Raw genomic sequence first — 143,207 nt, forward strand, 5'->3', positions numbered from 1 at the left:
GAGGTAAGAAGCAGCCTGGCCAGTGCTTGACTGTGGGGCAGTGAGGGACTGAACCTTTTGCATTGTCTGAGCTGAGCAGACCTGAGCCTTGAACCAGATCAGAAAACCCAAACCCCAATTTTTTAGATCAGTAGACAAAACTAAGGGCTGCTTGGGTTAATGGAAGAGTTGAGCAAACTTAATTATTCCTGTGTAAAGAGTGCATGGAAGAGCTATGGAGGCAATCAGAGGCAATGTGTATGTTATTTGTGTGCTTCAGCTGTAAGTCTGAAGGAAGCAGATAGGCCAGCATCACTTTGCACAAGAAGGAAGAATATAAAATACAACTCAAAAGCTTTTATTTCGAGGGCTGTTGGTGCCAGAGCAGCTGCAGCTCTGAGCTGGCCTTGGGATGCTTTGGGATCAGTGGTGGCCCAGCTTATTCTTTTTAACGCATTTACTTTATATTGGGGGATTTTTTGCCAAATGAAATAGTGTTTGTTTGTGTCAATCTCACTGTGTGCCACATGGGGCTTGGCTATCCCTCCCGGCTGGCCCAGAGCCCATCTCTAAGTGCTGATGGGTGGAAGGAGCACCTATTTGTCTACGTGCTCTCAAACTCATTCCAGCTCACTGCTGGTGGAGATATAGAATCATAGAATCATAGAATAGTTAGGGTTGGAAATGACCTTGAGATCATCTAGTTCCAACCCCACACTAAACCATGTCACCCAAGGCCTCATCCAACCTGGCCTTGAACACCGCCATGGATGGAGCATTCACAGCCTCCCTGGGCAACCCATTCCAGTGCCTCACCACCCTCTCAGTAAAGAATTTCTTCCTTAGATCCAATCTAAACTTCCCCTGTTTCAGTTTGAACCCGTTACCCCTTGTCCTATCACTACAGTCCCTGATGAAGAGTCCATCCCCAGCATCCTTGTAGGCCCCCTTCAGACACTGGAAGCTGCTCTGAGGTCTCCACGCAGCCTTCTCTTCTCCAGGCTGAACAGCCCCAACTTTCTCAGCCTATCTTCATACGGGAGGTGCTCCAGTCCCCTGATCATCCTCGTGGCCTCCTCTGGACTTGTTCCAACAGTTCCATGTCCTTTTTATGTTGAGGACACCAGAACTGCACACAATGCTCCAAGTGAGGTCTCAGGAGAGCAGAGCAGAGGGGCAGGATCACCTCCTTCGACCTGCTGGTCACGCTCCTCTTGATGCAGCCCAGGATACGGTTGCTTTCTGGGCTGCGAGCGCACACTGCAGCCGGCTCATGTTCATTTTCTCATGGACCAACACCCCCAAGTCCTTCTCTGCAGGGCTCCAGCGCTACAGGGGAAGTTGGGTACTGATGCAGTGGTGCAGTGATGCAGATCCCATCCCTGTGATGATTTACCAGTGTCTTCTCCAGCTCCATCCAGAAACAGAACACTAAGGGGCAACTGGGTGCTGACTGAGGGTGGGAGGTGAGGGTCTCACAAGGGTGTAACCTCCCTTCTACTATCCTTAACCAATCCATCCCATTTTGTGGTAACACGGGTTTTTGCCTCCCTGCTTTCCTCTCCTTTAACCCCTGGTTAAACCAGCCTCACCTCTGTGCTTGTGAAACATGTCAGCAAGTGATGTGCAACTGCCTTGGCTGCTTTTCTGTCCACCCAGAGAACGTGGGAGGGAGATGAAGGAAAAGGGGTAGGAAAGGCATTGTGAGTGTTGGAGTGACTGCTTGGGTCCCTGCTGCTGAAGGGGACACCATGGCGAGCATGGAAACCCCAATCAGCATCTGTGCAGCACCTTGCACCACACCAGTGAGGAGTTAAGTAGAGTTCAATATGTTATTATATCAACACAGAAAAACATACTTGATGCAGAAGCAATTTGTGAGGAGGAGGAAAGATTTTATGCGTCACCTCTTTTTCTTTCTCCCTTTTTCTGCTCCTCAGTAGCACGCATTGATGTTGTCTGGGTGGGTCTGATCTCAGCGCTCAGGTCGTTTTAAGGCCATTCTTGCTGTTTTTATGGGAGTCAAGCTATTTGTGTGCATCTTTGCAGATCTGGGCCTTTAGATAATACCCAAGCGCACACCCACACATGCCACTATGGCAACATCTTATAACCCCTGTGTAGAAAAATATTTCCTTTTCATTGTAGCGTAAAGCTGGAATTTGTGAGAGGACTGATGGTGTGAAATGCCTCACTCCCACCCAGGTAAATAAGAGTTGAGCACGCTATTGTTCCCAAGAACCCTTTCTCCTTGGTGTGTATGTTTTCTAATGGTAAATTGTGGGAGAAAGAAGAGGCAGCTGGAGCTTCAGTGGCTTCATGGTGACCAGTCTTGATGGTGGCTTTGAAATGTTTAGATATCACCCCATAGCCTCTGTGCTGGGAAAAATCAGCCAGCCAGTGCTGTGCAAAGCAAGACTGGCTTATGGTGCTCAATGGAAGAGATGCTGAGGTCTATCCCTGTATACATGACTCTCCCCAGAATGGCTGTGGGAATGAAAATCTGATTTGGGTTGCTGATGCTCAGGTGGCAGCTCTGGCTCCCCATCCTGTTGCCTGCAAGGGCTGCATCTCCCTTGGCAGAGGTTTGCACTGTGATGGTGGGATTCCTGCTGGTCTTGGGCTGGGCTCCTCATCTTCAGCAGTCCAAGTCTCTTGTGCCCAGTCTGCTTCAGTGCTGCTGGTTTGGTATCAGGGCTTAAGATTTAGGAGCAGCATTTGGCCTCAGTGTTGTCTCACCCTGAGTAATGCTGAGGGATGTTGTGTAGATACATAGGAGGGGACCCTTGAAAGTGTTTTGAAGCCAAGGCCAGAGAGGGGAGGAATAAAATAAAAAGAAGAGGCTGTTTGGTCTCCCCCATCCAGCAAAACAGCATTAATGAAATTCTGCAGAGGGAGGGCAAGCCACTGCAGTCAGCAAAAAATTAATCCAGATAGCTGTAACATAAATATAATGGGGGATGGAGGAAGCTGGACACACTGCCCTGCCCCGTGCCATGCCGAGCGTTGCAGATGGGGACTGTGGCATCCTAGTTAGGAGAGTGGCCAATGCACGCTTGTGTGCACGTGCACGCTCATAGAACCGTGGGATGGTTTGTGTTGGAAGGGACCTCAAAGCTCACCCAGTTCCAGCCCCTGCCACGGGCAGGGACCCCTTCCACTGGAGCAGCTTGCTCCAAGCCCCTGTGTCCAACCTGGCCTTGAACACTGCCAGGGATGGGGCAGCCACAGCTTCTCTGGGCAACTCGTTTCAGGTCTGGCCAAGGTCTTGCTCTCTCTGGTGTCCTGGGATGCTGTTTATCCCACCATGTCTTCTCCCACCCTCATTGCACACCTCTATTTTGGGAACTGCTGCTACAGCTTTGGCTTGGACTTGGAAAAGGATGACTTTTTGTCACTGCAGCCATCTGGTGTGTGGGGATCACAGATACAAGCTGCAAAGCTTAAACTATATGTCCATAGCCCCAAAGCTCATGGATGTCTGGGTGGAGGGGTTTGGTTTCTGCCTTGAATTTCTAATTGAAAGAAACCTTGAGTCTTGAGGGATCTTCTTCCAGGAAGCTGAGGCTCCCAATTAGGTATGTGCATAATGTCTGAGGAGCACACAGACTGCCTGGGGCTTTCCTGGCCTTTGAACTGTGTCTGTTGAAAGATGACCCTGATCCAAATGGTGAGAGCTGCCATCCCAGCCTGAACCTGTGCTGGGATTCACTTTCAAATGCAGAGCTTGGTGCAATCCTAAGGGAATGAAGTGTTCTGGCACCAGCTTTGCTTTGAGGTTTTGGGGAACATCAATGTGAAGGCTCCGAGTTAGGCTTGAGAGAAAGCAATCTGCACCACCCTGCCCAAGGCTATGTGGACAGAAGGCAGGATGGTGAAGACCTCTGCTGAGATGTACATAGCTGGTCTTAGATGAGCACCCATGGAGGCTAAAAGTGGGTTGGAGACCAAAGAAGAATCTAGAAAACAGGGGAAAAAAGGAAATGTTCATTTTTCACTGTGGATACCAGAGGAAACCAACAGGGATGCACACTAGTACCTGAACTGTTCAACAGGTTCTTAAATGATCTGGAAACAGGTGACCAGAGAGATGGCAATATTTGCCAACTTCAGGAAGTTAAAACCACAGAGAGTTGGGAAAATAGCATCACTGTGGATATATATATTTGAAATGTCAGCTCAAGTCTCAGTCACTTTCAGAAAGGAAAATTCAATGTTAGACATTGTTAGGATGGAGGTTGAGAAGAAAAGGAGAACATAAGACATGTGTCTGGACTTCATCTTGCAGGAGTATCTTTGACAATGTGCAGCCCAATGCAGAAGGAATGATGGAGGTAGGAAGAATGGAGAAGTTTCTGCAGGAAGAGAGGCTCAACGGATGAGGCACCTTAGGCTATAAAAGTCCCTGTCCTTGGAGGTTTGACAGAAAAATTTCAAACTGTGACTGGTATGGAGAAGGGGAGCAGGGAATGGTTTATTCGATGCCTTTTTTCTAACCCAGAAATAAATGGCTGTGAAATGAAATTATTTGGCAGCAGGTTTAAAGCAAACAAAAGGAAATAGTTTTTCATACAGTGTATAATTCAATCGGGGAGCATATTGGCACCAAGTATTTTGGAGGCCAAAGGTATAAAAGGGTTCAGAAAGCATTAGACAAATTCAAGGACCAGTGAGAGCTGCTGGCTCTGAGGTTCGTAGAATCAATCACGTAATGGCTTGTGTTGAAAGGGAGCTTAAAGCTCATTTAGTTCCAACCCCCTGCCACAGGCAGGGACACCTTCCACTAGAGCAGGTTACTCCAAGCCCCATCCAACCTGGCCTTGATCACTGCCAAGGATGGGATATAGGCAACACTTCCAGGGATTCAGATGCAGCCTCCAGCCTCGGACCATCTCAGCAGCTGTCAGATTGAGTGGGAAGGAAGCATCTCCACAGCTTCTTAGGTTTCTGCACATTTCTCCTGCATATCCGGTATCAGACACTATTAAAGACAAGATATGGGGCTAGATGTCCCTTTGTGAAGGTGTTTCTGCCCGTGGCGCAGATCTGAGTTGACAATTTATAGTCCCATGTAGATTACCCATCTCTTACATGGCGTCCTGGAGTGCAACTCAGTCTTTCAGGTAGTCCCTCATGTTCCCCAAGTTCATGTAGCCCTGGCAAACACCTCCTAAGGCCCTGAAGCCCATCTTTTCCAGCTATTTCTAGTCTTCTGCTCAGCTTTTTAAACTCCCCAATTGATCTGAGCTTGATGCTCCTTTTATCTCTGCTGGAGAGCACAGCATGCATGGACTAGGAGAAGGCTGACACACAACTGCCTGAGCCTGAATAAAAGCTACCACTCAACTCAGCAAGGTGGCTTACCCGTCTCTGGTATTCAGTGCCATGGTGGTCTTTTTGCAAGCTTGAGGCCAGCAACCGTTTTGACCTGAACAGAGAAGGGATTTCTGAAGCTATTCACCACTGTTCAAGCAATTTTGCTTTTGTGTTATTAATAAAGAAAACAGCAAAGAGCATTTTGCCAACGTACGTTTGCTATTCCATTCACTGGAAGCAGAACTAGCTCAACACTGACTGTATTTGAAGCCTCTGCCAACCTCAAAGGACCTCATTCAGTATCCACTTTGTTTCAACAATTAGCAAGAGGAAAGAGCATCTGGCATGCAAATTATATGCTAGGACAAATGCCCAACGTGAGGTCCTGCACTGGCAAGCAACAGTTCAAAACAAACAAAAATATCTCTTTCAGTCAAGAGATCTGCTGTTGGGTTGTCTCCAAATGCCTGTACATTGACACAATACGTTTTTTCTCATGGTTGTCCCTCCGGAGTTGGCCTGTGCAGCAAGAAAAGCCACTCTGCTGTGTGCAGCATTGGTTGATTACCAACTTCTAATCGCATCTGGTGTAGCTCTCTAACATGCCTTGTCTTGGCTATCATTGTGGCATGGTGCAACCTTGTGCTAAATCAAACCTGCTCATCATTACAGGGTACCCAGAGAAGCTGTGGCTGGCCCATCCCTGGCAGTGTTCAAGGCCAGGTTGGACACAGGGGCTTGGAGCAAGCTGCTCCAGTGGAAGGTGTCCCTGCCTGTGGCAGGGGTTGGAACTGGGTGAGCTTTGAGTTCCCTTCCAACCCTAACCATTCTATAGATCCTATGGTCCTCCAGCTTGTGCTAGGGGGCTGATGCTCTTAAGCCAATGATGATGCTACTTCTTTGCCATGGAGTAAATGTCAGGTCCTGTTACGGGGTCCTATGCAGGAGAAGGGGAGATCCCAGATGCCACTCAGCTTCAAAACACAGGGTGGAGATAAAAAAGGGCTTTTCTTTCCTATCTATTGATCTGCTGTTGGAAATGATTCTGATGGGGTGAGGCCACAGCAGCATGTTGCCTTTCTGCAGGTGAGTGTTGTCTGGTGAGAGGAGTGGGAAGGATGGTGGTCCCTACCCATGAGGAATGTGAGAAGAAGTATTTTCAGTATTTTCTTAAAATACATGAGAGACAATAGACTTTAAGGGCAATATTCATGAAGCAATAGTGAGAGGGAGCAGACCTCTGCTGAAAGTGGAGGCATGCTTTCATGGAAGAGCGTGGGCTTGGCTGATGCTTTCATGCTCTGTTGTCTAAGGCAGGTTTGACCTGGTGGTGGTTTCTGTTTGAATGTGTGGATCCTCATGGCAGGGGTTGGGAGTTGTCCTGCTCTCAGGTGTTATGACTGCTGAGGGAACATCCCTTTAGATGGAATAAAGAGAAAACGAGCGGATGACAAACCAGACACATTCTGTTGGTGCTTGCTCAGGAAGCAAACGATTGATTTCTTCTCTTGAGGCTTCTCAGGCACTGTTCTGCATTCAGCTTTGCTGGAAAGTTAAGGGGAAAATACTGAGAAAGGTGAAATTTCCTATTCAATCCTCTACGATCTTTCCCTGAAGCCTATCTAAGGATCTCACATCGCTGCTGTGGCGTAATGGCCTCATTTCCCTTTCCCCCACGTTGTCCCCATGGATAACCCTGGCTCTGGACCCCGCTGTCACGGTACAGCTGTGCAAGTGGCAAAGTACAGATGCTGATTTTCATGGGCTGGCTGGCAAAGCCTTCTGCTGTCCCCAGCTTTGGCACAGGAAGCTGCAATTCAGCACTCGGCATCTGCTGCAGTGCCCGGGGGGGGTTGGCACTGCTTGAAAGCCAAAGTGAGCTTCAAGGCCAACAGGGAGGCGGTTGGGTGGTCAGGGCAGATGCGGCCTCAGGAGGGGATGAGGCAGGTCCTGTCACCTCTCCATAGCTCCCATTATCACTTCTTCTCCCTATCTGCGTGTTGTAGGACATCCTGGCACATTGTGCCCTCTGCAGATGGGCTTTGACCTTGGCTGCCATGCAGGCTTGCTCTGCTGGGACAGGTAGAGATAGAAGGAATTCAGAACCTTTGAGATCAGTCGTCAGCCCTTAAACGTTTTCTGAATATTATGAGGTGTGATTTAAGCCTTGTAACAACTTTTTTCCGCTGTAAAAAACCCACATTGATAATTCGGGGTTGTGGGAAACTGCACTTACTTTAGCTTGAGGTAACTTCATCTGAGCTTGTTGAAGTCTCTTGATCCATCCTAAAACTCCTGAGCTCATAAAATGAAAACAAAATGGTGGTAACAATGATCCCAGTGTCCCCTATGAAAAACGGAGCAGGGCAAATAGCAAGAGATCGGGTTTTTTCATCTTGTAGCTTTGACGTGATTCATGGAAAATAAATGTACTATAACTTTAAGGCTTTGCCTGCAGCTAAATATAAGGGTGTGCTGGCTCCACCCTGCTGCTTTGTTAGGGATACAGGCATTTATTTTCTGGGGTGGGTTTTTGCTTTATTTTTTTTCCCTTCTATTTTATATGAGTTTTTTTTCTGGTGAATCTCCACCGTGAAATAACCAACGTTTGCGAGAGTCGTCTGGGACCATGCAGGAGAGATACCTCCTGATGTTTTCCCCCATGGAAAGTTGGAGGATTAGGACTTAAATTTCAACTTCCAAGTAAGTGCTGCTCACACTTGTCTGATGGGGAGATGATGATGATGGCAGGGGTGAAGGCTTAAGACAACCAGTGTATCTTAACCGGACTTCCATGAGCCCCTAGCCTGGTAGATGTTAACTAGGTTAGCCAAGGGCAGCTGTCTTTGCATCCAGCTGTGGGCATGGGGATGAGATCCTGAGCAGATGACTATTCTTTTCCGAAGTATTTTTTTAGGTGAAAACTCGGTGTGTTGGTAAAACTCATAGAGGTGGTGGCAGGGTGTGTTTTCAATCAGCGCTCACTTAGTCTAAACTTAGTTTGCCTGTGACTTTCTGTTTTCTTGCAAGGGAAGCCGGCTTCGTCTCGGTTTTCTGTAATCATCTGTTTATTTTATTAGCTTTCTCAAAAAAAGCTGTATTTCCCCCGGTGCCTGGCCACCTGTTTTGTGTGAGCTGCTGAAGGTCTGAGCTCTTGCTCTGCTTCTGCAGAGCAGATTTCTCTCGACAAGCCAAAAGAAACGACACGACTATATACTAAAAAGGGCAAAAAAACCCACATGCTGTGCTATTTTGGTAGTAGCAAATTATGCGTCCTACAAATTACCATTGGTTATGAGCATCGTCCGTCTGTCTGGATGACAATGTCCTGCTTTCAGACCACCGCTAATACGTTTAGAGTTGGAATAATACCCATTGAACTCCAAAGTGTCTCCTCTTCTCTGAGCCCTGATTTATTCCTACCAGCAAATGTCACATGTAAGTAGAAGTTTTATGGCTGTGGAATTCACAGGCTGTTACGCATCTTATTAGGAAGGACTTGGGTTTTTTTTTAAAGATTACTTCAGGTTGTTCCTTTAACACCTGGAAACTGTCACTTCTCTGGATTTTCTTCCTCTTTTTTCTTTTCTTCCCCACTTCTTTTTCCCTCCATGCCCCCTTTCCCTTTCTTATTATTTCCGTCTCTTAATTTTTCAATTTTTGTCTTTTTCCATTTTCTTTCTCATTTTTCTTTCTTTCTTTCTGCTTTTTTCTTTTGTTTCTTTTTACTTTTTAATTTTCTTTTGTTTTCCCTTTCTTCTTTTTTCCTTTCTTTTTTCTTTTTCTTTTCCCTTTTCCATCCTTTCCCTTTTCCCTTTTCCCTTCTTTCCCTTTCTCCTTTTTTCTTTTCCCTCCTTACGCTTTTTCCTTTTTTCCTTTTCCCTTTTTTCATTTTCCTTCCTTTCCCTTTTCCATCCTCTCCCTTTGCCCTTCTTTCCCCTTTTTCCATTTTCCTTTTCTCTTTATTCCTTTTCCCTCCTTTCCCTTTTCTCTTTTTTTCCTTTTCTCCATTTTCATATTTTCCCTTTTCTGTCTTCTTACCTTTTTCATTTTTTCCTTTTCCATTTCCCCCCCTTTTCCCCTTTTTCTAGTCCCTTCACCCTTTTTCTTTTCTATAGCATTTTTTCTGTTTCCTTTATTTTCTTTTCATTTTTCCAGTGAAGCACAAGTTGAACTGAGGATTTACTCACCTTTCAATCTTAGCCTCGTGAACATCAGCTCTGAAATACCTCTCTGAATCCAGTGAGGGCTGTGGTACTGTAAATGCATTAAGAGAGAGAATAGATTTGATTATATGTAAGAATTGGCATCACGAGTATGTTCAGCATTTGATACTTTGCAAACTTCTTATCAGCTGTAATGAAAACTGGTAATTTGCACTCCCTCCCTGTTTGTGCTTCAGGAATATGATAAAATGCCAAATGTTTCTGTCTCTCTCACATCCTTATTTGTGGAGGCATGGCAGGCTGACTGTGAGCTGCTCCTCACGATGCTCTGCATGGAGAAGCTACAGCAGTAGTTTTATGTCTGATTTTGAGTGAGGAGCAGAAAAGCATCACGTGGGGATATCTGCTTCTCAGACCAGTGCTTCTTTCACCCCTGCATCCCGCTGCCCACCAGAGGGACCTGGACACGCTGGAGAGGTGGGATCAAGTGAACCTCATGGAGCTCAGCAAGGCCAAGTGCAAGGTCCTGCCCCTGGGTCAGGGCAATCCCAAGCACAAACACAGGCTGGGGGAGAGCGGATGAAGCAGCCTGAGGAGAAGGACTTGGGGTTGTAGATGAGGAGAAGCTCCCCATGACCCGGCTTCAGTGAGCGCTTGAGCCCAGAACCCCCCCGTGTGCTGGGCTGCACCCCCACAGCGTGAGCAGCAGCTCAGGGAGGGGATCCTGCCCCTCTGCTGTGCTCTGGGGAGACCCCCCCTGCAGCCCTGATCCAGCTCTGGGGCAGCAGCACAAGAGGGACGTGGAGCTGCTGGAGCGAGGGCAGAGGAGGCCATGGAGATGCTGTGAGGGCTGGAGCAGCTCTGCTCTGGAGCCAGGCTGAGAGAGCTGGGCTGGGGCAGCCTGGAGAAGAGAAGGCTCCTGAAGGGGAGACCTGAGAGCAGCTCCAGTGCCTAAAGGGGCTGCAGGAAACCTGGAGAGGGGCTTGGGACAAGGGCCTGTAGGGACAGGCCAAGGGGAATGGCTTGAACCTGCCAGAGGGGAGACTGAGATGAGCTCTTAGGCAGAAGCTCTTCCCTGTGAGGGTGCTGAGGCGCTGGCCCAGGGTGCCCAGAGAAGCTGTGGCTGCCCCATCCCTGGCAGTGTTCAAGGCCAGGTTGGACACAGGGGCTTGGAGCAAGCTGCTCTAGTGGAAGGTGTCCCTGCCCGTGGCAGGGGTTGGAAGTGGATGAGTTTTAAGGTCCCTTCCAACACAAACCATTCTGTCATTCTATGATTCTATGCCCAGATCTTGACCTATGGTGGTCACTACAGTGTTTAGTGAATGTCCTAAGCAGATGTTGCCAGATGTGAAGTCGCATGGGGCTCATGGGCAGGAGTCAGAGCAGGGTGAGGCCCCTGGTCCTCCAGCTCAGCTATGGGGTGTGCATGTGCTGGATGAATCACAGGACAAAGAGTCCATCAGGCGTCTCACTCCTCTACTGCCAACCCCCTCTGCACCAGTGTCCCTTGCAGCCATAGCAAGGGCAGGTTATGAGCCTTCCAGCTGTGAGCCTTGAGAACATACGGTGTCTTGTCCCACTTTCACACCACCCATGGTTTCTGTTCCATTTCTGCTGAGTCACCTTCTCCACAGATGGGGTTGAAGGAAAGAAAGAGAACAGCACGTCCATGGGGGCAGGTTGGTTTTCACCTTCTGTGCTGCCAGGCACATTTCTGTTAGAGAGTGTCTGGTTGGCATTTCTCTCCCGGAACACATCTGTGCTTCTCCTCTCCCGGGTCTTCTCCATGCTGGTTATCTGTGCCAACCAGAAGACAGGAGGTGAGCTGCTTTACTGGCTGCCTGGGGAGAAAACAGTGCTGTGGCCTCGTTTCATGCAGGATGGATCCGGGCATTGCTCCACTTCCATTGAATATATTAAGGATGAATTCAGAGACTTCCTTTCTCCTCCTCCTGCTTTCTGCCTCTTGTCCTTTTCCTCCTCCTCTCTTACTCCTCCCTTCCTTCCTGCCTTCCTTCTGCCTTTCTTCTTCCCTCCTCCTTTCTTCCTCCTCCCTTCCTCCTTTTTTCCTTCTTTCCCCCGTCATTCCTCCTTTTCCTCCTTTTCTTTCCTCCTTCCTTCCTTACTCCTTATTGCCTTCCTCTGCTGCCTTCTTCCTTCTCTTCCTTTTCCCGCTTCCTTCTCCTTTTCTTTGTTCTTGTCCTCCTCCTTCTTCTCCTTCCTCCTGCATTCGGTTCCTTCCTTCTCCTCCACCACTACCATAGCCATTGTTGCATACTGGTGCTGCATCAGGACCCAGGGACAGCTAGACCAAGTCCCAGTGTCGGATGGCTGGAAGCTGTTGTGTAGGCTCCTTTCTTCAAGTGCCTGAAGCGTTTGTTGCCAGGATCAGTCCCAGCATCAACCTCCAGCTGCTGTTTTGGTATCTCAGTGCTTTGGGTTGCCAACAGGACATCAATCTTATACCAGCTGGATTACATACATGGGTGCAAGGAAGGTATGAAGCACTCATCATTGCAAAGTTGCCTGCAGAGGGCTGTGTGCTTGAGGAGCTGTTGTAAAGGGGCTTATATCCATCTCATGATGAGTGCAGTGTTGGCTGGGCTGCATCCCGAGATGCTCAGGAGCTGCTTTGCATGGTGTTTCAGGTCAAAACCCAAAGTGCTCTGCCTGGAAACACAGATTGCCACCACAGCCATAAGCAAATCTATTGAAAGCAGACAGCTAGCTAATTTTCTCTGTGCAATGTGCATATCTCTCCACACCTCTCCTGCTTTCCTGGCCAGAATGTGAACGGCTTGAGCATTGCTGCCTTCTCAAAGAGGGGGGGGGGGGGAGAAAGAAATTGTGCTTCTAGAGACCAAACAAAGCAGGAGCAATCACTTGGGAGTAATCATGCTCCCAGATGGGGAATCGTGTCCTAAAGCTCTTGTTTTGAGTAAAATGGGAGTGACAGCCGCCATCTGGGTGAGGAGGAAAACTGATGCCAGCAATGGTAAAGGACTCTTGGAAGTAGCCTGGGCAGATGATTGGCTTTAGCCTTAAGATTCTGGGAAATGAGTTTGTTGGTGTCTGCAGCTCAGACAAGCAGCTAGATGATGATGGTGTAAAAAGGGCTGTGTGACAGCCACACTGTGACCCATGCTACTGGGCTGCCGCTCAGCTCCCTGTGCCTTGGGATGCCCTCTGGGCATCCAGCCCCACTCACAGCCACCATGGGAGAGAGGGTGGGATGTTGTCCCTTGGCCTCTCCGTGTGTGACCTCACGCCCCACAGGGAAGAACTTCTGCCTAAGAGCTCATCTCAGTCTCCCCTCTGGCAGGTTAAAGCCATTCCCCTTGTCCTGTCCTTAAAGGCCCTTATACAAGACTGGGTACAAGGCAGTGCTTTGGTTCGACAGTGGTGTGTCTCCAGCTGTGCTGGTGGTAGCTACATCTCCTGGAATCTCCTGTAAGGGAGAGCATGAAAGTGAGAATATAGACTGGATCTTAGGTTGTTGAGGCCACTGTGAAATGCCTCACCTGAGCTGCGAAGCTGTACCCACGTGTACAGGGTTCTCTTGACACTAGGACTTCTTCAGCATGACTTCATCTTGATCCAGCCCTAGGAGAAGATGTGGCATCAGAAGAAAAGTGAACCCCATAGGGTGCTACCAGGCAGCGTGGGTGAGCATCACAACACGATGTGTATAGATGGTAGATGCCTGTTACTTGAAATGGGCCCCACATGGATCCCACTGAGCTGGAACTGGCACAAGATGGCACTAAAGTTTCTTCAGAGCCTTTGTTGCTCTGTGTGGGTCCAACCCCTTGAGCAGGAGTGAGGCCCCTCTCCTCTGGTGACTTCAGAAGAGCTGTGTAATGATTCCTGGAACACATATATGTAAACCTCAACCTGCAAGTCCCCGGACTTTCAGGATAGAAATTGGATAGAAATTGAAGGCTGTTGTTGTGTAAGGGTTGATGAGCTGCAGATGATGTTGCTTTCACACTTTTCCATATCCTAACGTAAGGGATGCAGTGTCCACTGGCAAATTGAACAAATGCTTTATAGAGCACCTAAATAGGGGTATGTGTGTGTGCTGCAGAGGGGGAGGGCACACAGATGTGAGCGTTACGATTTCTAAGAAATGGCAATCCTCATTTTGAAGCCTACGCGAACACCACTTTCCGGGACTTGCCTAATTTAAATCATCTTTTCTCTGTTTTTGTCCTATCCGTTATTTTCAGCTGTCACGTTAAGTGCCACAGAGATTCTTCAAGAGGCTTCTTTTTGCTTCCCTCTAATAATCCCAGGAACAGACACTGGTCCCTTTGTCTGGGTCTCTCTCTGATGGCTCTCAGTGTTCAATTTACTGGAGAGGAACCACTCTGTGGAACAATAGGACAATCAGCACCGTACTGGATCAAGTGCTGCCATCCTGCCCTTGAGGAGGTGCAAGGTGGAATCGTGTTTTGGCCATCTCAGTTAATGACTTCTAGGAAAAGCTCTGGTGGCGGCTTAACAAAGCCAATCCTGGCTTGCAAAAATAGATGCTTGAATTACATTTTCTCTGAAATGTGTTCCTTGTTCCTTTGATTTGTGGTGCTCAAGGAGAATAATAAGCACAGGTGTTAAAGTCTGGTTTAGGGCTTGGAGTCTGTGTCCAACAGAAGGCTCCAAGCCTTGTGTATCAAGGTCACCATGAAGGCCAGCAACGATGAAGTCTTGCCTGACTTTCTTGGCCTGTTGGGGATTAAGTAGGGTCCAAGGATGGGTCTTCACACTGGGAGCAGATCCTTGGGGCAATACAATATCTCTAAAGAGAAGGCTGGTGAAACACCAGGGACCCGTCAGTGCTGCGAATCCAACCTTGGTATTACTGAACTAGACAAGTATCTCTGGTGCCTCCTTGGGGATCCCTGCTTTGGGCCAGGGATGAATCAGAAGACTTCTTGCAGGCTGTTTAAGTACTTTGATGCTGTAGTATTCATGTCTTCCTTCCGGGCTGTGTAAGGCATCCTATGCCCAACTATGTACCCCAGCATAGTTGGGGGTACATAGGGTACAGCTTGAGGGAGCTATACGCTGGTTTACTGGGGAGAAAACACAATCTCCTGCTAGAGTGGAGGAATATCAAGCGCTCATTGCCCCACATATCCAACACTCCATATATCAGCTAAGAATGGCTCTGCAACAACCCTTTTCTAAAGGTACTGGGGGAAAAGAGGTCTAAAGACGGAGTCTGATGTATTTCTGAGGAGCTCCTTCATGCCTGTGATTGCTTTCTCATCCAGTCCTCTGGTCCTGGATGTGATGTGATAGAGGAAGGCACCAAGACTGCATGATGCCTTCCTCTCCCATCTCTGTCCTGGGGTTGGCTTGGAAAGCAGGTGTAGAAGGCTGCAGAATGCAGCATTTCTGTAGGTACATAGAGAAACAAGTCATTACAGTGGAAACTATTAGTTAGTGTTTTAAAATACATAAATAACAAGGAGGAAAATAGCTTTTCAAGTAAGTTTTAAAAGTAGATTTTGATGTTTAAATTTGCACTATGTGCACAGAAGCACAGGACAACTGCTTCTAAGTTCATTTAAACTTGAAGTCCGATCCTTACAATGATCACTGTCAGAGGCTGTTTTGCATCTGGTTTACGTTGGCCAGTGCTGTGTTTCTTCTGTGGCCTGGTTTTGCCTGGGATAGGGTTAATTTTCTTCCTAGCAGCTGGTACACTGCTGTGTTTGGGCTTTAGTCTGAGAACAATGCTGGTAACACACCAATGGTTTAGTTGTTGCTCAGTAGCACTTAACCCTGATCAAGGACTTTTCAGTCTCTTATGCTCTGCCAGTGAGGAGGGGCATATGAAGTGGGAGGAAGCACAGCCAGGACTGCTAAGGTAGCAGCTTTAGAAATGAAAAAGAAGTTTAAAAACTGCTATTAAAAAAAGCTCTTGGTGATTTTCACTCAGCCCTGTATGGCTGGGGGTGTCCTGGGCTCATAAACCACCCACATTTAAAAATGTGCTCTGTTTCTGAGGAAATCCCTGTTCAAAATATCCCCTTGCGAGTTAACATGGCCTTTGAATACACCCGGGAGCTTTCCATGAAGTGCTAGGTCTGGAACTGGGTGGAAAGCTAAAAATCTGAGGAAAAAATGTCACGCTAAAATCTGGGCTTGTTTAGCCCATGTGGTTACGGAAAGAAAAGCTACAAACTGAAGCTCTATGCAATCCCAAAGGAAAAGGAAAGAATTCCATGTGTTTAGAAGGCAAAAAAGGGCCCGAGCTCGTAGTGTTGAAGGCAATCTCATCGCTTTGGGATGCTGCAGTCTTTCACCCTGCCCCACGGCAGCTCTGGCCAGGACTGTCAGTCAGCTGAATCTGTGGTCAAAGAGAGAACTCGCCCTCCCGCTTCTCTTCAGAGGCAAGGAAGGTGGATTGTTTTCCGGCAATGAAATTTCCTATTGAGGAATTGAATGCTTCCTTCTTGTGCTTGTGAATGGGACGCCCGGGAAGCAGAACATGCTGGTTCCAATTACCAGCACAACGAGGCTGAGTGCTGCAGTCAGTCAGGGATTGATACCTTTTCATATGTGCTTGAAAAGATAAAACCTTCCTTATTTTTGTCTTCTTTTTTTTTTTTTTCCTTAATGTATGTAATGTATTCAAAGCAGGAGGCCAGCCAGCCAAGCTGCCTTTGATTTGTTCTCATATTAATATTTTATGTCAGAATATGTGCCTAATCACTTCAAGTTAGTCCAATTCGCTACTTGAGCTGGGCTGAAAAAAGCAGTCCTGAGGAATTCATTCCTTGCTCATTTCTTGCTCCCCTTCACATCATCTCTAGGGGTATCTTGTTTATGTTTGGGGGTTTCCTGGAAGAAGACCTACTTGGTAGCACATCTGCAGGGAAAGCTCAGTGTGGTTAATATAGATCCCAACCCAAAAGTGTCATCACAAGATCATCAAGAAGGTAAATAGCATTGTGAGTGCATGCAGAGGAGTGTTGCTGCCCTTCCGTGGTGTGTCCCACACACATCGAATGCTGTAGGGTTGAGCACATCTAGGATTTCTAGCTATCCCACAGAGTTACTGCTCCTCCCGTTGAGCCAGTTGATGGCTGGTTTGTTTCATTTGTTTCATAAGGCTATGAAGAATCAGTCTCATGTAGGTAACAAGTATCATAGACTCAATCATAGAATCATAGGTATTGTAGAATCCCACGTTGAAAGAGAGCTCAGAGATTATCTGGTTCAACCTTCCTCGACACAGCGTAACCTAGACTGGATGTCCCAGCACCCTGTCCAGCCAAATCTTAGCAATGTCCAACACTGGGGAACCCACCACTTCTCTGGGGAGATTATTCCCATGGCTGGTTGTTCTCATTGTGAAAGATTTTCCTCCTGGTTCCATTTGGAATCTCCCCAGGAATAACTTGTGCCGATCACCCCTCATCTTTTCTATGGGACTTCCTGTAAAAAGGAGTCTCCATCTTTTTTGTAGCCACCCTTTTAATACTGGCACTTGCTCTGAGCAGTGGTCTGTAAGTGTAGAAAGTCAAGGGAGATGATGTGGCTGTCCTAGTATAAAAGAGGCAGGGAGGTGAAGGGGACAAGAGAGGAAGGGGACCATAACTGCACCATAACTGTCATAACAACACAATATATTAAGTCTAATTTTCAATTCCAAGTAGTGAAAGGGGCTAGAACCACTGAATCCAGCTGTAGGGATAGGCTGGGATCATTTTGCTGCCTGGTTTATTTGTACAGGGATCTGCACCATTTCTTCTTATCCAGACAAAGCCATATGGAGCATCAGCACTGCTTGCTGTCTGGGGGCAACAACACTAGAGGAACGTGGAGCTGTTGGAGTGAGTCCAGAGGAGGCCATGGAGATGCTGCGAGGGCTGGAGCAGCTCTGCTCTGGAGCCAGGCTGAGAGAGCTGGGCTGGGTCAGCCTGGAGAAGAGAAGGCTCCTGAAGGGGAGACCTGAGAGCAGCTCCAGTGCCTAAAGGGGCTGCAGGAAACCTGGAGAGGGGCTTGGGACAAGGGCCTGTAGGGACAGGCCAAGGGGAATGGCTTTAACCTGCCAGAGGGGAGACTGAGATGAGCTCTTAGGCAGAAGCTCTTCCCTGTGAGGGTGCTGAGGCGCTGGCACAGGGTGCCCAGAGAAGCTGTGGCTGCCCCATCCCTGGCAGTGTTCAAGGCCAGGTTGGACAGGGCTTGGAAGGTGTCTGGTGAAAGGTGTCCCTGCCTGTGGTCCTTTGTTGTCCTTTCCAACACAAATGATTCCATGATTCTATGACACCTTCTCCTCAGACCATTCCCTGCCTCCATGGGCATGGTGGCTGGCCCAGTTTTCAGGCAGTGCTGGCTGTAACCAGTGTTATCTGTGACAGCAAATAGGGCTGTAGGCTCCACCTTTGTATTCTGCCTCCTGCAGATAACTGGCAGAGAACAAGGACCTCATTGAGGTGGCTAGTTTGACTACAATGCACAACCCCTTCCAGTGCACACTTGAGGCAAGTGGTGCTGCTCCAGGACTAGCCTTTTGCATCCCCACATTCCTCTTGATACGTAAAGTGAGAGTATGAGTCTCTATTATTGTTTGCATCCCAGTGACACCTACAGGTCTTCAGGTAGGATCCCTGCCTGAAGGTTGTCTCTGAGGTTGGACAAAGCCTCCACAGATCCAAAGCTTGCCCTGAAGAGATGGCAGTCTGAAACAGGGGGCAACAGCCAGATGTAACTAGCTGAAGGAGAATGAACAAATAGCAATCCAGGATTGGCCATGGAAGCTACAGAAATCCCACCACACATAACGTAGCTTATAGTCTATAGAAATGTTGCGTATACATCTGTATAATTGCAAAAGGTTCACATTGTTTGGTTGGATAGAGCATGATCATGAGCTAGAATGGGAACACCTGGAGGGGCCGAGTTAAGAGTGATTATGCAGCCCAGCCCTGGCTTCTCTTCACTTTGGAGAGCTACATGGCATAATTTCATCATAGATCTATATACAGCTAATTGGCACATAGTTTGATTTGCAAATAAAACCATCATAAGTATAAGAGAAAGATTTAAAGCTGTGCCTTCCACTGTCATGCTATAACCCTTGATTTTCTGGTCAGCAATCTACTCAATTACTCCTTTCATCATCTTGTGTTTTGAAGACATGATATCTCTGTCAAAGAACATCTGGCAGAGACATATTAATTAGTTAATTATTCTGCATGGAATTAAGAAACAAGGGTGGGGAACCCAGAGCCCTGAGGATGTAGTGCTTGGCCAAGTAATTATTTAGGAGTAATGCAAAGATGTGTGGCCTGTGCTTGGTCTATAAATGCTTCTCTAGCTCTTGGCACAAGACAGGTTTCCTACCAAAGATACTAATTTTTTGCTAAACCTTGAAGAAGGTCTTAAAAAATGCATCATTTTCCCCCACTTTCTCAGCCAAATAATCACAAAACTGCCTCAAGGAGGAAGGGAAAGGATGCTCATCATCGGCAGGGGATGTGGTAGAACACTGTACAGCATGGGCTGCACAGTAAAGACACAACAGTGGCAGTGCTAGGATAGGGATTTTTGTTGGGGGTCATGGTTTCTTTGCCTTGCTCAATAGAATAAAACCTGACAAAGCAGCAGTGGTGAGCTCCCATCTATCTGTTCTCATGCTTCCAGCCGCTTCTGCTTGAATTATTCATGTTTGGTAAGTGATCTGCAAACAGCTCCTGTGATCTCCCTGTGATCTGTGTGTATGTGAGACTCACCCCTGCTTAGGTCAGGGCATTTTCTTGTTTCCTTCCTCGCAGCAGGGAATCTGTGGGAATCTCCATATTGCTTACTGCCTCTTCCTGATTAACCAAACCATGTATTTATTATTTACATGGCATGATTTGTTCGGCTGTCCCAGGCATGTGGTGTTATCACTGGATAAGCAAGAAGACTCTGTGCAAACATCCGTAGCTGTTGCTTGACAAATCCTATTGCATAAATAATATTAAGGAGATGCAGAGGCAGTTGTAAAGCAAATGCTCATCTAAGTCATAACAGCACTGCCAGTGTGGGATGCATTTCACCTGCATGTATGTCTCAATAGAGCTTTACTAGGGTTTTATTATATATATGTGTGTGTGTATATATAGTGTGTATATATATATATATACACACATATATATGTGGAAGTGTTCAAGGCCATGTTGGATGGGGCTTGGAGCAACCTAGTGGAAGGTGTCCCTTCCTACAGCATAAGTGGAAGGTGTCCCTTCCTACAACGTAACTGGAATACAGCAGTGAGGTTTTTAAGGTGTCCTGCCTCTCTGTGTTCTGGAAAGAAGGTTTTCTATTAAACCTTAGGGAAAGTACTGCCCTTGTTAACTAGCGTAGAAGAAATGAACCACAGCAGGGTTACTCGAGAGACCTGGGCCTTCTCTTTTGAGACTGAAATGTTTCTTTAAATGAGAGAAATAATTTAAGCAAACAAATGAACAAGGAATTTCTGGAAATTAAAGTACAGTACAAATAGGATGATGTGCTCATCCTCTCTTTAATAGAAGCAGTGTAGTGAACAATTGCATGCTCAGCCTCAGAAATCTATCCATGGTAACTAGTCACAGGAGAGGAAAATAGACAGCCTGCCACCAACTTGGTATTAAAGTTCCATTTTCCATTTTTTTCCATGGTTGTGGGCCAGTCAGGGACTTTCCATGAGCAATCTGCATGCCAGAAATCCTCTTCTGCTTTGTAGAAGCCATCATTGCTGGGCAATGAAAAGCCTGATGCTGGTTTTGGCTTTAGTGGGTTTTGGTCCCAGTTTCCAGTGGGATCAGACTGGAGCAGACCCTTCGTGCCAAACATATCCCCCTGGACCAGGGCTATGGGTGGGTGATGCCCCCTTAAATCTTCTACCCTATGGATGAGACTTGCTTGTGATGGGGTCTGGTGGAGGAACCTCACTTTTGGTGTCATCAGCTCTATAAACTGCTGGATGTTAAAACCCTGACTGTTTGGGGTGTCTGCAAGCCCTGCATGATCCATGTGGCTCTGGGTGAGTCCTGCAGGAGCCTGAAGGAAGGACAGAAAGACCCTGCCAGGATGGAGTACGCCCAAAAATAAGTGAACCAGAAACACTGGGCCTTCAGGCTTGATGGTCTATTCCTCAAAAGACATTTTTGGAAGGGATCATTGTGCTTTTGTTTTTCCATTAGGCAGCTGAGTAGAGAGCATTGTTTTCCTCCCCTCATCTGTTCCCCTTGTAGGGGAAGAAGAAGGAGGACTTGGCCACCCTGAGCCGAGCATCTCGGGGGACCTCCCAGAACAAAGGGCTGTATGGAGAAAAGTGCCGTCATCCTGTCCCTGTCATCCCCTTCCCTCTCTTCACCCTGTGTCTGGCACGGCCGTGCCCGCCTGGGGCTGGCGTGTCACACACCATTGCCAGCCGGCAGGAGCATGAGGGGTATTCCTAGGCTTCCTCCCTGGAAAACCGGCAAAGCTCTCTTCGCTCCAGGTTTATCCCTTCCCATGCACTTGGCAAGGGAACCCTGGAGTTTGTCTGCTGCCAGGAAAGTGTGTTAGCTCCAGGACAGCGTGCGTGTCCATGGATCATAGGTTGGATAAAGCGGTACTCCTAAGAGCATCATTTAGGTGTTCCCGGACGTGGACCAAAGCTCTACGGACACATCCGTCCCCCTGTAGTTTGCACTGTGTGTGCTGCAGACACCCATCCCTGATCTGCAGAGAATGCCTGTGTGTTGGAGAGCATCTCCCTTGCCACGCTTTGCGTGACCCTTGTGTTACCTCTCCATACAGGAGTATGGGGCCGGCGCATGGAGCTGAGATAGGGTTTTTCTTACAGGATGTATAGGTTTTCTTACAAAACACTAGACTAAGACCAACCTGTCTTGTTTTGACCAGGCTCCACGGCTGACCCTGCTGAGAGCCCCTGAGACGCTGAACTCTATGGGAGCGGAGACCACTTGACTGCACTCAGCACCTTTCAGGATCAGGACCTAGGTAATTATTCTACTTCTCTACCTGGATGACAGGAGAAATCTGGCGTTGTGGGCTATGCATCCCAAATGGTATTTCTAGTTGTCCATCACATGAATCCGTGGAATGAATCCGTAGAATTTTTTTCCTCCTGAGGTTGTCACTCTGTAGATAAGTGGCTTGACACTATGATAATAATCACTGTTCCCTCAAAAATAAGAAAATATGTTTCCTCTGCTTCCAGAGGGGAATCACAGAATGGTTTGAGGTGGAAGGAACCTTAAATCTCATCCAGTTCTAGCCCCCTGCCATGGGCAGAGGCACCTTCCACTAGAGCAGGTTGATCCAAGTCTGGACCTGAAATGTTTCCAGAGATGTGGCATCTACCACCTCTCTGGGCAACCTGAATTGCTGGATCCCTGTTTTGGCAATGGTCACCAGCTCTTCTGCTTGGAAAGTTCTCCTGAAGTTAACTTGCAGAAAGCTGTAAAAACAAACAAGCAAAAAAGGTTTTCACTCTCATCAGAATCGATCAAAGGCTTTAGAATAGCAGTATTTGTTGGCACGGATGCTTGTTCAGGTCAGACTTTTAAGAAGAGCTCGAAACCTACAGCTGCAGGAGCCTGCTTTTTAAAACAAATCTGTCAACTATTTTCTGCAGAAAAATAAACTATGAAAATCTGATTTACCTGGGTTCGCAGCAGCTGCATTCTCTCCTCATAACCTGGCCTCACAGTTGTGCCTTTGAGAAATTTTCAATCTTTGCTCCAAGGTGGATTGATGGAAATCAAAGAGCCCAGGGCCAAGCAGTGTGCTGCTGTGCATCCTTGTGGAGATGCAGGGTCAGCCTGGTGCCTTGCCCAGAGCGGCATGGGCAGGATTTGACCCAGGATTTGTTCTTACAGCCCAGCAAGGCCAGCTCAAACTCAGAGCATGAGCTTGAGAAGTGAGGGTCTGCAGGGGTGAGGTTTTAAGAGGAGTAAGAAGGAAGCCAGCAGGATGCTGTGGATGTTACTCTGCAACACTAAGGATGAAGGATTTCCTGTAGGGTTGGCTTCCTGAGTGAGATGATATTCCTTACGAAATTCTCCATGCTGATAAAAGTATCAGGGTTGTGATTTTTAACCCCATTTTTTGTATTTCCCTCCCGATAAATTAGTTAATAAAAAGACAGCTTCCCACTGATTTCAGCAGAGCTTTTAGAGCTCAGCTCTCAAAATCAGGGTGTCATGAAGGCAGATTGTGTGTTGCTGGCCACTCTCCCAGAGCATCCTCTCTCCGTGCAGGAACAGAGAGCTATTCTCCATCCCTTGCAGCTCTGCACGGTGACATTTTCAGGACCCGGGCCTGAGGACTTTGACTGGGTTGTTTCCTGTTTTGACAATCTCCATTTCAAGGGCTCTATACACAGCATTGTGCAGGGAATTAAAAAAATAAAGAAAACAACCCATATCCTCCCCTCTTGAATATTGCGGTGGGCGGTGGGGAGCTCAGCTCATGTTTCAAGTAGGGAGGGAAAAGACACGGATGGTGAAGCAGGCTCAGAAAGTCAAACAGAGAAAAATTAAGAATAAGAATGAAGAAACATGTTCATCATCAGGGCTGTGGTACAATATTGTTTCCCCATCCACTCTGAATTTGTGGGGATGGGGTGCTTTCTCATATGCGCTGTGTTTAAACGGCTGCTGTCAAAGCTTGGAGGGTAAGTAAAACAAAAATGTCACAGGTCAAATGGATGTTTTCCGATTGACCGGAGATCCGTGTAAATCCTGGGGAAGGAAATAACCCACTGAACATCTGCCAGCCCTGTGCCTGCATCCCCCACCTCAATATGCTGGCAGCTGGTGGCAGGTCCTACCAGGCATCTCCCTGCCTCAGCATCCTGAAACATTCAGCAGGCAGCATCCCCTCTTCAATGAAACTTAGTGCAAATTTAACAGCACAAATCCAGATCTGATCTAGGTCAGTGATGAGAAGGATCAAGAAACTGCTTCAGGTGAGCGTGGTAGGAAAGAAAACATCTGCCTGTTGAGGCGCCCGGGCTGGAGACTCATTGTAAGCCCCTGCAACACTTCCTCAGACGAGGGTTGATCTTTGCTGCTGTAAGTTCAGAGGGTTTGGGTAGGCAAAGCTCCCTGGGCACATCAAAGCATCATGTCTCTGCCACTACTTCATGCCATCCCTTGCAAAGTCCCCCCAAGGTTTCGGTGTGGCCGGTTGCTCTCCAATGTGTTGTAACCTGAAAATAAGGGTAGGTAAAGGCAGAATGTTCTGGGAGCGATGCCAAGCCAAAGGCACTGAATTATTAAGAGATCTGTATCTGGATAATGGATTTATGCTGTTTAACAACTTTTAAGAGAAAATACGGTGTTTGCAGTACCAGATTGGGATCATCATAGGAAACGGAACTCTCCTGTTTATATCCTATTGCTTTTATTATTATTATTTTAATAACAATAATAATATTTCCCCAGCAAAGAAATATATGAGAATGTTATTTGCGTAGGAACTGGAAATGAACCTGAAATGATCAGCGTATTTTTTAAAGGCCCTTTACAAGTCACTCGGCATTGGAAAAGGTACAACTATCCATCAGAGCAAGGCTTGGGGATAAAATAATTAGAAATCACACAACCATAACAAAGGAAGATTAGTGCTAAAATTAGAAGCCATAAAGTTGTTTTTAGATTAGGCTGGAATCCAGGCAAGCTGTTTTATTGTACGGTGTTGCTTTAAAAAATGCAAGGTGAGAGGTGCGAATTGCCTGCATTTGGTCGTGTTGCAATGGAAGTGGTACTGGTGATGTTAGATGGGGATGACCTGGGATGATTTCAAAGGAAATCCTTGGGGAATGGAAGCACAATCCACAGTGAAAGGAAGCAAGCTGGGTTCAGTGCTGACCTGTTCTTCCATCCCCATGATAAGGTTAGTTGGTTTGCTTCTAGTTTTGTTCCAGGGCTGTAGTTGTCAAATGACCATGTTGCATCCAGGAATAGTGGTGGGACGGCCAGGTATGGAATGGTCTGTGCCTGCAGACAGCATGGGTGTGAGTTGGAGCTGCTGTGGACCTGGGCTGTCTCTCTGAGATCGGATAGCAAAGTCAGATGGGGCATAGCCCACGCAGCTTCATCCCTTCATACATCTCCTGGAGCTCCTTATGTGTGAATAGGAATGAAGCCTCAGTCAGAGGAGGGCCACAAAAATGATCTGAAGCCAGGCTGAGAGAGCTGGGCTGGGGCAGCCTGGAGAAGAGAAGGCTCCTGAAGGGGAGATCTCAGAGCAGCTCCAGTGCCTGAAGGGGGTTTAGAAGAAAAATAGGGAGTTTCTAATCACTGTGCCTATAGTGATAGTACAAGGGGTGATGGCTTTAAACTAAAAGAGAGGAGATTTAGACTAGATAGAAGGAAGAAATGTTTTACAGTTAGGGTGCTGAGGCGCTGGCCCAGGGTGCCCAGAGAAGCTGTGGCTGCCCCATCCCTGGCAGTGTTCAAGGCCAGGTTGGACACAGGGGCTTGGAGCAAGCTGCTCTAGTGGAAGGTGTCCCTACTTGATGGCAGAGGGGTTGGATTAGATGACTTGTAAAGGTCCCTTCAAACCAGACCATTTGATAATTCTGTGATCTCTTGTGGAGGCTGCATTGTATCTGCAGAGTGTGTAACACAGTGGGACGCAGCTTTACTCTAAGCTGGCGTTTGCTCAGAGAGGTTCATATCTCTCAACCCCTTACACCATTAGTTTCCAAGGGACTTCCTTTGATAAATGCGTGTGCCAGTTAAGCCTGTTTTAGGGTGTCTTGTGTTTTGGGGACAGGGATGCATCTGTTTTGCCTTGGTTCACGTGCCAGGGGCAGGGCATAGCTGGAGATTTGCTTCTCCCTGTGTGGAGGTGCAAGGAGCTGTTGGGTGGGATGTACGGACCTGCCACCACACTGGGCAGCAGATGGTTGTGGGGAAAAGGAGGAGCCAAAGTTATGTCCTATTTGGCTTGTGAGGACTCGTGGTGTGGCAGGAGTAGGTCAGGGAGAGGGACAAGGAGGAATGACATGGGACAGCTTCGGTTTGAAAAGTGGTTGAGCAGACTGAACCCTTCAATCTGAAGGAGAAGGAGCTGAAGAGGTATCTAAGTGGGGTATATAAGCCCTATGTGGTGTGGAGGTGGATAGTGAAAAGTTATTTGTTGTGTCTGGCAGCTGGTGAAAAACCATGAAATGGTTGGGCAGAGGCCTTAAACAGGAGGACGTGCTCTTTTATAAAACATGTAATTAAACTGTGGACCTCCTTGCCACAGGATGTTGTGGATGCCAAAAGTATAAATGGCTTCAAAAACCAATTAGGGAAATCTGGACAAAAGGTCCATCAAAGGCTGTTAGCACAGTGCTGCAGGTACAGCCACCAGATTGGGAAGCATCTGGGCTGCTTGATGGGCGTCAGGAGCATATACCTGGAAAGGTACTCCATGTGTGCCCCTGTTTGTATGCTCCTTGTTCACTCTCAGAGCTGGCTGCAAGATACACTTGCTCTGGTGCTGAACCCGATTCATGCTGGTGTAGGACAAGGAAAGCTGTGTCTGCTGCCCCTTTCTCCTGGGCTTCCCATAGCAAACGCACTTCCATATCTGAAGACTGGACACTGCCGAAGGGGTCAGCTGGGTATCATGGAGTGTAATGTTCATGGGTATATTGGCAAGCTTTCCCCTGCAGGTCAGCTTACTCTGGTATGCCTGGTCGAAGAAGGAGCACAGGTTCTTGAGATCTTCCAGTGAAAGTGTCCTACCAGCAAATTCTTCCAAGTGAGCATCCCAAGAGCGTACAGGGTAAGAAAGAACTGGCATGCTCCATGTATAAATATACTCAAGGAGCAGTGTCTAAGAGGCTTTCTTATATAGTGGGGAAGGTGTAACATGAGTGAGAGGCTGGAGGCATGTGAGGGGTTTTCACCATGAATGTGGCCAGGTAAAGGTCCTGTCACCCATAGAAAGGTGGCTTCTTCAGTGCTGATGCCTTGAAAATAGGGAGTGGGGGATTTCTGGGAGACAAACCTGATCTTTGTGGAATGTGCTGCTGAAATATGGATGTGACTGTGCAAAGCCCTTCACCTGGTCCCACCAGAGGTACTGAATGAAGAGGTCTATGTGTTCCCTCCAGGCTGGTAAGCACCAGCCCCATTGCGACCACCCGCAGCATCTTGTCAGCATGTGCGCATCCCAGTGCTTGCAGTGGGAAAGTGAAGTCCAGCGGGCTGCCTGCTCCCTGCTGCGCCTCCAGCTCCGTGAAAGCAGGACAACTCCTCACTGACTCTTTGTAGCACAAGAACAGAGCCTTGGAAAAGTCCAGCAGCGGGAACTTTACTAATTCCGGCTAATGACTCCGAAATACTGACTGAGGGGAACAATTGGGCATCATCAAAGGGCGAAGACAAAAGAAATGCACTGTATTGTAATAGCAAACAGAGCTGAATTTGGCCTGATGGAGAACCTTTTATATTCAGAGTGTTTCAAAGTGCTTTTCAGAGTAATGAGCTTCATGCTGGCAGCAGGGCTGGTGGAGCAGGCTTTATGTGCCCAACAATAGCTGGCACAGCTGGTGAAGGAGGACCTGCTCTGGTGGGAGAAGGGATGGTGGCCGGGATGCTAGGGGTTATCCTGTGCTTTCCTGTTTTTCCAGTGCTGTTAGATCTCTAGCTATCATGTAGATGGGCAGTGAAGCTGTCTTTCAATACTTAAAGGGGGCTCATAAGAAAGACTGGGCAGACTTTCAGTAGAGCCTGTTACAATAGGACAAGGCGTGATGGTTTTAAACTAAAAGAGAAGAGATTCAGACTAGGCAGAAGAAAGAAATGTTTTACAGTTAGGGTGCTGAGGCGCTGGCACAGGGTGCCCAGAGAAGCTGTGGCTGCCCCATCCCTGGCAGTGTTCAAGGCCAGGTTGGACACAGGGGCTTGGAGCAAGCTGCTCTAGTGGAAGGTGTCCCTGCCCTTTCCAACCCAAACCATTCTATATGATTCTGTGATTCTATGTTTGGTCCTGCCTGTGGATTTACCTGATGCTATGGACCTGCAGGTCCTTCACATGTAGGTCTGCACTCTTGATGGGCTCAGTTTCTCTGCTCCTCTTTTATCTTTGAGGAAACGGAGGTTAAGAAACACGTTGTGACTCACACGACAATCCCTTGGCACAGCTGGGAATAGAGCTTGGCCTCTCAGGTCCTCTAATCTTGTGGTCTCCACGGCAGTTTCATGAAGGCCCACATACGACTTCAGCTCTTTAATTTTAGCTCGGCCAGAATAGCACTGGCACAGCTGTATGAGCAGATCTCAGTCCCCACACCACTTCTGTGGCAGGAATGTTTCTTGCCCCTTGCAAGGACAGGAAAAGGTTAATTGTTTTTTTTTTTTCCTTTTTTTTCTTTTTTCTTTCCTTTTTTTTTTTTTTTTGGAAAAGAGGAAATAAAGGTCCCCACCCCACCCTCAGGGGACTGCACAAATCTGTCATCCCATGGCGGGTGGACACAGGCAGCTGGGATGCATTAAGGAAGTAGCCCTTGGGAGGGAAGGGGTTGGGGGCATGGGTGGGGGGCCTTGGCTGCCTGCCTGGAGCTGCAGGCAGGGATGGGGATGCTGAACTGGGCTGTATATCCAGAGTTGTAATGCTGTCTGCAGAGCTATGAGGGCTGGTGGTGAGTTAATCGTACCCGGGGTTGGAAAAACATATCTGTAGGAAAGCTTGGTTTGGGGTTAGAAAACGAGCTCTGGATGAGCTTCCCAATGAGAAAGGATATCTCAGGTGTTGTCTCACGCGATGTAGGTCCTTCACTACCACAGGTCCCTGCTAACCAATATAACAGTATTACAGCAGTCTGCTGCCTTTCCTGGAGGACTGTGCTGGGTCAGCATTAGGTTCACTGCATCACCCCCATCCCAGCAGAGAATTAAAAGGCAACTTAAAGCTCATCCGGCTCCAACCCCTGCCACGGGCAGGGACCCCTTCCACTGGAGCAGCTTGCTCCAAGCCCCTGTGTCCAACCTGGCCTTGAACACTGCCAGGGATGGGGCAGCCACAGCTTCTCTGGGCACCCTGTGCCAGCGCCTCAGCACCCTCACAGGGAAGAGCTTCTGCCTAAGAGCTCATCTCAGTCTCCCCTCTGGCAGGTTCAAGCCATTCCCCTTGGCCTGTCCAAAGCCCCTCTCCAGGTTTCTTGTAGCCCCTTTAGGCACTGGAGCTGCTGTAAGGTCTCCCCTTCAGGAGCCGTCTCTTTCCCAGTAAGGAGAATGGGAAACAGACCAAGGGAAGCCTGGATTCTCCTCCCTCCTCCATCTGTGTTTCCGTGCCGCCTGTGCTGCAACAGGGCTGGGCTGATGTCATGGCAAGACTTCCTTTTGCAGGCAGCGCTCTTGCGTGCTGTCATCCTGCAGCAGCGTTTTGATGGTGTGCAGACAACTTTGCTGTTTCCCTTCCCGTCTGCCTCACGCTGATGCTGGACAATGCTGCTCTACCAGCAGGGGTGTCTCAAAGGGATGATTGAGTAGCAGCGGTAGCGGCCGCAGGTTCTTCATGATGACCCAACCTCGAGTGGGTATTTTGGTACCACTTCTAAATTAATGCCCAGGAAGCATATAAAGACCCAATATTTTATGTTTCCTTGGGAGCGGAGTGAAATAAAAATAAAATCTCGAATGGTGGAGCCATCAGGTCAAAGCGCAGTAGCAAGGTTATGTCATGAAACAACTCAAAGCAACTTTCTAGCTTCTTACTTGTTGAGCTTCAAGGCATCTAAATTCAAAGCTGTCATGCATATATCACACAGGGTGTGCTGTTTGCACAGAGCCTATCCAAATCTTTCTGGGTTTGCTTTTACATCAGCAGTGGTTGGTGTGAGTAACCTGTACTCATCTTTTGAGCACAGAAGGAAAGTCAGCTCTAGAGGCTCAGGGGGTGCTGTGGTCAGAGGAGAACTAAGCTCCTGGGTCAAGGAGCTCATCTGGATTTCACCTTATAGGTTTCTTTGCCTTCTGTCTGGGATTCACCATGTGCTTGAGCTTTTAGTATCACTTCATTCTCCCCCACTTTGACCTAAACCATCATCTGATGCCCCTCTCCCAGATGTGTTCGTTTAAGTGGCTTTAATTAACATACATATTCCTGTGTGTGACGGCTTCTTGAGGTTTTGGTAGCTGTTTTCTGTCCTTCCACAGTTGTTACTGACATGTAGCACTTTCCCTGCAGACTGGCCTTCAAGCCTACCATGGTTTTTTTTTTTTCCCCTGCTCTGTGGAATTATTTTAACATACTGGAAGGAAATGGTTTCCATGTGAGCCTTGTTGCACACACTCAATTGATTATTAGGTGTGATTTTCCTGATCCCTGCTGGTATCTACGAGGATTTGGAGCAGGGAAGCAGGAGGGGCATAGGATGATGGTTTAGGTCAAATAGATTTATCTCCACAAGTGACAAGACTGATAACTCTGGAGTGGCCTGGCTACAGGTGTTATCATTTGGGTGTCTCCTCAAGAGTGAAGGTTAATGTCTTGCCACTACTGATCCATCACAGTGTTATCTGCAGGATTTATAGGCCTCCTCGTGCTTTTCCAGCAGCGTTGGGTTCACTTTTGCAGAGCTCAGAGCTATGTACCAGCAGCTGTAGTGGTCACATCAGCAAGCCCTTGCTTTCCTGGGTTGGTTTGGTTTTATGCTAGGAATGATCTCTGCTTGTTATTGCATGGTTTTGCACTTTCCCCGTGGTGGAAGATGGGATGGATAAGGGCAAACCCACTTTTTGAGTCCTCTCCCAAGAGAAGGCATCAGGCAGATGAAGGCAAAACAAGCCCTGATCCTGCCTTCATAAAGATAACACTGAGAAATGTGAGCATGAGGATGGCAGGGAGCAAGAAGGACTCAGAGTAAAATCTCTTAAAAAAATCCCATGGACAATAAATCCTAAATTAAAATAAAAAGGCAACTAACATGAGTGACAATTGTACAGTATCAGATAACTCTGCATCCTGAATTCCAGTGGGATAGGAAATATGAAGCAAAAATCACTCAGGTGCTTCAAGATAGAGATAAGGAAAGCAATTCCCATTTACTGGTAGAAATAAAATAAAAGGTCCTGATAAACCCTCCATGACTAGACTGGATTAGGGCTCTAGCTGTGAAAATTCATTATGGGCGTGCAAAAGAATGCGTATCTCGCCGAGCTAAACTGACTACAAACACCATTTATCTAGAGAAGAGCCGATTCACTCAGAATAAATAGATTTCTTTCAAAGGGAAGAGGGGGGGAATCTGTCAGAAATCTGTATCCCTGCCTTGTCATTTATTATGCAAATCAGTCTCGCACCTTTCTACACTATGAAGGATGAGTTTATGTTGGAAGAGCAATCTTAAGCTGTTTCAGCGACTTCGGGGACAGGCTGGGGTCCCTTGCACACAATGCCAGGCTTCTGGTGGTGAGCAGAAACACTCCTTATCAATGACAGTAATGCAGTCTGGTCAGATGTTTTCAGAGTTACCAGAAACAAACCCATTGCTTTGCATTATTTTGCATTATTTTAATTTATTTTAATTGTGTATTGTATTTATTCGCCCATTCTCAACAGGTATGACTTTGTATGGGGTGATGTGCGAAAGGGAGCCTGTGGCATATATCCACTCTGTCCATGTCTTCAGCTCTCTTTGGTATCAACACCATTAAAACTGTATTGCTTTACTGGGTATGGCTTAGTGGAACAGGATGATTTCGAGCTTCAGCCTGTGGTTCACTCAGAAGAGGTCTTAGGTAACTGCAGAAGCAGTTAGCATGCTGCTCAAGGACCAAAACATGATATAACACCTTACGTTCTAGCAATTAAGTACATCAGGGTGCTAATTTTAGAACTGAGCTGGTAAAAGCCATGAATAATGGGTAAAACTTTGATGTTCCCTTCAGCGGAGAGAGTGTTGAGCCAGTGTTCAATGCATGAAAAAACACAAGAAAACAACCAGCAAAAGACCTCTAAAAGGTTTTTCCTGACAGGTTTTGGCCCTGTGTTTCGGAAAGGCTCCTGATAAATCGTATGGTCCCAATTCAATACATTTGAGCAAAGCACCAGAGGTGGAAGCCTGACCCCACAAACCCATCAAGCCCCATCTTCAAGGCAGACTCTGAGCATGACCTGGGACAAGTGGTTCTCCTCTCTTGGGGCACCATGAGAGTCAGGACGATGCTCAGAGAGTAGAGGGATCCAGGTGGGATATTGTACATGTTCATAAGCATGTTGTAGGACACACAAGTTCTCTGCGTGTCCTACATTCAAAGGACTTCCCTAAATACTCGATCCCAGATTGTTCAGGTACCTTCTCCATCACAGCCAGTAGAGGTATTTGCACAGACTTCTGGCAGTGGTGATTTTAGGAGACCACTTCGGTAGACAGATGGTTTAGTGGGTGGTGTCCCTGCCCATGCAGGGAATTGGAACTAGATGATCTTAAGGTCCTTTCCTACCCTAACTATTCTATGATTCTATGATTCTATGGCTTCTGATGGGGGGAGAGAGACAGGACCTTTGATGAGCAGGAGGAACCAACGACCACGTGTCTGCTGTGGCTGAGGGAAAGGCAGCGCAGGTTGACATTGGCCATAGCTTGGAACTAGATGATCTTAAGGTCCTTTCCAACCCTAACCGTTCTATGATTCTATGATTGTTTAGGAGCATTTTGCACTTGTGTTTTGCCCTCAACATTTCTGCAGCTGGGCTGGCCAGGCTCACGCAGTGCTGTGGAGTGATTTTGCTAATGGGATGTGACCTGATGGCTTTGCATGTTTTAAGTAAATTAAACACAGCTGCTAGGAAAATCCAGTAACCTTAAGAGCACCGTGGCTCCGTTGTCTGCATTGTAATTACAACGGCACCCGCCTGGAAGTTCTACTTTCTGGTTTATTTTTAAATAACTTCTGAGCTACCCTTTGATCAACTGCTTCATCCCTGGGTCCCGCCTGTCCTCTTCCTTGTTATGGGTTTAACCCTTGCTTTCTCTTCAAGCACCCATCTCGTTGCACTTTAAGTCAGTCGCAAATGCAAGCAGCTGATTGCGAAAATGACACTTCTTCCTGAATATTTTCTGTAATTTTGAGCTGGGAGTGAATCTGGGGGGAATTTTAAGCCGGGGTTTGAGGGGGGTGTGTGTACTGCAGGCATTCACAGTGGTGTTTTAAGGCTGCTAGGGAAGTGCATCTTGAAATATGCAGCTTTCCCTTTTGCTTCAACAGAAATCCTTTGTACCCCTTCAGGCTGTCTGTCACAGTGACAACACTTTAATCACAAGCAAAAGGAGTTAGTTTTATGTAGGAAGCAAAACTAGGAGCCTAATTAATTTTCACTCATCAGCCCATGAGTGCAACCCATGCCTGCATTAGTGAACAGTCATCTCTGATAAAGGTGTAGCTGCACGATCCTTTCCTTGGTTAAAAACTCATGCCACCTTCACTGCAGGATCTGCAAGGGTTTAAATTGCTGGAGGTATCCCAGGCTCAGGGAAGTGACTTCGAGATTTGCATCAGAGTCTGCAAAATGGCTCAAAAACCAGCTGAATTTTAAGCATGTCCCAGTGCAAGGAGGGGAGTTTGGATCAGCATGTTGGGATGCTGGTCCCACCTCAAGGGCAGTGCGTTTCGAGCACCAGAGCTACAGCTACCCAGCTTCACTCAAGGTCATATATGTGGTTATAGAATCACAGAATGGTTTGGATTGAAGGGAGCTTTAAGCTCATCTAGTCCAAGCCCCCTGCAATGACCAGGAACATCTTCAACTAGACCAGCCAAGCCCAATCCAACCTGGCCTTGGTAATGCCCTGGTCTACTCTACCATCCGTTGTCTGCAGCATGTCATTGTATATCTGCATTAAACTGTAAAGTGGGTGCCTATGCATTTGATCTGGGCAAGAGCACTGAGTGGTGGTGTAAAATTTATGAGATTCTGTGTTTTATGGTAAATTTCAAATTGACTTTGCAATTGGGGGATGTTAGAGTTTGTAAAGGAAAGTCGGTGTGATGTGTTGCAGAGCACAAGGTGGTAATTTTCCCTCTCATGTTGATGCTATCAACAGTAAAGAATGAAGCAGCTGCTTCTCAGAGGATTGTTCTTTTAATGCATTCAATTTGTGTAGATTATAGACTACTATTTATTACGTAGGGTTTTTCCCCCTTTCCTGGCTTTCCCTCTCCCTCCATTACTAGAATAATGTAGGGCCATTTTATCTACCACTTTTCATCTGCAGATTTCAAAGCTCTTTCCAACCATGGCCAACATCATTGTTTCCATTTTCACACAGGAAAGGGAAAATCGAGGGTTGGAAATGGGAAAGGATGTCAGCCATAGATGCTGCCAGGCCACTCCTTCTCTCGACCGTGATCCATGTGCTCATTTTGTGCCAGGTTTGGAGGGGTGAGCTGTCTCAGGGCATTTTTGTCTGGAACACGCAGTCTCTGGAAGCCCTGGTCCAGCAAGGAGAGCCCTGTGCCACCTCATGTCCCGAAGCAGCTTTTATCCACACGCAAAAAGGAGTTGCCATTAAAAACGGCAGTAATCAGCACAAACACCTTCCTAAGCAATGAAACATCCACATGTGGCACGATAGAAGTGCCTTTTCAAAGGACGTTTGCCAAGTGGGACTTTCTATAGGGATGTAGGTGACTTGGTTTCATTGACTCCAGTGGGGTTCTCTGGGACACTGCCCTATTTGAGACAGCACAGGCTTTCAGCAAGGCTCAGGCTCTGCTAGTTGACAGAAACAGGATTTTCAGCTGAGCAAAATATTTTCTGGCAAAGTGAGATCCATCTATCTGCATTTAGATACCTGGATGGTAGCCCTGCCTTTCACCATCATTGTAGAGCAGTAAACATAATATCAATGCTATGGTTTCTCTTCTCCTAAGGTTGATATCTTGCTGAGATCAACTGGATCTTGCAGTAGTTTCTCTTCTTTACTGACGGGCTGTAGCTAGCTAGCTAGCTCAGTATAGCTAACTAGACTGCAAGTACACCAGGGCTCTATGACTTCGGGTGTTTCCTTCCCACCACAAATTTCAGTATCTTGGCAGCAAACTGAACGGCTGGAAGGAGAATCATCCCCAAAAGGCAGCATGGCATGGTGTTTGCACACCCAGTGTTGTGTGCTGTGGTGTTCTGCCACAGCCAGGCTCTGTGAACAGATGTTAGACATCTTCTTATCTACCTCCACACACCTCCAGAAGGGATGGGGACACCCTGGTCTGCCCACCTGATTAGTGTGTGTTACTAAAGGAAGCTGTAGCTTTGTCTTTTAGATGGCAAAGGGGCCTGTCTGTCATTTCATTGCTATCAGGACACCTCAGGCTGGGATGGGAAGGCATCACGATAGTTTCCTCCTGATCTTCACTGAAGCCAGTGTCCAACCTCATTTCTGTCTGACAATGGGCAGTGTTTGCCCGCAGCTCCATGTTTGGTTTGCCATTATAAAGGCTGCTGGAAAATGGTTCCGGCCCCTTCCTGATTCACTGGTATGTCTGGAGAGGTCAGAGATTCTTAGGACATATGAAGGAAATGGGCAGAGTCCTCTGGAGGATCCTGGGGTCACCCAGGCATGAGGGGAGATGTGGGATGAGCTCTTGTGAGGCTGGTTTGTTAAAGCTGAATCGCAGCAAAGGCAGCTTATGATGTTTGGTTTTCAGATATACCAAGAAGATGAAAAACAAGATGATTGCAAAAGTCCTGGGCATTTTAAAGTAATATTTGATGGGGATTTATTGAAGATGCTGTAATACAGCCTGTAGCAGCATCTGCTTCCCAGATTAACAGAGGGCTTGAAACAGCACTTTGGAAGCAACCTCCAAGATTATCTGAAAACTAGAGAGCAAATTCCATTTGCTGAATGATTCATGACATGATTTTGCATATTAGTTGTTCCTTCTCCTTTCTGTGTTAGATTTATTCACTTCACTGATACTCTATGCAGGAGGCACACAAACACTGGAACCGTCCTGGAAGTGTTTACATGCCAGGGCTGTGCCACTCATCACAGCAGGGGCCTGATGGTGCAGAGATGGAGGGCATCCTCATCTAATGCAAATGGGTTTCATTTTGGAGCTGTTGAAACTTGGACCAGGAGCTGGAGGTGAGCTGCAGTAGAAGCTAAAAATATGAACTCAGTGCCTGATCTTTTGTTATAGTCGGTGGATGTTTGGTCAGCGGAATCTGGATGGTGTTTCACACCCTGAAATAGATATTGATGTTTAACTTACAAAACAGCTCTCCAGACAGCCCAAATTGTGCCCATGGACTGAAGAAGAGTTGGGACAGCCACTACCCATGTAGGTCATGATTCAGCTGCTAGACATAAGTGTCTAGTTTTACCCTAAGACATATTGCTTAGTCTCCAACTGTTAATCAAAATGGATGCAGGTACAGGGTCACACCTGGCAAAGCCATGCAGAGGTCTTGGATAGCTTAGGGAGTCTAATGTGGCAATGGGAACCTGCATTAGGCAACTAAACCCAGGCTCTACATGTGGGCACCCGGCTGAGTTGCCTTAATCTGGAGCTGAGTCCTACCCAGCACGCCAGGGACTGGTGCAGATTCATCAGGCTGTCCCAAGGATCACCCCATGACATGGATCCAGGGATAGGCATTCCCATGGTCTGTGCTGCTGGCTGTCAGACCAGGGCCACACTGAGCTTAATGTGAGCTGAATTAACGCTGAAGGATGGTCAGGGCTAGAGCATGGGTAGACTTCTCAGGGGATGGTCCACTGGGAGTATGTGAGGGCTTGTTCTGTTGAGAGTAGGGCTGACCCCAGTGTAGACACCTGGAAAAGGGCTGTTCCTTCATGTGGGGTTGACCTCAAAAGCAGGACAAGCATGCCCATCACTGGGCTGCTTGGGAACCATGAGCTCTGCAGCTCCCCCAGACAGGGGATGGAGAGGTCAGTGTGGTAGAGAGGCAGAAGCTCTCCTTCTAGAGACACATGGCAAGAGGAACAGACCCACAAGTGATGTGGCATCTTAGTGATGTATTCGAGGAGAGTAATTAGAAATCTTAACGTCATATCCAGGAGGGTGCGTTCAGTTCATCCAGAAACCACCTCAAGGACTTCGTGGCTGAGGGGAAAGCCACAGGCAAGGCTGGTTGCTTTGCAGCTTTTCATCCCTCACGTGCTTTGGGAATGGGTGAAGAAAACCTGGGCTGCTCTCAGCAATGCCCACCCTATTTTGGAAAGTGCTACAAGGGCACCAGGGCATCCTCTCCATCTCCCTGTTAGCTGGCTCAAAGGGTGAACCATGAGTGCGGTTGTTCATGGGCACTGTTCTTCAGACTCCTCTTTGTGGCAATGGTTAAGGGAACTGTAATTCAGGTGCAGCCTTTGCTTAGCCCAGAAACTCCCATTTATATCCTCATTCCATGAGGATTCTCCTGATCCTCAGACAGTGATTTTGTTGCAAGCTGTTACGTCCCTACATACCCCATGCCATGGGGCGAAGCCGCAGTGTGGGACTCTGTGTGTAGCGAGAATGAGACAACTTTGAGCAGAAGTTAAAGCTGAAGCCCAGCATGACTCAAGGGAAGCATGGTCCCAGCCCCTTCCCTGACGGTGGGAGGAGGTCACGCATTGACTTCTGCAGCGCTGGTGTGCTCCGTCACGAAGCCGGATTTCTGCAGCCTTCCCTGGGGGTTTTATCCCAAAATGAAGGCGAGGGCGCTCACCCACGTGGGCCACAGCCTGTGTGAGGCTCTGTGCCCCCTTCCTGATCACTTGTGGCTGTGGAGCGGTAAACGAGCCATTAGTCCTTGGTGGAGGCGGTTACTCATCAGCTAATGATCTGAACAGGGGCCTGGGCGCAGGAAGGAGGCTGCACTGAAGAGCACAAGGTCAGAGCAGCTGGATGCTCTTGAAAGCAGACGGACTCATTAGCTGCAGAGAAGTCCCCTTGCTGGGGTTGATCGTGGCCCCAGAGCTTGGCTGCAGTCATCTGGCTGTCTGCAGGCACTGTGTGCTCTGCCTGTGCTCCATGCACTGCTTCCTGCCTGAATGTCCTCATACTGGTGGTCATAGAAGCACGAAATGGAAAGATAGAGGCCGTCACAAAGGTTACCCTTTGTGGGTTTTCACCTTTCCTTGAGCATGAACGCACAGCAATTATTGTTCAATAAAATTGGCAGGGTAGTCAGAGCCCCTTGGGTCCTTGATCCCAGGACACTCATCCAGGTGTCAACCTGACTTGGACAGTGTTGCTGGCATTTTCCCTTGAGAGGGAATCCCATAAAGGCTGACACAACATCAATGCCTCCATCTAAAGGCAGGGAGATGTTGCTTACCTGTGTCATGGGTGGTGGGAATGAGTGCTGGTGGATTCTGCCCCAGTAAACCCTGCTAAGGTCTGCCTGGGGAAGGAAAGGAGGAGATGCTCTGGTAACTGATTCTGTCAGGAACAGTTTGGGAACCAGAAGAGGAGGCAACATCTCCATCTCCAGCTGACCCGTGGTAACAAGTGTCTCCTTGCCTTGTTTTCAGCATTCTCCTGTAAAACCTGCTGACTGGGAATGCACTGTGTTGGCTCTGCCCATGTCAAACACAGCAAATTCAGTGACTGCACACAATAAATGGCCAGATCTTCACTTCGAGTGGCTCCCAGTTGACTGCATGCCACTAAGCCTTGGTAGAGACATCCCTTTTCCCTTCCACTAGTTCGTGGCACTCCTTGACTCTGGCCAAAACTCAGGTACCAACCTAGGTTTAAGAACAGGTGTAAGCTGGTGTTGTCATTTTCAGGAAAATGCCCCAGATCATGAGCTCTTTGCTTATTTTGCACACAAATACAGCTTCTCCAGCTGACTACTTAACCACAGGGGCCATTTCCAGCTCTGCACTCCCATAGCATGTATGCCCAGCTGCCCTGGTCTTGTAACAACAACGGTAGTCTTCTTCTCTGTCCTTCTCCAGGAGGAGACTTGGGCCATCACCCTCGGCTGTACTAGGGGCTCTGGACCCTCTTAATATGATGGTGGGAGTCTCATACCTGGAGGTTGTACCTGGAGTCAGGTCCCCCAAAGCATGCTCATGCTATTCTGCTTCATCAGCTCTCTGAGTCCTGCCCACCTCCAGCCCAGCTGCTGGCCACTTTGTTCCTCATCAGCCACACCATGGCCTGCATTAGCAGCAATCAGTGTGTTTCCTTATCTCCTCTGGCACATGCTGGTGACAGTCCTGCTCACCTAACACCTTCTGTGTGGAGGTGTCAGCTCCCTGTTTGGATAAGCCAGTCAACTGTCTCCATCATTTGCAAGTGCAAAGTGATGGCCAGGAGCTTCTGTAGAACTTTGCTTTTCCCAAGCTGAGAGGCGTAGAGCTGGGGGGATTCTGGTCATGTGCTTTCCCCCTCTGCACCCCATCACCTGCAGGATGTGGGGTTGTTGCAGGTACCACTGAGTTACCACTGATAACCAAGCTATCACCGTAGGAAGACTGGGGAAGTTGATAATCCCAAAGGGACCAAGGTGTAACATTCAGCTGGTGGGGGGCAGGATGGGTGAAGCAGCCAATGCTGCTTTGATGGGATCTGTTTCTGGACTGTTCACATCCCAGCTGTTGCAGGAGGTGTGATACAGGGGGAGAAGGGGGGATTCAGGTTAGGTATAAGGAAGAAGCTGTTCCCTGTGAGGGTGCTGAGGCGCTGGCACAGGGTGCCCAGAGAAGCTGTGGCTGCCCCATCCCTGGCAGTGTTCAAGGCCAGGTTGGACACAGGGGCTTGGAGCAAGCTGCTCCAGTGGAAGGGGTCCCTGCCCATGGCAGGGGTTGGAACTGGATGAGCTTTAAGGTCCCTTCCAACCCAGACCATTCTGTGATTTTGTGATGGGTTGGGTTTGCACCTACATGGCATGATATTGCTTGGTGATTTTGTGATACAGACATACAGGAAGGGTGATGAGAAACAGCTGAACTGACCCTGAAAACATGGGTGTTAGGAGGGCAGGAGCAGGCCTGGTTTGTTGATTTCTCATTGTTCTGACAGAAAGGTTTTCCAAAGCCGGCCCTTCTTAACCAGAAGCTCAGTTCTGGATCTGATGAAGGTTTTTGTTTTGTTCTTTTTTTTTCTTTTTTCTGTCTGTTGTTCCTTAGGAAATGGTCAGAGGAGCAAAGGGAGCATCGCCGGAGATTTGAAACAAAACCAAGGGTACTGGTGAGTACGCAGTCGGGTATGTTGAGGTGGTGGATTTGTGAGGAGAGATGGCTCCTCACAAGCAAGATATGCATTGAGGAACACAAAATAGCTATCCTGATATCTTTCTGGGGGCTCAGGGGTCTGATGCTGCTCTTGTTACTGGAGACTCCTGCAGGAGTGGGGGTCATTTGTTGCATGTTGCGTTGATGGATCATCATGAATCAGCTTTACCACCACCATGCCTCTTTGCTACTGTCAACAACTGAACATCTAATAGCTCTTACTGTAAATGCGATGAAGATGCTCTCATCAGTATGTGTGCTTTCAGTGCTGCAGTGCTGGAAAGAGCAGGCAGCAGATACGCTAGCAGCTGCAGGGGAGTGCGCTGAGCAACAATATTTGTTAATGCTTGGAGTGCTTTTGGCTTTTGTTGTGCTTGGCCCTGTTGCAAGACCCAGTCACGGGGCTGTGATTTGGGTGACATTTCAAGGTCCTCTCCAGACCTGTTTTCTGCAGCTGTGGCTTGGGTGTTTTCCAAGGGGTCCTGAATAGGAAGAAAGGAGCATCCTTTTTTTATCATCCAAGCTGGTTCAGGTATGCCAGAGCCAGATCCTGCTGAACTGCGTTATCTTGCATGCACCAGGTCAGAGGCTGGTCTTTTTACACAGTCTTCTTAAGAGTGCCTGCCTGGTTTGCACTGCCCAAACCTTTGGCAGAGACATGCTGTGAGCCCTTATGGGTCCCCATCCATAAGGGACTGAATCCCCACACCTCCCCTGTGCCCCACACTGCGTATGCATTATGGATGGGGGGCACCTCGGGGCTGGGTTATCACAGAATCATGGAATGATAGAATGGTTTGGTTGAAGGGACCTTAAAGAGCTCATCCAGCTCCAATCGCCTGACACAGGCAGGGACACCTTCCACTAGAGCAGCTTGCTCCAAGCCCCTGTGTCCAACCTGGCCTTGAACACTGCCAGGGATGGGGCAGCCACAGCTTCTCTGGGCACCCTGTGCCAGCACCTCAGCATCCTCATCGTAAAACATTACTTCCTTATGTTTATTCTTGGGTCTGTTCTGTAGCCTGGACTATGTGGATGTGCAGGAGTGGTGCTGGGTGAATCATGGGGAAATGTGGGGTTTAAGACTCACCCCAGCTCCTTATGGTGTAGGTATGAGCTTAATGAAGGGAGAAGATGACACAAGCAGAGATGAGAAGGGGCTTCAGGAAGGGCTTTTCTTCAGACATTTCATAGAATCATACCAGCTTGGAAGGGACCTCAAAGATCATCTGATCCAACTGTCCTAGACACAGCATGACCTAGACTGAATGTCCCAGCACCCTGTCCAGCTGAATCTTAGCAGTGTCTAGCATTGGAGAACCCACCACTTCCCTGGGGAGATTATTCCCATGGCTGGTTGTTCTCATTGTGAAAGATTTTCCTCTTGTGTCCAGTCAGAATCTCCCCAGCAGTAATTTGTGCCCATCACCCCTTGTCTTTTCCATGTTTCTCCTTGTAAAAAGGGAGTCTCCAGCTTCTTTGCAGCCACCCTTTAGATTTAACAACATAGAGGCCCTTTATTGTCAATGGGAATGGTTTTATCCTGTGTTACATCTGATCTTGTTTGGGCATCCAGCCTAGGATGAGCTAGAAACCTTTCCCTCTCCTTTGACTGCCAGAGCCAATGAGATGAGGGGATGCTGTGTCTGCAGTGTCACCCCTTAGCATGGAGGGCAGGCAGGGTGCTGAGACCCTGCTTATCACCCCTCCCAGCAGAAGAGCCTGAGAAGCGATGCTTTGTTTCCAGAGATCATCAGTGACTCCAAAACAAGCACTAATCAGGACCCTGAGCCCAGACCAAACTCCTGTCTGGCTCCCGCACCTCCCACTGCTTCCCTGTTGCCTTTCTGCAATCAGCTAGAAAATAAACTCAGCCTATTCCCTCAGGAGCAGTAACCCCCTCACCTGTAAACAAGGCAGGCTGGAAGGCCACCAGCCTGTGCTCCCCCTCCACGCACCCCAGCTCATGGCAGAGACAGCAATAACCATGGGGACCTGTGTGTATCTGACACATTACAATTCTGCCTTCTCTGATTTATACCAATAGGAGTTTGGTCCCTTGAGCTTCTACAATCCTGGAGCAATTCAGCTTATTAAACATCAGTTTGCACTGTCCTTAGCATTAAATAATTGGCTCCTCAGCATATTTGAGTTGGATGGTATGTAATAATCCTGTGAACTATCCATCAGGCTCCATTATCATCTCTGCAGTTCTGTGCTGGCTGCCTCGTGTCGGCTCTGCCTGAGGTTTGCAAATAGATTTAGTTCTTCCTGCAGTTCTCTTTCTTTCTTCTGTCTCTCCTTCTCTCAAAGGAGCCGTTTCAGGCTCCTTACAATTTGTGCAGATGCTCCCGTTGGCTGCGACTGCATCTTTCTGTTGACTTGTGAGTGATGGGTCCCATCCTTGTCCTGGCTCCACTCCTGCCAGAGTCCCCCAGCAAAAAACCTCTTATATGCTCCAAAGGAAATGTTATCTCAATTTGAAAGAATTTCCTTTTCCAACCTACAAACTGATAAACCATCACACTGTTGGAGCTTCCTTATCAGCTCAGAGAATTTGTAGGACACACAATAATGACCTGTCAACTCCCCTCCAGCAAACCAGCACTGCACTTCTCACACATAGGGCAAAACCTCTTTCTGTATGGTATTTTAACAAAGATACTCAAGAGGACCCCTAAAAAGCCTAAAACTAGGTGGGTAGTGTGAGAGCTGGGATTTTCTCATATTATTTTTGATACCTAGTGCTGCCACTGCCATACCAGTGATGGGAGAGATGCTCAGCATCTCTGGAAATCAGGCCCATCCTTTGCTTGCTGAGCCTGCAGCATCCTGGAGAAGGCTGATGGGATGGGTGATCATATCCCTGTAGATCAGATTTCCTTTTGGAGCCGTTCGTGCTTTAATCACACACATCGGATCCAGGGACCGCAGTTGCATGTGACCCCCACTTTACTGGTTCCAGGGCTGCTGCTGAGTGTTTTGCCGATGTCAGGACAGAAATATCTAGGTTTTGTGCATGCAAAATTGGCTTCTTCTATTTTGTATAACTTAAGAAATGGTCTTTCTGTTGAAATGTTTGGGTTATCCAGATTCTGGTGTATGTGTTAGGTTGGCAGGCTGGGATCGCCTGCACCAGGGTGTAGCACTGGGGTGGGCAAGGGGAGTCATAAAGAAAATGACCCATCTCTCTTATAAACATGTCCCTGTATAGTCTGAATGCTCCTTTTCTGACTTGTCCAAGAGGCATCTTTTGCTCCTAAGGTATAAGATACACAAATGTAAATTGAAGCAGCTTCATCTCATTTAGGAGCTCTTCAGTCTTTACATTGAATTTTACCCCTACATTTCAAGATCACCCTTTCAATAATATTTCCTGGTTCTAACCTGTCAAGAGGAGATTGATAAGAGCAGATTAATATCCTTAATATAGCAGCCTAGTAGTTTTGTAAAAACACGTCAGTGCGATTGTCTAAAGGGCAAAACCACCTAAATTTGTACCAAAACATGTTTGCTTTTGCAAAGATAAGATCCACATTACATCCTTGTCCCAGGTCCTGTATGTCATGGTGCAGGACCCACCTCTAAAGTAGCAAGCTTGCAGTGTAAAGATATAAAAAAAAATGAATTATTATGGAACAAGAACTATCAATTCTGGTTAAAACATGGGGAAGACCAATGTTGCATGGTGTTAAGTGATGCACCAAAGTCCATGTACCTTCAGCAGAGGCAGAGATCTGGTTATCTGAGACATTTACAGTTTCTTAAGGGCTGCAGATTTTACTTCTCCAGAAGATGTGACAGCGCTGCTGTGTAACCGTAAGGCAAAACCCTTGCTGATTTCTGTGCCTGTGCCCTAATGCCATTACTTTCCTTCTTTTGCAGATCCACATAATGACATTCATGGTCACACACACACGCAAAAATACTTTATAAAAAGAAAACGAATCTGGCTTCAGCCGGCTCTTGCCTCCTGCTGCTGTTACCTCCAGACCCCAGCTCGCTCAGGGTGATGTGCAAAGGAGAGTTAATGTAGCAGGGTCATTTCTCACTGCTGAATTGGTCAGCCATCTACGGAGCCAATTTCAGCAGCTTTTCAGTGGCGTGGCAGACCCCTGGGTAATGTTTGCCTGAATAGAGCCCTAAGTGTTTAAGCTGTATTGCTAGCTATGGCTGTTTTATCCTATGCATCTGAGATTTCAACTCATCAGACATGAAGCAGGTCAAGACTCATGCCATTGTGTGCATTATAGCGAACAGAACAGAATATGCTTGATAAAAGTAAGAACTTAAAAGAAATGCTTCTTTAGACTTGCAACTTTGAAGTTCCACAATGCATCAAAGACCCCTCGTATAGACTTTGAAAGGGGTGAAAAGCATTACCTAATATTTGGAGGAAATGAATAATAAAGCATCCCAAGTGCCTGGAAACTAATTTAGGAGTGCACATTGCACTCTGTTGCCTCCGCTGGATTCACTCTCTGAAAGAGTTGCTAACAAAAGATTTCAAAAAAATAAAAATAAGAATTACATTTGGAGACCAACTTTTCTGCCTTGAAATGCCCCCCTTTTTGTCATGCTTCCTGGTAAGAGTTACTTATGAAAAGATGAAATGCAGCCCGTTCTGCAAACACCAGGTCTCAAATGAAGCTCAGGTGCCCATGAGGTTTCCCACTATTCCCCTCCCCACTGCAGCCTTTCATTCCTTCATATTGAAAGCATTGCTTGCAGGATGCGGAGGCACTACCTGCTCGTGGAGTTTAGTGATGTCTTAGAGAAAAAAAGCCAACCTATTTGTGTGGCCTTTGCTTTTGTTCCAGCAAACCCACCTTCGCATAGAGCTGGGACTGCTCTGTTGGTGACCTGTTGCTCCTTGCAGCAGCAGCTGGAAGCCTGGTGCTGTGCTGAAGTTATGTTTCTGGTATCACCCTGGATCATAGAACCATAGAGTGGTTTGTGTTGGAAGGGACCTTAAAGCTCATCCAGTTCCAACCCCTGCCACGGGCAGGGACACCTTCCACTGGAGCAGCTTGCTCCAAGCCCCTGTGTCCAACCTGGCCTTGAACACTGCCAGGGATGGGGCAGCCACAGCTTCTCTGGGCACCCTGTGCCAGTGCCTCAGCACCCTCACAGGGAAGAGCTTCTGCTTAATACCTAGTGCTGTTTGGAGCCTCAGATGCTTCTTGCCATCTTGGTTTCTGTGATGCAGTGATACCTCATGCAGCAGTCTCTATGGCCAGCAAGGCTCTCATTGGACTTGGGAGCTGCAGAGCTCATGATACAACTTCTGCCTTGTATTATGAGACACGGGGTCAGAAGCAAGTATAGTTGAGGGAAGCTACACCCCATGGGACTGGTGGGATTGGACTGAGGGCTTTGGGAGTTTGGGATTCAGTGGAAGGCAGGTCTTGCTCACCAGGATAACCTCCTCAAAGCATGTTTTTTTCCTGAGAATAAAACCCCAAGGCATGCAAAATCTCTCCAAATCCCCTGAAGTGATGGGAGATAAGGACAGGCAGGTATCTGCAGGGATGTTTGGTCAAGAAGGGCTGTGTTCTACTTGTCCTGCCCTTGCCCGTTGCTGCTACCCATGCTTGTCACATGAAGCTCTATTTTTACCATCTGCAGAGATCAGTTAAATTTAAGTGCTTTCTTACCTGCTTCTCCCCCAGGCCACAATTAATTGAGGCCAGGAGGTCAGGCAGGAGTGCTTGGGCAATATTTACAAGAAGAAGGGGATGTTAATGGGTCACTGGGGCCAGACAGGGATGAGGATGGGGATGATGAGCAGTGGGGAGGCAGCGAATCTCCTGCAGGCCCCAGGGGTGATCAAAATCTCAGCTCTGCATCCAAATGAATTAAAACTGGCCTCCCCCCTATTAAGCTGCTGGTGCTGGGGCTGCTGTTTCAGTGGGACCTTCTGGGGTGGGAGAACAGCAGTGTATTGGGATGGGGGAGTATGCCTTTGGGTTATCTGTAAGGCTGGGGGATGGAGAGCTGTAAAGAAAATGATGTTTTCCTTCCTCAGAGCTCAGCCCAGCAGACCTCTTAGGCTGGGGCTAGTTATTTCAGTTGTCAATTATGGGAGAGGTGGTAGATGCCCCATCCCTGGCAGTTTTCAAGCCAGGTTGGACACAGGGGCTTGGGGCAACCTGCTCTAGTGGAAGGTGTCCCTGGTCATTGCAGGGAGTTGGAACTGGGTGAGCTTTAAGGTCCCTTCCAACATAAACCTTTCTGCGATGCTATTTAGCATTTCTTCAGTACATCCTTCATGAACAGGTTGTGCTCAGTCATTGTCTCAAGATGCTGATAGTCTCAGCCAGAGTCCAACTGGGAGATGTGGCACAAAAAATGGTGTGCAAGGATGACAGACCAGTTCCCAACCTTTCCACCATTTTTTCCCTAAATCTAGATATCCATGTGGCAAAAGCCTGGCCCCTCTTTAGCACTACAGCAATCAGAAAACACTGTAGTTTTCCCATGGAAAAGGGATTTGCAGCACTGCAAGGGGGAGTTCTTGCCCTGTCATAGCAATACCTTAGCATCCAGGGACATTTTAGCCCTGTGCTTGGGTTTTATGATCCCTATTACTCTCTTCTCTTTTAATTTTTACTGCTTCAATTCAGTTTCTGACAAGTGCTGGGAGCCCTTCCGTGGGCAGAGGCGGCTCCGCCAGCTCTGTCACCTTGTGCCTTGACCTACATTCAAGTGAGGAGCAGAGAGGAGCCGGATGCAGGCTCACCAGACCTTCAGCATGGTGACACCCCTGCCTGCATCAGCCTTGGTGCAGGCAACCTTTGCCCTTGCCTGTTGCTGAGAGCTGAGGAGCTGGTCTTGCTGGTCTCCCATGCAATGGAGCAGCACCAAGAGCACCTACATCTGGCTTGGTGACCTCCTGAACAACCTCTAAAACTTGAGCTTGGGCAAGGAGTCACCCTGAAATGTGTGCAGCAGCAGAACCAGGAGGAGGAACTTGATCTGGGTCTTCTCTTGAGGTGAGGTTACACCAAGCTGGTAGCTGTTGGGCTCATGGTACTGTTTGGTCCCAGCCCTCTGCTGCTCTCTCCTGGTCTTCAAACAGAGCTTGGCAGGATGTGGCATTTTCCTGTTCAGGACATCCCATGCAGGAGGACTTTGTTCTGTGCTTGGTTTCCTAGGACATCACTGAGCCAGGTAAGCAGGCAGAGATTGTTGCTGGCTGGCCCTGGTTTATTCCTCCCAGAAGATCAGATGATGTTTGCTTCTTCTCTGTGTGTGTCACCTTTGCTGTAGTCTTGTTTCTGGTTTGCTACCCGTTGCAGACAGAAATAAAATCTCTAATGTCACCCTGATCTATAAAGGTAGCAAAATGTGGAAAATGATGAGGTTCTACTGGGAAACTTTACCATCTTGGGACATCACAGGGGGTCACACACACTCTCCCGAGCTGGAGCCCTAAAGCCCAGTCCCCACAGATCTGCCAGTGGCCCTCATCTTAGAATAGCCCTGGGTAATATGTGCTATCAGGGGAAGCAAAGGGAAGGATGTATTTAGCTTGACTGGGAAGCTGGCACTTCCCAAGCTGTGTGGTCATGGGGTGATTTCTGTTAAAGAGACGGTTGGGCTGGACTGGTTGGCACATTGCTGGGAAGGGACATCTGCCCTGGGTGTCCCCTGAGGCTCACTCCATGCCAGCTGATAACCCGTGTCACCTAGGAGAGGTTTTGCTCCTTGCTGCTCTGCATTTCTGCGTGGGACAGATCCAAACCCCGCTGTCATCAGAAGAGCTTTTCCTCTGCTTCAGCTGCCTCCATCCTCCCAGAAAGAGGATGTGACACAACCTTCGTGTAACGGTTTATTCCTGGTGACAAGTGCACCTTCCCTGGTGACCTTTCACACTGCCAAATGGAGGGAATGGGATGCTGGTCCCCTCCCAGGCATCCCAAGAGCAGGGCTGTCAGAGATGGGAGCTTGCATGCCATTAAGAGAAAACCTCCCTGCAGTACCCAAGGGACCTGAGTGCTGGTTCAAAAGGTTGCAAAGCACTGTCAGCTCCTGTTTGGGGCTGCTGCGCTGAAGGGAGATCCTGCCAAGAGGGTCATAAGCTGAAGCAGGCTGAATTTGAAGCTACTGCGGTTTGAAATTATCTTTCAGGTTTGTCAGCCCTGTCAGAATAGAACTCATGTAATGGCAGCAGGAGTCTAGAGTGCATTGGGTTGGGCAACCAAGCAGCCAAGGATGGGTGTCCCTGCATGGGACGCTGCTGGGCCCTGTGCTTTCTCTAGCCAAGCAGTGCTCCACTATCTGCAGCAAGGGAGAAAGTGTGGGTGGCCATAGGAAAGAAAGGAACAAGGACATTAGCATCAGCACTGAGTTTGCCACCATGTGTGCTTACCTCCTCCTGACGACAGCATAGCAGCAGGAATGCATCCATCCATCCATCCATCCATCCATCCATCCATCCATCCATCCATCCATCCATCTATCCATCCGTCCATCCTTCCATCCACTCAATTTCCAGACTGTGGGTATGCTTCCCTATGCAGGTGGGTCCATCCCTTTCTTCTTTTCTCAACAGATCTGATGCTTGCTCATGTCAACGGTAGGGCCCCCCGTGATTTGCGTGGTGCAGGGTGTGCTTTATGGAATCATTGAACCATAGAATCCCAGATTGGAAATGACCTCAAGGATGATCTGGTTCAACCATTTTGAGCAAAGCATGATCTAGACAAGATGTCCCAGCACCCTGTCCAGCTGTGCTTGTCTTCTGTCGGCATTCCATTTTAAATGTGAGCAGCTCATGAACACTCTTGCTCCAGGTTTCTTTATCCAGACCTCTGTAAAGAAAATTAGAATATCAGAAGCAGCATAGCGTGGCAAAAACAAACCCCAAAATCCCCCCCAAAAAACAAACTTTCTGGAAACATGTCCACCACCAACCAAAAGCTCAGTTTCTTCCGGTGGAGCAGAGAGAATCCAACAACCTCCCTTTTGTTATATTGTTATATTCACACCTGAAATCTTTTACTGAAGATTCAGTGTCATCCCTTTTGCTCACAGAACTGGTAGATTTGAAATGTATCCATCCTTTCTGGTCCTGTGAGAGCTGATTAATGCAGAACAGGTAGCATCAGTGGGTTGGGAACTGCAGCCTGCATTTCATCACATACCAGAAGTCCCATCCGTCAGTGGGAGCTGAATAGTTCTCCTCTCCTAACAAAATTATTTATTTTGACCTATCATTAAGGATATTCATGCAGCAGGGTGAAAGGTGGGAATGATCTGCGCTTTGTGAGCTTTACAAGCCCGTTTTGTATTTGTCTCAGTGGTAGAGGAGTGGTGAAGAGCTCTGTGCTCACTCCTGTTACGATAAGTGAGTTTTGGAAGAGGCTTTGTCTATGATAGTCCATCTAAAAGTGTGGGGAAATGCCATACTAAAGGCTGTTAAAACACAATTGCTCACTGATTTACACAGTCAAGGAGTGCCTCTTTAGTAGGAGATGTATGCCGAATAAAAGCAGTTCAAGTGGTGCTTTTAATAAATAGATAATGGAATGGCATTTTATCTTCTGCTTTAATCCACTATGTTAGCGTAAGGTAGCATATCCCTCTGACAGATTTTCAGATAGCAGAAACTGAAAGTCAGACCACTTTATTTGTATCTCTCTGAAGCTAACTCACACAATGGTGAAAGGCATTGGGTTCACAGCGCTGGAGAACTGGGATACTTTCTGCTCTTGAGCAGTGATGGATGGGTTTAACTGGGTCCCACTGGGCTGGTGTGCAGGGCACTGATCATAGAATCATGGAATAGCTTGAGTTGGAAGGGACCCATGAGGATCACTGAGTCCTGCTCCTCACAGGGCTACCTAAAACTAAACCGTATGACCATGAGCAGCATCTGACAGGCTTAATCTGATGTAGCTTCATTTCGTGATGTTTTGGCTTTGGCCACAGGGCTCTCATCTTGCTGGATGGCATTGCTCACACTTCACATCCCCAGCAACATGTAGGGCCCCCTCCAGCCTCCAGCTCCCATGGGCTTGGGTGGGAAGGGTGTGGAGCTGCAGGGAAGGAGGTTGCTCTGTGGGAAGCTCCTCTCCAAGCCCTTGGATTTCCCTGGAGGCTCCAGGTCGCTGGGGCTGAGTGCCGTGGAGCTCAACAGGCAGTTGGCCACTGGGTTAGGAAAGAAACAGGACACTTTGGGAGGCAGGAAAGAGGTCATTTATCCTGTCACTGCTTATCCTTGCTAATTCATTGTTTCCGTTGAAAACCCAGCACTTAGCTGCTTCATGAATGAGGCTAGTGTTTGCGCCTCCAAAAACAACTTGGTCCAGTGAAAAATAAGAGCTGCCTCCACCTCCTGTCTGCTCTGCTGTGCTTTTTTCTCCCCCCCTTGTTTTCTTCCACATGCATCCATCCTGCTTGGGTGGCAGTATCAGTTGTCCCTGTGAAGTGGGGCTGCAATCCCAGACTGGTTTGTGTTGGAAGGGAGCCTAAAGCTCATCTGGTTCCAACCCCTCTGCCTTAAGCAGGGACCCCTTCCACTGGAGCAGCTTGCTCCAAGCCCCTGTGTCCAACCTGGCCTTGAACACTGCCAGGGATGGGGCAGCCACAGCTTCTCTGGGCACCCTGTGCCAGCGCCTCAGCACCCTCATTGTAAAGGATTTCATCTCGAGGGATGCTTCATGAGGACAGAGAACCCCTCCATGGGTAAGGTTTGCTGGGCTGCAACTGGAGAGGCTCTCACAAGCCAAAGGGGATGGGGAAGCTTCAAGGGGAGGTTTGGAGAGCGGGAAGTGACTCAGCTGCATGGCCAGAGGGATGTCAAGGAGGAAGGGAGATCCAGATAGAACCGGGAGGCTTTGGCTATGGTGCAGTGGGGCTGGAGGTGACCCGGCTGCGGTGATGGGACCAAGAGGTTGTCCAGCTGTGGCAGCTGTGGTGAGCAAACCCTCTTCCAGCGATGGCCGGGGTCTGAAGGGGCAGATGGATTGGAGGAGCGGTCTCTGCTGCGTGGTAGCTGGTCTTCTAATGCACTTTAGCAGCTGGGATTGAGGAGAGCTGGCACCGCATCAACAGTGAGCTCTCCGGGGACCATCTGTGAGCAAAGGGCAATGAGAACAATTACCAGCCAGAGGAAAAAATCACCGAGAGAGGCTGGAAAAAGCTGGGGGGAGGCATATAGCCAAGCAGAGGCAGAGAAAAGGGAATCTCTGAGCTAATGAGCAGCCAGAGAAAGTATGTTGGATGTTTCTGATTTCGCTGTCTCATAACACAAGGTCTGTTTAAGGAAGCAGGCATGTCCGTGAGAAAATGCTCTCACATTGAGTTGGGTCAGCGGAACTCACCTTCAAATCCAGGAACCTAACACTCAAATAAGGCTTGGATGTTGTTTGGGAATGGCAAAGAAAGCAAGCTATAAATTATCAGGAAGAGGGATTAGACCTCCTTATTCAGGGTTTAAAACAACTTTGAGCTGGTTGGGGTTGAGGGAGCACTTTGTTGGCGGCAAGCTGGGGTTTGATGCATCAGTCTGTTGGTGTTGGGCTGCTCAGGGCAATCGGTGGACCATGGATTTGACCTAAAGCTGTAATGCCAGGTTGCTTGGCCTCTTCAGATCATTACTGGCTTTGACCACAAAGCTTTGCTCCTGGGAATACTGCCAGCAGGGAGAGCTGCTTTGAAGCTCTAGCCAGGGTAGGGAAGAAACCAAGAAGAGAGTAGGTATTTCCTAAGGGAAATCTGGCTGGTCCATTTGGTGCTCCCAAAAAGGCTGGTGAGATGGCACAGCGCTGAGGAAGGCTGTAAAAGGGGGAAGTGGAATAATCAAAGTAGAAGGTAATTAAAACCCGAGTGAAATGGCAGCAAGGATGATCTCAAGGGAAGGAGAAAGTCTGGCAGGGCTCCATAGGAGAGGGGTAGCAAAGGGAGGCTGGAAATTAAAACAGCAATAATGAAGGTCAAGCATATCTCCAAGGCTTTGGGAACTAGGAGTAATGCTAACTCTGAGCTGCAGCAGCTGCTACTCCAGGGAAGGAGGGTAGGAGGGAAACATTGATTTGTTAAATGGATAGAAAAAAAAATAGGTGCATAAACCTGTGACATTTGTTTCCCTGGTCTGAAGGCGAGAGCTGCGGCTGAGCATGGTTAGGCTGATGTTAATAAGGTTTGCTGATGTTTCACAGAGTTTTAAGCCAGCCTTCCTTTTGGATAGTCCTGCTTATGAGCTAGTCCTGCTTATGAGCTATACTTCTCTATAATGTGCCCCAGTGAAATCAAAGGTGGACTGGAAGTGCTGCTTTTCTGACCTTTCATGTAGTTGTTTAGTGCCTCCAAACAACAGGGGAGGGAGAAGGTATCTGAAAGGGATGTGAAAAAGAAGAGATCTGAAAAAGATGAACTGATTTGGTCACCTTATCCCATGTATCTCCAGTTCATCAGTGCCACCCCAACCCTCACCTGATTTGGGCTGCACGACCCCCAGAGCCTGCTGTCCTCTCAGGGATCTTCTTCAGTGCCTCCTTTCCTCAGAGGTCAGGAGTCCTTATCTCTTCCCCTGCATTCCACCCAGCTGCAGAAAAAAGTCATCCCCATTAATGAGACTCATTAGGCTAATGAGGGGGAATGGACATGTGGGGCTCCCCTTACATCCCTCCTTTCCTCCTCCCAACCATTTCAGCCATTGCTTCTCAGCCCGTGAGAAGGAACAATGCCTGCTCCAGCACCTGGAGTGAGGGGGGATCACGGCGACGTGTGGGGCCACCCATCCGGCCACCACACTGTCACCACCATGAGCATAAGCGTGTTCTGATGGGGTTCAAAGGCAGGCAGGGGAAGATGCTGCCACACTCCTTGGTTCCCACTCTTACGCTGAGCTTCCTAGTGGGTTTTCACTGCACTCACGAACTTTCTAGCTCAAGCAGCCTCCAGGAGGATGTTGTGTAGGTGTAACTTGGTGATTCAATGTGTTGGGTTTTGTGGCTCAGGTCCACATGTTTGCTATGGGATCGGAACCCCAGTGCCCTTCTCTTGGACCCCCACAGCCAGGACCACCACTTTAGCCTGGAGCAGCCGATATGTGGGTGCTGGGTCTAACTCTCAGCCAACCTGGCCAAGCCACCCCACCATCAACACGGCAAGCTGAGCATGATTCATGTGGAGAAATCCTTAATCTGCCAGAGGGGAGACTGAGATGAGCTCTTAGGCAGAAGTTCTTCCCTGTGAGGGTGCTGAGGCGCTGGCACAGGGTACCCAGATTCTAAGATGCTCACCTTGAAGCCACAGCGGGGATGATGGTGACTTAGGTACATGGGCAGCCACCTGTGCCTTACAGTGAAAGCATGTTCACAAGCACCATGAGATTTTGTGGTGGCTGCTGAACACATTATCCCTCCAAGGCTGAATACCACAGGGAGCCCTTGTGTGACCGAGCAGGCTCATTGCAGCATTGGGACAGCAGCAGACAGCAACTCGCAGCCCAAACCCCAGTGTTGAGTGGTAAAATTGAACGCAGAGGGGATTAATTGTAAGAATTAATGCTTTTAGCTCACGTCCTTGTTTTTCACTTATCTCGTGATTTTCTCAGAGGCAGACCTCCTTATTTTTCAACTTGAGGCAGCGATTGCTAAATACTTCTGAGTTTTTGTTTGCATTTCTTGAAATGCATTAATTCAAATGACCTCCAAACGCTTGCAAGGTCCCTTTCAATGCAAACCAGTCTATGATACAATCCATACCGATCGCGGAGCCTTCTTCAAGGAAGCTGCAGCCATCTCATGGGGCTGCCCCAGTGAAAGGTAAATTTTTGGTTGTGCTCACCTAAAACAAGACAATCTGGCATCTCATCTGTAAATGCTACTGTGAAGATGTAGTGGGTACCAGCCACAGTCCTGAATTTATCACAAAGGATGCACCAAAACCAGCAGCACCAAATCTCTGTGGCTTCCCTCAAGCACTTTGTACCCATGTCCTCCCACTAAAGAGTGGGCAGAATCGCCATGGCATCATTCCCAAACGTGCCTTTAAATATCCATGCTTTGCACAGAGTCCTCAGTGGGTGAGAGCCCTGCGAGGGAACACCCCGTGCTGCCCGCTCCCACCTCCTCTTCCTCCCTAGCCCCACATCCGGGAGCCGCCGGGGTGAGCAGCATACCGCAACCACAAGCACTCCATCCCTCCAGGAAAGACATTGCCTGTGCTCCCCACTTCCTCCTCACCCCCACCCCAGCTCCCTGCTTGGCCAGTGTGTTTTCCCTCTGCTGTAATTAATGCTTGACTAGGCAGAACCCCCAGCCTCCCTGCTCCATCCGAGCCTGAGATGGCGCAGCCAGAGCAAATTATATGGGGGGGGGGTTCAGGGGGAAAGAGAAAATTAAATAACCACAGGAGACAAAGGCTTCTTGTCTTAAAACCCTTACTCAGCTGGTGCGCTGGGAGGTTGGCACCATGATCAGGTGTTGCTGCATAAGCAAGGGCTGTGTCAGTATTGGTCTGGGTACTCTGCTGCAGCATCATCCCAAATGCAGCCACAGGGACCCTGAGAGCTCACCCAGGTGCCCAGTTTATTTCTCATTTAGGGGGATGTGTAAGACCTGGGTGCTGCTGTGGAATCAGAGCACTCACCCAAGGGGGACAGATTTGAATCCATGGTTCTGGCTCACTACTGCTGCACCCCAAATCCCAGCAGGCAGAGAGGGGCCATGTTCCCCAAAGTGCTCCCAAAAGATATGGCTTTGATTGTTTCACTGGGACCTGATTTTTTTCAATAGGTTGGAATTATAAACGCCTATTCCCACCCCTCCTTCCTACTGAAAAAATAAAAGGGGGGAGGGAGGAGTAGGATGGGCTCATTTATCATGTGCAGCCAAACCCGAGGCTGGACTCAGTGAAATGAAAATGAGTTGGTGACACTTCACATAATGGCATTCCAGTTTGTTCTCCTAAATAATTTGTGTTTTAATAAGTCCTTTTAGCTCCAGCACTAGTTTGTAGCCCCCACGCTTTCTTAAGTCCTTCTGTGCTTTAATTTGATTTTAAATAATTCTCAATGTCATATTTTTATTAACAAAAAGAAGAAGAGGCTCGCTTCTCTCCTGGCTCAGACAAGAGCAGGTAATGAATCTCTGTGCACTGCAGACTGCTCTTACCTCCATGGCCTTGCTCTTCCCAAATCTACTTATTGAAAACCTCCCCCATCATGGGCTAATGGGAACAGAAAAAGCCAGCAGAAAAATAAAAAGACAATCAGGAGCTTTACAATAGCAGGGAAGCACAATGATTTCCACCTGATCTTCTCCTGCTGGGACAGGTCTTGAGGTCAAGATACTGTAAATGAAAAGAAGCTGCTTTGGGGAGTATAATCATGAGGGATGCACTCTACATCATGGAATCACAGAGTGGTTTGTGTTGGAAGGGACCTCATCCACTTCCAACTGCTGCCATGGGCAGGGACACCTTCCACAAGAGCAAACATTCTGAGTTGTCACCCTGGGGTGGTTTTGCACAAGGACCTGCTGGACCAGTGTTTGCAAGTGGTTACTACTGGAGATGTCTCCACTTTGCCCACTGGGGACAGATACCATAGAACCATCAAATGATTTAGGTTGGAAGGGACCTGGTTCCAACCCGCTGCCATGGGCAGGGACACCTTCCACTGGAGCAGCTTGCTCCAAGCCCCTGTGTCCAACCTGGCCTTGAGCACTGCCAGGGATGGGGCAGCCACAGCTTCTCTGGGCACCCTGGGCCAGCGCCTCAGCACCCTCACAGGGAAGAGCTTCTGCCTAAGAGCTCATCTCAGTCTCCCCTCTGGCAGGTTAAAGCCATTCCCCTTGGCCTGTCCCTACAGACCCTTGTCCAAAGCCCCTCTCCAGGTTTCCTGCAGCCCCTTTAGGCACTGGAGCTGCTCTCAGGTCTCCCCTTCAGGAGCCTTCTCTTCTCCAGGCTGCCCCAGCCCAGCTCTCTCAGCCTGGCTTGAGCAGAGCTGCTCCAGCCCTCGCAGCATCTCCATGGCTCTCTAAAGCAATGTGTGGTGGGGTTCAGTGACTTTAAGCCAAACTGGCTTTTGTATTTTTCCCTAAGTTTTAAACATTCTGTAATGTCTAGAGTTAGGTAGGACTTTGATTTAATGCCTTATCTCTTGAATTCACCTTCAGCAATAACAATGCATTCTAATCCTCTGCTGAGATGTTGATAGATGGGGCCTGTTTGGGTTACACATCTGAGATTTGAATTGTTGACCCCTTTCTGTCCCTGAAGCAAGAGTAGGAGGAGTCCTTGACAACTATTGTAAGCAGCAAGTTCTCCTTCACTGGTCAGTGGCAAAGTCAATTGGAAACATGAGGCCATGGGAATGGGGTGCCATTAGCCACCCTTCATCTGCTGTTCCTGTGGTGAACTCTGGAAGATGAAAGAAAGTGAGTTGGAGGCTAAATTCTTCCTTGACTGGGTTTCAGGAGGACAGGAAGACATGAAGTCAGTAAGATTCTTGCTTTTCTGTAAGGCTTTTTCCCTGAGACCATTGGCCACCTCTGCTGGGTTGGTGCATCTGGAGCTGAGGAGACCTTTGGGCTTGGCTCAGGCTAGGATTAGGGAGGAAGCCTTCCAGGTCACTCTCCATGGGCCCATCTGGATTCTCCCTGGGAGATATCACAGACTCAGCCCTGCATGAGGTCATCCTCCTCATCCTTGCTGCCCCAGGAATGGGACTTGGAGAGCAGGGAGAGGGCAGCAGCCCCAGGGACCTGCTTCAGGTTCCATGAGGTTGCTAACTTTCATGTGCCTGGTATGGTCATGAGGTTGCTCAGGGCTTTCTTGGTTGTTGAGACAGAGAGATTTCCTTCATCATTTGCATGAATGAGCAGGTCTGGTGCTTTCTAAGGCAACTGCAGAAGCAGCAGAAAGGAAGGCACATCATAGAATCATAGAATCATAGAATCATAGAATGGTTTGGGTTGGAAAGGACCTTAAGATCATCTAGTGTCCAACTCACTGCGGGACCTCTTCCTTGCCCCTGTGATGCCCTGAACTCAAAAGGTATGGTCCTACCAAATACAATACTCATTGTATTTGACAATGAGAAGCACACATCAACTGATGGGTATGCACCCTCCTCTCCCATGCAGGGCCCTCTACTGATCTGAACCTGGATAGAAGTGCTCTCCCATGAATTTGCTGAGCCCCACATCTCATCTCCAACATCTACCCAAGCAAGGGATGGATGTTGGCTGGCCATGCCCAGGACAAGCAGCTCTTCCTGCACACCATGTGCCTCCTGTCCTCCTCCTTAACCCCATCACTGAGCTTTCCTCCTCAGCACCTCATCAGCTGCCTGGTCCATCAGGCAGCACTGCCTTTGCTGAAAAACTTCTGTTTTTCTAAGGTGGGAAAGTAGAAATAAAACACGATAAAAGTGAAGACATGGTAGTGCATGACATCAGGGGGAGATGGATGATACCTCCCCAGAAAGGTGGCACTTGTTCAGGGAGGAAAGAAGTGGTGATTCTAAGAGGATGCCAGGAATAGTGTGTTACAGGTGTAATGCAGGAAATTGTTTAAGCATTTCCGTTTTCTCTCACTAGAGGTTTCTAAAAGCCTTTTGTTTCAGCTTCTGGGTTTCTAGTTTTGGAGCAGTAGACAAGACCTAGATGTCCAGCTCTGTGGGGCAGCCTACAGGGATGCTTACTTCCATTCCTTGGCGCCCCTGTGCCAGACACCTTTGAGCTGTCACTCAGGTGTTCACCCATGGATTAAGTGCTGTGTTTTCCCAAGGGGCAGCTAAGGCTCAGGAACATGAAAGGCCAGATGGAATATTCCTGTTAGAAAAAGACGGATCAAGCTTTAATTGACTTCCTTGGCATCGCAAAGGTCAGTGTCAGGATTAAGCCCTGTGAGAAGCGCAAATACAGCTGGTCTTGGTCATGTGTGCTCTCCTATGCAATGATGCTGCAAAATCCTGCAGTATGGAATCACTCATCCCAACCCCTCTTATCCCAAGCTCCAATTTACCTCGTGATACCCACTCCAAGGATTTTTCCTTGGAGATGTTGGGTAATATCCAAGCTTCAGCCCTCCTGCCAGGCCTGGCATCCATGTGTCTCTATGGGGATATGGTCCCCACCACTAGCTGCCATGGTGTCACCTCCCAGTTTCTGCATCAATTCCGAGCATCTCACCTCTTTTTTTTCACTGCCCCCTTCCTCTTGTCTTCTGATGACCCCAGCCAGATGCTTGGCTGCCATCACGTCCACTCTGCTCAGATGGCTTGGCCTCTCCTGTTTGTGTAGCACATAGCTGATTTATCAGCAGTGATGTTGTATTTGCTTCCAGATAAGAAAACGCTGAATATATGAATAGGCTGGGATTCAGCCTTCTGAAATCCCCCTGGAAACCGTCCGATTCCCTTCTGACAGCTATTTGTTGAGATCAGCTCCAAATCCCCTGCACATGTGCTTTATTCTTCTAATACAGTGCTCATTTTTTAATCAGCACATCATGTCAAAGTAAATCAAATGCCATACAAAAGCCTATGTATATTATCTCTAGGCAATTATCTTTATTAACCAAACTTGTAATCTCCTCAAAGAACAAAATCAGCTTTGTTTGACGTGATGTGTTTGTGCAGAACTTCTCTAACGAGCATTAACTGTAACCCTGCCCTTTAATTCCTCTTCTGGGTGACTCTCAGGAGGGTTCCCATTATCTTATCCATGATTGATAGCACAAGCCAACCTGTTCATCAGGCCATCCCACTTGCCCCTCTAGCAGATCACGGCAGTATTTGCATACTCCCAGCTGTCTAGATCTTTCCCAGTATTCCAAGATCTATTAAAAATTAATATCAATGGACCAGAGAGCTTCTCAGCCAGCTGTTTTAGGGCTCTTGGGAGCAAGTTATCCAGGCCTGCTGATTTAAAATTGTTTATCGCTAGTAGATGCTGTTTAACAACCTCCTTGGTTACTAATGGACTGGAAAGTACTTCATCCTCCTCATGTGATACAGGCATCTCATCCTGCTTCTTTTCAAATGCGGAGCAGAGATATTGATTGAACACTTCTTGCCTTTTCTGCATCATTACTTTTCTCCCCATCTGAGGCTGTGCTACTGATTTATACAAAGGCGTTATAATATTTCCAGGATTATTTGCCGTCCCTTTCCATATGCAGCTGAACATCTTGTTAGCTTTGCAGCTACAGCTGTGTGCAGAGCAGAGGGCTCTGCTGTGCTGTCTTTGTTGCAGGCATGTCCCTTCCTTGATTTGACGTAGCTTAAGACCCTGAGAGGTGCCTGAGGAGCAATTCCCTGCCTGCATCGCTTTGCATTTGTTAAGAAGTTATCCATTTGCAGTGTTGCCCACCCGTCTGGGTTGCTGAGAAGTTGGACCACCTCCAAGAACTCCAGAACCATCAGGTCCCTCAGCTCTTCTACAAAGGATGAGATATGCCCTCAAAACGTTCAGATGTTTTTAAGTCAATAACATCTGTTAACATCTGTTACCCCCTCGCACTTCCATGTCACCATGCTAATTTTAGGTTAGTCGTCCGTGGATGTGCAAGCCTTCATAGCTCCTTAGCAGTTTGGGACTGCTGGCTCTCTTCCCTGACCTAGAAGAGAGATGCTGTTTCTTTCTCCCGTATTATCTTTGCCCATTTCCTTTCCTCTCATTTCCCAGCTCCCTCCTGCTCCAGGTTTCTGCAACATAAATCCCAGGGTTTGGGGCAGGGAAGGCAAAATTCCATTCCATTCCCTTCCATTCCCTTCCAAAATTCCATTCACTTCCAAAATTCCCTTTCATTGCTCATCTGGCAGGTAGCAGAGCCCTGGGACTGAAGTTAGCAGTATGGGTGAGACAGATGATGGGTGCACTATAGAAGAAGCAGGGTTACTTCCATTCACAACTCATGTTTACCAATTCCTCTCTGTTTACCATGTCACTCGCACCTTCAAGCAGCATTGTGAGAGCCGTACAGAAGAGTTTATCATATGAGTACCTTTAGTCTTACTGTGAGTCCGACCTTATTCTCTTCAAAGGACAATCCAGTTACACATGGTGGGCCCAAGACAGGAGATAGGAGGATCATGTTTTGGATCTGGTGGGGGTTTTGCCTTGGACTGTTTAAGTGTAGAGAAGCTTTTAATTTGTGCAAGCCTCCACCCATCTATCCGTGGTCAATCTCTCTGCAGACACATCCGTTGCCATCATAGGTCTGTAGCCCAGCACTGGGATACTATGGAAGGGAGATGTAGCTCTCATACTTGCTTATGGGATCATAGCCTTCAGGTCTTTGGGAAAAGAGCCAAGCTGTTTTCTTTAGCAGAAAAAGACTGGGTGTGATGAGATGCTCAGAAAGCAGAGCTACACATGTCCAGCAAAAAAAAAGTAATAATAGAAAAAGATGCAAATATTTTTATACTGATACTAACAAACTGCTGGAAACACTTGTTGAGGATCAGGGCAAGACCACCTTGATTTGAAATCTTTCAGCCAAGACTGCCTTGGCTTCTAAATGCTGGAGGGCAGGCAGGAACAAGAGCCTTGCTGCCGAAATCACTGGGTGAAATACTGTATTTTGTATGAAGCTGGAGGGCATAATACATAACATAACGGTCCCTGTTGCTTCAAAATACCGGTATGAAATAAAGTTGTGTTTTGTAGCCTAAATTGGCTGTGATGTGTGGCCTGGAATCCATGGATAGAGTTAACATGGATGTTAAAATCTTAAATAATTGAGTGAATATTATGAGGAATGGGCAAAAAATATTCTGCTGTGAAGTTTAGGACAGCAAGAGATGAGAATGCTTGGGGAGCAAAGATGTTATCTGTGAGGGAAAATACTCTTGCAAACACTAAAAGGAGATTGATTGGTTGTGTTCAATACTGTGTGTAGCTCCAGTCCTCCCTCCCGAGTGCGGTGTGAAAGTGGAGGGAATAAAAGCTTGTTTTTTGCTAAGGAAAAGAATGACCCACAATGTCAATTTTTTTCTGCGGGAAGAACAGCTGAATTCAATGTTTTCCTTTCTCCCTCCATCCTGCTGCAATGCTTCGCTGCGAGGCTGGGCAGGCCGGTGAGCAGATAATGAATCTGCCGAAATGTGGTTATTGATATAGCTGAGATCATTATACCTAAGGGTCTTGTGAGCTTTCCCATCCAAAGGGGCATTTTTCAGAAGGTTGTGGTCGTGACATAAACAGTCTCATTTCATATCAAACCTCAGCTGGTGAAGTCCTCAGCCTGGGAGCATTTTTTAAATATGTTATCAGGAAGGTAAATCAGGTCAGATGCATTTATTTTTTTCCCCTCTCAGATAGCAGAAGTAAAATGGTTCATTTGCCTCTCACTATTAATGTGATATTCTGCAAGGAGCTGGGGCCTGATTCTCTGCTTCTGAAGGCAAATGAGATTGTTTCCACCTACATCAAGGAGCTTCTGCTGAAGTTCTTATTACCAGATAAGAGTAACTTTCTAGATTGTGGGAATGAAAGCAAGTGGTCTGGGCAGAGGGTTATCAGCACCCTGAGGCTGGCACAGCGGTTACAATGAGCAATTTGTGTGGTTGTCCTTAGCTCATCTGCTGGTGGGATGATGTGAGCAGACTCAGCAAGGAGTCATGGCTCGTTTTGTGCGAGAGCAAGGCAAAAATAACCCATCAAGAAATTACAAGGCGAGGAATGCCGTTCAAAAGCTGCGTGTAGCAATTGCACTGGGGCTGTGGGTTGTGCAAGTTTAAAGTGATTGCAGTGGAAGTTGGGCTGAAGTCTGCAATTGTCACCAGGGTCTGTGACATCACTTTGCCGATGCTCTCACTTTCATAGAATCATGGAACTTGGGCAGGGACCCCTTCCACTGGAGCAGCTTGCTCCAAGCCCCTGTGTCCAACCTGGCCTTGAACACTGCCAGGGATGGGGCAGCCACAGCTTCTCTGGGCACCCTGTGCCAGTGCCTCAGCACCCTCACAGGGAAGAGCTTCTGCCTAAGAGCTCATCTCAGTCTCCCCTCTGGCAGGTTCAAGCCATTCCCCTTGGCCTGTCCCTACAGGCCCTTGTCCCAAGCCCCTCTCCAGGTTTCCTGCAGCCCCTTTAGGCACTGGAGCTGCTCTAAGGTCTCCCCTTCAGGAGCCTTCTCTTCTCCAGGCTGCCCCAGCCCAGCTCTCTCAGCCTGGCTCCAGAGCAGAGCTGCTCCAGCCCTCGCAGCATCTCCATGGCCTCCTCTGGCCTCGCTCCAACAGCTCCACGTCCCTCTTGTGCTGCTGCCCCAGAGCTGGATCAGGGCTGCAGGGGGGGTCTCCCCAGAGCACAGCAGAGGGGCAGGATCCCCTCCCTGAGCTGCTGCTCACGCTCTGGGGGTGCAGCCCAGCACACGGGGGGGGTTCTGGGGTTGGCTTTCATCCCCCATCAGGTTGTATATGTATCACTCAATGGCTTTTGCCACCCATCTCAAGTTTGCTCTGGAGTGCTGAGAAGGTGTTTTGGCATGGGGGATGGTGGCACATGTGGATGTCCAGAAGCCTCAGGTGGTCTGAACCTTCCTGGAGGTCTTCATCTCACCCAATTTCAGCTGCCCCAGGGTGCGAGTGATAACTCAAAAAAAACTCTGTGCCAACCCATCAAGCTCTGCAAAGTGGCTTTTTGATCCACATTGTGCCTTTTATTATTAGCATCTATTTGCATTTAGGGTTTATACCATGATCATTTATTTTTAGCTGCTATTGTCCAGTCCAAGCCCTGCACAAACACAAGCTGAAGCTGACTCAAAAATATTTCTTGATGAAGAGGAAGAGAGAACTGAAGCATTAAAACCAAGTAAAATTACCTGGCTACTGCCTTCGGCATGTGTCATGTAACCAAGTAATCAAGCAATACATCAAGTATTTATATGGGCAGGGGTTCAAGGAGGAAGATGTGCAGGCACTCGCTTTGCGGTGCATGCTCTGGGGAGCAGGAGCTGGTGTCATTCCCTCCTTGCTGGTGGCTTCAGGCATCAGTTTAGGTTCCTGGCCTCTGATCTTCAGCGCTGGGAATGGCCATTATTTCAGATGGCTACGGCTTCATTTTGGAGGTGGAGGAGGATTTAATGCATTTAGCCCTGAAGCACCTCCTCGGTGCCATGCCACCAAGCCTTACACATCTTAATCTGTCACCTTTGGAGAGGATCTTTCTCTCCCGCCGAGCTAGAGATTGCACAGGCAATGGCTCTGCCTGGCTTCATCTTCTTTTATTAGACTGAGAATACGACCCAGTGGGGAAACATAAATGTTCTCCGAGCAAAATACAGGTTTAATTTGAAGTCTGTGCAAGAGTTTTTCCACTTTCTTGCTAACATGGGATTGTTCTCATGCACTTGTGGCATTGTGAAGCTACAGGGGAGCGAAAAAGACTGGAAGCTATGGATCAAGAAAGACTGGGAGCTATGGGGCCAGCTTGACCCAGACATAACTCCATTTCCAGAGCTGGTACCAGTCACTGGAACAGATATACTGGGAGAAGAGAGGAGACCAGAGTGCAGTTCTTGCTCTTGAGAGCTTTCCAATGAAGCCATATGAAGCAACAATATCCCATCATATAGCTCTACATACAGTGTGAATATGTACATGTACATACTGTGTACTCGTACAATAGTATCCTGGGTACATTCAGCCCAGTTCCTCAATAGGAATCAAACTTTTCTCAAGGATATCTCTGCACAGCATAAATGACCATATTTCCATTGAAGACACTGAAGCGTGATTGAGTTCCACCATCCATGTTTTAGGCAAAGCATTGGAAATCCCTTAGGATCAATCCAAATTATGACCTTTAAGGTTTCAAATATCAAACCACTGAGACTAGCTAGATTGCTTTAGCAAAGAACTTAATTGACATTGGTTTTCAATTACTTGCTTTAGAACTGGATTGGATAGGAATATTGTGACAGCAGCTTTGCATGCATGCATAGCCTGGACCAGCAAATCTGCCCGGTCTGTGGCTTGATGTAACTGGTAATTCAGCCTCTTACTGGAAACTGCTCCTCATGTGCAGAGCATGGGGCTACTAACAAGGAAATCTCTTCCACGAGTCACTCATTCACCCTTTCCCACTACCCACAATTACTTTTTCAAGAGGATAAACCAGCAGCTCTTACCCAAGCTATGAGCATGGAGACCTTCTTAAACCAGATGGGTCACATCCCCATCTTCCTTCCTCCTGACCTGATGGTACCCCAGTGGTGAAGGTGTGTGTCAAGGTCGTGGTCTCACGTCTCTTCCTTCCACTTACTCTATCATCTTTAAAATAAGGCCAACATTTGGAAGCCGGGGACTGGTGTTGAAGTTAACGGGGATACACACCACAGCAAACAGAAACACATGCAGGTGTGTGGGATGCACACATTGAAACCTCGCTGGGCTTTTCCAGGTTTCCCGTTTGCAAGCAGTTTCTGTGAGATGTGGGGCAAGGAAATATGTTGCTGGGTTTTATTTCACACCAAAATTAACCTGTAATAAAAAAAAAAATATTTTTACCAACAGGTTTTGGCAATGAAATAGGGATGTTTGAGGGAAGAAAGTTATTTTCCCTTGAAAAATGTGACTGGTGCACCAAATCTTGTTGCAGAAAATACCTTCCTCTGGCTGTTGGAGAGCTGGATTCACTGAAGTGGATTATTGGGCTCCAAATAGTGGAAGTTTAAAACTGGCTTGAAAAACTCAGGTTGGAAAAGAAAAACGGCAAATATCCAAAAAACACAGTTCATTAAAAAAAAACATAAAACAACCCACCAAACCAAAAACAGCAACAAAGAAGTCCTCAACAAAACTGAAAAACCAAGCACCCTCCAGAACTCCCAAACTATAGAAAGAAAAACTGTGTCAAAGCTCATTTTGCTCATGAAAACCGTCCAATTACATGACCATTTATTTTTTTTATGAACATGCACCTTTCAAGTACTCTTTCTTCTGGAAAGCTTTCCATTCAATATACTTGTAATTAGAGCTACCCTGACCTGGAATAAGCAATCATTACGACCTTTTTATTGTTTTTTTTCTTTTACTAGGTGTTTCCCATTGTACTTGTGAACTGAGGTGAGATCTGGCACAACACTTTCTTCTTTCTCCCGCTATTCTTATTTCACACCCTGTTAGCCTCTCTTCCTTTAGAAGACCTGTGCAACCCTTTGTTAATGGTGATCAAAAAACCAATCAATTTCACATGGAAAATCGCAAATAATTTCCAGGGTTCTGTGGGAACCTATGGGTCTGCAGTAGTTTTGGACTTAAGATAATGGCTGAGATATTTCAGTTGTCACTGTTTGCCACCATGTATTCTTCTGTATGAAAATACTGGGTTTTGCTTGCAGGAATTTGGGGACAACTTTAACTGTAGAACCATTTAGGTTGAAAAGGACCCTTGAGATCATCGAGTCTAACTGTTAACCTAACAGTGCCAAGTCCACCACTAAACCATGTCCCTGAGCACCACATAGAATCATAGGATCATAGAATGGTTGGGTTTGGAAGGAACCTGAAAGATCATCTAGTTCCAACCCCCCTCCATGGGCAGGGACACCTTCCACATCTACATGTCTTGAATACCTCCAGGGTAAGGAATTGTTCCTAATCTCCACCTAAACCTCCCCTGCTGCAGCTTGAGGCCATTTCCTCTTGTTCCATGCCTTGTTCCTTGGGAGAAGAGACCAACCCAACCTCGCTACAACCTCCTATCAGGCAGTTGTAGAGAGTGATAAGGGCCCCCTGAGCCTTCCCTTCTCCAGACTAAACCCCCCAGGTCCCTCAGCTATTCCTCATCGGACTTGTGCTCCAGGCCCTTCCCAGCCTTGTTGCTCTTCTTTGTATGTGCTTCAGCACCTCAATGGTGCTGGGAATATTTCCCTGCACACTGATAAACAGCCACCTTGGGAAAGCAACACCACCAACAATGCACTTGAGTAGCATGGGACAGACGTAATTGTTTCTTCAACACACTGGCTTTGGTGGATTGGTGGAGACCAGCTAAAAAACCTAACTTTTGTGGGAAATGAGGAGTTGCTTGGTTTTGTGATTGGGGATCTTGGCTGTGGTGTGGGTGAGTGGTTGGATGGGTGCTCCCATACTGCAGGGGCTAAAGGCTGTGGGAGTACCTGGAAAAGCAGTGGGTGGCAATTGGTGTTCCTCTCTGTGCTGGCTTGGCAGTCCCTGGATGCTGCCCAAGTTCTGCTTTACCCTTATCTGGGGCCAGACATATTGTTCTCACCGACTTCATTTACTGATTTACCCAGACACTCCTTAGAAACCCAGTAGTCAGAGGAGTTGCAGATAGTGTTTTGGGTGTGGGGATGGAAGCAGCACTTTTTTTGTTTCCTACAGACCAAAAAAGTGTGTAATGAGAGTTTCAAAAGTAACCATGCTCTGAGCACAGAGCTCTTCCAAGCTGTGTCTGAGAGTGCCAGATTGCCCCAGGCTATCTTACACTTGATTTTGCTCATGATTCAGAAAGATTTCTCTTGTATAAACAATTTTGGTTGTGATTTGGCTTGGGGTTTTTTTTGTGTGCTTCTTTAAGGAAATACAGCAGAAAGGCGTGTAACATGGGACTTGGTGTTGAGGTTCTTTCGTCAGATCTGTTAACAAAAATCTGTGTTTCCTCACTGTGGTAATACCTGCTCCAGGAAGGAACTAGTATTTTGTTAAATGCAGTGTTTAGGTTAATGCTCAGAGATGGGGCTGCTTAACTTGGGGCTGAATCACAAGAATGAGCTGATCCTTAGGGCACCTAACAAGGAGAAGAGGAGGGACCTGTTATTTATCACTCAACACAATGGCCAACCCTTTGGGGTTGTACGTATGTCAGCAAGTTGGGCTTAACCAGGTTGGGTTGCTCGTGAAGGCAGCACACTGCTGAGCCAGGCTCCGACAGTGGACATCCTCATGGACAGGGACCACAGGAGGTGGGTGCAGGATGCGATTGTTGGGTGCATGGAAGCAGCCGATGTGGCACTAAATCTGGGTTCTGTGGGGTCTTTGAAGCCCTGTGCTGGGCTTTAAAATCATTTATTCCTTGGATTGGGCACCTGATTTAGGGTCTTGTCACGTGGACAAGACAGTGACTGAGGACTTGGGTAGGCAAACACCTCCCTTTGAAAATGCTTTGCCTCCATCTTCTTGCTTGCTTGGGTTGTTCATGCACAAACATGGTTTCTAGTTAAATTATACTCAGTTCTTTCCAAAAGAGGTTTTCACCCCAGGTTTATCTTGTCTCAGGTATGCATGGTTTGCCAGGAAAGAAGATCAGGTTGGTAGGAAAGTCACCCAAAGAATTACCTGTGTTGGGGCAAATCAGCAAATGGTCAGAGGTGACCAGTTACAGCAGGGAAAGGCTTGGCCAGCCAAGTGCAGAACAAAAAGGATGCTATAAATCTGCTGTAAGAAAAATGAGATTATGAAAAAAAAAAAGAGACCAAAACCACAACAAACCCCCAAGTTTTTATTTCCAAAGAACTTTGTGTGCTTGTTTAAAAAGAAAACATGAAAATCCATCCACGTCCCGCGTGTTGTTTAGACCTTAATAGTACAGGTGGACGAGGAGGGCTCCCTGCCAAATACTTTTGGTTTAGAGGGAGTGGTGGGAGTGAATTCTCCTAACCGCTCCTAGAAAGGCTTAACTTTCCGCACACAAATCAATGACAATCTCCACTCGGCTGCAGGCACCAAAGGAGCGACACAGCCGGATTCCCCGCGCAGCCACGGCAGGCGAGGGGAGGACGAGTGTTGGCACCGGGAGTGGGAAGGTGGGTCGGATGCTGTGTTCTTGGTTTCGGAAATAGGTGATTTTTAATTTCCAACCCCGCTTCTTTTAGGGCTTTAGTGGTTTATTGAGGGGAGGGGAAGGCGCTTGAATTTCGTGCTCGGAGGCTGATCGTGCTCGTGTTAGGAATCTTCGGCACGTCGTAAGTATCCTCTGTACTAATCTATTGCCATTTTCATTTTGCTGTTTGAACTCGAACCTATGATTCTCTTTCTGATTTCCTTGCTTAGTGTCTTGAATCTCTACCAAGCCCGGAGTTTCTGGCTGTGTGTCAACACCTGTATGATAACAATCTCTCAGTTTTGCGGGTCTTTTCGTGAGTCCGTTTAGTTGTTTGTTTTAGATTGGAAATATTAGTGCAAAAACACATCTACTAACATCTCCTGCTGGGAAGGCAGAAGGGCTCTGATGATGCAGATGATTAATATTTATAATAAAATAGAACAGAATATGTATTATATTCTATCGTATTACACATACATAGCATTGTATTTGATTTAAAATCCTTTCTGTTTTGGTTGTTCTTTGCAGAAAACTTGCAGAAAACAACCCAGTCTCCTCTTAAATAGTTAAAATGTCTCAGTAGATTTGATGCTGGAAGAGAAGTAGTTATTAAAGACAGGCTGGGAAGTGTGGCTGTCATGAAGCTGCTGCTTGGTGCAGGGTTAAGCCCAGCTCAAGCTGACCCACTCTGCACTGCCCATGCCATAAGCAGAGAGTGCTTGGGAAAACTGGATGTGTTTTACCTTGACATCCCTTACCTACAGTTTGTACTTAAATGTCAGTTAATCTCTGGAACTTTTTGCTTGTCTACTAGGAAACAGGATGCAGCAGGATAGTGTGTTATACCCAGTTAAGCCAGTTAAGCTTTAATATTTCTAACAGCTCCTTTTTGAGATTAAATGCTGCTTCAGCAGTGCAGACCCCCTCTCCAGCACCCCCAGCCTTGCATAGGTAATTCCCAGGGCCGTGCCGCCGATAAAAACAACAGCCATGGTTTTGTTTAAGGTTGGGCTGAATGAAAACAGGAGGGGAGGAATGTGCTCAGCAGAGGAGGAACCAGTGCTCGGCCATCCCAGCGCTGTTTTCCAGAGCACATCGGGTGGACGGGAGTGCTCAGAGCGGTTGTGCAGGGAGCTGCAGCTTGTTCTGCCCTCAAACAGGGGATGTGGCAGCCACCTTCCAGTTCGCCCAGGTACAATATTTGGGGGAATGAGGCCGAGTGGGACTTTCCTTTTTTCTTGGTGGAAGTGGAATTGGAGGGAGGATTCTTATCCTGGGAGGATGTGGAGGTTGGGAGCAGGGAAGGCAGTTTGGTCTATCAGAGTCCTGAGCATTCCAGCACCCCACATCCCAGAGCAAACCTTTCTCAGGCTTCTCAGCATGTATCCTGGTGTATCCACTCCAGGACAGCACAGCAAATAGCTTCTGGAAAGGGAGATGAGATGTTCTGCTGTCTTTCCCTGGTCTTCTCATGCCTTCCATCGCTCCCACCACCTCAAAAAGGACATTTCTAACCAGTGTTCTGGAGCAGGGCAGCATTTAACGCCCATTTTATGCTTGTGCTGATGCTGTTTACTTCAGGTGGCAGGCAAGGAAGAATCAGACCCGGCGTGTTTGAGCACTGAGCAAGCATTAGCTGCTCAAGCCTGGGATTTTCCAGCGAGCCCGGGGCTGTCCAGCACCTAAACTCCCGTAACCTCCTTTGAAATTCCTCCTCTAATTAGTAAATAAGTGGCAAGTTTCACTGACATAATTTCAGTGCTATTGCTCTTAATTAAACAGCAAGTTACTGAAACAGTTTCAAAACACCGAAGTCTGCACTCCCCTGTTTGTAGTCCTGGTCTTATTCCCATTAAATGTCACCAGTGGAATGGTTTTATAAACTTAGAAGTAATTAGAAGAGGTGGAGGATCTCAGACCACAGTGAAATATGGTATTATCAGAGTGTGTGGATGATCTTGGCAAAGTGGTCAGCGAGGGGAGGGATCGTCCCAGCAGGATGGGGATTGGAAGGCAGCTCCGCGATGCATATATGTATTTTTAAATGCAATATGTACATATTATAAATGTGCACATGGTATATAAATCTATATAAGGTATATATACTAAGTGCTATTATACTGGTGTATAATAAAAGGGTCAGCCAGCACCCAGCTACACCAGCTGCAGGTCAGGTCAGCGAAGTAGCTGCATGGTTTATTTTCCTTTAGCTGAAAGCTTTAGCGATGAATAGAGGGAGGGGATCCGAGGCTGGGATGCTTTCTGCCAAGAGTGATTTGGAGGCCTCTTTAGATTAGTCAGAGCTTTTTTATTCCTTACTGGAAACCTGAGAGGAGCCGCGCTCCTGATGGCAATGCTGCTTACAGGTCTGCAAAATCTTCAAGTACCCACTCCTGGGAGCAGCTTGCCTTAATTACAGATTTATTTCTTGCTGCTCTTGGGTTGCTTTGTTCCCTAAAAAGATGTCCTTGGTGTGAGTGCTTTTCTGGCTGGGGAGGGGAAGGATGCCACATCCCAGCTGGTTGTTTTGCAAGAGGCTCGATGTGCTTGGCAGCTGCAGAAGAAAAGGAAGGGGGGGTATCCCACACTGGAAAGGCTCTGTTCTGTCTCTATGTGGGTCCAGGCAGCGACGTGGATGCTGGGACCACTAACTGGCTTCTATCTGCCAGGGAGCGGAGCCAGGCAGCAGCCCGGTGCTTCCGTCCCCAACCCTGCCCTGCTGAGCAGGGAACCAGTTTGGGAAGTGACTGCGTGTTGCCTGCAGATGAGCCAGCCCAGGAGAAGGTAGGAGATCACTTTGGATTGAGATCCTGGCACTGCTGGGAGGAGGCAGGGTGGAGGGATGGAGACCAGCCAGCTTCCTAACTATGCAAACAACCCACACCCATGTTCGGTGTTTATCCCCGCCGAGCCCGTCACCATGGTATCTGGGCACCTTTTGCCAAGGTGAGCTGAAGCTGATGGAGCAAATCCGCTGCCAAACCCCAGGCTCTCTAGGCATGTGTCTGGGAGGTCTCCTTAATCAGGTGGATCTTCCAGAGTTACTGCTGCTCTGATAACCCAGATTGTTTTGCTGCTGCCTTTGGACCACCCCCCCCACCCAGTGCCTGCCCAGCCCCTGGTCAACTCCCGCCTGCCATAGGCTCATGAGCTCCTTAAAGGAGGTGCATCCTTACCTTTCTATGGGGTTTCCTTATGCAGGCTCACACCATGGGGCAGCCAGAGTTGTGGCTTCACAGCTGCCTGCACAGGGACTGCTGCCTTCAGGCAAAATTTGGACCCTTCTTTTCTGCATGGCTGTGTCTCTGGCCTGCTGGGGGGTGATCCAAAGGCTTGTGGTGCCTCCAGGAACACATGGAATCTGGGTGCATCATTGGGTGACAGCCGGTGTTCTCACTCCTCATGTTCTCTATCAGTGTTCTCTTGTGGTTTATTCCATCTGCTGTCAGCAAAATGGAGGTGAGAAGGTTTGACAGCCTCCTGGGGGGAAATTGATGGAGAGGAGAGGAGAGGGGAGGAGAGGAGAAGGAAGAGGATGGGAGGAGAGGAGGAGAGAGGAGAGGGTAGGAAGGAGAGGAGAAGAGAAGAGAAGAGAGAAGATTAAGAGAGGAGAAGAGGAGGAGGCTTAAAAAGAAAACAGCAAGTAGGAAAGAAAAGCAAGAACGTATTTTTTCTTCAGGGTTCTTATTTAGGGGGGAGGGGGGAAAGAAAATTTTTAATTGCCAATGTTGAGCAATTTCTAAATGGGAAGTTTCCCCTCCTGCCCTACCAACAAGCTGTTGCCCTAACCACTCACTGGTGGTGTGGGAGAGGAGATGATTCACATCAGCTAATCCCTGTCTCCTGTCCCTCGTATTCCTTCCAGGCCTTCTCCCAGCCTTGCAGGGATGCTGGCTTCTGCTGATGCTGCCTTTCTTGCAGGGAAATAATTGGTCGGGGAGTGAAACTCGAGGCAGACTCAGATGCATTGGGTGGCTTCTCGTTTCCTAGCGATTGCATTACGGTTGCTGGTATAGTCTGCACCGAGAGACTGAACACCAGCTGAAAGGGGACTCTGAAAGTCCGCCTCTGCTGGGATTAATGCCCCCAAGCCACGGCTAGACAATGGAAATATTAGAAGGGGTCAGACTGCAAAAATGGGTCAGATTTGCTTTCCTTTATCATCAGATCCAGGTCTTACTGCCTTCTGTCTCTAGGGAGGTGTTGGTTATTGTTGCTTTTATGGATGGGACAGCCTTCTCCATGGACAGGAGGCAGGTCTAAGCCTCTTTAGGGTGCTAGTTGGCTTTGAAAGCTGCAAGGGAACATATGAGCATCCCAGGGCAGAGAAAAAGGCTGTAATTTACATCCATGCCCAAGCTTGGTTCACTTCTGGCGACTTCTGCCCTCTTAATCTTGTCTGAAGAGATTAGCTTCTCTGTGCCTTAATTTCCCTGAATGTAAAATAAGTCAGTAATCACCTTCCACGTGTCTTGGTCTGTTTTTGAGACGACTTGGAGATGCTCTGGGTATAGGATGATGAAATGAGTTCAAAGTCTTATATTGAAAGAGTATGAGACATGTAACACTTGTGGTTGCAGAGGAGCAGGCAGGTTGTGATATTTCAGCCTTTCCACTGTGCACATGCACTTTCCAAACAGTTTTGTTGCAATTAATTACAGAGTAATTAAAGCAGAACGACAGCGCTAACTAAGGGCAAATTCTTGTGAAACAAATAGTGTTTGGGCTGATTTTGTAATTGTTCTGTGTTCCCCAGACACAAATTACACTGTCAGGGCTCCTGATTTATGGCAGAGCAATATATGCACAAGTAACTCAGAGCAAGAGCTGCCTGCGTGGGTTGCAGGTTTTGGAGGTCTGTGACCTGTCAGTTCTCCTTGTGAGTGATGCATGAAGTGTGGATCACCCTTGAAGTGTGTGGGTTCTCCTTCAAATATGTGGGTTCTCCTTCAAGTGTGGATCATCCTTGAAGTGTGTGGGTTCCCCTGGGAGTGTTAGTTCTCCTTGAAGTGTGGGTTCTCCTTGAAGCGTGTGCATTCCTCTTCAAGTATGTGGATTCTCCTTGAAGCACCCCATGGGCAGTGGGACATGCGTAGCACCAGCTCCCCCCCTCTGACCCATCCCCAAGGCTTCTCATGAGGTTTCCTAACAGGAAGGTAGCAGTGCTGCCCTGGGTCCAACTCCATCATGGGCAGAGGGACACAGCCAGCAGCAAACCACCAATAGGGACATAGTGGGCAGATGGATCTCCTTCACTGATGGTGATCCAGCCTATGGGACATGGCTGATGGAGCAACTTAAGCCCTTGGGTCCCAGCTCTTTCATGCCTTCAGAAGGTCCCCATGAGGGTGAGCAGGCAAGGTTTGGCTTTGCTAAATCGCAGGCAGATTGTGCTGCCTGATCTTTCTATCCAATAGGGCCATGATAAATCTCTCCAGAGCATGGTGACTCAGCTGAGGAAGGGCATACAAAGAGGTTGTGCCCTTATCTGCTTCTCTGAGAGGGACCAGGCATTTTGTTTTATAGATTTGTTTCCTCCACTCCTGTTTCCAGCCATACTGGGAATATTGCGCTTTGTTTTCGTGCAGGAAGTCCCATTCCAGATTAGAGAACTGGAGTGGGTGTTTTCTCACCTTTAATTAAAAGGAGTGAAACTGGGACATTTTAGCAAAGAAATCCTGCCTTGCAAGCATTTGGAGGTCATTTGAGTTAATGCATTTCAAGAAATGCAAACAAAAACTCAGAAGTATTTAGTGATCGTTGCCTCGAGTTTAAAAACAAGTGAGGTCTGCCTCTGAGAAAATCACAAGATAAGTGAAAAACAAGGACATGAGATAAAGGCATTAATTCTTACAATTAATCCCCTCTGTGTTCATTTTTTACCACTCAACACTGGGGTTTGGGCTGCGAGTTGCTGTCTGCTGCTGTCCCAATGCTGCAATGAGCCTGCTCGGTCACACAAGGGCTCCCTGTGGTATTCAGCCTTGGAGGGATAATGTGTTCAGCAGCCACCACAAAATCTCATGGTGCTTGTGAACATGCTTTCACTGTGGGGCACAGGTGGCTGCCCATGTACCTAAGCCACCACCATCCTGGCTGTGGCTTGGGATTGAGCATCTTAGAATCATAGAATGATAGAATTGTTTAGGTTGGAAGGGACCTTAAAGCTCATCCAGCTCCAACCCCTGCCACGGGCAGGGACCCCTTCCACTGGAGCAGCTTGCTCCAAGCCCCTGTGTCCAACCTGGCCTTGAACACTGCCAGGGATGGGGCAGCCACAGCTTCTCTGGGCACCCTGTGCCAGCGCCTCAGCACCCTCACAGGGAAGAGCTTCTGCCTAAGAGCTCATCTCAGTCTCCCCTCTGGCAGGTTAAAGCCATTCCCCTTGGCCTGTCCCTACAGGCCCTTGTCCCAAGCCCCTCTCCAGGTTTCCTGCAGCCCCTTTAGGCACTGGAGCTGCTTTAAGGTCCCCTTCAGAAGCCTTCACTGCAGAGTGCCCAGCACACAGGGGGGTGCTGGGCTCAAGTACACACTGCATCTTCCCCCGGTAGGTTTTGGCATCAGGTACCAGTGCCCCCCTCCAGCACATCCCATCACCAGCTGGGCTCCTGCTCTGAATACTAAATCCTGAGGCAGAGAGAAGCTGGTACGCTGATTAATTTGAGCCTGCGCTGCTCTTATCCTGGTTTCAAAGTAATTGTCTCTCTTGTCCACAATTTTCTCTCCTTACATTTCCCTGCATATTTATTAGGTTTTTGTGAGGCTATCTGCAGCCACATTAAACCAATTTACTCCTTGAAATGTCTGACCTTTGATCTACCAGCCACTGCCTTTCGGAGCCAGAAAAAGAGCCTTTAATAATGTGTCACATGAAAGGCTTGCTGCAGAGCCTGTCACTTGCACACCCGAACTCCAGTTAATAAAGTATCTGATGAATCAATTATTGCCTAATAATTGTTACCTATATTTCTGTGCTAAGCGAGGAGAGTATTTTCCACCTCTTTTCCTGGTCTCATTATAATCTCCCACTAGCAAAAAATAATAAGGCAAATACATGTACACAGCTATATCTAATATTCCTCAAGCAACATCTTCAACCTTTGTAGCCAGTTGTGATCCTAGCAGACGTGGGGGTATTTGCAGAGGAGTTAGGCTTTCTGGGTACATCTCATTTGAGCAGTCCCTGCAGCATCCCTGTGTGCTCTGTTGTGTGCTGCGTCTCCTGACCCCCTCCAGCTGCCCTCTGCAGCCGGCACAGGAGAGCAGAGAGGGGTTAGTGGGTTGCAAACTGCTTTTCTGGGGATGTTTTGGCTGTTTTCCAGGCAAGGGCAGTGAGGCAGGAGGGTTGTCATGACTGATCCTTGACAGCAAGATTAGAAGCAGCCACCTCAAAGACCACGCTCCTCACCAGTACATCCCAGCACCCTGCCTCCTAGTGCATCACGACTGGATGCTCCTGTATCATTGCTGGAGGACAGACATCTCACTCCTGGCGTGCTGGGTACACTGGGTATCTTTATTTCATATTCTTAAAACCTATTTTAAGTGATCAGTGCTTTATGTCTTACTGCTATGTAGCCATCGAGCTCTCAGGGGTTTGCTGAGAAAAACAGAGACAGATGTGGCCAAGCTGCTTTGGAGATAAGGACATGAGGATGGAGCTGGTAGGGTGCAGCATAGTTCCCTTGAGGTCTCTGCAGCCTCTGGACACAAGATGCTGCTGCCACCCTGAACCCCAAGCAGTCATCTGCAGCATCTCACGATGGGTCTGAGGCCCCCTTCTGTCAGACTGCTGTCTCTCTGCACCTGGTTTGGACTGCTTTTAGGGATGTTGGAGAGCATTGTTCAGGTCCTTATGGAAGCCAGAGCATCCAGGAGGCCTCAAGGGTAGAAGATGGCACAAAGAGCCCCCTCCTCTGGCAGCAGGGATTTGCTCATGTGTTGGGAAGAGGTCTCCCCAGCACTCCCAACCTCTGCCCTGGTAGAGACATCAATCCTGCTCCTGCTGAAATCAGCAGGGAAGCTGGTTTTCATGGGGGTGAAATGGGCCGGTGAAGTTTAATCACAGCAATTACAGTTTCTGTCACCTGCAAGGTTTCCCGATGCATCACTCTGAAACAACGTCCTGCCCAGGAGCTCCATTTCACTCCCAGTGACATGTCTCCAGGGCAGGAACAGGCAGACATCCAGAGGGGAGCACGCCTGGGTACAGATCCATCCTGGAAGTGGCCTTGGCAACGCACTTTGGCATTTATGTATTATTTATTTTCCCTGATGCTTTTCATCCCTTACGTAGCTGTTGAACAGCACCAGGCTTTCACAGAGTGATGGAGAAAGGCTGAAAAATGCAGGAGGCAACCCAGGTCTCCTCTCTCTGCTTTAATCTTCCTGGGATGACTTCTCGCTTGCCATATGGGGATGGGACGTGCTCCTGACATCCCCAGCCTGCAAAACACCACAGCGTCGAGCAGACACAAAGTCTCGAGTTTCAGGGGAAGGAGAAACCATCTGCATTGCTCTTTAGCACATCTGTGCTGATTTGGCTCTGAGGACTTGGTTGCAAGCCTGTAGGATTTATCTTCAGGGAGGCTGGTATTAATTGTCGTTGAAGCGCGAAGTGTTAAAAGCTGGGCAAAGAGGTGAATTAAAAAGGAGAAGCTTGGAAATACTATGGGCTGATAATTCCTTTTGTCATTCTTGAGTGCATTAACAACGTTGATGGTTAAAGTCGTTACTGTAGGAGGCCATCTGCTAGGCTTTGCCTACCATGAATCAGGAGGGGACGTGGAAGGGAACATCATTGGGGAAGTTTCAAACCAAATCCCAAATTTGAGAGGAGATTCAGATGGTCCTGAAGACCTCCATAAACCTGAATTTCTTGTCTGCATTAAAAAACAAATGTGCCAAGCTGAATCTCATTCTCTATATTGCCAAACTTAATCTCATTCTCTATATTGTCAACTGCACTTTGGATGGAGGCACCTCATCTACCTCCGAGATTTATTACCAACTTATGCCTTGTAACCTCATCCCTGCTTACCTGATGAAAAAAGTCATGATAACATTTTTCCCAGGTCTGTTTCCAAGTTGAGCTTCAAAGGGGAAGTTAGCCTGGAATAAGACAGGGATGGGAAGAAGGACCTGTGTTACTCATGGCCATGGATTACTCATGGCCATGGAAAGCCATGCTGCTGTATTGACCTGGAAGTCCTGTCTGGAATACCATGCAGAGACTTTCACATTGTCCTTGGGTTTTCCAGAAATTGGTACTTTGCTTTCACACTTTCCAGCAGGGACAGCCCTGGCATTGTGGGCTGATTCTCCTTAGAAAGATGCTGTCACCTTTACCTGCATCCTTTACACTTGACATCTCGCAACACTCAGGCAGGAGTATCCCAGGCAAGATGCTCCTCATTATTTTCCAGCCCTAAATCCATGGATGCTCAGCTTGTGTCCCCTGTCAAACCCCATTCATGTGGGCAGGGGGAAATTCAAGCCTTTTTAACCTTCAGTTTTCCTTTGGGAGATGAAATTAATACTCCCTGCTATACTTTGCAAGGGATGCGGCTGGGGTGAATTAGTTTATAGACCAAATCTCACTTGCCTGCCTCCACATCATGTGGCTGAGTCTCACATTTGCCTTTCCAATGACCAGAGGGGAGTTTGGGTAAGGATGGCTGGAATTTTGCCACAACTTGGGCGGAAGCACCCCATGCCAGGATCCAGCCCTCGGGTGGTGAAGGGCTGATGCTAGTGCAAAGATGCCTTCCTACAGCCCTGCACCACATAATTTCCAGGCTTGCAATGCTTTCTCTGAAAAGGTAGATTTAGTTTCTATTAATAAGGGGATAATAGCCTGGGAAACCTGGCTACAGGATAGCCCGGACCCAATTACTGTGGTCGCTGGGCTACAGAAGCCACTTCCCTGCAATTATCCCACCACACGCTGGTGCTGCACAGCCCTCCTGTGTTTTATTCTTAGTAACAGAGCCCTGGGCAAAGTCTGGGGGATGGGTCCCTGCAGTCAAAAGTCCCTGGATGGGGGATGCAGGAGCTGAGATGGGGCTGGCACAGCCACCTCGGTGTCACCCATCGGTGCGGGGGTTGGCTGGGGGCAACAGGGGAGCAATGTTCCTCCAGCCCGGGTGAATGCAGCCACGAGACTGGCAGCAAGGCAGTGCCCTGTTTTGCCCTTGTAGCAGGAGTAGCACAGGGGAGTCCTGGTGATCCTACATGGACATATGCAGTGCTGTGGGGTCCATAGCAATCACCCTCATTTTTGGGAGGACACAAAATCCCCAACCCAGTCAAGATGCAGTTTAGTGGTGGACTTGGCAGCGTTTGGTTTGCGGTTGGACTTGATGATCTTAAGGGACTTTTCCAACCTTTTCTGATTCTGTGATTCAAGACTGGACTGTGATTTAAGACTTAGACTTGCTCCCAAGTATAAAATGGGTTGTAGGGAAGCTCTGCTGATTTGCAAGCACTGGGAATTGGCCTGCCCACTTTAGCAAGGAACAGCACGGGAATCACAGAGGCAGGATGGACAGGGGAATGGTATGGGGATTGAGATTTGGGGAATATGGGGTGAGTTTATTTACCAGCACATTCCTTATGTGTCTGTAGGAAGCCACTTTGCTTCTTTATCCCTCAGCTGGGTATCCGTAAACACGGATAATAGCCTGACAGAGGGATTCAGTGAGGAGAAATACATTACAGCCAGGGAGATGCTCAAAGGCAAGCTACCCAAATCACTCTAAAAACACAGAAGCTCCTTTCTAAACCTGTGTCGGCTGTGGGAAAGCAGTGAATGGAGAATTTATGTGAAGGATAAAAAGTGATGCTTAAAGGGCAGGAGTAAAGCCTTTCTCCTGAGAAAAGTCCAGCTCTAGTCTGTGCTGTTTCAAATTTAGTTTTCAGTTTCCTAAAGGCAGCAGACAATGCTTCACTCAATTCTCTCCCCACTGTCATTAAAACTCGAGTGTGTTGTCTGGATATAGTATTTTGCCCTACCTTAAGAGCTCTAATCTTTTTAGGACCATTTCTTGCCGCTATCTGCAGACACTCGAACGACTTCTCGACCGCCGAGTGAAATACAATCCCTGTCTTGGGGAGCTTTACCTCCCCTTTGTCTTCTGCAAAGACAGAGGGAAAATAACCACTTAACAAATCTGCCTGGTCTGAAATTTCTCCCCCACTCCATCTCCCCTTTTGCAGCTATCATTTGTCGTGGGCTGCTTTCTCCCAGTGCCACCTGCCTGATGCAGGGAGATGGCGAGGAGCCTTTTATTGTTCGCTGAACAATTCTCTGCAATTTACTGTTCACTATTTCTTTAGGGCTCCTTTAATCCCTTTTTTCACTTGCTGCTGCTTATTTTTAGCTCAGGCGCTGCTCTCGTTCCTTCCCCAAAACTGTTTATGTTTTGAAAAGCCCCGCTTTGCTGATGATGGTACCTTTTATTTGAGCATCTCTGGTTGCCTGCAAAGCCCCACCTGCCTTCTCCTTCCCCCAGCGGCCTGCCAGGCTGGGTGTTGGATGCAATGAGCTGTTATTCCCAGCTTCTCTGACTATCCCTATTTTTCCCATGAAAGCTCTCCTCCGGCCCTCCCTGGAAGCTGACTTTTCCTTTGTACCAAAATCATTTTGCTTTTGTTCAATGAAAATCCCAAGAGAGCTGTGGAACTGCTGAGATTCCAGTGATGCCACCACCTCAAACCTCAGCAGCACCTTTGGGTCATTTACACTCTCCTGCTGCAAACCAAAATCCTCTGTGTTTGCTGGGTGCCAAAACCCTGCCGTGAAGGCTCCTTAAAGGGAGACCTTAGAGCAGCTCCAGTGCCTAAAGGGGCTGCAGGAAACCTGGAGAGGGGCTTGGGACAAGGGCCTGTAGGGACAGGCCAAGGGGAATGGCTTGAACCTGCCAGAGGGGAGACTGAGATGAGCTCTTAGGCAGAAGCTCTTCCCTGTGAGGGTGCTGAGGCACTGGCACAGGGTGCCCAGAGAAGCTGTGGCTGCCCCATCCCTGGCAGTGTTCAAGGCCAGGTTGGACACAGGGGCTTGGAGCAAGCTGCTCCAGTGGAAGGTGTCCCTGCCCATGGCAGGGGCTGGAACTGGATGAGCTTTAAGGTCCCTTCCAACCCAAATCAGTTTATGGTTCTTTGATTCTATGGGCTGAGCCAGCCAGCTGCTGGGCTGATATCACTGACTTTGAGGTGTGGGCACAATGTTCTATATGTGGCAACCTCCTGGCATGGGAACGCATGTGGAGGCCTGGATCTGGAGCCCCTCTGAGCTTTAGGCTTCCTCTAGGGTTAGGATAAACCTAAGCCTTAAGCAGGAGCAAGCTCAGGCTGACAGTTGAGATAAAATGGTGAGCTGGGCTTTTGGAAGAGCTAACTCCAAATTTGGGCTCTACCATGGGCTTTCTCCATGGTCTTCAGCAAATAACCAAGTCTTTCTGTTCCTCATCTGTACAAACCAGGTAATCTTTTTTCTCCCATAGTGTTTTTGGAGCACATTTAGGAATGGGTTGCTCCTTCTTTGGTCTTTCTTATACAGTGGTTATAAGCGGATGAGCATTCCAATTGTAGCTGCAGGACACTGGTTCAGTATAAATGACCATTGCAATTAGTAATAGTAGTAATAGTGTAATAATAGTAGCAATAATAATAAAACCAGTAATAATAGTAGTCACAATAACAATAATGATAATAGTAGTATAAACCTTGCACAGTAGAAACTTAAGTCTGGTCTGAAGATGCTCTGAGCTATCATCAGCAAACAAAGTAATGTGTATTTTTATCTCCTTGCCTGTACATAATGCTGGTAGTAGGGCTACGCTTTGCTCCTGTTACTGAGATCTAAGCTGTAGAATTAAAATCCATCCCTTCTCCTGCCATAATCAGGATTTAGAAGTGCAGTCAGGATGTTGTTATCCATAGAAACATCTCCTGATCTGCCCCGACTGACTGCCCTGAAGGCAAATAGCAGTGTCCAGCCTAACACCCTTGCTCCTGAGCTATCCAAACTGTCCCCACTGCGTCAGCCAGGAAGATATATTTCATTTCTCCCTGGCGGTCCTGTCTCCTCCCTCGTTAATATTGCAACAAGCATTCCTCCTCGGGAGTACCGCCTGTCCCTCGGGAAGGCTTTGAGCCTCCCTGGTTTAGGCAGGTATATGGAAATTCTACTAGCTCCATCCTTCACAGAGACACAAAGCCGGTAGCATCAGTGTTGCCTTTTTCCTGATCACCTAGAAGATAGATTTACCATAGCCTGCATCTGTTTGGGTTTTTTAATGAACAGGTGAATTTATGTTGGAAAAGCAACTCAAATTTCTTGGACCTCAGAAATTATAATGGGTCTGGAGAAACTCTCCTTTTGCTGCTTTTTTGTTCTTCCTCTAAGGTACGCTGGCGGCTGGAGGTGCAACCCTGGAGCTGCATCTTTAATTGCTGTTTTCATGAGAATCACAGCAACTGCACTGTGATTTAGGACAAAAAAATAATGGGATCTCAGTCAATAACCAACTGGTCTCTCTGCTGGTATCTTGGGCTGGCAAAAAAGAGTTATTTCTGCTATCTCTTAGTAACAAACTGATTTTCTCTGTTGTCTCTCAACATTGGATGAGTTCTTGCTCCCATTTCCCTTTAATAAGTGCTGTTTTGTTTCCATTATTATTCAACCGTAAAATCTTTTCCCGGCAACTTTACCAGAAGTAGATTTACGGCTATGAAAATAAACGGGTGTGATGAGATCTTGTCATTTTATTATCTATAAAGCACCTCGCATGACTTCGTCGTTATCAAAATTTAATTATACATTTAAATTTTCCCATCATCTCTGGTTTTTTTTTGTTGGTTTAGGGTCTTTTTTCTAAAGAGGGAAATGATGAAAGCTGCAAAATCCATGCTTAATATAAATCAAGCTATAACTGCTATTGACTTTACTCTGGCTTCTTACAGAAGAAGAGCAGAAAATAGTCATGGTGCGGTGTGATGGTGCAGATCTGCCCAGAGTGATATTCATGTTAAGACACATCTTCGGGTTTTTTTTTCATGCACAAGGAAAATGCCAACATTTCCTGGTTTGAGATACGTTATTTACCGATCCTTGCGCGGGGCTGGATGTTAATTGTCGTCGGAGGCTCTGGGTGTGGGCAAATCATTGTATAATGCCCACACCCTTCGGGTGGCTTAGGGTGCGGCGTTGTCTTTGCCTCACCGTGCAGTTCTAAGATGTATTATTACCCAAAAGCAACACACCCTTCCGTGCTTCGTTGTTTTTATTAGGGATCGCTCTGAACCAGTGCTCCAAGCACCTGGCAAAACCGCCGTTGGATGTGGAGCTCGTAACTTGGGCTTGCCCAGGCTTCCCGCTGGGATTCCCTGCGGAGGAGCTCTCGCCGCTGATGCTTTGCGGTGGGAATGGGTCAGTTGGAGCATCTCGATGGGCATGTTGGCATGTAACCAAAGACATGGTTAGAGACCACCAGGGACTTGGGTTGATCTTATCTAGGGGCTGAGCTCCTAGAAGGAGTTTACCTAAATAGAGCTTTCTGTGATGAGTAGTGGTAGGAGATGGAGAGGTGGGAAAGGTGAGTATTTCTATTGGGACTGGACAGGGCAGGAGAGAATTGCCCCTTTTCATAGGACTTCTAGCTTTGATTGGAGTTGCCTTGTGCAAGGGCCTTTGAATTTGTGTGCTGTCCTGCCTCAGTTTCCCACCTCTCTGTGAGATGAGGATCATTATAACTACCTGACTGCTTCTTCCACATGGTGCAGGCTCCTGTATTAGCGCAACCGGCCAATATAACCTATTCTTTGTCCAAATTAAGTCTTTTCTTGCAAACTGTTTAGGAAAGAGTTATCCCATTGAAGCACCCACTTCCCCCATCCCCTATGGCCTTTTGCATAAGCACACCAGAAGTCACATCTTCTCCACCTGGCTCAGCCACCATGGTGGCTCTTCCACCATCTCCACCTGGCCAGCCCTCAGGAGCATCCACGGTGATAGTGGTGAACCTTCTGCATCCATGGCAGTCACTTTGTTCACTTCTAGGTCGATGCCTTCTTCTTCAACCACACAGTTCTTCTGTGAAGGGTTTTATCACTTTTTCTTACCTGACGTGGGGGGCTGTATTGAAAGGAAACACATCCAAGGCAGAACTGTGGAGAAGTCTCACCTTTCCCTGTGCCACATGATTAAATAGGGGGGCAAACATGCAACCCCCTTATTAGAGTAATGTAATTTTCCATCTCAAATAGGAACCAGGGATGTTTTAATGATTGAGCTCATTAGATGGACTTTCCACTTAAAGTGTCTGTCTGGCAATTAAGGCTGGGAAAAGCATGACTGATGGCCACACCTTCTGTGGCTTAATGGGGAGTCTGAAGACTGATCTTATTATCACATTGATACAGCCTGTGATAAAAAAGGATTCAAGATACTCTCCAGAAATTTATTTGCCCATTAGGAAGCTACCAGGGTAAGGTTAAGGGAACTCGTAAGGTCAAAGCTGAACAGAGAAAAGTACTAAATGCTTGGGATCCAGGTGGGCAGAAACCGGAGGACATGATTTCTGCTCTTTGCTCTGCTACTGACCTGTTACATGACCTTCACCAAGTCAGTTTGTTGGGTATTTTTCCTCATGTGGCTGGTCATCGCCTTGCTGGACACTGTGGTGTAACAGCACCATGGCCTCAGTGGCACAAGTCCCTGCTGCCAGCCACCGCTGGGAAACATTCTGTTGAGTGGAAGGAAGCACCTACATTTGGGAGGAAAACAACAGTGTTTAGTGCAGGGAGATGAAAAAGGATATGGCAGAATTACTGTTCTCCTCCAAGAGCATCCTCCTAGGTCCTCAGTGATTCCCTAACCTCTTCTGTCCACCTTAAAATGTGACCTGCTGCAATATTTTACTTAAGCCTGGTGCTTAATGGACTAGAACTTATTGTAGAGCTCACTGTGCTGACTTCAAACCTCCTGTTGGGTACCATTTTACTGACATTAGCTTGCCATAGCTTGTCAGTGATTTTAACTGTGCTGATGGGTTGAACGCCCCAGGATACAGGAGCCGGCTCTTTCAGCTTTGTACTTTGCTTCAACTTCCTGAAGTACAGTTGGGAGAGATAATTCAGCTAAAAGTGTTTTGGTACAAAGTGAAGTTTTTGATGACAGAAAAACTACTGTGCGTGTGGGTCAGTTTAGTCAGGTTAATGGAGGAATTGTGAAAAACAGAAGGGTTTCATTTCAGCATCTTCAAAGAGAAAGTCTTGACTTTCACAGGCAGCATGATTTGTTTGCCTCAGCATCTCCTATGATTTTAATTAAACAGATGCCCAGAATTTAGGGAAAGCGTTTTGTTTCAGGCCAAGCAAGTCATGTTTTAACATTTTTCAGTTCCAGAAAGGAGAAGTCCTGCTTACTGCCACTGTTCCCCTGTCCTGAAAACCATCCTCTACTTTGTTCTGCATCCTTTGCAGGGGGGGGTAGCACCAACTCCAGCCCTGTCTGGTCCAATAGGAATGCAAAGAGTCCCAGATTTCTCTCATCGTCCCTCCACTTCATCATCCCTTTGTGCCAAAGCCAGTTTGGGGAGGCTCCCCTAGCCCCACCATATTACTTAGATTTGTGTGAAAACTAAATAATTGAATATGAAGACATTGGCCTTATGTCTGTTGAGGAATCCTTTTGAAGTTGACTCTTGTGACCTTTGAGGCCATGCACAATTTTTCCTTCTCCTCTCTCCTCCTCTTTGCTGTGCCTTGCACTCCCCTAATCTTCTCTCCTGCCTGCTCCCTTCATCTCCTCCCACCCTGCTCTGTGGCTCCACTCGTCTGTGCCCTGTATTTGAAGCACTCGGTGGCTGGTGCAGCCAAGCAGCCTCCTCTCCCCCCGCAAGCCTTCCTCCCAGCTTCTCTCTGCTTGGAGCCTCTCCGACTCACCCTGTTTTCTCCAGCTAGCATTCTACCTGTGCTCTTTGTCCTCCCTGGATTGCCTTTTCCCTTCCTTCCATTGGGAAATGTTAAATTAGGTGACCTGCCTTAATCTTCGGGCTGGCCAAGTGCAATACGTCCACCCACAGCTTTCAGCAGGGGATGGGCTCTCTTCCCTCTCTCTGGACAGAAGGAGGACTCCACCCTCCTGTGCTAATAGTGTAATAACTGTGTGAACTTCCCAAGCTGAATACACATCATGTCCAGCCCCACTGTCTTCTCTGCTGGCCTTATGGTCTCCCTGTGGGTGGTCACTGGGGATGTACCTTCCTGCACTGTCCACACACAGTGGGGTCCCAGCATCCCATAAGCAGGCTCTAGCAATGCCAGAGTCTGGAATAGTTCAATAAAAGAGGTTCCAGCCAGGGAAAAAGATTATTTAAGTAGTATATAAAAATTGCCACAAAGCTTCAATTTTACCAACTCAAGGCATGGTTTCCTGTGTTTACCAGGAGCCATAGCTTCACTGGAGTGAATGGGAGGACTCTGCTCACTTATTATAGAATCACAGAATGGCTTGTGTTGGAAGACACCTTTAAAAGCCATCTAGTCCTACCCCCTGCATTGAGCAGGGACACCTTCCACTAGACCAGGTTGCTCCAACCTGGCCTTGAACACTGTCAGGGATGGGGCAGCCACAGCTTCTCTGGGTAACCTGTGCCAGCGCCTCAGCATCCTCACAGTAAAACATTTCTTCCTTATTTCTGACTTCAGTGGGACAAGCAGTATCCTTTCTAAAGAGTAAATTTAGCTCTGAATAAAGGACAGGGACACATACATGTGCACAAGACTGCTGATATTGGAGGCGAAGCAAAACTCTCACCCTGCATTTATCTGGACACGCTTTTCTTGCTTATTCCCCGAAACGGAGGAATATGGATTTGCTCCTGGTGCAGGTTAATATCCATAGTGATTTCATAACGACTTGAATTCCTCCTGCAGCAAATGTGTGAGCTGAGAAAGGGCAGCAATGGTTAGTTTTGTGAAGAGCCGCTCTCTTCTTGCCAGGATAGGGAGTTCATTTTTTCACTGACGCATCTCTGAAGCACCCAAAGAGAGCATGGCATGGGGAGCCGAGAGATTGTGTTGTCACGGCAAAGACTAGTGAAAGAAGAGCAAGATTTATGTCGTGGCTGCTCAGAGGGTTAGAGAAAGATGGCCCAAAGCCAGGCTTCATGCAGGCATGGCTGATACGCTCTTCAGCTTTTGCCAAGTGTGGGCTGGTTGGTGGTTTATGTGAAATGGGCTGCATAGTCTTGGTCCAAGTCTTGGTGGGCATGATTCCACATCACAGAAACCAGCCGTACAGTTGACACTTTTGCTGACAGTCTCAGCAGAAAGATGAGTTGCTGAATTGGCCCTGAAGAGGGGGGAAAAAAAAAAAAAAGCAATAAAAAAAGAAAATCCAAAGAATTTTGCAGCTAGAGAAGCGCTACCTTCTACCAGGGAAGCAAGGAGAGCAGATGACCTCAGAAAGCCCAGTACACACACATGACTATGGTGATGTGTTTAATTTGCTCAAAAGCATCAAGGGAAGGGCTTCGGGTTGCTTTCTGGAGATGTGGCCTCAGGTCCCCTGTGTGCCTGTGGTTGCGTTATTACACCTTCCTTGTGCCTTGGTTCTCTATCTGCAAAACTGGAGCATGGAGTCAGATAATGGTTTTGATAGCAAGGACCTTTGGAGGCTCTTGCTTCAGCTTCCCACTGCAGGTCAGGCTCATGCCTTTGTGTGGTTGAGTTTTGAGTGTCTCCAAGCATACAAATCCCAAGGCTTGATCAGCTTCTTATTAAAAACTGGTTTTGTTACATCTGATCTAAACTTCCTCTGCTGCAGCTTCTGAACATTGCTTCTTGTGCACTGGGAAGAGTTTTACTCCATCTTCTCTGTAGTTATACGTTAGGTAGGTAGATTGAAAACTTAGATTTTCCCTTCATGCCCCCTTCTCTGAACATAGATCTCTTCTTGAGTAGTCCAGCTCGCTAACCATCTTGGTGTGCCTCCACAATGACAATGTCTGTCTGAAAAGCCCAAACTGCACACAGCACTCCAGCTGCAGCCTCACAGGTGTTGAATATTCCCTTGACATGTGGGCAGCACTTTTTCTAGTGCAACTCTGTGTGTCTGATCATCTCCACTGCAAAGACATGCTGCTGACTCCTGAGCACCATGTTGGCCATCAGGACCACCATGTCTTCTTATACAAGGTGGCTTTCTAGCCAAACACAGGTAGTTCTTTCTTCCTACCAAGGTGGCATGGATGGGAAGTGCCAGGGTCTTGGCAGAGCAAAAAGGGTGAGGAGCACCCTGGGAATACAGGATCTGGATGATCAGGCAGGGTGTGAGCTGGGCCATGGTATGTTGTTGCCAGCTACAGCAAGAGCAAGCAAAGCTCAACCTTCTTGTTTGAAAGTGTGAAACCAGTTATCAACTGAGAGGTGAGATGGCCGTAGGAGCAGGAAAGCAATATACAAAGCCTGAGGACACATGAAGCACTTTTGCTTGGTCTCAGGATTGTTCTTGTTCAGATGAGGTGCAGCTCGTTGTAGCCACTGTGGTTGCTGAGGCGGTACCTTCCCGGTGAATATAAAAGCAGGATTTCTGTCTCCACTGTTGCCCATCCATCACCATTCACAAGCCTAGAAGCAAAAGGAAGAATAAAAGGAATAATAAGAAAATAAAGAAACATTGCAGCCAGAAAGCTATCCTCTGTGTTTCACAATTCTATAAATTACACCCTTCCCTTCCTTTTTAATCACCAGGCATATAAAATATGCTTGCAGCAGAATCATATTCTTCCCATTAAAGTTTCAGAAGAGAAATACAGGTCCCATCTGCCTGTTTAGCAAAGCAGGGCAGTGCACGACCGTGAGGGTTTTTTCCCTCAAATTCTGCTTTATGGCAGGAGTTTTCTCTTTTAGGACTGGCCATTTATTTCATTTTCTCATTTCAGCACATGTTTTCACAAGCAGTCTCCTCTTTATTCTAACATGGGGCTTTCTCCAATGCCTTCAAGCTCAAATGCACTTGAAGAACAGAGGTACAACCTGCCTTTGATGAAGATCAAATGAAAACTAAGGTCATTTGGAACTTCAGCAGGGGTGCTAGAGGTGTATTTCTGCTCTGCGGACAGGTCAGCTGTTGTCTGAACAGCAAGAGTTGGCAGTAAGGAGAAATCATTAAACTGGACTGTGAAGGCACCCACATGCTTCACTGCCATCCCTCCCTGTGTGCCTACAAGGATATCGGTATTTATTTGGTGTAGATCTGGAGCCGGAATATGCATGAGATCTTAGGAATGGGTTATCTGCATGATGGGGGAGTAAGTGTGGCATCGTCCCCTGCCATACAACAATCGTCCCCACATCTCACCCATCCAAAGGGCAGGGAGAGGAGGCTTCATTTATGTCCATAGTCTCTCAGTGTGTAGGGTCGATGGCAGGGTGGGTGTCGATACACCCAGGGGGATCTGTACTCCTCTCATTGTGCATGTGAACCCTGGAGGTTTACAGATTTTGGAAAACAGTGATGAATGAGAGTTCATGACAGCATCCAGTTCTAGTTCACCAGGTCTTCATAGAATTGTGGAACCACAGACCGGTTTGGATTGGAAGGGCCCTTAAAACTCACCCAGTTCCAACCCCTGTCCTTGGGCAAGGACATTTTCAGCTAGATCAGATTGCACAGAGCCCCATCCAACCTGGCCTTGAACACTGTCAGGGATGGGGCATCTAATCCCTCTCTGGACAACCTGTTCTCCTGTTTCACCACCCTCATTATAAAAACATTTCTTCTAGCTAGTCTGAATCTCCCCTAGTCTCCTCTCTGTCAGTTTGAAGCCATCACCTCACGTCCTGTCACTACTGAAATCTCTGTCCCCATCTTTCTTCTAAGCACTGGAAGCTGCTCTCAGGTCTGCCCTCAAGGAGCCTTCTCTTCTCCAGGCGGAACCAGCCCAGCTCTCTCAGCCTGACTCCAGAGCAGGGCTGCTCCAGCCCTCAGATCATTTCTGTGGCCTTCTCAATACCTGTTCTGTGGCTTACCATGGGTTATGTGAGGCACGTACGAAACGGCTTCAATGATTATTTATAGTGCTGTACCCTTAGAAATCCCCCCTATCCAGCAGAAGGACATGTCCCTGTTTTTTACCCTAAACCCTCATTCTTATTCAGTAGCATTAAGAGCAGAGCGAATCCAAAGGGCCAGGGCTATGCGGCTGTTGTTCCTGTGCCTGGAGATTTACACCCGAGCTCCTGCTGCCGTTAGAGTTGCCCTGCTCCAAGTATAAATCAGACTGTGCTCTGTTAGATGCCTTATACATTCCTGAGAAGTCATGTGCGATGGTAGAAAGGATCTACTTCAATTTTTGCACTGACTTTTGGGGGCTGAATGCTGCAGGGGGGAGTACGGCCACAGGGGGACTTACATTCCCCTTTCCTGGTGGGTTCTCCATCGTAGAGGTGCTTTTTTTGTTGTTTTCTTACCACCTTGGGCAAGAAGCTGTTTGGTTTGATATAGGTTCAATTTTTATTTTTAAGCTAAATATGAGAAACACAGGAGAGGAAACCACACTCTGTTCCTTAAAATAAATGGAAGAAAATACAGGGCTAGAAAAATATTCTCTGATGCATGCGCTTTGTGCGCATGTACCTTGGCATACACAGCACCAAGGAGCTCTGGATCTTTAACTAGATCATATTTTTTCCTCTATAAGGTGCTTTCTGTAAGGGTCTGGTCGAGCTCTATGACTGTGAAGTCCTATAGCCCATTTCTGCATGTGAAATGCCAGCAGCTCACATTAAGCTCTGACTCTGCAATACCAGTTGGAAGAGAGAGTGGAAACCAAACCTGGCTCATGACTTACCTTGGCAAGCCTGTCTCCAAGGCCATGACTCAGGGAAAGGGAAAGGCAGAAGGTTTGGGTATTTTGGCCATCGATCTCCCCTTAAAACCCCTCCTTTTGCTCCTAGCCTGGTGAGGCAGATGCTTCTTCTGCCTCTTTTGTTATTGTCCATGCTTTACATGCCCTATGCAAATGCCTGATTCACTGCTTACCATTTAACAGCCGCAGAGGGAGACTTCAAATCCCCATTTTCACCATCCATGAAGGACTGAACCACCAGCATCCACCTGGGCAAGGGGAGCAGCCCTGCTCGTAGCCTCCTGCTCCCACATCTGCGCTCTGCTCGCAAACGCCCACAGCACCATTACCATATAATTAAATCTCTTTTTTCCCCAACTGGAAGGATTCTGCTATAAACAAGGGTTTTCTCTAACCATAATTGCTCTCAGTGGAAAGCAAAGCTCTGCAATAACTCAGGCCTTTGTTCTGTGTGCAGGGAGCGAGTCCCTCTGCCTATCCTCAGGTATGCCAACAATGCAAGCTTTACTCTCCTCGACCTGACATGAATGTCAAGGCAGGGTTTGCAAATAGAGGCAGTGGTCAAAATAGGGGTTTAAGTGCCTTTATAAATATTTTGAAGTACCGGCTTGGAAAAGGAAAGTCCCCAGCATGCTGCGGCACTGGTGTTTCATCAGGCTGGTGTGTGGTTCTGAAGTGCGGCATTGGCAAGCTGCTGGGTTCCTGCCCATACCTAGGAAGGGCTGAATGGATATATATATTTGTATATAAAAAAAACCAACTTAAAATGCAAAATGCTGTGTTTAGGCCACTTTTTGGTCAGTGTCTTCACGGGCAAATGGGAAGAAGAAATCAAAATGCTGCAAGGGGTATTTTGCTGATGTGACGCACATATGAAAAAACATATTGTGGATTAGGAATGCCAGAGGTGGGAGGTGAGGTGGGTGGACGGGGAGGTAGATGGTTCCAAATGTCTGCTTTTATTGTGGCCCCTTAACTAATGAATTTTCCTCTCCTAGAGGGAATTCATTGTAATGCATTTAATTAAGGCTGCTTTCAGAGGATATGCAAAATACAGACAGTCGAATGATGGGCAAGTGGGGTGAAAGGCTGATGTTTTCCAGCCCAAGACAAACATCCTGAAATAGTGTGAGTGATTCTACACTTCTGCTGGTGCTCTTCAGGACATTTCCCAAACTCACACATACGCAGAGCATCCTCTAGTCCTTTGTCTGGGAGGTGGATCAAACTTGCACCCTGGTAAAAGTATGAAGCAGCAGCCATGTGCTCCTCACACATGTGTGAGGGACACAACATATCTAACCCACAGACACTTCGGGTTGCTTTTGTGTTAGATATCTGCATTTCTGTTTTTTGTGTAAGATAGCAAGAGCAAAGCAGCTGCTTCGTAAGATACTGTCTAGAATTCAAAACCGCTGTAGGTATGGGTCTCTCTTACTGCACCATGAGCTTGATCTCAGACACCCCATAGATTTGCCTGGAAGCTGTAGCACTTTCACTAGACTGGCCTAGTTATAGTTGTACTGTTTCCCCCTAAGCAGATGCAATCAGAACTGTACAGATGTTGCCTAACACATCCAGCTGTGCCAGTGGAAGACAATGCTTCTCTCCTGGAGGTTGCTGCCTCTTATCACTGAGCTGCTGGAACCATCCTCCAGGAGCACCAGCCAAGTTCCCTTCAGTCAGCTGCCCACAGCTGCTGGAAGAAACCTGGTTGCTGCTTCTTCTCAGCAGAAACTGGGATTTTCATAAGAACAGCCTCAAAGGCAGAGCTGTAAGGAGTAGTTACCTCTGGTCTTATAGTGAATGAGAAGCTGGGGATCCTTTCTTATACCTCTAGTACATCTCGGACCAGGAGAGAGCATCAGTCCTATTCTTCGAGTGCTGTGTAGGGGTACATGTAGGTTTTTGTGTGAAAGGGAACCAGCCACCTTGATAGGAAGTGTTTTTGCAACAGTAGAGCTGTCCCTGTTCTTGTGCCCGTGCATCTCTTTCTTTAACTGATTAACTAGCTGCCTTCATGCCAGTATCTTAATGGTGGCACCAGCATAGAAGGTCACTATAGGACGGTGCAATTCAGATCCACAGGCAAAGCACTAATGTCCTCATCTTCTTTGCACTGGTGCAAATCCAGAACAGAATCAGTTAAATCCCTGGATTCAATCCATAGTAACCCCAGGATAAATAAGAATATGTCTAATCCAGCAAAGACTGAAAAAGCATGAAATCAGTCTGTCCAGCTCCAGCAAGGCCAAGTTCTGGATGTAGGCAGCACCCTGTAATTCAAAGACTCTTTTGAACATCCCCTTTGAGTCCGGACGTGTGAGTAGCTTCCCTTGAAAATGTTCCTGTGCAGTCTTTGCGAACGTGTGCATTCATTGATGTTATGGTTATCGCACATGTAATTTCATCTGACATTGTAATGACAGCCTGGGGAGTTCAAAATGTAACAGTAAATACAGTTGTTAGGGAAAAAAAATGAAGGAGAAAAATAAAAATCCCAGCCCACCATCCTAAATGCCTCTTCACGTCATAAGAGGGATGCAGGCAGACTCCAAACACCATCAGCATTTCTGGGTTCCAGTTGGAAACTGCCTGCAGTTCAAGATAGGCCAAAACAAACAGGCAAGACTGTCTCTCTTTACATGTCAGGGCTGCATTTTCTCCTCCTTTTCTCTACTTTTCCTTTTTCTTTCTGAAGGTTCACCCCTCTAAATCCTGAAGAGGAGAGAGGCTGGGGTTTCTCCCTGCTTACCTGGGCTGTTTTCATAGCTGATGGCATGATGCACCCCTGGTCCTGCACTCAAACCTGGCTGAGGGCTGAATCCGGACTCAAGCCCTGGCTATTTTTGAATCCTGTATTGAAAGGTCATTTGCCAATTCCATTATAAGCCTCATTTACAGCTCAGCTGTTTTAAATCAAATCAGACTGTGAGTTGGCGTGCGCACGTTGTCAGCTGGGACGTAGGGCTTGCCTCGCTTGGGGGTCTGATCCTTCAACCCCTCTCGTTGCCTGCAGAAGCATTGGTTGAAAACTGAATCCTGTTGATTTTCATTATTTTCTCCATGCAGAAGATATTTTTCTTTTCTTTTTTTTTTCCAGGTTATACCACGGGGGGAGTTCAGATGCTTTTTTATTTTCATTCCTCCACCAGCTTTAACTAGATTTACCAGGCTGGACACGGGTGGAAGCGCATGGATTGCTCAGGCAGGTGAAGCTTTGCAAGATCAAGGCTGAGCTGACAACTCAGCTGCTGTTTACCTTTCTAGCAGGTTGGCAGAGAAACCAAGGTTTTTTGCGCACAGGAGGAGATACAAATGAGCTCTGCATCTGATCCCTGATCTTCGGTTAAATTGCTTTGTAACCTTCAGAGCTGGATTAAATCATCCCCTGAAGATAGGGAGTTGCCTTTATATATTTGGTGCTTGGGCCACACTGTAAGGTTATGCTCATATATTACCTGTGGTCTTCAGATTACTCATTAATTGGTTGGTTTACATACAAGAAGTCTGAATGAAAGTCTCAGCCCCTTTCCTTGGCTGTCCTTTGCTGAAACTTGGTGGTATTTCCTCTAGAAATACCCAGCAGAAAGGTTAGAGACATGGCACATCTCTCTGGGGTTTCAGTGTGGTCAGGACATATGATTCAGGGAAGTGTTAGCTTGTAGAAAAACTATCACAGAATCACAGAATGGTTTGGTTTGGAAGGGACCTTTAAAGGTCACCTAGTCCAACACCCTGTAATGAGCACAGACATCAACTAGATGAGATTGCTCAAAGCATCCAACCTGACTTTGAATGTTTCCAGGGATGGAGCATCCATGATGCTCCTCCTCAGGTCAGCAAAGGATGGGGAGATGCAATATTCACCCATTCTGCCTAATGCCCTCTACAGTGTCACTGAGGCTGTAGGTGGCTCTCAGGAGACACTCATATGGGTGAAACCTGGGTGGATTTGGTCCCCTCTCCGAAAGCAAGGCCTTGACTCATCCTATGTCGAGGGTAACTGCATCAGCACAGTCGAAGCCCAGGACTAGACTTCTGCCCACGGTACAGATGATGTGGTGCTGGTGCTGGAGGTGCTGTGTCTTTGCAGGCTGGATTGCTGTCACAGGAGATGCTCTGCAGAGGCACCTTCCATGGACACATCTCTCCAAAAGCCACTTTATGTCCACATGGGAGTTATTCTGTCCCAGCCGTAGCAGGGGAGCTCGTGTGCTTAGAGCTCCAGGACTTAAATGGCAATTAAAAATGAATGAGGCTGCAAAGGCTGTCATGAGAGCCAAGCAGAAAAATAATATTTTGTTTATGCTGTAGTAAAATAGACCAATCTGAGGTACTGCTCTTGTAAATGCCCGTGGGAGCACAAGCCTAATGAATGCCAACATGGTGCCAGCAGTGAAGGGCATGGTGAGACGTGAGTCTGAGCTTGCCTTACGGGGCTTGCCCCAAATCAAGCTGGGTTTTAGAGATGTGTCAGCTCCTGATGTTGTCCATGTGAGAGGTAGGATGAGGGTCCTGCCACTGCCCTGGTGTGAGGCTGGAGATGCCTTGGGTCTAGCAGTGAGTGGTAAATGCCACATCCATGTCAGTGTTCAAGGCCAGGTTGGACAGAGCCTTGGGTGCCATGGTTTAGTATGAGGTGTCCGTGCCCACGGCAGGGGGGTTGGAACTGGATGATCCTTTCCAACCCAAACCACTCTATGATTATATGATTCTATGGGGATGGGGGCTCCTGGCGGGATGATAGTGGGAGATGCTATGGGGAACAGCAGGAAACCCCCTCAAAAACGGGATGTGCACAACTGGGGATGCCCAGCGATGCAGCAGGGAGCCCAGGCAGGGTCGGGAGGAGCAGCCCTGTCTGGAGTGTGGCCGCTGCCAGTGCCACTACGGAGCTGAGCTTCCCACCCCTCCGCTTGTGGAGCCTGCCTGTACCTGCTCCCAAGCCGATATTAAGCCTGCTCAAACACTGCACCGCCTTCTCCTCGCATTGTTTTCTCTACCCCACACCCAGCACCAAAATAGCGATAACCCCCCCTTCCCCACCCTCCCGCGGTGACTCAGGCTGGCGAGCAGGCACACATCTGCTTCTGATTTAACGTGCTAGTGCTATGACCCTTTCATTTTTACTCCCAAAGCCCTCCCTTCGGTGGCTTTCTCTCTGGAGGCAAAGGGAGAGATGAGGAGTGGAAGGGAGAGCTGGATCCCCATCCGTTGCTTTTTTGGAGCTCCCAAAAGTGTGTTTTATTTCAGAGCTGTGTTTTCACTGGTGACAGCCGTACCCAGATCCACATCCAAGGCCCTCGCAATCCTGTCCACTCCGGAGGGACTCCAGCCAAACCAGTTTTCCATGGTTAAGCCGGGCACATTTTTCCGCCGTGGCTTTTTTTCTTGTCAGGAAGCAAACCCACCCAGTGTGTGCGCGCCATTCAATAGCAGCCTTTTTTTAATTCCTTTTCCTTTTTCTGGCTCCGAAGAAGAGCAGAGCAACAGGGGCCGGCCTGATCTCCCAGGAGGTTCAGAATGGGAGGAAATGGCCTTTTTTTTGCTATTTTTAAGGCCATGCTGGAAGGAGGTACCCACCAGCAGTGAGCTCGCAGGGCTGTGATGTTGTGCACCCATACGGATGTACCCTATATATATAAATATATATATATCCTATATACCCTCTTATAGCAGAGGCTGGGCAGCTTGCACAAGGGGGAAGGTAGTGTTGGAGGAAGGTGGCTGCAAAGACATAGGCAGAAGTACCACCAACAGTCACAGAATCCCAGCCTGATTTGGGTTGGAAGGGACCTTAAAGCTCATCCAGTTCCAACCCCCTGACACGGGCAGGGACACCTTCCACTAGAGCAGCTTGCTCCAAGCCCCTGTGTCCAACCTGGCCTTGAACGCTGCCAGGGATGGGGCAGCCACAGCTTCTCTGTGCAACATCACATATCTCATGGACCCTCCTCTATCTCATGCCAGAGATGCTGCAGGAACCAGATACCTGATGTTCAGCCAGGCCAGCTCCAACATGGGTGAATCTCTGGTATTTTTCTCCTGCTGTCTTTTTTTTTTTCCCTCTTTTTGGTTGTTTTATTATTTTACGTTGTTTGCAGAACACAGTGTGGGAGGGGGGACACGTCTCTTGAAGTGTGAGTGGGTTTCCATGAGAGTGGGGTGGTTGCACAGGGTAATTGGAAACTTCTGTTTCACTTGACATCTTCCCCTTCCCACAGGATTTCTATGCACACACAAACACAAATGTATAATGTGTATGTATGCGTGTCCATATAGATACGTAAGGAAGGGAGATATTCAGCCAGGATGGTTTTCTGTACTGGTGACATCGCATTTGAACATCCCTAAATGCCGGAGCCTGTCCAGGAGAGAGCACCAAGGAATGTAGAGAGGAACCACTGAGGATTTCCAAGTGAAAACCTCCATGACTGTTATGCACGTCCAGCTTTGCAGCACCTCCCAAAACCTCAACAGAGAGGTTCAGAAGGGAGCTGATGCCCTGTGCACCATTCCCCTTGAGCTCCTGACCTCCAAGTAGCTGCTTGAATGGGAGGAGGGCAAGGATATAAGGAAACACCATGGTCAGATGTGACCACCCTATAAACTCCCCTCTGTGCTACCTGCTTAGATGCTGTGGTTAATAAACATGCCCCTGCTTAGTGCATAGATGAAGCACTTAAAACACCATCTGGAGCCAGGCTGTGCCTTCAATGTAGCTCCACTAATTGTTTATGTTTATTTGACCATTTATCACTGGGATCCCCCCTTGCCAAAATCTGCTCAGCACATCAGATGGGACTTGTCATGCTGCATGTAGACTTAATCCAGCTGCCACCCAGAAATGACCCAGAGCTCCTGATTTTGGAGATTTATATAAACTCTGAAATTGTGAAGCATGCTGGGTAATTTAAAGAAGCCAGAAAGAAGAAACCAAAGTGGAAACATGGCCCTTCAATTACAGGATGCATTGAACACTACTCTGGCCCTGCCAGAGCTCCTGTTTGTGTTTATTTGGGGCCCAAGGACTGGTTTTAAGGAAATAGGAGAGCCATGGGGCTTGGTCCTGATGGTGTGACGGCATCTTCCAAGGACTCGTCCCACAGTGCGCAGAGCTGCTGGGTGGCAGGTCCCTACAAGCTCACCCAGAGGGTGGGTTTTGATCACCCAGCTTCATACCACAGTCTGGGAGCTTGCTATAAAATTAAGTCGAGATCAGGCTAGGGTGGGAGACCTTGGGGTAGATCTAAGGGGATGCTGAGGCTCTTTGTATACCTGGTGCTTGCCATGATGAAAGACAAAGGAGAGAGGAGAGGAGCTCAACCTGTTCATCATCATGTGCTGATCAAAGGCGCATGAGCGACAAGCCTACAGAGGAGCTGAGGCCAGGAAATACGGCCTTAACTTAAATACCCCATGGTTCTGGTGGTCATGGAGCAGCAGCAAATTCCCATTATAACCAGTAGCACTGGACCTATCAGCTCACTAGGGGAGATTTGAGTCATAATTTGCAATTTCACCAGGTTGTATCTGTACATAAACAAAGTTGTTAAATTACAGGGTGCCCTGTGTAGGCTCTCGGTAGCTGGAGCTAACCTGCAGGGAAAGATTTGTTGAGAGATGCATAATATTTGCTGCAACATATAACTGACTTTTAAAAATTCCTGAGGATGGGTTCACAAAAGGCACAGGAGATGCTTTTGTGCTTTCACACCTCAGCGAGTGAATGAGTGGCATCTGTAATCACTATTTATCTTGTTAAGCAAATAGTCCTCATGGCACTTCCCTAGTGAAATACAACAGATCTCCAGTATTGATGTCCTGTAGGTATGCTTGGCTGGCTGAACTTCTGTATGAATTTTGGAAACTGGGAAGACTGGCTGTCACTAAAATGCAAAAGAGGTGAAATACGTCATTGTTGGGATTTGTCGGGATTGTTGAACACTCTGGAGGTGGCTTTTGAATCAGGGGCCTCAGGTGAAGATGGCTTTCTGAAGGTCTGCTTATAGGAAATGAATAGTTTCAGCCCAATAAAGTCAGTTTCATATAGGATGTGTAAATATATATGGTTCACATGGGTTTAACTCGGCAGACGGATGTTGATAAGGATGAATCCTTGTATGCTCAAGGATTTCGTTTGGAGATCTGAATTAATTTTGTGACGTCCAGTGGGTATTGGAGAAACACCAGGGTAAAGGTCACCAGTGTGACCTCAGTCCCTGAAGTGTAACCACTTTAATTATGTGATCAAACCATGCTCAGCTTCTGGGCTCTTCCTTCAGGTTGGAGCTGCCTCATTCATCCTTAGCCCTGTGGAAGCTGGCCAAAAAGGGTTGGGCTGTCCACCCAGGGCTCCTTGGCCATCCCTCTCCTCCCAGCATCTGTGGGAGGTCTTCATCTGTGTCAGTGGCGCTGGGGCCCTGGTTGACCACTATAGGCAGCCTTTGATAGCATCACAGAATGGTTTGTGTTGGAAGGGACCTTAAAGCTCATCCAGTTCCAAACCCCTGCCACAGGCAGGGACGCCTTCCACTAGAGCAGGTTGCTCCAAGCCCTGTCCAACTTTGCACCACCATCCTCCAGAGCATCACTTTAACTTGTACTGACCTGCTCTGTTTACAGAGCTGCTCCCTTGCCAGGACCCAAGTGGGTTGATGCCACCTCCACAGCCACCCACAGTGCTTCCTCCCCATCTTTGCTGCAAGTGAGCATCTTCCATGGCAAATGTGACCCTCTTTGCATCCTTCCTTGCCAAAGCATCCCTTTGGAAACCTCCACCCTTTTCTACTTTGTCCAGATCTCAGCAAAATCCTCAATTTTTTTTGAGGCAGGATCCTCAGTTTTCTGTGGATGAGCTTACCATGTACCTCTTACAAACCAAACACCCCCAGCTTTCCCGGCTCAATCCTGTACTCCCTAAGCAAGACTGGTCCCAAGGGAAAGGCTGGTGTCAGTTATTGGAGGCTGGGGCACCCATCCCAGCAATAAAACCCTCGTGCTACTGCTAGCGAGCCAGTTCCCTCCCACAGCATCATCTTTGGGTCTGGGAAGTGGCTCCTGTGCTTTGAAACCCAGGTGATTTCCATGTGAGGGAGGCAGCGGTTGGTGTCACCGCGTTTTCTTCATCGTTTCAGGCATCTGATGGGGAAGTGATTGAAAGGGGAGGAGTGTGCTCTGCCCCACCTTCCTGCCGGAGGGGAGGAACACTGGGTACTGGGGTGGGTGGTTTAATAACACGTTCCTCTGGAGACAAGATGTTCAGAGGGGAGGTGTGCTTAAGGAAATATTTGCCTTTTTGGGTTTTACACATTCCTTTTGTTTGGTTTGTTGGGAGTTTTCTTTATAAAAGTGAAAACAATGACCCACCTCTCTGCCTGCTTTTTAAATAGGGTTTTGGGGATCCCAACTCTTTGGTATGAGAGAAGTCTTCCAAACTGGAGTCAAGTGTTGGCCAAGGCAATGGTGTTGTCCCTGGGTGGGGTGCCAATGTGGGTGGCTTTGCTTAGGGACACTTTCACAAGGGACTTGCTCAAGGTCACAAGGGACTTGCTTAAGGTCATGGAGCAATTGGCTGATGTGGGGATGGAGCTATTCCCCCCAAATTAACAGCAATTCCTCCTGTTCCCCCAAAATAACAACATGGCTGTGGAGCAGGTGCTATCCATCACTGGTCAGCATATCCCCTAGAAAGTAGCTGTAATATTTTGACAAATTAGGGTAATCTCACATGCACATCTTGATTGCCTCATTACAGAGGCACAAATAAACCCGGAGAAAAAGAAAACTCACAGATATTTGTGGGCTGATGGATGTGGCAGGCAGGTCCACACACATGGCACCATGGTGGGATGCAGAGGGAGAGCAGCCAGCCCACCCTGCTCCCACAGCCTGGAGCAGGGACTGAGGAGCAGGTAGTAAAGCAGCATCGAAGGATCTCTACCTTGAGGTGCCCAGTGCTCCAAGCATGGGAGGGAGGCAGTTGGTGCTGGAAATAAATAGCGATGGGGAAAGCTGTTGAGACCTTCTGCTGACTGCCTCTCCTGCATGGGCAGCAGGTTGGGGTGGCCAGGGGTGCTCAGCACCCTGAATGCAGGTCCAGCCACCTCTAGGACGCTTTGCTGATGGCCTTGTGCTTCAAGTGTAGAGCTTGAATCCCTTCTGGGAGTTTGTGCCTGAGGGATGCTGTGCTGGGTGTCAGGATCCAGCTTTGGAGGGGATGCTCAACCCCAAGCCCTGCCCCTGGGTTTAAACCCCAAACCCTGCTCCGTGCACAGGCTGGGTGAAGGGAAGAATTGGAGAACCCATTGGGAATGTGTCTGGAAAAATGTCATTTTGACACCAGTAGTAGGCAGAGATCAGCCGGAGCCTCAGGCTCCTTCCTCCGCTGTGCTGAATGCAGAATGAGCATGGTATGGGAGGAGGATGCAGCCACTTCGTGCTCCCTGGCTTACCCTGCGGCACCTCCATGTCTTTCTGGGGACAGTGAATATAGGCACAACAAAAAGAACTGTGGATAGGATTCAGAGCACCTTCCTGTGGGGAAAACCATAGCATAGAGAAGGCCAAGCAATTTTAAGAGAAATGCTCCAAGAATCTCTATATGAATATCAAAATATAGAAATATGAAATAAGGAAATATATAAAAAATATTGATATATTGATATATAGATATAATGTCATAAATATATAAACATGCAAATATATACATATAGATAGATAGAATATGTGATTGTATAAGATTAGGAATATATAAAGTATACACATAATAAAACAATGCTGCATGTAATAGTAATGGTGTTACATGCCAGTATACAAGTAAAGGCCAAAATTGCCATCTCCCGGCTAACATTCAGGTTGTCCCCACAGGTAAGGCAAGAGGTCAAAGCAAGGTAAGGGAAGAGGACATCCCCAGTCCCAGCCAGAGCCCTGAAGCAGGAGCCATGCATTGCACAAGCCTGGGCTCTTCCTGGCAGCCTTCATCTCCTCCATGGGCTTTGCAGGCAGTGTCACTGAAGATGAGGAAGGAGATGGGAGAGGGAAGTGCTGATGAGGAGCCCTCACAGGTCTCCTGCTCCTGCCTTTGAGCAACAGTGAGATCCCAGGGACATGATTCTGCCCCACTTCAGGGCTGGCACATCTTTTCCAGGGCTCCTCCAAGCTGTGTCAGTCCCCCATTTCCATTCATATAAATGAATATAGGCAATATTAGTTTATCTATATTCTATACATACGATCTCTATAGCCTATTGAGTATACTTCTATTTTTTTACTTATCAGGATACTAAATGAACATTTCACCTCCCTATATTTCAGTTTTATATTACTGGTTTTCAGAGGCTGTATTATACTGAATGAGGCTTGAAGTTAAAAGGAGACGTGAGAATAAAGCAACCAGAAGATAAAAATAAAAACCAGAAGGGTTTTTGAGCAGCAGAGTGCTCTGGATGAGCTCTGGGTCACCCAGGGAGTGTACATCACAGGCGGTTTATAATACCGCTGTGTTCCCTGGCTCGTACCTGGGGACTTGAAAAAGGAATGATTTCCACCCAAAAAGGGGACAAAGCGTTTATAAATGGGGCTTTTCCTGGCAAGAAAGTAATGAATGAGTTTTAAGCATGCCCATAAATGCAGTGTTTCGAGACATCATCTGCAGAATACATTTATTTTAGGTGCCCTCCACCCTTCCCCCCTCCCTGGTTTATTTTAACAATGCTGTAACTATTATAAAATGTGACTTTTCTGTTTAACTCCTTGGCGCCCGCTCAGCGCCTGCACGTGTGTGTGCATGCACTGGTGGCATTTGTCAGTATCGGATGCTATTTTTATGCCTGTTAATTCTTGAGGACCCCTCCTTTGGCCTGGGGAGGGGAAGCAGGGAGCCCAGGAGGAGGGAGAGAAAGGAGGAGGAGGAAGGAAAACGTCAACCTCAGCACACTTTCAGCCTCTGGCCATCAGCCTCCCTGGGGGCATGGGAACCATAAGGTCATTTCTCAGGCTCGCTGAGATTGGAGCTGTCAAACCACGCTGAGAGTTAAAAAAATGCAAATGCATGCAAATGAATGGGCTGTTTCTTCCCCCATTTAAATGACAAGAATCACCTTCAGTTTTGCCATCACCCTGGCCTTATCAGCTTGCCTAAGTGCTCCAATTAACAGAACCACACCTGGAAAGGGCCAGAAGGAAAGGAAGAGGAGTCCATTTCCACCAAAAGGAGCTGTACATCATTTCATTTTATAATCACATATAGCCCCTGATCTCCTAATTAAATTTTTTTCTTGCTTTCTTGCTGCTGAGTTAATAATCCACCATCAAGGAGGATGGAGTTTAATGTCCCGAAAAAACCTCTGTAAGATTAATTGCAGGGTAGCCCAATATTCTGCTTTTCTGATCTTTTGCACTTAGGGTGATCTGGCAATACAAGATCAAAATAGATTCACAGGGAGACACGTTCCTTCATGCAAGGAGCTCCTCTAGCACTAATGCTCCTTCCAAACAAAAATAAATGAGTAGAAGATAAATACAGCAATAAAAATTTAATTGCTTATGCTTATTATTAAGGATACAAAGGCCTAAAAAGGAAGTTGTGTTTTCCTCCCTGGCTCAGGGGTTATTCGTTATCTTACACTCCACTTGGAGAACACATTGGATTTACTTCCATTTATCTGTGATTTTCAAGGAAGATTTGATACAGAGCCGGTTGGGCTGGTGGAGGAGCGTAGCTAGTTAACATGGTTAAGCACAGCACACTGTAATGAATCAATTTGTTTCAGACAACAGACATAATTAGCGTGGAGCTAATGGGCACACCGTGGGATGCGGGGCTGGAGCATCATTCCTTGGCCACAAATACCAGTGGCTGGAGTGGAGGGGGGCTCAAAGGGGTGCAATTCCCAGTTCCTCTGCCCATCTCTGGGCATGGAAAGGTTCTGGAGAGAGGTCCGCATGGTGGGGCTGCTGCAGCCGCCTGCAAGGCTTCACGAGCTCAGCTTGTCCCCCATCCCATGTTGCTTCCTGTGGTCCATAACCTTTCCATGGGGTGTGATCCATCTGTGCTGTGCTGTCTTCCCAAGGCTTTTGCTTGCTGGCTCTCATGCAGCAGTGCTGGGGGAGATACCTGGAGATTGACTCTACAGAGGGAGGAGAAGGCAGACAGCATTCCTCTTCCCATGGGAATGTTTGCTGCAGTCTGACCCCCTCCCCAGTCTTCCCCAAGGGTGACTGGCTTGCTGGCCAAGGACTTCCCTGGATAACTTTCTTCCCACCACATTCTTTCTAACGGGAAGGGCTGGAGGCAGGTGGTAGGGTGGGAGCCAGCCCCTTGCCCATGGGGTAGACCAGGTCCCTACTGGTCCCACCAGCTGGTGGCAAAGAGGTTTGGAATCAGAACTGAGCAGGGAAGGACACCCAGGACATGGCGATGGATCCCAGGAGAGATGTGGAGGTGGTGCAGGGTGGGATTGGGTACCTGCCTGATGGTCTCAGCCTTACGAAAGGGGCTGGAGTGGGGCTGCAGTTTTACTTACGTAAACCATGGGCTTTCTTGGAGATTAACCCCTCGGCTGTGAGCTGTCTGCATGAATACATGCTCTGTGTCCTGGGGGTTTCCAAAGGGTTAGTGTATTCAAAGTTATTCTGGCTGTTTGATGTATTCCGTGTGTGATAGGATTAATGTATTCGTTGCCTGCTGGAGGAAGTCACTCTCCTTCCCTGGGATTTCTCATATGGAAGGGCTGCTGGAGTCATGCAAAAGAGGGAACATCTGACAGATTAAAAAAAAGGCAAAAAAAAAGAAAAAAAAAATCAGGTTTTCCTTTTGGGTGTGGGCTTTTTGCTTCCAAATTTCCCTTTGAAGCTGGATCTGCAGTAGCAGGGGAAGGTGTCTGCCAGATGAACAGGGCATTTGATACCACGCTAACAAGTCAAAACAGGATTAGGGATGGAGCAAGCCCATAGGTGAAGACAGCAGACATTCATCTGCTTTGGCCAGGCCCCTGGTCCCTGGTTGTCTTTCTCTGAGTGTTCAGGTACATTGTGACACCTCTCTTGCCACCCAGCTCCCTTGGGAAGATATCCCTATGTGAGTTGTCTACATGCTAAGGTAACATGGGATAGCTTCCACGCATGAGGTAGCAGGAGGCCACAGAACTGGAGAACTGCTAATCCATAAGGACCTCTGTCCTACTGCAGCAAACAGCCATGACCAGCAATCCCTCCTCTTTTGGACATCCAGTTATACCAGTCCCCAAAACAATTGCATGGATGAGATGGGATCTCCCTGGTTCATCTTGTTTAAGTAGTGTGGGAGCTTGCACTTGGCACAGTGATGCAATACAGCATCGCCTTTTCCCCACATAGCTCCTGGCAGGACAAAGTCAACATGTGCCTGGAAAGATGTTGGCTGTGGGAGGATATGGAAGAAACGTGATGGGGAGGGAAGTCATTGCACAAGGTTCCTGGGGGAGTGACGTGAAAAAGAAGAGGGAGCCTGTGGTGGTTATGAAAAGGTGAATAGGGTGGGAACTGAGAAGAGAAGGATGGAGACAAAGGAAGAGATGAAGAGATGTGGAGGGAAGCAGAGGTTAAATCACAGAGGACCTGGAAGATGTTGAAGGTGACATGGAGATGCACTGGGGCAGTGCAAGCAGGGGGTGATTACAGAGGTCTAAGTGAGGCAAGGGAGAGGAGGACACCAAAAGAAGGCAGGGTCGTTTCAGCATTATTGTCTGTGAATCCCCTGCTAATGCTCCACTGTCTGTGTTTTGTCCTAGGGCACTAAATGAGAATATGGCCAATGGCATTGAAGATCTTATTGGGATCCCATTCCCAAACCACAGCAGTGAAGTGTTATGTGGTTTAAATGAGCAGCGGCATGACGGTCTCCTCTGTGATGTCATCCTCATTGTACAGGACCAGGAGTACCGGACCCATCGATCTGTCCTTGCTGCCTGCAGCAAGTACTTCAAAAAACTCTTCACTACCGGCACTTTAACAGACCAGCCCTATGTTTACGAGATTGACTTTGTCAAGCCTGAAGCACTTTCTGCCATCCTCGAGTTTGCCTACACCTCAACCCTCACCATCACCACCTCAAATGTCAAGCACATCCTCAGCGCTGCCAAGATGCTGGAGATCCAGTGCATTATCAATGTATGCCTTGAAATCATGGAGCCTGACAGAGAGGCAGAAGAGGAAGATGACAAAGACGATGAAGATGATGATGAAGATGAAGAAGAAGAGGAGGAGGAAGAGGAGGAGGAGGAGGAAGTGGAAAATTTTGTCAATCAGGAGAATCTAACTGATGTCCAAGAAGTAAGCTGTCACCAAAGCCCTTCTAAGTCTGATCTTACCGAAGAAGCATATACAGAAGCACCTAAAGACTGTCCAAATCACTACCCAGCCAACAACTCCTCTGGACACTTGGGCGTGATACGAGACTTCTCCATCGAGTCCTTGCTAAGGGAAAACTTGTACCCTAAGTCGAACATCCCAGAAAGGAGGCCAGCTCTCTCTCCTTTTGCCCCTAGCTTCTTCCCACATCTATGGAATGGCGATTTTGACTCCTTCTCCCAGCTCAAGGAGCCACAAGTAGACAACGGCCCCTTAGATCTGGTGATCAAAAAGAGGAAGATCAAGGAAGAGGAGGAGAAGGAAGACCTGCCTCCGCCTCCTTTCCCTAATGACTTCTTCAAGGACATATTTACCAACACCCCAGCAGCTCCCTTAGGGCACATTAAGGCCGAGACTGAGTATAGCGCTTATCTCAATTTCCTAAGCGCTACCCAGTTTGGAGGAGTTTTTCCACCATGGCCCCTGGAGGAAGAGAGGAAGATAAAGCCCAAGGCATCACAGCAATGTCCCATCTGTAACAAAGTCATCATGGGAGCCGGCAAGTTGCCCAGACACATGAGGACCCACACGGGAGAGAAGCCGTATATGTGCAATATCTGTGAAGTCCGCTTTACCAGGTATGTGTTGGGTACCTCTGCTGTGCATGGCCATGTGTGGGGAGGGCGGTGGTGGTGGCTGGGGGTGGCCACGTCATGACCCGTGGGTGACTCCTAAGCTACACATATATTTTTCCCCAAAAAGCAGTAAAGAAGGCAGGGCATGATCTCTATCCCTTCTGAAAAACAAAAAGGGAGGAAGAGAGGGTGGAGGAAAGAAATGAACCTACTGATTTTGGTAGGTTGTGGATCACATCCACAACTCACTGGATCCATCCCCTCACTGGGCAAAAGCTTAAATAAGCAACAGGGTATTTTCAACCCCACCATAGTTCACCACAGCTGGACCAGAAGGAACTGGAAAACAGATGGTCAAACAGTAAAGGAGGTTTCGTCTCTAACGTGCTGGGAGATGCATTGAGCTGGGAGGGCCATCTAGCTGCGGGATGTAATTAGTTCGGGTTTGCACATTTTGGCATCAGTGCAGACCACAACTCAGTTTCACATGTTTAGATATGGCAGGGTCTGGGCTTTCTGAGGCCAGGTCCTAATTATTATATGTTAATAGTGAGGTGGGGTCAGTTTCTTCTCCCAAGTATCAAGCAATAAGACAAGAGGAGACAGCTTCAAGCTGCACCAGGGGAGGCTTAGCTGGATAGTAGGAAAAATGTCTTAATGGAAAGGATTGTCAAGTGCTGGAACAGGCTGCCCACGGCAGCGGTGGAGTCACCGTCCTTGGAGGTGTTTAAAAGACATGTGGATGTGGCATCTGGGGACATGGGTTAGTGGTGGACTTGGCAGTGTTGGCTTCATGGTTGTATTTGATGATCTTAAGGGTATTTTCCAACTTAAATGATTCTATGATTCATCATCCTGAACACTGGCCACCCAAGAGCCTGGCACCTCGACTCTCTCTATGGTCAGTGAAAAGATATCAGCACCCTCAGAGTGGTAGATGAGGGAAAGAGATGAGCAAAGGTGCCATCCCTGACCCCCAAAACAGGGCTTTAACTAAAGCAACTAACTTTTAGGTACCTAGGTTACGTGAGACCAGCCCCAACATGGGCTGCTCCAAGGCAGGCATGACCAGCCAGTCCACCCCTCCTACCAAATCCCAGCCTTTGCACTTCTCTTTACCCCAGCAAACCCCCCGATAGTAAATCAAAGCGGGCTACACAAATCTAATGCTACTGCTTGCAACCCTTCTCTGAAAAGCTGGGCAAATTTAATCGGTGAGCAGAGACAAATAGATTCCTGGACCTGCTCTTGCTGGGTATAATTAATATCTAATGAGTACAATCTTTACCATAATAATAAAGCTTTCTGACAAGACCATGGTATTTCAGCTCCTGGCTGAGTGTGAGAGAGAGAGAGCCCTATTAAGCTGGGGCGAGCAAACCAGAGGAAAATAATATGCACAGTAGGCAAAAGTGAGCTCCTGACAATGTCCGGACACCTGGGGTGCTCCCACATTCAGCCTGCCTTTTCTTCTCCATCCCTGTGATAATATTCAAGTGGAAGTTATGCAGATGATGAGGATTTGACCTGAAAATAAATTTCCATGCTCCTCTCCATTAACGCAGCAGACACCGTATTATAATGCAGGGAGCATCGTGCCTCAGGCTGGTGCATGCGATGTGAGCCGGCTCCCCCTGCTATGTGCAGGGGAAAGGCCACTGCCGGGTGCTAATTCCCGCCTGCAGGAATTCGGATCCGGATCCTGCTGCATCCTGAGGTTAGCGCTGGGTTGTCACCTCCACATAGGCGGGCTCTTCTGGGAGGAGCGGGATGGGTTCAGCGCAGTGAGTGTGGCTGCATCCCAGGCTGGAAGGATGACCTGGACAGCCCCATCCTGCAGCCCCATCGCTGCCCTGGGTGTGATGCTGTGGGTGCTAGTTGCTGATGGGGAAACAGCTTGATTTGACCCATCATCAACACCTTCTCTGTAATGGGGATAATAAATCTGAGCCCTCCCAGGGGCATCCCGAAGTAATTTACAAGGAAGGGCAGCATCATTGGCTTCATTTGGGGAAACTGAGTCACAGAGAGATGTTGGGACTGACTCACAATCACTGCTGAGGTTAGTAAGAGGGTCCAGGTGAGAGTTCAAATATCCTGACCCCTAATCCAGACAGGTTAAATCAGCATCTCGGAGGTTAAAAGCTCCCCACAGAGATGGTCTAGCATGGTTTAGCCAATTACTAACACTGGGCTAAATCAGACACCCTCTCATACATTTACCAGCTTCTAAATACAAAGCACAGGGGCAGAAGGACTTTAATCCAAGAATAGTACCCCAAAGAAAACAGAGATTAACCCAGTGGTGTGGGTGATGTTCTCCCAGATTCATTCACGAGACCAAAGCTGTTCATTTGGATCACCCTACACAGAGCTGGAGCCTGGAGGGGTTTTTTTTTCTTGAACACCCTGAGCAAAGTGGAAATTTCAAAACATCAGTTTATTTTCACATGCATTTTGGATAACACGCAGCTGTTCGGTTGTGATTGGTTAGTTGAGGTTTTTAGCCATTTCCAGCATTACTCTAATGTGAGAGCTCTCCACTAGGGAAAAGTGTATTTAAGCAAAGTGGAGTGATTGAGATGCAGGAAGAGATTTCTGCCGGGATTTCCTGAGCGCTGCCACTTGCATTACGTGCTTTGCTCTTGAGGGGAACCTGATGCTTCCCGAAAGCATCAGACTGGCACTCGCAGCAGTGAGCAGTGCCTGCACCAGGGACATACATGCCCACACGGTCACCCATGGGGTCCCCTGGGAATGAGGGTACAGGGAAGCAGAGGTTCTCAAAAGGGATTTCTGACCAAGTCAGTCCTTTACATTATTTCTGTGCTCTGGGAACTGTGGAGAAGCAAACAAACAAATAGACAGAATACATTTTCCTGGGTGGGGAGTCCCCCAGTCTCCCCTCATCAGATCCCTTCTCCTTCGTGCCAGTGGGTCCTGCATCCCACAGTAAGGACCCCACATGCACCTGGATCTGGCGCTCCCGCTTCCCAGGGACATCTGATCGCAGGAAGCAGGACTTCATTTAATAGCTCATTAATTTTTTCCTTAAACAAAGGCTGCTCAGCTCCTACTCTGCTGGTTTGCCCTGCTGAAACGCTGGAGAAAACTGCAAATATTTCAGTTTTTCCACCAAGACAGCCCCGGAGTGCTCAAGGAGAAACTGTTCCAGCCAGAAAGGTTAACATTATTTGTTCCTATTATTTGTGTTGTGACAGCTCGCAGAGCCCTAATCGCTCTCCTAATGCAATTGCATTAAGGTTATTCACACACACGGAGCACGGTTCTCTTTCTCCTGTCTCGCAAAGCCCATGTTCCCCATGCTGCATCCTCCCCTGGGTGCTTCACTGCAGCCGGAGCATCTCACACACACCCCCAGCCTCCAAGCTTCTTCAGTTAGAGCCATAAAACCTCTCTTCCATCCCACGGAGATGCTGTCGGGGCAAGGAGGATTGAGTTTCTTTCTCCCCATCTGCTGCCGGAGATGTGTAATAGCCTGAAAAAAAGCTTTGCCTGTATTTACATTATACAGTAATCCTGGTGCACTGCTTGTTTATTAGGAAAAGCAATCCCGCTATATTGAACATTACATATATAGGTTTAAATTATATTATAGGTGGGGCTGGTAGCTCTGCTTTTCATTAACGTTTCCGAACATTTCGCATTGCAAACCCCTGCGTTCATCTGCTTACGACTTCGCTGCACATCATCCATTTGGGATGAAATTTTCCATGCAGCTTCGTGTGCTGCTGAGGACTGGTTTCAGCCCTTTCAGGGAAATGCACCCTTGTTAAGTTTTTGGGATGACAACATCTTTGAATATTTCAGAGTGGGAAGTCAGGATCTGGCCCTGGGCTTGGCATATGGGGACAGAGAGATGCTTTCCTTCTGTCTCCTTAAAAATCTGCATTGAGTTGTAAACCTCATATGAGCTCGTTACAACCTCTGTACATGCAGGGAGACGTACAGTGCTGCTGCTCCAGACGCAGGACCAGGCTGGGACTGGTTTCCTAAAGGCAATAAAGCATCACCTGATGAAGAAGTGACTGTTCTGGTAGGGATACATCCCTGCATCCTTGATCCTGAGGGACTGGTGTGCAGGGATGCCCATCCCAAGGCTGCACTCCTCACAGCATTGGAGTGCTGCTGGTCACATCACCGAAAACTATATCAAGATACACAAAGGCAAGGTGGCAGAAATCAGTGCAGAAGCAGCACCTTGCAAGTTCTGAGGGCTTGACCTGCCAGCAGAAATAGATTTTTGGAGTGGGTTTTGCTTTTCTTTTGCATGCTTACATATTTTATATATATTAATGAGATGACTCCATGTATTCTACATATTCTTAGACACATTACTAACGTTTTGGAGGGACTGTACTGAAAGCATTTTGCAAAACAGTATGAATGCTGTTTACTCACTTGACCTCCACTGGTGCAGCCTAGACAGCACACTCGGCTTGGTTCAGCTACAATCAGCTTCGCTTTTTATAGTAATAAGCCTTAGCTGTGATTTTGTAGACTGCAGAAGGAAACATTCATTGGAAAAAAAAAAAAACAACCAACTGATTGGACTGCCAGCTTAGGAAAATATTCCTGGTTTTAGATGTTCCCCTTAAAAGAAACCCCACTATGTTTGTCAATACGTGCCTTTGGGGTGGGTTTTATGGTTGTATTTAAAAACCTTCCCCAGAACGTGTGTGGGGCTGGATGTGGGCTGACCTTGGAGAGCAAGGCAGGGAAGGACAGCGGTTCCGGCCGCTGCCTGCACCTCTGCTGCCTCACCCTGTGCCATGCTCCCGCTGCAAATCAGAGCTCCGGAGACACCCAGTGGTCTGCGCAAGAGTAAAAGGAAAGGAAAATCAGTTCCAAGCGGGAATTCGTTTGGACGGTATTGCCTTATATTGCCAGGCTCTCGAAACTCAACTAATTTCCTTATTTGCTGACAGGAATATAGCTGTACTTATTTAGATATCACCATATGGTTTGGGGGTTTATTCCAGAAGGTTTTTTTTCCTCAAATTTAGGCTGTTTTGAACTCTCTGGGATGGGCTGCGCACTCCTAACATGGAGAGCTGGATTTGTGTGATGTTTAAGGTGCTGTCCCTCCAGGAAGGAGGAGATGGATGCAAACACCAGTTTCCAAGGGTATCCATACACTGGGGGAAAGCCCCGGGATGAGCTCCTCACCTTCCCATTGCCTTTCCCTCTCTTGATCCAAGGAGCAATCTCAACCACATCTCTGACAAAACGCCTTCTCTTTTGCAGGCAGGACAAGCTCAAGATCCACATGCGGAAACACACTGGGGAGCGGCCATACCTGTGCATCCACTGCAACGCCAAGTTTGTGCATAACTACGACCTGAAGAACCACATGCGCATCCACACTGGCATCCGGCCCTACCAGTGCGAGTTTTGCTACAAGAGCTTCACCCGTTCCGACCACCTCCATCGCCACATTAAGCGCCAGAGCTGCCGCATCGCGCGGCCCCGGAGAGGACGCAAGCCCGCAGCGTGGAGGGCAGCCGGCTTGCTCTTTGCTCCCAGTGGCCCACCAGTGGAGAAGAGCTTCGTGATGCCGCCGACGCTGGAGGAGATGAGTGGCCACCTCGGCAGCACGGCCATGTGCCTTCCTGGCCCCAGCCCCAAGCACTTTCTGAGCGGGGCCAAGTCCCCCTTCAGCCTGCAGGAGCTGGAGAGTCAGTTTGAAGAAACCCAGATGAAGCTCTTCAGGCGAGCCCAGCTGGACATGGAGAGGAACGCGAGCATCTTCGCCTTCGCCTTGGGCCATAATGAAAACCTTGCTGCCCAACCCTTCTTCCCCCTTCCTGATCCATGGAGCACGGGTTTCAATGGCTTGGCAGGGCTTGGCCATGTGGCTCCCATCTCAGAGGCAAGCAAATAAACCCGTGTCTGGTCCCACCATAGGTCCGCTTCCCCTCCCAGCTTTCTCAGCATCCCTGCCTGCCCTTTCGCATCATCTGGCCCCAAGAAGCTCTTTGTTCCCTCCCCACCATGGTTTGCCATGGGGTTCGAGGCATGGGGCCTTCCCCAGGGCAAGTGGGTGAACAGGTGGGTCCTGTGCCCCACGGCCCCAGCACTTTACAAAGTAGACTTCACAAAGCACTTGGCTTTGGGGCTGTGGGTCACATACTGCGCCATCCAGCCACTTACCGCTCACAGCTGCATTTGGGAAGGCCAGGCCAGGACTGCTGCTCTCTTCAGTGCTCCCAAAAATGTCACTTGCCTTAGTCCAGGGCATGGCCATCACCATGAGATGGCTCTTCTTGGGGGAGATGTCCCCCATTTTCCACTTGTGGGACCCACTCGACACTGACAAGCCATCCAGACTTGGTTTTCATATGTTACATTCCTTGGCCCTTTTGGTCAAAAAGACTTTTTTTTCCTTTTTTTTTCTTTTTTCTTTTTTTTTTTTTTTAATTATTTCCCATGTCTGGCAACAATATTCATTCTACAAGGGATAAAGGAAAGGTCAAGCAACCATATTGGGAGGGGAAGAATCCTGATACACCTCAGTGGTATATCAGATTTGCAGGGCTGGTGGGAAAGCCCTGAGGTGGGACTCTAAAAACATAAAAAAAAAAAAAAGAAAAGCTAAAAAAAAAAATTAAAAAAATAAAAATTAAAAAAAAAAAAAAAGAGAGAAAATCACCCAGAAGCAAAGCTGGGTGGAAAAGGGGATTTTTTACTTATTTTGGTTCTTTGTCCATTTCAAAACTTCGGAAGGAGAACCAAAGCCTATTTTGAGTACTTTGACTGCAGTTGCTTGAAAAGGTGAAGGAGAACTTTCGGAAGGATCATAAATATTTTGATTCTGAGCTTTTATTAAAACCTTGCTTTGCGAAAATAAACCACGGGGGAATTTTGAAATGAAAATGTCATTTCAAACCAAAGAGTCAGAATTCACCGCCGCTGACCGTTCTGAAATGTATAAGGTTTTGTCCTTAATTCCCCCTAATTCCTATACAGATTTTGATGATGAAATTCACAAAACACTGGAGTGTCCCTGAATCTGCAATGTTGATGGGAAAAAATTGGATGTGCAAATATCCCTGCTGTTTGTCTCAAGGGATCTTTGTGGAAAAACGTTCCACTAAAGGTGTCTTGCAGATGAGATTGTCTACTTGCAAGAAGGAGAAGTACTATTTCTTCACCATTTGTTGGTTCAAAACATGAGGCGGTAACATACAATGGGGTGCTCCAAGCTGAAGCTCACCCAGGGTGGCCAACAGGTCTGAAGTCCTCTTCAGCATCCTTGCAGACCCTAGCTTGGCCACCTCTACCTGATATTACTTCTGAGGCTGGAAAAGTGGCTGGAATCGCCTCATCAGCCTCCTTCAGCTCTTAAAACCATGAGCTACTTTCGAGCATAAAGGCTTTTGATGGCCATCTGCCTCCAACTGCTCCTCTTAGGTGTGGTGGGACCCCAGTTTCACCACTGGCTGAGACAGCTTGAGGTGGGTGCCCCAGGAAGCTGGTTTTACATGGAGCCAGCACCTGATAATGTAAATGTTACAAGTTAGGGATTTTTCTTTCTCTTTTTACTGTTACCTTTCACCATCAGCAGAATCAAAGGGGATGAAAGGACCCTGGGTTCGTTAACTTCTTGGCCTGCCCATCAGTGGTGTCGCTCTGAAGCGGTGGCTGGATGATGGTGTCCCCACCAGAGGATGGGAGGGGGCACAGGGGATCCACAGCCCACCATGAGGGTATGAAGGACTTCTGCTCTGAGACCATCCTTAGCAGGAACGATCCCAAGGAGCTGCCCGATGCTTGCTTCGTCCTCCAAGCAGAAATCAGCAAAGACTCAGTCTGCAACAAGTCAATTGAGAAAGTTCAAAAAAAAGAAAAAAACTTCTTAAAACTGCATCAAACCTTTCTTTTTTTAATCCATACCAACTTCTTACACGAGCGACGTTTTGCAAATGGACGGTTACTTCAGGTGTTTTTTTGTCTACGATTTGGAGTCATTGTAAAGTATCCAAAGATGCTGAGTACTGTATAATCTATGAGGACTTGAAGCAAGGTGTTTTTTCTGTCTCGATTTGTTTGTTGGGTTGGTTGGGTTGGTTTTTTTGTTTGTTTTCTCCTTCCTATTTGTCTAGCGGGGAAAAGCCTTTGCAATTTTTCTATTTATAACTATTTTTATGTGACTGCTTTATGTACAAAACAGTAGGGGAAAAAAATCAAAACAAAAAAAGGAGAGAGGAACACACACACAAACAGATTTGCCTTACTTACTCAAGGGACAATCACCCTTAACTTGGATTGATGCTAGAAAGTGGATGGGAAAAAAAAAACCAGATCCATTTATGTATTTATTAAACTGCATTAATTGATGATCTTAAATTATTAGCAGGACTTGGTTCTCTTGCCTGTGGTGCAAAGGCTAAGCCACTGCAGATACAGAGCTGCCTCCCTGCTCGAATCGGCATGGCCATCCCAATGGCCTCAGGTCTTTGGATGTTCCATGGTCTCATAAATCTGGTGCTTTCCAAAGGCACTTTTTGGAAAGCCAAAATAATAACACATTAATTAACCATCCAGCTGGTAAGGGCTCCAATCCAAGGGGCCACTGGCATTGTGATGAGTGAGTTAAGGCTGATTTTCCCATGTTGTGCTGGGTTGGGTAGGGATGGATGGAGCCAGGTGCTGACAGCCATCATGTTTTGGGGTGGAGAGGGAGAACTAGAGAAAACCCTAATTCTTCCCATTTTTGATGTTGTATGGTGACTCCAGGCCACAGGTATCCATGTGGGAGCCCAGCTAAGCAGGGAGGTGCCTTCCCAGGATTCTGCTCCCCTTCCCCAGCCAGGATGGGCATGGTGAGCACCAAGCCTGGGGATGGAAACATGTGGAGCTCTTCCCCAGCTCTCGATGCTGTGGTTTCTTGTTCTCACCATGGCTCCTAGGGCCAGCTGCGGAAGGTACTGATGAGCACTGGGGTGCATCAGCAGCAGCGTGAGCAGCAGCTCAGGGAGGGGATCCTGCCCCTCTGCTGTGCTCTGGGGAGACCCCCCCTGCAGCCCTGATCCAGCTCTGGGGCAGCAGCACAAGAGGGACGTGGAGCTGTTGGAGCGAGGCCAGAGGAGGCCATGGAGACGCTGCGAGGGCTGGAGCAGCTCTGCTCTGGAGCCAGGCTGAGAGAGCTGGGCTGGGGCAGCCTGGAGAAGAGAAGGCTCCTGAAGGGGAGACCTTAGAGCAGCTCCAGTGCCTAAAGGGGCTGCAGGAAACCTGGAGAGGGGCTTTGAACAAGGGCCTGCAGGGACAGGCCAAGGGGAATGGCTTTAACCTGCCCGAGGGGAGACTGAGCTGAGCTCTTAGGCAGAAGCTCTTCCCTATGAGGGTGCTGAGGCGCTGGCACAGGGTGCCCAGAGAAGCTGTGGCTGCCCCATCCCTGGCAGTGTTCAAGGCCAGGTTGGACACAGGGGCTTGGAGCAAGCTGCTCCAGTGGAAGGTGTCCCTGCCCGTGGCAGGCGTTTAGCACTGGATGGCCTCTAAAGGTCATTCCAACCCAGACAATTCCCTGATTCCATGATCCTGTGAACACAGCTGACACAAATGTGAGCCTTGTAATTCGCGTTGCTGCTTCTTGTTATTTTTGAAAGTGGTGCGAAACCTTGGAAAACAGGTTCCAAGTAGGAACGCTGGGAATCATCCCACGTTGTTCAGCCTTCAAACGTCAAACTTCCAAACTTTATGTTTGGAAGTGAAGTAACAGACACTGTGCACATTGAGACACCTGCTTGTTGACACTTCAGTTCTGGGTGTCCTAACCTGCAATGTGATTTCCTCTGCAGCCATCCTGGCTCTGAGGGAGGCAGGTACTGCTGGAGGGTGATTCACCCCACCTACAATGGACCTCCCAAGGGTGGGATGAATCACCTTCCACAGCACTTGTCATCTCTTACCTACCAGCATGGTTTGGAAGAACTAGCTTGGACTAAACTGCTTTCCTTTCCCATAGGTGCAGTGAGATAAGCTTAGCTATGGGGAGGGATGTTCCCATCACTGCAGCTCCCTCCTCTCTGCTCAGCTGATGGGGCAGTACCTGTCAAAACCTTTTCGAGGAGGATGGGATGCTGGCACAGCCCAGTGATCATTCCCAGCTCAGTCAGCTTGATTTCTTCCCAGTCTGTTTTCACTGGGAATACAATGGGAAATAATTGTCCAAGTCCATCCTCCCAACCTTGGGGACCAGCGATTTAGGCTAATAGGTCATACACCCCTCTTCAATCCCAGCAAAGCATCCCAAGATCTCACAGCAACCCCTTATTTTCCTCCCCTCATGCTCACAAGAAGCACTTTGCAGCATTAGGTGCTCAGGATGGGGTTTGGACCTGTGGGCGCTGTCCAAAACTGTGGCTTGACAAGATGGAAATACCAATCCCCCTCCCAGGGCAGACAGTGGCTGAGCATCTCATCTGTGCTTACAGCCTTCAGGACCACAGTGCGTAAACTGTGTGTTTCTGAGCAGAAAACATAAACAAAAGCAAAATTAAGTGGATCGCTTTTTAGCTATTTAAACAATTTATTTCTTTTAAAATCTTTGGATTTGTGACCCTATTTTATGCTCATCTTCTGGTTTGCTTATAATGCCATAAAAAAAAAAAAAAAAAAAAAAAAAAGAATATTTGCAAGGGAAGGGTGAAAAATCTGGAAACTGCTCAGGGGAGCTGTGCGCTAATCAGACACATGGGAATCACAGGCGAAACCAGCTTCAGTAAATGCTTGTTAGCAGCAACATATGGCTGTGTTCCTACTCCTGAGCAGCTGCTGTTATCTGCTGGATCATCCAGACCATGGTGGGGGAAACGATGCTGGGGTGATGCTGCACACACACCATTTGCTTGCTCCGAGTGTTGCTACAGAAGGAGCATCTCCTGTGCACAAGCAGCACGGAGCTGGATGGGCAACTCTTTGCCCTTGGCTCGAAACCCTTCGGCGAGTGGTGCGAGAGCATCTTCCCCTAGTTGTGCAGGAGAAATGGAACATCCAAAGAGATATTAAAACCAGGAAAGAAAGTGCCTTCACTTTGGGAAGCAAAAGGCTCTTCTATTTGGCAGTCACTTGCAGAAAACAAGAAGTGAGTGATTTCTTAAAATGGCCCCTAAAATGCTCTACAACTAATGTGTGGTCCTCTGCATGACTTCCAGTGACACCAGTGGGGCTGTAGACACCGTCCCATCTTGGTCCGTAGCTCCATAGGACCTGCTGTGCCCTCAGTCCTGTGCATTTTCACACCTATTTTGGAGCGGATTAGTGCTTTATTTACAGTGCCCTGAACCTGGAAGGTTGTGTGGTTGCAGAGGAAAGTTTTAATGTCCAAGAGTAAACGAAGCAAAGACCCCAACCACCTCATTTGAAGAAAGTGGTGTGTTTTGCATCAAGTCTCCTATGGAGTTTTTTAGGGTCTACCATTGCTTTTTGGCACCTCTGACAGCCTGCATTTCCTTGCTCCACGTGTGACTTCCTTTCCAAGCCAAAAAGAAAGGGAAGAAAAGGGAAAACATCCTTCTTGTAGAACACTCTCCCTGCATAGCCCAAGAGAAACCAGCCCCATCTCACCTCCCAGCCCCATCCTGATGTCAGGAGAGAAAATACCTGTGGCTTGGAAATGCCTTCTTTTTGCCTTGTTTTCCTGCGTGAACATGACTTGCACTAATCGCTGTAGGGCAGAATACTGTTAGGTTTCTTTGTTTCTGTCTCTTGTGTGGTTGCGACTCCTCTTGGCTAAGAAAACAGCAGTCCTGTAGATGTACCTGCTGCACATTTTACACCCCTAGAGAAAATAAACTGTTATCTGAAGCAGTGAGTGGCTCGTGTATTTTTAATGCTGCTGTGGGGCTGGGGGCTGGAGAAGCATCAAGTGGTGGTGGTGGCCCTCCAGGATGACCCTTCATGTGGCATCTGGTCTGTCCCCATAAGGGTGGGGATCCCACAGCATGAAATCTATACTCAGAAAAAGAAACAATAAATGAGTAAACCAAACAAAACACACAAAAAACAGAAGGAAATTTGGGGCTTTTCTACACATTTCTACTAATCTTCCTGCAGCTCCCTGTGGCATACTCAAACTTGCACTGCCCTCCTGTGGTAGACTGGTGGCAGCTCTGCCATCGAAACGATGCCGGGGACATCGGCGGTGCGGTACCTGTATCTCCAAGTGTTTGGGGGTCTCGGTTGCATCAGTATGGCACGATATTCCATCCCCTCCCCTCACACCCTGCCGCATCTACCTGCCAAGCACGGGAAATACAAACCTGAACCACATCGAGATCACAGAATACGGAATGGTTTGTGCTGGAAGGGACCTCAAAGCTCATCCAGTTCCAACCCCTGCCACGGGCAGGGACACCTTCCACTGGAGCAGCTTGCTCCAAGCCCCTGTGTCCAACCTGGCCTTGAACACTGCCAGGGATGGGGCAGCCACAGCTTCTCTGGGCACCCTGTGCCAGCGCCTCAGCACCCTCACAGGGAAGAGCTTCTGCCTAAGAGCTCAGCTCAGTCTCCCCTCTGGCAGGTTAAAGCCATTCCCCTTGGCCTGTCCCTACAGGCCCTTGTTCAAAGCCCCTCTCCAGGTTTCCTGTAGCCCCTTTAGGCACTGGGAGCTGCTCTAAGGTCTCTCAGAGCCTTCTCTAAGATGGAGTATAACAGTTGGACTTTATGATACTAAGGGTCTTTTCTAACAGAAATGATTCTGTTATTCTAATAGTTTCCTGCACCCCAATTAATCATAACCAAACAATTAGGCCATGAGGTTGGGAACATCCCACACACAACCATCAGTGACCTCATGGCACTAATTTTGAGACAGTTACTCCCTGCAGCCCAGCATAAGCTGGGACAGGACCTTTCAATGCCCAACACAGCTCTAGCTGATATTTCTCTCTTCCCCTCATGGTCCAACTAATAATATTACCCAGTTCATGTGAGTATAGAGGACAAATACAAATCTTATACAATTGTATGAAGCTATTTTCCTTATTAACTGAGGCAAAAACCAACCCATAAAAGCAAATACAAAGGAAGAAGCCAAACAGCAGTGACAACCCACAGCTCCCCTTTATAATTGGAAGTTTTATTTTACTTCTTTCTTCCCATGAGATGACACTGGCCAAGATGTCACAAATCTTTCTAATAGCTCATGCAGTGCCTCAAGCCTCAAGGGTCATCCTAAATTCAGGCAGCCAATTTGCAGGCAGGCAATGCAAAGCACACGAGGAGCTGGGTTGCTCAGACCAGGCATGGTCTGAGGCTTTAAGGACAGATCCTGGCTTTCAGATAAAACCATCCTCTGCTCTTGGGTAGCCTCCAGCAAATCCTTACACCGATGGCTGTAAACCTTCCTGCCTTTCAGGTATAGCTGTTAACTCAGCTTCCATAGTAAACAGGACAGTGTTTTCTCAGTGGGACCAACTTTTGCCACATTAGCTGGAGTTTTGCATCATCTGGGAAATATTTAAGGCTTTGCCCTTGAGTTCTCAGGACCTGGGTTCCCATTTAAGCAGCTTTCAGGAGTTATTTCTGGCCCTCGCTGTTGCCAGGAGGTTTTGAGGATAATCACTGAAAAATCAGTTCGAAATGCAAAGTTCTCCCAGGCACTTTGCCACCCATCAGTACTCACAACCATTCTGAGATGTGGTCCTTGGATCTGAAGCGGAGGTGAGCAGTGATTTGCTCTGAGTGTTGCCGCAGAGATGAAGAGCTGGGCTGTGACACTCTGGAAAAGGAAAGTGAAGAGCAAGCAGAGGCTCCACGGGATGTGGAAGTTCATCTCCCATGGGGAAAAGGTAGAGCTGCTGGAGAAGCAGCCAGATGTAGATGTGCTCCTCATGCTTCTGCCTGGTGTCCTCCTCTTTTGTGTTTGGTAGCTCAGCCCATGGCAAAGATTATTGTAGCTTCAAGCACTTGGGAAGCTTTTTTCCTGGAGCAGAAATAGCCAAGATTCAATGACTGTAATGTATAGAGTCGTTGAATATATAAGCACACCTACATACGTATATTTGTTTGGCTGTTCTCCTTCTAGATAGAATTCAATATTATTTCTTCTTTTCATGGGGAAACTGAGGCACGGGGAGGCACAGAGATGTATTCATTTCTCTCTTGCAGCGCACAAGTATCTGAGATATGTGCTGCCAGCCTACTCTTTACACAAGGCCCTTGCATGACTGCAAATCACCATTTGGAAGTGGTGAATCTTGGCAATGGCTTCATCAGGCTGAATGGCTTCATCAGGCTGTTGCATCCCTATGCAACCCCATCTCACTGTCTTCAGCATCCCCATCAGATACCAGCCAGTCAGTGAGAAAGAGGGAAAGAGAAAGTAACCAAGAGAGGACTTTTTTGGCAGAGACCATGCCAAGATGAGCCAGTGAGAGCAGCGGGAGCCATCAGAGACCCACTTGGCAGTGGCTGGTTCAGAGTACTGCACTCTGCATTAGCAGACACCTGTGGTAAAGGTTTTTCTCCAAGGAAGGCTGCCACCCTCCACCCCAAAATAAGAGAGAGCAACACCAGAGATACACCAGAGCAGCTGTGCTATAAAGACAACAAGATGAGTGGGAGTGTTGATCAGCTGAAGGATAGAAAGGTTCTTCAGAGGGATCTTTTGGAAGGCAGACACATGGACTGTGAGAATGAAGATTCTAGGCCCACTGTAGGAAAGGATCTGGTTCGAGACCCTTTTAAGAACCTTAACGTACAAAAGTCCATGGGACCTGACAAAATCCATCCGTGGGTCCTGAAGGAGCTGGCGAATGAAGTTGCTAAGCCACTGGCCATCATATTTGAAAAATCATGGCAGTCAGGTGAAGCTCCCGATGACTGGAAAAAGGGAAATATAACCCCCATTTTCAAGAAGGGGAAAATGGATGACCCGGGGAGCTACAGACCAGTCAGTCTCACCTCTGTGCCTGGCAAACTCTTTGAGCAGTTTCTCCTGGAAGGCATGCGAAGGCACATGAAAAACAAGGAGGTGGTTGGTGACAGCCAGCATGGCTTCACTAAGGGGAAATCCTGCCTGACCAATTTGGTGGCCTTCTATGATGGGGCTACGGAACTGATGGACAGGGGCAGAGCAGTTGACGTCATCTACCTGGACTTGTGCAAAGCCTTTGACACTGTCCCACATGACATCCTTGTCTCTAAATTGGAGAGACATCAATTTGATAGATGGACCACTCGGTGGATAAAGAACTGGCTGGATGGCTGCACACAAAGAGCTGTGGTCAATGGCTCCATGTCCGGCTGGAGACCAGTAACGAGTGGTGTCCCTCAGGGATTGGTGTTGGGACCGGTCTTGTTCAACATCTTTGTCGATGACATTTTACAGTGGGATTGAGTGCGCCCTCAGCAAGTTTGCCGATGACACCAAGCTGTGTGGTTTGGTTGATACGCTGGAGGGAAGGGATGCCATCCAGAGGGACCTCGACACGCTTGTGAGGTGGGCTGATGCCAACCTTATGAAGTTGAACCATGCCAAGTGCAAGGTCCTACACCTGGGTCAGAGCAATCCCAGGCACGGCTACAGGTTGGGCAGAGAAGAGATTCAGAGCAGCCCAAGGAGAAGGACTTGGGGGTGTTGGTCAATGAGAAAATGAACATGAGCCGGCTGCAGTGTGCGCTCACAGCCCAGAAAGCAACCGTATCGTGGGCTGCATCAAAAGGAGCGTGACCAGCAGGTCGAAGGAGGTGATCCTGCCCCTCTACTCTGCTCTAGTGAGACCTCACTTGGAGCATTGTGTGCAGTTCTGGTGTCCTCAACATAAAAAGGACATGGAACTGTTGGAACAAGTCCAGAGGAGGCCACGAGGATGATCAGGGACTGGAGCACCTCCCGTATGAAGACAGGCTGAGAAAGTTGGGGCTGTTCAGCCTGGAGAAGAGAAGGCTGCGTGGAGACCTCAGAGCAGCCTTCCAGTATCTGAAGGGGACCTATAAGGATGGTGTGGAGGGACTCTTCATCAGGGACTGTAGTAATAGGACAAGGGGTAATGGGTTCAAACTGAAACAGGGGAAGTTTAGATTGGATCTAAGGAGGAAGTTCTTTACTGAGAGGGTGGTGAGGCACTGGAATGGGTTGCCCAGGGAGGTTGTGAATGCTCCATCCTTGGCGGTGTTCAAGGCCAGGTTGGATGAGGCCTTGGGTGACATGGTTTAGTGTGGGGTGTTCCTGCCCATGGCAGACGGGTTGGAACTAAATGACCTTAAGGTCCTTTCCAACCCTAACTATCCTATGATTCTATGATCTGGACAGGCTGGATCCCTGGTATGTGACCAATGGCATGAGGCTCAACAAGCAAAGTACTGGATCCCTCATCTGGAACACAACAACTCCCTGTAACACTCCAAGCTTGGAGCAGAGTGGTTGGAAATTGCTCATGGGAAAGAACCTGGGGGTGCTGATTGATGGAGCTGAACAGGAACAGCTTGTGCCCAGGCAGCCAGGAAGCCACCAGCATCCTGGCCTGTACCAGCACCAGTGCAGCAGCAAAGACAGGGCAGTGATTGTCCCCCTGCACTGGGCACTGGTGAGGCTGCACCTCAGATCCTGTGTTCAGCTCTGGGCCCCTCACTACAAGAGAGACATTGAGGTGCTGGAGCGGGGCCAGAGAAGGGCAATGGAGCTGGTGCAGGGCCTGGAGCACAGTGTGATGGGGAAGGGCTGAGGGACCTGGGGGGTTCAGTCTGGAGAAGAGAAGGCTCAGGGGGGACCTGATCGCTCCCTACAACTGCCTGAGAGGAGGATGGAGCCAGGAGGAGCTGGGCTCTGCTCCCAAGGAACAAGGGGATGGGACAAGAGGAAACGGCCTCAAGCTGCACCAGGGCAGGTTTAGATGGAGCTGAGGAACAATTCCTGCCCCAGAGGGTGCTCAGGCATTGGCACAGGCTGCCCAGGGCAGGGCTGCAGTCACCATCCCTGCAAGCGTTCACACCCCGTGTAGACAAGGCCCTCACTGACGTGTTAGAGATGGCCTTGGCAGTACTGGGCAATGGTTGGACTTGATGATGTTCCAGGTCTTTTCCAACCTGGTTGATTCTATTATTCTATTGTCCAGTGGAAGGGGTCCCTGCCTGTGGAAAAGGGTTGGAACTGGATGAGCTTTAAGGTCCCTTCCAACCCAAACCCTGTCCCACCCAGTGATGCTCTGAAGCAACCTAATGGGCAGGGATGCCCAAAGCACAGAACATGGTCACATCACACACATGTGACTTTCCTGTTTGCAGCAAATATATGCGTCCACCGCAGTGAAGCCCACACTGCTTCACACCAGCTACCTGCAGTAACACCCTATATGCCAGGCCATATACCAAATCCATGCTGGGGGGGATGCTTGCACAGACCATGAGGGAAGAAAGAGGGACATCTGAGCATGCTGGAGGAGGTACGATTTAGAGAGGCCTTGGGGACCAAAGAAGGATGCTCGGTGGGTGCAAGAGCCCATGCAGGAAGGAACAGGGCAAGCAGCTCCATGCCCAGCAGCAGCAACAGGTCATTGATGTGAAGCAGCTGAAATGGAGCTGGAAGATGCTGAGGGGGTTTTGGAGGACACCACTTACCCTTGTGATGCTTTTTTCTAACTAGTTCAGCAAAATACACCACGAACAGGGATTTTCAAGACATCAACAAGATATGAAAAATACGACACTGGTAATCAGAAGGTGCTGGATGTTTCTGTACATTGGGAGCATCTCCTACAGTGGGCTGGGTGAAGGAAAGGCCAGCTTATCTAGGTCAGACACCCACAGCAGAGATGCTGCTGTCTGCACTTTTCCAGTAGTCAAGGAGAGAACAATCCCTCTCAAGGTAAACATCTGAAATGGGTCAGATAAACCTCACTTTTGACATGCAAGTTGCCCTCAAAATGTGGGGAAAGAAGTATGTATGTCTTGAGTGTTCCCTTTTGTGCCCTGATCCTTAGGTTACCAGACTATACACCCTCTCCACTCACAGCTTTCACTAGTCACCCCTGAAGAGCCAGACACATTTAAACGCTCAGGATGGGATTCAGTGTGGTACTAAAGGCAAAATTCTCTGTGTGCCTCAGCAGAGCAGAGGCAGGAGGCTATATGTGTGCCGTCAGCTTGTTATGTGCAAGATGAAGCGTAATGAGGGCCATCACCTGCTGAGGTGATGCCCAAAGCACTGAAAAGGGGCTTTAGGCTGTGCTGGGTTAATCCTAGATCCCCAGGGAAGGGAAGGTGGGATCTGCATCTCCTTCATGCCTTGCTGGGGTGGATGGGCTTTCCTCTCCATCCTCAGCCAGCTGCAGGTGAGAGAGGACACCTGCATTGTGCAAAAGGTTTAAATGCTCAAAAAGCCACTTTTTCACTTGAAAAATCAGTTTGTCTGGACAAACAGGGGCTTTGGTCTCAAATAAAGCAGGGGTCCAAAGCCAGGTGGAGAGCCCTTCCATTATGTTTAATAAAATAACTACGTTGTGTCCTCTCCTACCAGCCTGCACCAGGCACGCTGGGATTTCCAGCCCAGAGCTGTATCCTGCCCCATCTCTCTGCTTACAGAGAATCTCATTTCATTTGAGTTCAGGACTGAATTTGGGCTCCTTAGGGGAAGGCAACACCTTTCTGCCTTAGCTCCTCCATTTGTAAAATAGAAATGACAACTTTATCCATCTTTGTGGGCTGCAGTGAGGATTACTGCTTAATCTGAGACTGCTGTGCCCTGATGAGGGAGCCTGGTGTGACAGTGTGTATTAGCTGTATTGATTGGGATGCTGCTTCACCAGTATGGCTGTAATCACCCCAAGGATGAGATGGGATTTGCGAATAGAGAAGGAGAGAGAGGGATTTGGGAGCTAATTTCAGTGTCAGGGTGAGCAGGTACATGCTCATCCCTGTTGGCAACCAGAGAGGTGCTTGCTCAGGCAGAGATGGGAAATGTTAACTGTAAGGACTGATGAGTCTTGCTGTGCCCTTAACCTCTGTGCACGTACTGATGCTCTTATGTGTGGGTCCTCTATCGGCCAAGTCATGGGAAGTGTCTCCAAGCATTGAAAAGCATGAAAAGTGCAAAAGCTGAAATAAAGAGGTGACAAAGAAGCCATAAAAAAGGCAATCAGACCTTTTGGGGCAGCAGGAGTTATAGGAGCCTGGAAAGGAGAAAATATCTGATTACCGGGCGGAAAAGTGTCCCTGACCCATCTAGAAAGCATAAGCTAAAGTACCCAGAGTCCTTCTCTCTGCCTCCCTGCCAAGTGCTGGTCAGCAAGTTTAAGTGGACAGGGATGTGCTTCGGTCTCAGAAGAGGGTTTGAGCTGAGAGTTAATCGGATAGTGTACGAAACCCCATAAATTCAGCCTTCTTCACTGTACACACCCAGGCTTAATGCTTAAGTCAATATAAAATCTTGTCTCCTGATGTCCTGGAGAAGCTATAAGAGCATCTCCTGGACAGATGTCAGATTCTGAATGAGCACAAAGCCCTTTCAGGTTTGCTTATTTCTCCCCAGCAGATGCATCCATCTAGCAGATGCAGCACTAGGATGGGAGGACTGAGGGAGCTGGGAGGACGGGTGCAGGACAGGAGCTAAAAGGGGATGAGGCCCAGAAGGGGGAGCATAAATACCAGTGAACATGCCAGACCGACATCTAATTTTTTCTTTCTATTACTGACAATATTTCCAGCTAAATGATTAAGCTTTAAAAAGTGATGTCTTTTCCAACACAGTTATCATAGGTAACATGGTTGATAATATCCAGAATGCAACCAGTTTAGATGCACCACACCAGTACCTTGACTTCTCAGTATTGAAAGCCACCATCATCTGTTCAGCACTTTTCTTCCAACATTTGCCCTTGCTCCTGTTGCTGTGGCATCCAAGGGAAAAAGCTCAGCCTGCTTCAGGATTGTTAATTGCAAAGAGATGTTTAAAATCCCAGCGACGCCACTGTGTGCCACTAAGTGAAGCTGTGGCTGTTGATTGTGCTTTGGGACTTGGGCAGTTTGCGGAGAGTGACCCTAGAATGGGTTTCTTTAGGTTTGGAAACGCGGTCAGAAAGCAGAAGGTGTTTTTCTGGTAATGTGTTAACCCAAAACCTGTAAAATGTGTGCTCAGTTCTCTGCCCTGCCCAGACTTTCAGTGTGAACTGAGCTGTGTTTTGTCCACCTACAGCGAACAAGGACGATGCAGTCTGGCCATACACTGTTGAGTTGGGTTGACAGTGGGGTTGGACCATCTTAGATCATTGCTCCGGCATCTCCAGGCAGTCATTGCAGATAAACAGGCACTTTAGGGCATGATTCCTCTCATTCTTCTTCAGATGTCACAAATGGATCATGCCTGAACATGCCTGTGGCTCCCCGCTGATTCTAACAGGAGCCCAGAGTCTCAACTGCAGGTCTCCTTAGTAAGATACTTGAAGCTAAAGGAGATGAATATTATACACTGTAGACACCAAAACCAACCCTGATTTCAGGTTGACCATCTGCAATCGCAAAATGCACAGTTTTCAGTAAAAGAACTTTAGTCCAACCTCAACCTTATCCTCTGCTTCAGCTCAGGACCCCTCTGAAGGTGTAGAAAGTGCCTGGGAGACTTCCATGGGAGCCATGCAGCTGGGGTAGCTCACATTGTGAGCTTGTCTCCTGTAAACTAAAGGATCCAGCTGAGTGGTTTTGCCTTGCATTTGCAGGTATGGAGGGAAGCAGCATCCCTATAACACCATGAACACATAAGCACCCACATCACTGGGTAGATGGCACATTTCCTGCTTCCCAGGCTGGGAATCAGGTGGTTTTGTGAGTTTTTGCTTTGGAAACAATGGAGGAATATGGGTTTATTTGTCTTGCCTGCTTCTGCTTTGGAGCAGAGCTGAAGGGTTCTGGAGCACGTACACGCTAGTGTCCCTTGGATGATCTCTTCCTTCAAAACAAGGAGGGTGGGAAGGAAGACAGTGGAAATCAGAAACTATAACTTCAAAGACAAGCTGGGACAGGAGCGTGTGCCAGCTTATGAGAGGGAAAAATAAGGGTGGTTTTGATTAGCAAGAAGGTAAAACACACGCTTAGACTGAACAGTGATGTCCTTTCCAAGCTATCTTCTCATCAAAGAAAGGAGAAGTGGGGGATACTGTCATTCTCAGTGGAAACTATTAAATCTTGGGAGAAAAAAACCCCACCTATTTATTTACTTTAATCAACTGAGAAATAGGTCTATAAATCCTGCCATGGAGAGGGCCTGACAGATGAATGCTAGCTGGACCTTTTATGCGTTGCCACCTCTGCAGAGGAGAGGGCTCTGTTATCAAACTGAGATTAAAACAGGGGACTGGGATAAGCACAACATCTCTGCAGCCTAACCATGTCTTCACAGAAGCTAACATTGCTCTGAAAGTCCCAGTTGCAAGGTGGTTGTCCACATGTTCCAGTCTGAAGGGAGGTCACCAGCAGATCTCAGCTGGCCACTGTACCATTCAACATAGGCAGAAGTCCTTTTGGAGCATGAAAGATACGTGGACAGTCATTCGCAGGGAATCTGTATGTATTTCAGGGTAGCTGAATGCAAAAAGCACCAGAGGCTCACAGTGTAGAGTGAGCAAGCCACAGGATGGCAGAGAAAACTTAGGCTTGATGAACAGCAAGTGCTGAACATGCTGTGGGGAAATGATGCCACTGCAGTGACTTGTGTGGTTTGGATGGAGTCTGACAGAGGATGGCAAACTTTGACAGTGGCAGAAACCTGATATTCAGGGCTTGGATTATGGATGTGAACACCTAAAATGGGATTTGGCTGCCTGATTTGGCAATGATTTGTCAAAAGCTCCCTGAAGTGTGGCCCCTGCGATGCTAGTTCACTAACTCAGGCTTGTGTCTGTTGGTGCATGTTGCCCTTGATCTGATCAAGCCTGAACTATATCCTGAAGCCCACAAAGGTACTTGCTTCTAATACCCATCTTCACACCCAAGATACAGCTAAAGCAAAATATGAATAATGGGGGGAAAAATAATTTGGTTTCTATCTTTTTCTTTTAAAGTACAACCTTGCTGGTTTTGCTGTCCTCCCTTGGAATATCAAGGAAGGCACACACGTGCTCTCCCTCCTTACCATGCACTCCCTTCGATTTGCAGGTCAGCATTCCTACATCAGTTGAATTTTCAGGTGCCACAGACACAGAGGGAAGAAAAAGAAGTCTGATAACTAAAAAAGCCACCTGTGGATCAGTCACAAGCAGACAGACAGTGATGGAGGCTGCTGGGTGAGTTATTTTCACTGTCAGAAGTGACCAAACAGCAGCCAGCTTTTCCCTTGCTCAGTGTTGAGTTCTCAGACAGCTGGTGAGATGGTCTCTAGCTTCTGCTGGAAACTTCTGGGACAGGAGAGGTCCTTCATCAGCTGCTGAAGTGTGTTACCCCTTGGCTTCTCTGGCTTCCTTGGACATGGATATGGAATACATTTTCAGAGAGTGGGAAGTCTGAAGCACCAGGGCACTGGCTCCTCCAGGATTTGATGCTGTCCTTTGAAGTGTCTCTGAGGTGAAAGCTTAGCATGTGTCAGGACCTGTGAGCATGCTGAGGCGCTGGCACCTCACCAGAGAAGCTGTGGCTGCCCCATCCCTGGCAGTGTTCAAGGCCAGGTTGGACACAGGGGCTTGGAGCAACCTGCTCTAGTGGAAGGTGTCCCTGCCTGTGGCAGGGCGTTGGGACTGGATGAGTTTTTATGGTCCCTTCAACCCAAACCAGTCTGGGATTCTATGACCTGAACACCAAACTCTTTTAACTGTGTTTCTCTCAAATCTGCTAGCCTCATCCATGCTGTTTGCTTTCCCTTCTCCTCCCCTGCCTCAGTTTTTCCATCAGTATTTTTAACTCCCATTTACTGCAGTCTTCAAACACAATAATTTCTCCCCACCTTGGCTACAGGAACAGCCAAGACAGGGTTACATTGATTAGAAAACGGTAGGTCACAACTTTTTGAGCCAGCTGGAGGGAAGGTTTGACAAAACTGTGCTCCTATAGGCTCCAGGCTGGTGCTGGAGCTGGGCAGCCAGACCTGCACCCTGCCTGCAGCAGGGGCGGGATCAGGTTGGAGAGCATGGGCAGGTATCGATCATCACAGGTAAAAGGGTGAAGATCTCTGTCTACCTTGTCTCAGCAGGTTGTGGTTTACACAGAGGCTCCAGGCTAGCAGGAGGGTGAGCGTGCCAGCTTACTGCAGGGTTAGATTTCGGTGTAGGGGGACATTCCCCAGCAGGCGTTGGCCATAGGAGGCATCAGACCACAGGCACACCCCTTGAGTCACTGCTCCTCGGGGTTAGGATTTCTTTTCCTTCCAAAGCTTGAAATCACTTACAAGGCAAATCAGTGAATTCACTCCATTCTGGTACATGCTGACACAGGCTCATGTGCTCCTTAGCAAAGGTTAGGCCTGTTTCTGCCCCATCATTGCCTCTCTCTGCCCCATCATTTCCTCTCTCTGTTGGCAAAGCCATGGAGTAGGTCCACAAAGGATTCCATTTGCTCACATCCATCTGAATCTCTTCAAGGTGATGTAGGGGAGAGGGCTGAGCCCATCTGTGCTGTAGGACTGTACTGAGTGAGAGATAGAGCTGCAGCCCCTGCCATCAATGGCCAACAAGGCAGCCACATCATGCTGCATGATATCTTGTCTGATGGACTGCAACGAACCCCTAAAGTTATTGCAGGCACTGAGTAAGAACTGGGAGTTACAGTTATGTTGTAGGGCAACAAGAGCTTCATACTCATTCACAAAGAAGTATGTAATTTTGGTCCAGTCAAAGCCACAGCTTGGACTTGGCCAAAAAAAGTGATCCAAGCTCAGCTATGACATAAGAACTGTGGGTCTATCCTAATATATGCCCTGATTCCTGTCCTCTGATGACTCCAGAACTTGGTCTAAGTTTGCACCCAAACATAAGCAAGCTTGGTCTTGTGCTTAACAGCTAGTGTAGCATCTCCTAGCTTTTATTGTGTTGTACTGGTCCTCACCTGGGTGTGCCATGTGCTGTCTCACTGGACTAAATGTTAGAACAGACTTTGGGGCGTCCATCAGAAAAGTGTGTGCCTACAGCCTCTACCACAGCCCATCTGCGTCCGTCTGCCTCAATACTCAAAACTTAGTACCTACCTAGATCTCTCTGAAGTAGCCAAGATGGCAAATTCACAGATGTAGGTCTAGTAAGGAAGCAGTTGTGGTTATATTAGCACCAAGCTGTGCCACTGGGGTTTTCAACACTGACAACTAAAAATGGAGACCAATCTTAGTTTCAATCATCTAAGAGAACAGATATTTAAAATTCAATAGTTATAATCATTGCAATTTAAAGTAATGGCCCAATGGAAGATAAACATACTCTGGAAAAAAAAAAAAAAAAAAAAAGGAATAATTACTTAGCTAAGCTACAATTTAATGCACTGTTATTAGGCAGATTTAGAGTATTTGCTCACTTGAGATTAGATTTGAAGTACGTACTGAAATCTTGTTATCTATTCCAGATTGCTGAGTCCTTAGGTATTTCTTCATTATCATGCTTTTGTTTGTATTTGTGCTCAGAACACGATTTCAGTTCTCTACCAAAAATTTGTTCCTTTCTGCTCTCCTAAACACAGTCCTGTGTTCTGCTGATAGCACACACTGCAGACAAACAAACAGCACCAACCCAGATTCCTCAAGGCTCCCGACACTTCATAGATCAGCAGGGTACTGTAATTACAAACTGCAAAGAAAATGATTGTTAATTTTACTGAAATAAAAGACACCAACGGCATGAAACCACTTTAAAAAGTGATATTTAAAAAACCTCCAAACCTTTCACAAACATGTAAAGAGACTTGAAAAACCTTCCTGTTTGGATTGCTGTTACCAGAAATGAAATGTAACCCCTGTGCTCCATTGCTCAGTCCTTTTGGCTCAACCTGGCAGTGATGGGTATGTGGATGTGGCAAAGGAAGGGGGGAAAAATAGACCTGATGCCTTGAACACTGCCAGGGATGGGGCAGCCACAGCTTCTCTGGGCACCCTGTGCCAGCGCCTCAGCACCCTCACAGGGAAGAGCTTCTGCCTAAGAGCTCATCTCAGTCTCCCCTCGGGCAGGTTCAAGCCATTCCCCTTGTCCTGTCCCTATAGGCCCACCTAAATAGTCCCTGTCTTAAGGAGAGGGACTGTAGGAGCTAAGCCTCAGCAGGTCAACTAGGGTAGCCCTGATGGCATCAACAGAGCTATGGCAACTTATGGCAGGGAAGGACTTGGTCCTTGTTATTGAAAGAGGGTTTGTAGACCCTGTTCGTATTGTTCTCCTATTCACCCATTTTCCTTGGTGATGTAGGTACTTGGGGAACTCCTGATGATGTTACCTGTCTGTCTTCATCACTGTTAGGAGAAGAGGTGTAAGTGGTGTATTATCTTCAGGCTCTTGTGAGAAGCAAACACTATATAAGACGGAGTAGCTGGTGATTTCAGTTTGCACAGCCAAGAAGAAAAAGTATCATGCCCCTCAGTTCTGTTCAGTGATGTTCAACTTGTGGACTGCTACTTCGGGGTAGTAGGACATCACTTCATGTTCATTGCCACATCCTAGCAACTGAATCTTACGTCAAGACTTGGAGCATGGAGTTAATAAGGTCTCGTGCGGTGCTCACTAACCTGGCCATTACTGTTGCCAGAAAAGACAATCACAATTGCCAAAGTAAAGTAAAACAAAAACAAGAATTGTATGGGGAAACGCCCCACATTTTGTCTGCAAAAGAAGCCTCAGTCTGGTGGAGATGTACCTCCAGCCCTTTCGGGTTTTCATGTGTTTAAATGGTTGGGGTGCAAAGGGAGTGGTTGGATGCTGCCCAGAGCCGTAACCGCACTGGTTAGTGTCTCAGTGCTCAGTCACGTCTGGTTTCTAGCTGTTACCTGCTCTCGCTCAACTGATTTTTAACTCACTTGGCATTTTCCATGCGTGCGAGATGTTTGATTAGATCCCTTATGCTGTGTGTGTGGAAATAAAAGGCCAGCTAAGAACAGACAAGCGATTAGGCATTAGGTGAGGTATAATCCTCCCTAATCACATTTCTAAACCTGGTAGTTGGAGGTAGGATTAGAGTTATTAACATGCGGACACTAAAGCATATAATTTATTTAACAATTACTGGCCCTTTGTGAAGGGGGGTATACACGAGGTGAAAACATACACTGGCTCCTCCATCTCGAGCACGATGAAGCTGCTGTTGAGGATAACGCTGGCAGATACAGCCTGCTGTCCACTGGCACAAAGGGCAGCAAAATAGGAGTTACCTTGGATAGAAGCAGAAATAAATCCAAAATCCCCCCACAGGACCCCTATGCAGTCCTATAGAAGCATACCTAATATCTGGATATTAAGATATGTTGATATAAACAAAATATCATCATAGGGTGAAAAAATTTAGCCAGTGTTTCTTAGTCTTCTATTCCTAAAAACACTGTAAAACAAATGTACAATAGATGGAAGAATTTGTAGGATGAAGAGTGGAAGACAAAGGCGACAACCGGCAAGTAGTGATGTTGTGCAAAAGCAGGGAATGGAATGCCAGAGCTCCTGGATCAAACCCTGTCCCAAACTTATCATACAGATTTCCCAGCTCAGCTGGGCACTATGGTGGTACATCAGAGATCTACATGCCTCATAGATGTGTCCGTAGTCGGCAGATTCTATTTTAATTCTTCAGTCTACCATGCTGATATACCTGCCTGCCTTTGGAGAATTGAGGTTTGATCCTGCAATCGTGCTGAGGAAGTTTGGAATGGCAAGAGTTATTTAACCAATTTGTGAAAGAGAAACAACATTAATGTAAAGCTCTGTGCCCCAGCCTGCTGCTGGTATGCATTAACCTACCGACGGATAGCTCTGAGTTGTTCTAAGAGGATGTCAGGTCTGCTCTGCAGCAGGACAGCATGCCAAAGCCTTGGGGCAGCTCACTCTGATCCCAGCACCATGTAGATGCAGCTGGGAAGTCCCAGGGAAATCCCAGCACACATAGCTCCCCTTGTCCGTGCTCCCTGGTTGCCACGGCTCCTAGCAAAGTCTTGGCCATGGTCCAGTTGCACTCTTCCAGACAAGTCTCGGGCATGGTTAGGGATTTAGGTCAGGCCAGGGACCATTTGCAATAACAGTTTTCATGTGCCCGCCCTGTTTTGAAAGCCGAAAGTCTTGTACTCTGGGCGTTGCTCATTCCACGCTGGTTGGCGTCTCTGGCTGTGGCCAGTTGGCGTGGTGTGAGCACCATGTACTGCTCTGCACTGGTACACCAGATGTGCTCAGGATGCTGCATGAAAGAGAACATGATAGTGCAGTGGTCAGTCATACAGAGGTTCCAGGGCTAGATCCCACATGCTTTGCTGGGTGCCTGGGGCCAGACTGGCAGATCTAAAGCATCTTGAGGTATCTAAAAATGAAGTGGCTCCCTTTATAATCAGTGCAGAGTAACAGGGGGCTTAGGGGGTCATTCATCCCACCCTAAAACAAGCTCTAAAATGTGCCAGATTATCTTTCTTCTAAACGGGCTTCTTTTCCTTCTGGCTGTGGAAAGTTTAGGGTGACCAACTTAGAATTTGACATCTAACTTCTAACATCTGGTGAAGTGCATCCAGCCATCTGCTTTCAGTGATAAGGGGCTGGTGTGGAAGTAGCCTGAAGGCACCTCTCAAAAGACACTACAGATTTAGCCTGTAAAACCCCAAAATGCCCTTTTTTTGTGTGTATATCACAGAGCAAAACTATGTTCCAAATATTCTTTCCTGGAACTGTAAGTACAGTGGCACAGGGAGATTGGCCCTGTTTCTCTGATCTCCCTCCTGCAGGCTTTGTTCTTAATCCCCAGGCAGTGGCCATGCAATGCATCTCCTGGCTCAGAACATGGAGATCTTTCAGGTAATTCATTTTATGAGCGACCCGGCTGTCTCGCCAATGTTTCCAGCTGAAACTGCAGTCAGGCCATGTCACAGATTTGAGTCATATCAGCCGCTGTTCAGTCATCAAAAGGTGCTCAAAACAGCAAGAAGGAAATGGCAAAATCCCTTAATGGCAACAATCTTATCTAGAATTATAGATGGTGCTGGGATGATTCTCTTGCTCCTCTCCACTCCTTGCGCTTTTGCTGAGAACAAACCTAAGAAGAGAAACTGATATTCTGTTCCAAAATAGATGTTTTTTCCAAGCCTTCAGTTTTAAATGTATACCAAGTGTAAAATGTCATGGCTTTCCTTCTGGCTTTATCTAGCAGCAGGAGACCATTATGCTGATATTACCTTTTAAATAAGTGCGAACTACCTGTAACTGCAGCATTGCATGTGCCTGGGGAATTCATGTAAGCCTGAGCTGGTGCCAGGGATGGACTTTGGAAAAACACCCAGAACAACTTAAGGAGGCAGAGCTGATTAATCAAATCATGTCTTCATTTGAAAATGTTGTACCTGCCACTAACACAAATAGCCTCCGAGATGATGATTGAAAGAGGATTCACGGGGAAAACATTCTCCCCTATCATTCTCTTAACTTTGTGCTTTTGACAGCACATCACTGTGTCTAGACAGTTTCATGGGTAGCCTGACAATCAGCTGTCTGGCGCTGACACGTGGTAGGTGAGATGCTATATGTGCTTTTCCTCCAGATCAACTGGAGGAGAAGTAACAGGAACATCAGCTAAAGGATGAGAAGGGAGCAGCCAGGAATGGATAATCAGAAAGAAGCCCAAGCATATTGGCTGTCACTTCTCTGAGCATTGCCAGGAGAGGGCAATTCACACACGGAGCATCATAGCTGGCAGTGCCCATCAGCAGTCATCAGCAGTGCTTTTCCTGGGCAGAATGATTGCTGGACTCAAAGCCCACCTGATGCATGTCCTCACCATGCTTCTGAAGAGTGACAGAGTTCAGACTGACATTCCCCAGCTGTCTTCCTCCTCACACAGTATCGTCACCTGTAACATCAATCTTGGTGCATTGCAAAATCCACCCAGGACCCATGTAAGCAGCCAGCCCTGAGCTCCGTGTTGCTCTGGTTACAGTGCTCACAAACCCTGAGCTACTGAGTTCAATCAAGATGACTTCAAGTCTGATTAAATTATAGGCACATCCTGGAAAGGGCTTTCCAGATGATTCTTCTCTTTCGTTTGACTTAAGCAGGGTTTTTTTCTCACCGATGGACCAGAGGCAAGCTGAGCTTCGTAGGCAAAATTTAATGGCAATAACTGCACCCAATTCAAGGTCCTTCAAGGCTTTGTATTGTGACAGTCATCCATCAGGACCACTCAGGGCTTCACAGAGCCATAATTGCCAGCCTCTGCCCTGCAAAAGCACAAACATCTATCACCTGTGTTAGATAAGGAGAAGACTATGATTAAACTCCACACAGTTAAGGTCAAAACTACACACAGAGTAGTTTTGTAGTAGCTGGGTCCTCAAGTCCGAAAAGAACTGCCCAAACTTGCCTTAAATCCTTACCATCAGACCTGGCTCTTAATTTTGTGCAAGACACTTGCTTCCATTCTGCTAAGTCCAAAGTTTAAACAATACTCTTGAGCATCCCTAATGTCACATCTTGCCATTGCTTCAGGTAGAAACTAATTAGCCTCTTTCATTTGCCTCTTGTTCTTTGCAGTTGCTGCTTCTATTTATTTGTGCATAGCATTTTCCGTGTTTTCTGGGGCTCTCATCTTTTATAAAAGATTTCTTTCTTTCTTGCCCTGCTCCTTTCTGCGGCATATATCAACAGGCTAATTAAGTTCTGAATCTGACTTTTGCAGCCTATGTGCTGTGTTTTCCTTACCTTCACTGCTTAAATCTATATGATCTACTATATGTTTGCCTGCAGTCGTGTCAAACTTGCATGAAGAAGCTAATCCAGCCAGACTGCAGTTTTGGATTCTGTTTGGTCACATCTGCCAGAAGACATACCTCTCATTTCCATTTTCACTAGTGGTGCTACTCTAAAGCATTTAAGATCTCGTTATTGCCTGACCTTCCTTCACCTGCAAATGCTAAGGTCTAAGAAATCAGAAGCTGTCCCTGCCTGTGGCTGTAAACTGTGTGTCTTTTCCTACTGCCATGTTTCATACATATTGACAAGTTACTTTCATAGACAGATCTGCACAGTGCAGTAAACGTAGTCACTGACATTGGAGATTTTAAGACAGCTGTCTCAAGGAATCAGGGATGCACATCTCAACTTTAAAGAGTGGGGACTGCATTTTGGAAAGCAGTGACTTTAAAAAGGATTTACAGGTCACTGTTGAAAACACTGTGTCTACTCCCAGTTTTACACAGAAGCCAAGAGAGGAAATGGGGCTTCTGAATGCATAAACAGAAAACAACTGTATAAAGCCAAGAAAAAGTTCTAACACTGTAAATATATTAAAGGATTGTTCATGGTTTTAGTGTCTAAACTTCAAAAAGCAAGTTGTAGAGGTAAAGAGGGATAAACCTGGAAGTTTGGAAGCTTTCCTTGTGGCAAAAGACCAAAGAAATTCAGTTTAGTTTGTTTATTTAAGAAAAACACTGAGGTGCGACTTGCTCTCAGTTGCCAAATACTTGTATGCCATAAAGATGTCTATGTAAAGACATCAGTCTAGCAAAACAAAACCAACGAAAAGGTATAATGAGATCTAACAGCATTAAGTTGAAGCTAAACAGAGCCCTTACAGATAAAAGAGAAAGGCTCTTATTTTCACCACACCGTCTTACCAAGCTGTTGATGGATCTCTCCCAACACAGGTTTGTAATCGGAGTTGAGCTGCCTTTTCCAATGCAGATATTCAATAGCTGAGAGCTGCAAAGGTTACAGGCTCAAAAAGGATTGTGTGTGGGAAATTATTTGGCTTTTGATGAGAATAACATAAGAATAGATGGTTGTAATTGTCCCTCTTCATCATAAATTTAAAGATTCTGGTAAAATGTGGATTTTTGCCTTAACTCATGCAGCCAGAACATGGCATCAGGACAGTATCTTCCCACATACTGGTAAGAAACTGGTCTGTATTGCCAGAAGGGCACTTCCGAAGTACAACAGGGCAAAACCTACTTTTGCAGAGTGGAGATTCTGCTGTGCTGACAGAGAACATGTGCCTAGCACCAGCTCCTTGCACCAGCTCCTTGCGCCAGCTTCATCCTGAACTGGGGGAGGACAAAACCAGCTGAGCCTTACACAGAACAGCAGAGGCAGAGATAACTCCTTGAGTTCTCCTCAGTATCCCCTGTAAACAAGAGGCCGCCACAGTGCCACACCAGGGCTGTCCAGAGCCATGAAATCAGCCTGCCTTCCTGGTAATGCGGAGTGCCAGGGATGGAGGCTCTAACACAGACTTCCCTGTGGATTACACAGAAAAAGCCATCAGTTGGCTACAAGCATTGCTAGAAGAACAGAGATTTTTTGCATCAGTTATTCTCCATGATAAATGCCAAGAGCTGAAATAAACAACATGATGGTTTTTATACGTTTATACGTATCAGTTTTTAATGATAAAGTCCCAGTATATTTTTGAAGGCTGATTTTTCATTATGGCAACAGTTTTATTTGGTGATATCTTCACCTGCATAAATAGGAATGTATGTTTTATATCTCTAAATAAGACAAAGCAAGAAAGGACTTTTCAGGTTCTTTGAATTCTTGCTTGATCTATTCTGTCCATCAGAGTAACAATAACTTTTAAAGTGATATTGTCTTAAACTGCCAGTTTTTGAAAGCACAAAAAGAATGACCAAAATCTATAGCTAAAGCTTTACAAGACCAATGATAACATAAATAGAACTTTTACCTCAAAGGATTCTAAACACTTCTTCAACTAATACAGACAATATACACAGAGATCACTTCCAACTCGGCTACCAATCTTGCACAGATGGTGTAGAAAACTGGGGTAAATCTCATTGAGACTAATCTATACAAACATATGCTTAATTAGCATAGTGCGTCTTACACAGTGTAAAACAGAAACAGACTGTATTGCAATAACTGATCACATCATAAATTGGTTTATTTTGATCCTTCCTAGGGATGCACAAGCTATTTTTATTATTATTATCATTTTGCAGGCTCGCTGTAATGGATTAATGTCTGCTTGATGGAAAAAGCAAACAGAAAAAAATGGAATAAGGATGATGAAAAATTAATCATACCAAGGTTTGCATTTATGCTGAATTTTGTTCCTAGGACTGATCCTGCTGCCTTCAGCTGGCTTATTCACTGCACAGATTTAAACATGTACACAAATCCTTGCTGGACTAGGGCCTTCCATTAATTCAGAAACAAAGCTATTGTCCCCCAGGCCTACTCACAAATTACATTTGTTTGTTTAAGTCAGTAAAGATAAACTTGCGTAAATCTCTTTGTAAACAAGGCTATTTCACATTAATGATGGCTTACTTGGGATTAGCATAAATGTGTTTCTAATCAACTAATTCAAAATAAAGGATGTACGCAGATGAATAGTGCAGTATTTGGAATAACAAGAAAGGACAGAAAGAAAAGAAACAGAAATGCAGACAACAAGAAATGTTCCTAATCTATAAAAATCAGGAAAACAGAGGGAAATAAGACAGTGACAACTGACAGTGGAGTGTGGACATCCCTTAGCTAGGAGTAGAAGGTATCTGTCCAAATGGACCCTCGGGAGCCCCTGCCTCTCTTCATCTGGTGGCGCTGGTCCCGAGGCAGGTCCTGCAGAACCATTTCAGAGGCTCTGCAGCCTGCTGAACTGCAGCCTCTGCTACCAGCCAAGCCTAATTAAAATGCATTTTGAGTACAAGCACGGTAAGACATCACAGTTCCTTTGTGTGGCTGACCACACCTAAAGTCAGGTGTAAAACCGAGGCTTTGAAGCCAGGAGACTAGTACAAAATTGAGTTCACCGAGCTTGTGTATAACATCCATGATTGCATCTGAGCCATCAAGCTCCCTAGATGGATCCAGGCCTTCAGGATTTTCCTGTGGCAAGAACTTACTGCCCAGCTGTATAAAAGCTCTTGAACCATTTCTGTGCAAAGTGAAGCAAGTCAGTGCATCAAGAGTTCAAAATTCAAGTGTGTGCTTGACTATGCCAAAGTTGTCCCTCCCTGCTTGCTCTGCTTTTGGTTACTCAGAGCAACTAGGTTTATGCGCAAAGAGGCACTAGGAGTTAAGATAAGTTAAGGTAATTAAATCATTTACTCATCAGAATTATGCAGTGTAAATGAGGAATGTAAGCAGATATATAGATCAGGAGAATCATAGAATCCCAGACTGGAAGGGACCTCAAGGATTATCTGGTCCAACCTGTCTAGGCACAGCATGACCTACACTAGATAACCCAGCACTCTGTCCAGCCAAATCTTAACAGTGTTCAATGCGGGGGACCACACCACTTCCCTGGGGAGATTATTGCCATGGCTGGTTGTTCTCATTAGGAAAAATTTTCCACTTGTGTTCAACCAGGGTCTCCCCAGGAGTAACTTGTGCCCATCACCCTTGTCTTTTCCATGGAACTTTGTGTAAAAAGGGAGACTGTCTTTGTAGCCACACTTTAAATATTGGAACATGGTGACAGGATCTCTCCTGAGCCTTCTTTTCTCTAAGCTGAACAAACCTAGCTCTTTCAGCCTTCCCACACAGGCTGCCCTGTCCTCTCATCATCCTCATGGCTGGTCTTTGGATGCTCTCCAGCCTGTCCATCTTCTCAGGGCACTATGAATTTCTTAGAGGAGATATCACTTACAAGGATTACTGTCTGACTCCATTCCAGCTGATAAATGTAACTGCTTTATAAGACAAACAAGTTTGTACCATGATGGGCCAGAAAGACGTATCTTCATTTTTATCACATTATTTTGAATACCAGTTGTATCTTGAGTTCGCTTCAACAGAAGTACAGGAGAGACACTGCAGACTACAAGGGCTGGCAATCTGGTTTTTGCACTGTAGTCTATTTCCCTTTTTTTTCTCACTTTGCCTAGAACTCTCCTAACAGCCCAGTCTGAAACGACAGGGATTTATGTAATATTGGAAACACACTTCTGCATTTCAGAAGAGGTAGTGAACAGATTTGAGTTTCAACATTTCAGCGCAATTTCATGACTGAAACGATACAGAGAAGAGCAGAAATATAAAACACCTTTTTACATATTTTGCTGTTAATCCCAGCCTGAAGTCGCAGGGTTTTTTAAATTTCAAGGAGTACATGGCCCTTTGCACATATTTAATCTACTATATGCCAGTAGGACTGAGTAGTTCCTATTAATTTTGAAGACTTTTATGCCTCACGCAATGGCTTTCTTTTCATTCATGATGTTAAAGCTCTTCTCTACTCACTTTAATGTAATGCCTGTTTGGACAGTAGGCCAGCAGTTAGTTGTCTCAAAAACCAGCTGATGTGCTTCTCATTGTGTGATGGGAAAAGCATAGTGTGGTTTCCTTTTTAACCCTCTTCATGCTGCCACAAGAAAGGACATAGTGTGAAGCTGCTTACAGACTTCACGTGATGTAAAGAGAAGTGGTTTTAGCTGGTATTTAACCCTCTGAGCCTGAGGGAGACACAGTCTCAATCCTAGAGGAGCTTTTTCATGCTGTGACCACCATGGTGGGATGATTTTGCAACCATTGGACTCTTCGTCACTGTGGCTGACAATCCTGCAATGACAGGGAAAGGCTGCTTTCATGCCATTTGGCCATGAAGTAATGTGGCATGAAAGGGAATCTGTCCCTTTCAGTTTCCAGACCCAGCTTCTCTGTGTGCCGTTCCCCCTTTCATAATCTTTCGCAGATTTGCAGAAGATGAAAGCTACCTTCATGTAAGTTCAGAGAGAAAATAACATGCTGAAATGGCTTTAGAGTAAGCAGGGAAGCAGCACTGCAGTTGCTGATGTGAGAGACAAAGCACTTACTAAGCTGTATGGTACTGCTTCAATGGAACAAGCTAAGAAATCTGGGAGCATTTAGTAGCTGTTCTCCATGGATTTATAGTCATTTTTGTCATACATTACTTCCTGCCTCCAACATGCTGGCTGATCTATTTGTATCACTGCTCTGTTCAAAGCTCTTCTTTTCCTTTTTCAGTTTAAGAGATCATTTTGACACATTGGCAATAATGCCCTTAACACAAAACCTATCTGTTCTGCCTCCAAGCCCTGCCTCCCTGGCCTTGTGTTTTACACTTGTCCCCAGCTTCACATAGCAATATCTGATAGCTTTGGATCATTTAGAAATCATAGGTGTTTTTTGAAGTTATCTGATATCAGCATTATGTTTCTTTTACCTCTTTGGGGATCTGGTGACAGCCTTTGGGAAGTCAACGTGTACTCCCTATAGCACAGTGCAGCCAGCTGCTGTTTCAACATGTTTCCTTCAGATTTCAGATGATTTCCCTTGTTCTTTCCTGCAGACAGGTGATTGTGAAAGACCACTGTGCTGCTTCTGTGAGGATGCCGATTCCTCCGACACATGTTAGCAAACCTTGCAAGAGATGCTGATGATTTTCCACTCAGGTTCTAATACTAATGGGACTGCCACCCACTCACACCTAACCAGTCATGTCCAAAATGTGCTCAGCTATGTGGTTTAGTTATCACCACCTGTCATTATCCTGCTTTGGTATGAGGGACTGAGTTTTGCTGCTTTTCACCAAATCAAGTGCTATTTCTGCAGTTGCATGCTGGAAGCCCTTTCTCTAGTGGTGTTCATGTTGCACAAGCACATCTCTGTCTTTCTTCTCCACGGCAACCATGCTTCTCAGGTAGCTTCTGAGCTCTGTGATTTGCAGCCCTGACACCACCTTCTTCCATTTGCTTTACTTCTCCTACTGCTTGCAATTTCCTTTCCTAAAGAAAGGGGGTTTACACAAATTTGATGGGTTTCTTGTGTCTGCTATAAGCTAGTCAACCTTTTGTTCTATTTCAACCAAACCTAACAGCTGCACAGGGCTTTTGGAAACACAATGTCGGTCAAGATTCATTGGCATTAGAAAAGAAAAACCTTGTTAGTGCTCTGCCCTGGAGGAAAGCAGAGAAAGCTCAGCCCTTATCAGCACTGTTTGGCTTCCAAAATCAGCAGAGAATCAAAGGCCGTTTGGCCAGCAAGGGCATACACAGCCCTCAACCAGCATGTGCTACTCCATGGCAAGGTTACAAGCCAGTAAAATTAGTTTTGGGACATAGAAGTCAGCCTTGGATATATCAGAAGCCAGCCTTCAGGATATTAGAGTGGGGCTGTGGATTTAATGCAGTGGAAAGGTGAAGGGAATGGCAGATGTAAATCCATAGGAAAACTCTGCTTAATTAACTTGGTGTTCATAGCAAAATAAGATGTCTTTGTATACAGTGAACCCTCCACAAAAGCAAGTGCTGTGCTGGCTGAACAGCCGGTCTCTGTTTTCAGGTGCTGTATGACTAGAACACATCCTTATCTTTCAAAACAACGATGATAATCTGTTAGCAGCTCCGCATTGTCTGCAGCTGGTATCTTAGAATGATAGAATCACAAAATGGTTTGGGTTGGAAGAGACCTTAAAGCTTACCCAGTCCTAAGCCCCCTGCTGCGGCAGGGACACCTCAGACTACACCATGTCTCCCAAAGCACATTCAAACTGGCCTTGGACAATGTCATTTGCATTCGGTCAAAATCACCTCCATTTTACTTTTATATTTATTTTTATATTTATTTTATATTTATTTTATGAAACTCAAACTGGTGAAAAAAATACAACAAAAACTTGGAATAAAGCTGCACGCGTGCTTCAATCTGTGAAATTCCACGCACGGAAAAGGCAAAAGGGAGATTTATGTGAGTTGACATCTATCATTCTGTCAGCAGGGATAGATGATGGGAGAGGTGCCTCACCTGGCTCTTGACAGCACCAAACCTGTTGAGATGGGACACATGCCCAAGACACTGAATCACAACACCTACACAGAGTCAGAGAATAGTTAAGGTTGGAAAGGACCTTAAGATCATCCAGTTCCAACCCAGAAAGCGTTTCAGGCTGGAACAGGAGCATGGCTGCGAAAGCTGTGTTGTGAGATGGAACCTAAGAGGCTGAGATGAGCTCTTAGGCAGAAGCTCTTCCCTGTGAGGGTGCTGAGGCGCTGGCACAGGGTGCCCAGAGAAGCTGTGGCTGCCCCATCCCTGGCAGTGTTCAAGGCCAGGTTGGACACAGGGGCTTGGAGCAACCTGCTCCAGTGGAAGGGGTCCCTGCCCGTGGCTGGAACTGGATGAGCTTTAAGGTCCCTTCCAACACAAACCCCTCTGTGACTCTGTACAAGAGAAATGGTCTGCAGTTGGGACATATGGAAGGTGGTGGTGGGGGGGGGAGTAAGGAAAAGTGATGGCTTTTCAGTACTGGTGGGTCCTGTTCACGTTGTTGAGAGGCAACAGGCTCTTAATTTACCTGTGGTGAGCCTGGGCACTTAGGGTTAGGAATTCAGTTGTATGACACCGTTATCACATCACGAGTGGTCGGAACGGTGAGCTCCACTGAAGGCAGCGGCTGAAATCAAGGCAGGACAATGACATTAGGGGAAAACCACCCTGAGGAGCCACTGAGGATGAGGGGCAGCCTTTCCTCAGCGTTGTGTCAGCATCACAGTGCCCATTCCAGCATGTGCTGTGTGGGGATGAAGCCTCGGGCAGTTTAAATCCATTTTGGGATGAGATGAGGGGAGCAGCGCAGGGTGGGAAGCGTGTCCGTGACTGAGGGAAGAGATTTTGCCCTCCCCTGTGCAAGGTGCATTTAAACTTCGATTTAATTACGGTTTTACCGCCCGCCCGAGGGCAGAGGGGTGACAATTCCCGGTGGGATAGAGCGCACTACTTTTTCTCAGCTCCCACCCGCGCCCTATCGCGGCAGGTTACAGGACGTATTCATGTGTACACGCAGTATCACTCCGCCAGCGCGGCTGCGCGCCTGCGAGTCAGTCAAACCTCCGCTCCGCCTCTCCTATCGCGGTCAACCGCCCCCGGCGG

General features: G+C 47.5%; 1 protein-coding gene across 1 annotated transcript; it reads left to right on the forward strand.

Moving 5' to 3' along the window:
- Positions 1-21,409: 21,409 nt before the first annotated feature.
- Positions 21,410-111,163, forward strand: ZBTB7C (zinc finger and BTB domain containing 7C; the record flags this gene model as incomplete). The annotated part of the gene is made up of 4 exons (XM_080637335.1): positions 21,410-21,452; positions 39,553-39,613; positions 104,065-105,261; positions 110,527-111,163. The coding sequence occupies exons 3-4, from the start codon at positions 104,081-104,083 to the stop codon at positions 111,161-111,163; spliced, it is 1,818 nt and encodes a 605-aa protein (XP_080493461.1). The 5' UTR covers positions 21,410-21,452; positions 39,553-39,613; positions 104,065-104,080.
- Between the last annotated feature and the right edge of the window lie 32,044 nt (positions 111,164-143,207).

The sequence above is a fragment of the Psittacula echo genome (assembly GCF_963264785.1).
Source record: "Psittacula echo genome assembly, chromosome: Z".
NCBI classification, from domain to species: domain Eukaryota; kingdom Metazoa; phylum Chordata; class Aves; order Psittaciformes; family Psittacidae; genus Psittacula; species Psittacula echo.